Below are 126,398 nucleotides of genomic sequence, written 5' to 3'. Positions count from 1 at the left end.
CCAAATAGGAAAAGGAGTACGTCAAGGCTGTATATTGTCACCCTGCTTATTTAACTTCTATGCAGAGTACATCATGAGAAATGCTGGGCTGGAGGAAGCACAAGCTGGAATCAACATTGCAGGGAGAAATATCAATAACCTCAGATATGCAGATGACACCACCCTTATGGCAGAAAGTGAAGAGGAACTAAAACGCCTCTTGATGAAAGTGAAAGAGGAGAGTGAAAAAGTTGGCTTAAAGCTCAGCATTCAGAAAATGAAGATCATGACATCTGGTCTCATCACTTCATGGGAAGTAGATGGGGGAAACAGTGGAAACAGCGTCAGACTTTATTTTTTTGGGCTCAAAAATCACTGCAGATGGTGACTGCAGCCATGAAATTAAAAGACGCTTGCTCCTTGGAAGAAAAGTTATGACCAACCTAGACAGCATATTAAAAAGCAGAGACATTACTTTGCCAACAAAGGTCCGCTTAGTCAAGGCTATGGTTTTTCCAGTGGTCATGTATGGATGTGAGAGTTGGACTGTGAAGAAAGCTGAGCGCCGAAGAATTGCTGCTTTTGAACTGTGGTGTTGGAGAAGACTCTTGAGAGTCCCTTGGACTGCAAGGAGATCCAACCAGTCCTTTCTAAAGGAGATCAGCCCTGGATGTTCTTTGGAGGGAATGATGCTGAAGCTGAAACTCCAGTACTTTGGCCACCTGATGCGAAGAGTTGACTCATTGGAAAAGACGCTGATGCTGGGAGGGATTGAGGGCAGGAGGAGAAGAGGGCATCAGAGGATAAGATGGCTGGTTGTCATCACTGAATCAATGGACATGAACTTGGGCAATTTTTGGGAAATGGTGATTAACAGGGAGGCCTGGCCTGCAGTCCATGGGGTCACAAAGAGTCAGATGCAACTGTGCAACTGAACAACAACTTGTGTCTACCAGTAGGTGGTGCAATAGCACAAGCTTTGGAGTTCTCTTGCGCGCTACCTCTGGTTATGAAAGTGAAAGTATTAGTCACTTAGTCCTGTCTCTTTGCGACCCCATGGACCCCATGGACTGTAGCCCACCAGGCTCCTCTGTCCATGAAATTCTCCAGGCAGGAATACTGGAGTGGGTAGCTGTTCCCTTGATTGAACCCGAGTCTCCTGCACTGCAGGCAGATTCTTTACATCAGAGCCACCAGGGACCCCCCAATTCTGGGTGCTCATTCTCAAATATTCAATACGTATAACTGAATATTTGAGAATGAGCACTTTCCACTCTTAGAGGCAGGTTCGATCCCTAGCTCAGGAAGATCCCTTGGAGGCAGGATGGCAACCCACCCAGTATTCTTGCCTGAAGAATCCCCTGGATAGAGGAGGAGCCTGGTGGGTGAAGCCGGGCGGGCTACATTCCATGGGGTGGCAAAAGAGTCAGACATGACTTACGGATGAAACAACAACTTTCAATTCTCCACTACCTCTGTTCGTGGTGTCCCTTGTGCCCTCATTGTTGCTGTTTTCTGGTGCCTTGCTGCTGCCATCGTTGCTGGCATTACCACCTGGGGTACTGGGAGGGTACATGCCTCCACCATGTCTGGGGTCTCCTGGCTCTGCCACAGCAGGGATCCAGGGTGGCAGGCATCTCTGCCATGACCAGAGTGGTCAGGTTGGTGGGCTCTGCTGCTGCAGACAGGGCAGGTGCTGGCGTTGTGGGTCCCTTTGTAGCTGAATGGACAGGGTCAGAGGCTCTGCTGCTGCTGTGTGATTCTCTGTGGCTGCGAGCATTGCTGCAGCTGGGAGGCTGGTGTCACGGGCACTGTCTCCCCTGAAGCCACTGGTTTCTCAGCGAGATCAGCCACCATGGCCAGGTTCCAGGGATCAGGTCAGGAACCACCTCGGCTGTTCCCCTTCTTCTGCCTCCTCTGTGTGTTCCAATCTACCCACCTTCAGATGCACACTTCTGAGGAATTCTCTGGCATCCTGCTGTGTTGGGAAGAGGCACCTTTGCTGAGTTATGGATGTTTTACTGGTTGTAGATTGAAGGGGAGAGACAAAGGGAGTGTCTCAAGCTGCTATGATGCTGAAGTCACTCCTAAAATCAGAGAGCATAGTTTTTTGTTTTGTTTTTTAAATTGTATTTATTTACCTTTGACTGCACTGGGTTGTCTTTGCTTTGCAAGGGCGTTTTCTAGTTGCAGGGAGCGGGGGCTGCCCTCTAGATCCAGTGCACAGGCTGCTCACTGTGGTGGCTTCTTTTGTTGTGGAGCATGGGCTCTGGGGCGCGGTTTCAGTAGTTGTGTTGCGTCAGTTTAGTTGCCCCTCGGCATGCAGGATCTTCTGGGACCAGGGATCAAACCCATGTCCTGTGCATTGGCAGGCAGATTCCTAACCACTGGACCACCAAGAAAGTCCAGACAGCATACAATTTTAATCTAACCTGACAACCTCTGCCTTTATTTGGTATGTTTCATTCATTTATGTGCAATGCAATTATTCATAAATTCGACTTAGATTTATCATTTTATTATTTGTTTTCTATTTGCTCCCCTGTGTTTTGTTCTTATCTTTTCCCCTTTCTGCCTTCTTTTGAGTTGGAGTTTTTTCATTTAGTTACTCTATTGGTTTCCCCAACACCTCCTCCCCTCTCCCCCATACACTGGCTGCTAATAGATGATCCTTCCCTGTCCTCTGACTGAAAAGATAGTTTCTTAAAATTTTTATGCCTTCGTTTGCTGCCCCGATCTGGGATTTGGATCACCATCTGGTTAAAGGTGGGCTTCCTTGGTGGTCAGACGGTAAAGAATCTGCCTGCAATTCAAAACACGTGGGTTCGATCCCAGGGTTGGAAAGATTCCCTGGAGAAGTGAACGGCTACCCACTCCAGTATTCTTGCCTGGATAATTCCATGGACTGAGCAGCTGGGTGGGCTACATTCCATTGGGTCGCAGAGAGTCAGATACAACTGAGCAACTAACACGTTCACTTTTTCATTGGTTAAAGTAGGAAGATACAGGAAGGTAAAAAAACCCACAAAACTTTACCACCACATCAGTAATTTTTTGGATTTTTGACTTCCCTTCCCAACCTGCCTTCTCTCAATTACTTTCCAGGGTTCTTGGGAAGTTGCTTTCTGTGTTCTGGCTAGAACTTTTAGTTGTAATCAGTGAGAGCTTACTTACAGTAGGCTTGACCAATCTTAATGAGAACCATAAGGAAACACACACACAAAATCAGCCGAGAAGAATGACATTATTTTGAGTTTTTCATGTATCTTTTATGTCCTGCTTAATTGAAAACAGTTGAATTCTGGTATCTGTTTCTGCATTCAGTGTATTGTGAAGCGTTGTTTTTGGTGAAGTATATTAGGAAAATCTGGCTTCACATGTATAAGCAGTTACAGAGGTATATTTAAAAGATTTACTAAAAATATATAAATTATACAAATATTATAAATATAATTATATAAATATTTAAAATATTATAAAAATATTATGTGGCACAGGGCTTAGTTGGGCTTCCCAGGTGGTGCTAGTGGTAAAGAACCCACCTGCCAAAGCAGGAGACATAAGAGATGAGGGTTCGATCCCTGGGTGGGGAAGATCCCCCGGAGAAGGGAACAGCAACCCACTCCTGTATTCTTGCCTAGAGAATCCCATGGACAGAGGAGCCTGATGGGCTACATACCGTCCATGGGGTCGCAGAGTTGGACACCATTGAAGCCACTTAGCAGCAGCAGCAGGGGCTCAGTTGCCCTGCAGCAAGTCGGATCTTCCCCGATCAGGGATCAAACATACACCTTCTGCATTGGCAGGCAGATTTTTTACCACTGAGCCACCAGGGAAGCCCTTGAGTACATCTTTTACCTGTTCACTGTTTTATACCATTATGCATCAGATAACTGGAAAATATTGCTTTAGTAAGTTATTCAAATTTTCAAAAATGTTGAAACATTTCATTATATAATGTTGAAAAAATCATAGTCATGAGTATCCACATTGATCTTATCAGAAAATCTGTAAATATTTAGAAAGTTGCTAGACACAAGGTGGCAGATATGTGTTTCTCCTCGAAGGTTCAGATTTTATCATCTGTCACAAATTCAGTCCGTTATTCTCCTTAAAGGGGAGTCTCACTTTGTTCTTTTTCAGAAAATATCTGCCAGATAATCAAGTCTATGGTTTTAAAATTGTTCTTTCAATGTAAAAAAAAAAGTTACACTATGACAAAAGCTGGCAGTACAGTTCATAACTCAAGTAATCCAACAAATGCTTTTTCTTGAGAGTTATCATCATTATGTAGCTTTATATTGACCTTGCATTTTGTCATGCAGTATATTAAAATGACATGTACTCAAGGGTAGAGATTTAGTGGAATTCATAATTTAAAAACTGGATATTATTGTTTGTTTTTTGCTGTGAGTCCTTTGTAGAATACAATAATTTCTAGGATGTTGGGTGCCACTGCCTTGATTTGCAACAAGAGCCAGGAGTTTTTCTTAGTTGCAGTACATGGGATCTTCATTAAGTCACATGTATCTTTTGTCATGGCACATAGACTCTGTAGTTTTGGCACGCAGGCTTCAGTAACTGTGGCACACGGACTCTCTAGTTGTGACGTGCAAGCTCTGGAGCTCACAGGCTCTGTAGATGCAGCGTGAGAGTTTAGTTGCTCCTCAGCATATGAGATCTTAGTTCCCTGACCAGGGATCAAACCCACGTCCCCTGCATGCAAGGTGGATTCTTAAGCACCGGACCATCAAGGAACTCCCAAGAGACAGGATTTTTACCTGCCGTTGTTTTTGCAGATTTTAACATAATGTAAAATCTGAATAATGTCTTAGTTTTGCTATGAAAATAAGCTTGATCCAGGGGACCCCCTGAAAGGGTTGAGGAGATGCAGGGGTCTCCAGATCCACTTTGAAAAGCACTCTACTAAGAGAAAAGATAAGGGAAGCATTTGTGGGTCTCCTACAGGACTAACAAGAATAAAAATGGATGGCACTTAACCCAGCCAGAAGGTTAGAGCCAAAGAGACCTGAAGAATAAGAAGGAATTAGATCAGTGAGGGAGGCATTCCAGACTAACAGAAGAAGCAGGGCAAGTGAGAGTATGTGTAGGAGACATAAGGGGACCAGGGGTGATGAGTTGAAACAGGAAAGAAGAGCTGGAGGCATAATTTGCAGTCTTGAATATTATCTAAGGAGTTTAAAATCTATCCTAAATGTAAAGGACAAGAACTGAAGGGTTTTAAGCTGGGAGATGACTTGACAAGATTTTACTTGTTTAGGATGATCACTCTTATTGCAGTGTAGATGTAGATGCAAAGGGGAAAAGACTTTGAGCAATGGCTATGTGAATCCATTAGTAAAATGGCAGTTGAGAAGAAGAAAGAAAAAGTGTTAGTAGCTCAATCTTGTCCAACTCTTTGTGACCGCGTGGACTGTAGCCCACCAGATCTCTGTCCATGGAATTCTCCAGGCAAGAGGACTGAAGTGGGTAAATGTTCCCTTCTCCGGGGAATCTTCCCAACCCCGGGATCAAACATGGGTCTCCTGCATTGCAGGCAGTTTCTTTACTGTCTGAACCACCAGGGACTTGGAAGTAAATAGATGAATTTGAGGCAACCCACTCCAGTATTCTTGCTTGGAAAATTTCATGGAGAGGAGCTGGGCAAGCTACAGTCCACGGGGTCACAAAGATAGACACAATTGAGTTACTAACACTAACACACACTGTATATTAACTTAAAAAATTAAACAGGCATTTTACTCTTGCTTTTCTGGAGAACTGATGCCAATGGTGGCATCATTCACTGAGATTAAGAATAAGAAAAGAACCTAGGTAGGTGGAGCGAGACTGAGGTTTGGGATATACTAAGTTTGAAGTGACTTTGAGATATCCAGTAGGTATCCAGTAGACAGACACACCATCTGGAACTCAAAGGAGAGCTATTCTTAAAATTTTCAAAACCCTCTCTTGGTGTAGAATCATTGATTTTTCTCCTGAACTTGTACCCCTGTTATCAAGAATTACTGGGTCATGTTCCTTATCTCTGTACTTCTGTTGGCCTAGCCCCAGTGACTTAGTTTTTACATCTCAGCCATTATATGGTGGTAAATAGTGAATATTGATAACTTCTGGATGGGATCTTATTTACAATAATAAATATAACAAAAGCAGGAGGTCATTTAGAATCATTACAAGGTATGAGTCACCTTATGGTGGTATCCGAAACCAGGAAAAGGTTTGAGAAGGCGTAGAAAGAGTGTAGGATGTAAGAAGAGGCAACAGTGATAGAGGCTTGAAGATGAGTGGTGGCAGAGGATAAGGAGCTTGAAAGTTGCAGCCCGAGGGGTTAGATGGAAACTTAGGTGCGTGCACACACACATGCACGTAAGCATGTGCTGTCAGAGAAACGAGCAGAGGGAGAAAATTTAAAAAACAGGTTGTGAGAGATCATATCAGAGCAGGAAGATATCCTCTGGATTTAGTTACAGTGGTTATTGGCGACCGTGGCTGGTGTAAACTCAGCAAAGTGGTGGGGTGAAAACTAGACTGTAAGGGCTGAAGAATGTAGAAAGAATACATGTAGAAGCATATAGAAAGTTGAGTTAGTGAGTGTACACTGCTCTTTCAAGAGACTTGACTCTATGGAAAGGAAAGTTAGAGGGTTTCATTTAGGGCAGAATGCATTGTTAGAAAAGTATGTGTGTGCGTGTGTGCATGTACATATGTATTTTAAAGAAACTGAACATGATTATACAATGATGTGTAGGAGCAGAGATTTAGAGAAGGGGGTTAATTGGTGAAGCCTGTCTCCTGACACAAGGAGAGGGGGATAGTATTTTGATTAGGTTGCCCTCTATCTTCAGTTCCTTCAACTTTATGCCTCTAATTAAGGGGCATGAGAACTGGAAACTACCTCTATTTGATGATAATATGATTATAAGAGGATCAGTGAAGGGACTTTCCTGGAGGTCAAGTGTTTAAGACACTGCACTCCCAGTGCAGAGGGCATGGGTTTGATCCCTGGTCAGGAAACTAAGATCTTGCATGCTGCATGGTGTGGCCAAAGTAAAAAATAAATAAATAAAAAGAATTGGTGCACAGCAACCATGAACAGGAGAATTTAGTGAAGCAGCATGACACACGATTAATATACAGAAGTCAACAGCCTTCAGCGGTATCCAGTCAGAAGAGGTCACAAAAGAGCACAGCCTATACACGAGAGCAAACAGTAATGATAATAACATACCCAGGCAGAAACTTAGCAAGAAGCCTGTAAAACTTATATGAGGAAAATTATAAATACTCATAAAAGAGGGAAAAGTAAACATGAATGAATGGAAGGCCAATTTCTTTGAATAGAAGTCTCACATAATATAGTAATTCTTTCCAAGTTGATTTATAAATGCAATGGAACTCCCTCAAAACTATCATCAGGTTTTTATCTAGAATTAGAAAAGTTGATTATAAAAATATATTTGAAAGAGTAAACAAGCACAGCTAGGAAAGCTCTTAGAAAAAGGACCATGACAGGTAGGTAATGACCAGAGAGTTAAACACAGTATAAAACTTCTGTAATTACAACAATGAGGAATTAGCACATGAATGGATAGACCAAAAAAATAGTAGAAAATTCAGAAAGCAGACCCAAGTGCATATAGAAATTTAGTATATAATAAAGGTTGCATTTCAAACCACTGGAGGGAAGAAGGATTTTTTAAATAAGTACTGGGGTAAGTGGATAATCATATGGAAAAAGATCAAATTGAATCTACTCCTTACACCATATATCAGAATAAATTTTAAAAGACTCAGAGATCTGAATTTTAAAAGATGAAACTATGAAAATCCTAAAAGAAAACAATGACTTGATTTATAATCTTCAAGTGGGCGAAAGTTGCTAACTGTGATTCAGAATGTAGAAGCAGTAAAAGAAAAGATACAGTTGACTACATAATGATCAATTTTTGCATAGCAAAAAATACAATGAGAAAAAAAGACAAAAGAACAGAATTCACAGAAAACACAAGTCCTTAAACAAATGAGCAGATGCTCGACCTCTTATAATACTTAAAATGCAAATAAAACTACATTGAGATATAATTTATTTATCTGATTGATAACATACTTTGTTGTTCTAATGTTGTGGGGAAATTGGCACGCTCATATTGCTGGTGGGAATGAAAAATAGTACAAACCTTAAAGAGTCCCCCTACATGCAGGAGACCTGGGTTGGATCCCTGGGTCAGCAAGATCCCTTGGAGGAGGGCATGGCAACCCACTCCAGTATTCTTGCCTGGAGGATCCCATGGACAGAGGAGCCTGACGGGCTACAGTTCATGGGGTCACAAAGAGTCAGAAAGAACTTAATGACTTTCACTCATATAGAGGAGGATCTGGTAATCTCCAGCAAAGTCACATACATGTAGCTTTTTACATATCAATCTCACTTCTAAAGAACTTATATATTCCCTTTGATCCAGAAATTCTCATTTTACTCTCATTTCTAGGGTTCTATCACAAAGATACAGTGACAAAAATATAAAATAATGAAAGTACAAGGGTGTTAATGGTAGTATTTTTTGTAACAAAAAAATACTTGAAACCAAAATATCCATCAGTAGTGGAATGACTGAATAAACTTAAGGTATATTTACACAGTAGAGTACTATGCAACTCTAAAGAAGAATGGAGATCTTTACATGTTGTTATGGTATGACCGCCATGATAAAGTGTTACACAAAATAGTAAAGTGTAGGATGGTGTATGCAACATGCTACCTTTCGTGTAAGAAAGAAGGGAAATGCAAATACATACGTACGTTTGTGTATTTTCAAAGAGAAACACTGGAAATGAATAAAAATCCCATAAATATAGTTATTTACAGGTGAAAATAAGAACTCTTTTTCCAGCAGTTCTTTTTCTTTTAATTTTTGGCTGTCCTGGGCCTTCGTTGCTGTGCAGGTGTTTCTCTAGTTGTGGCTAGCGGGGGCTGTTCTCAGGTTGCGGAGGGCAGGTTTCTCATTGGGGTGGCTCTCTTGTTGCAGAGCACAGGCTCTAGGGTGCGCAGACTTGAGTAGCTGCAGTGTGGGCTCAGTAGCTGTGGTTCTCCAAGCTCAATAGTTGCTGGCTCAGGGGCTTAGCTGTCCTGTGGCTTGTGGGATCTTCCCGAATCAGGGGTGGAACCCGTGTCTCCTGCATTGGCAGGCGGATTCTTGACCACCCGGGAAGACGGGAGAAGAAATGCGATAGAGGGCACAGAGACTGCAGCTAGACCTCTGGGAATATACCTCATTATAAAACCTGGGCTTTGGAATCGTGCAAATGTTTTATACATTTCTCTCTCTCTTTTTTTTCCAAAGAGATCAAAGGGCCGCAACCGGCCCCTGTGCCCCCGCGCCCCAGGGGTGGCAGAGGACCCACGGCGCGGATGCTTATAGCCTCACGTTTCGTCGGCCCTCAGCTCTGCCCGCAGCAGTCCCTTTCCGCGTCCCAGCGCCTGGGCGTGGCCCCGGCCAGGAGGGGAGGGGGCGAGGCGCTGAGGCCCGGAGGTCCCGCGAGGGCCGCCCCCTCCCCCTCGCCCCTCCTCCGGCGGGGTCGCGCCGCTGGACCCGAGGGCCCGGCTTAGGCTGGACGGACGCCTCCCTAGACCTACGGGCGCGGGCGAGTCCGGGGACGTGCGCGCGAACCCTGCCATCGCTCCTGTCGCGCGGACCAGGGCAGCCGCCGAGGGTGGGCTGAGGACGCCGCTGGGTAGGGGTAGGGGGGCGCCCGTCGGGAGAGGTAGAAACGAACAGCCTCCAGAGTCCAGCCGCCTAGTGCAGCTACAAACTCTTGTGGGGAGGGCTGGCTTTCGGTAGATCGGTAAACTAGTAGGAATCAAAGCTCTTTGAGAAATGACTGATTTCTGGGTTTGGTGAGGAAGTGTACAGTGATGAGCCTGACTGTACTGTCAGGCTGTACTGTACTGTCAGCCATACTGTACTGTCATACTGTACAGTATGACAAGAGTACGACATCTTGTCATACTATAAATCAAGGAGGCTCCTACTAGTCAAAGGTGGAAATTGAAAGAGCAAATATGTTTAAAACCTATATATTCGTAATAGTATTAAACACAGACACACACACCCAATGTTTGCCTTCAGAAAGAGCTAAGTCTGAAAACTGAAGCATTTGAGTTGTTTTTTCTGTATTACCTGCAACTCAGGGCAACCAAGGAATTAATGAGGAATGTTTCTCTTTATAGTGGTGTATGTGTATATCAGTATACAGATGTTTCTGTATATAGTATCTAGTAAATGAAGAAAGAATGATAAATTAGCAACCCCCATTTTGCAAAGTCCCTAATAAAATAATAAATCTAGGAAGGTTGCCAGATTCGGCCTATAAATTTCATGGGAACTACTTATAAAATTATAGTAGAGTTATATTGAACATGTATGAGTTTTAGTTGCTCAGTCATGTCCAACTCTTTTTGATCCCATGGACTCTAGCCCTCCAGGCTCCTCTGTCTATGGATTTCTCCAGGCAAGAATACTGGAGAGGGTAGCCATTCTCTTCTCGGAGGGATCTTCCCATCCCAGGGATCGAACCTGGGTCTCCTGCCACCAGGGAAGCCCTATATTGAACATATTTATCCTGAAAATTAATTTTGTTTATCTGAAGTTCAAGTTTAACTGAATGTCCTATATTTTACCTGGCAGCCCTAGATCTAGATAATGATCAACAGCTGATGTTAACATAACTGAGACAGATGCAGAAGTATCATTTAATAAAATTAAACATTCATTTATGTGTTAAAAAAACTAAAAAATAGAAGGAAACTGTTTAATAGAATAATGTGTACTCACAGAAATACTATGCAAGCATTATATTTAGTAGCAAAATGTTGAAAGCTTTTGCTTTCTGATCAGGAGGAAGACTAGAATGCCCTCATCATGACTTTTATTCTACTATGTATTAGAGAGGCTAAAGAAAAGATATAAAGATGAGAAAGAGAGTAATTAAACTCATTCATAAGCCCATGTGGCTCAGTGTGTAAAGAATTTGTTTACAATGTAGGAGATGTAGGAGTCGCAGGTTTGGTGCCCAGGTCAGGGAGATCCCCTGGACGAAGGCCTGGCAACCCACTCCAGTATTGTTGCCTGGAGAACCCCATGGACAGAGGAGCCTGGTGGGCTACAGTCCATAGGGTTGTAGAGTCAAAAATGACTGAGGCAACTGAATGCATTCATAAGCAATAGGATTGGGTACATAAGAAATTTTTTTAAACCCTACCAATAAATTATTAGAATAATGAATGGTGACTTCTGGTTCCACACAAGTTGGCAGAGGTTCATTTCTCCCTACCTCTCTGTGATATGGCCAACAAAAATTCTAGAAATAATACAACAGACATTTGTAAGAAGTCTGTGAAAGGTATAAAGTAGAAGCCTAAGTGACTTGGGACCTTAGGACTTGAGGAACAACACAGTGAACCAGCATTTCTCAACTGACCCAATGACAGGAGGTGGCCCACACCCACTGGCTCTCTAGCCTTCATTCAGCAGTAGAAGACACTCAAGTAGGTGCTTTTCTCTCCCATGGGCGTTATCAGCAGTGATCAAGCAGAAGCCCCACTGGCACTGGGCAGCCCAGGAAGAAAGTGCTCTCCACCCCTTCATGCCAGTATCTCCTACCCATAATCTAGCAGCATCATGCAGGCACTAGGAAATTCTTTCAATTTCCACTGTTGTTGCCAAAACAAATTGGATGCAAGTGCAACCATAACTAGGGAAAGTAAAAAGACCAGAATAACACTACAAGTCTTCTGAAAATTAAATTGTCACTGGAACCACAGCACACAAAACTAGGCCAGGACCTGCATGCTAAACCTAGACATGGCAACTGCCTGCTAAAATGGAAGAGTTAAATAAGATCCAGAGTTTTTTTTTTTTAATCATAATATCTAAAATATTCAGGATATAATAAAATAATCACACATCCTAACAAAAACCAGGAAGGTCACACCTTGAATGAGAAGACAATCAACAGATGCCCACACTGAGCTGAATTAGATGTTGGAATTATCTGATGAAGATGTAAAGTAGCCATTATAAAAATGCTTCATCAAGCAGTTACAAATACTCTTGAGACTAATGAAAAAGTAGAAAATTTCACCAAAGGTATAGAAAATATAAAACAATGGAAATGATGAAACTGAGAATGATAATAACTGATATTTAAAGACTCACTGGAAAGACTCAAGAGGAGGAGGAATATGACCGAAGAAAGCATAAGTGACTCTGAAGATAAAACAATAGAAATTGCCCAATCGGAAAAAAGAAAAAAAATCAGAGTGGCTCTGGGAAGGAACTGGTTCACGGGCACAGTGATGGCTGTGGGCATCCCCTGCATGCTTGTTACTAGCTGCTCCTCCACCTTCTCCGCAGACCGGCTGGTGCAACATATTCTTGGAACAGAAGATGCTGTTGTGGAAGTGACTGCCAACGATGCTGTGAGATTTGATCCCTGGACCATCGATAATAAATACTGCTCAGCAGATATCAATCTGTGTGTGGTGCCAAACAAATTTCTCGTCACTGCAGAGACTGCAGAGTCTATCCAAGCATTTGTGGTTTACTTTGACAGCACACAAAAATCTGGTCTTGATAGTGTTTCTTCCTGGCTTCCTCTGGCAGAGTCATGGTTACCTGAGGTGATGATCTTGGTTTGCAATAGAGTGTCTGAAAATGGTGTAAACCGACAGAAAGCTCAAGAGTGGTGTATCAAACATGGCTTTGAATTGGTAGAACTTAGACTGGAAGAGTTGCCCGAGGAAGATGATGACTTCCCAGAATCTACAGGAGTAAAGCGAATTGTTCAAACCTCGAATGCCAATGTCTGGTCCAATGTAGTGATGAAGAATGAGAGGAACTGAGGCCTTAACCATCTCAGCTCATTGACGGGAGCAAACCATAGCATTGGGTCAGCAGAGACCTGCCACAGAGACCTGCCACTCAAAGCAGCCCTGTGTTCCAGCAGCAGAGAGGACCGAATGCCTCTTGGATCATCGAGGGGCTGCCTCTAACACAGTAGACAGGCAGGTCGATAGCATTGTGGATCCCATATTAGACCTGGATATTCAAGAACTTTCCAGTCTTACTACAGGTGGTGGAGATTTGGAGAATTTTCAAAGACTGTTTTCAAAGTTAAAAGAAATGAAAGACAAGGCTGCGACGCTTCCTCATGAGCAAAGAAAGATGCATGCAGAAAAGGTGGCCAAAGCCTTCTGGATGGCAATTGAGGGAGACAGAGATGAAATTGAAGGCCTTTCATCTGAGAAAGAGCACTAAACTATTCATGCTAGGGCTTGCCTGACTCAGACCCGAGCACTCTCTCCCTGAGATTCTTCTCTCCTCAACCCAGTCATCTTTTGCTGAAATTACCAGCATCATGTTGGCTGCCTGACTTGTTTATAGGGTCCCATTAATTTTAGTTTTTAGTAGAGGGTAAAGCAGAAATCTCTTCTCCCTCAGTGTTGGGGTCCTTTAATGGACCAGGATGTCGTGGTCCGGAGTCGATAATAAGAAAGTGAAAGAGAGAGTCGGAGGGAGGGAGGGAGAGAGAGAGAGAGAAAGAAAAAAAGAAAGACACGAGGACCCAAGCTCTTATGGAGCAAAGGTACTTCAGTGATTTTTCTGTGAGTATATATAAGCTGTAATACAAGAAATTTCTTTCAACAATGATAAAGATCAGAAAACCAAATGTACAGTAACCGTTACCAAGGGAACAGGGATAATAATGGTCACAAGTTCAGGAGATAATCCATATCTCAAAAAGGGGGGCGAGACTAAGCAGTTTTATAAAGAGAATGCTTACTAAGGGAGACCCAAGTCTGTCTCACACAATGACCTCAGTTCCTGGGAGCAGCCTGCTGTTCCGCTTAAAAAGAAACAAAGGACTTGTGAGAAACAGCAGGTAGGAATCCTCCCATTAAATACTCCCTGACAATTCCTCCTTGTTTATTTATAATATTTGTAAAAAGAGTTCTGACCATTAGAGTTTGTTAGTTTTAATAATCTTTGCATGAAAGCAATGGTAGATGACAAAATAATTGTCAAGACAATCACTAAAATTACAGTTCCAGACCCGATGCTGTGAGTAATGTTCTGAAACCATCCACGTGGGTCTAGCCCAGATAATTGATCAGCTAGTTGTTCAACTAAAGTTTTCAAATTAGTGGAAGAGGACAGACTTTTAGAAAAGGTTTCAAATTTCTTTTTGTAATAATTGCACATTCAGAGAGGCATTATCATGTATGTTTTGTAAATGAAATTTGATTTGTTCCCAGTTGTAGGCACTATTATTGAAATAAACAGGAGTAACACAAAATTGAGTAGAATTCCAATCACATTTTAGCATCACCTGTTTTTGTACATCTGTTAATTGATCTCCAACCCATTTGATGGATGTTTTAGTTCCTGTATTTCCTCTTGAATATCCTCATCTATCTGAGCCTGAGTGGCCCATATAGTATGGGCATCTTTAGTCCAATTTTGAATAAAATTATGTGTTTGAATTGAGGTTTGTAAAGCAATACCAGTGACAGCAGCATTGGTGCAAATAGCTATTAATCTCAAAATGCCAAAAATCAGCCATCCATTGAATCATTTAGAGCGTTGGAGCAATTTAGTAAGTAACCAGGAAGCAAGTCCAGCCATGGGACCTTCTTCCCAGGGCCAGTGGAGATTTATTGGTAACCACAGATTATGTCAAGATCGAAGAATCAAAAGGGAGTCATTTCTCAAGGAAATAAAGAAGTTAAGACAAGTATATAATTTACAGTTTATGCAAGTTACAGAACATAAAGTCTTATTGAATTGTAAATTTCCTATAGCTATAACAAAAGGAAGTGGGACGTAGGCTTGTATAAAATATGATTGATTATAATGAAAGAAAGAGTTCCTATGACTACGATTGGTCCCTGTGAAATGTCCAATCCAAGTCCCAAGTTCCTCGGTGCTTGCAGCAGTTTCCAGATGTCTCATAGTTTAGGCCCAATCTGTTTATCAAGGACGATTCGAGGACGAGGAGGGGCCATTCTACTGTCAAGTCACTCAAGAGTCCTCTGTCATGGTAATGTTCCATTGTAGTATTAGTAACCTTCAATGCTACTTGAGTAATACAATCACATACAGTGCTGTTAATATCATCTGAGCAGTTAGATAACCTTATACCATGGGGTCCCCAATTGACAATTGTATGATTAGCCACAAACATTAATTTTCCTGACTTGGTCTGACATTTGTCCCAATGAACAGGAATATATTTAAAGTTCGTATTAGTAAACCCTTTGCATATTTGTAAACCCTTTGTAAAGAACATTCTTTGTTCTTTCTTTAATTCTTTCCCTAAAGTTTCAATAGTATAAATATGGTTCATGGACAAAGAAAGGGCAATAAATAATCCAAGCAGCATGTGGAAGTTCCTTTTTGGAGGCAGGACAAAAGCCAATGTTTGTTGATTAACATTAATATATAATTTTGTTTGGCCCATGCATAAGGGAAGGATTTCACAGCCTAGAGAAATGTTAATTAGTCTTCCTTTTTTCTCAGAATGAGAGGGCCCCTCCAAGCTCCAAGGAGGGGGTATATGTGTTGAGCCATTAGTGGATACGATTGGTCCTATATCTGTCCATTCTATGAAGTGAAGTGAAGTCATTCAGTCGTGTCCGACTCTTTGTGACCCCATGGACTGTCGCCTGCTCAGGCTCCTCTGTCCATGGGATTCTCCAGGCAAGAATACTGGAGTGGGTTGCCATTTCCTTCCCCAGGGGATCTTCCCAACCCAGGGATCGAACCTGGGTCTCCTGCATTGCAGGCAGACGCTTTATCCTCTGAGCCACCAGGGAAGCCTGCGGCGAACTATAACCTACGATAAAAAAGGGGGGTTAGGTATACAAGCCCGATAAGTGTGATCAATCAAGTCAGCCTGAGTGGGGGAAGCAAAAGCAAGCAAAGCAAGCATCAGTTCAGTTCAGTCGCTCAGTTGTGTCCGACTCTTTGCGACCCCATGTTTTGCAGCACACCAGGCTTCCCTGTCCATCACCAACTCCCGGAGTTCACTCAAACTCACGTCCATCGAGTCGGTGATGCCATCCTGCCATCTCATCCTCTGTTGTCCCCTTCTCCTCCTGCCCCCAATCCCTCCCAGCATCAGGGTCTTTTCAATGAGTCAACTCTTCACATGAGGTGTCCAAAGTATTGGAGTTTCAGCTTTAGCATCAGTCCTTCCAATGATCACCCAGGACTGATCTCCTTTAGAAAGGACTGGTTGGATATCCTTGCAGTCCAAGGGACTCTCAAGAGTCTTCTCCAACACCACAGTTCAAAAGCATCAATTCTTTGGCGCTCAGCTTTCTTCACAGTCCAACTCTCACATCCATACATGACCACTGGAAAAACAATAGCCTTGAATAGATGGACTTTTGTTGGCAAGGTAATATCTCCGCTTTTCAATATAGTATCTAGGTTGGTCATAACTTTCCTTCCAAGGAGTAAGTGTCTTTTAATTTCATGGCTACAGTCACCATCTGCAGTGATTTTGGAGCCCCCCAAAATAAAGTCTGACACTGTTTCCATTGTTTCCTCATCTATCTGCCATGAAGTGATGGGACCAGATGCCATGATCTTCGTTTTCTGAATGTTGAGCTTTAAGCCAACTTTTTCACTCTCCTCTTTCACTTTCATCAAGAGGCGTTTTAGTTCCTCTTCATTTTTTGCCATAAGGGTGGTGTCCTCTGCATATCTGAGGTTATTGATATTTCTCCCTGCAATGTTGATTCCAGCTTGTGCTTCCTCCAGCCCAGCGTTTCTCATGATGTACTCTGCATAGAAGTTAAATAAGCAGGGTGACAATATACAGCCTTGACGTACTCCTTTTCCTATTTGGAACCAGTCTGTTGTTCCATGTCCAGTTCTAACTGTTGCTTCCTGGCCTGCATATAGATTTCTCAAGAGGCAGGTCAGGTGGTCTGGTATTCCCATCTCTTGAAGAATTTTCCACAGTTTATTGTGATCCACACAGTCAAAGGCTTTGGCATAGTCAATCAAGCAGAAATAGATGTTTTTCTGGAACTCTCTTGCTTTTTCGATGATCCAGCGGATGTTGGCAATTTGATCTCTGGTTCCTCTGTCTTTTCTAAAACCAGCTTGAACATTGGGAAGTTCACGGTTCACGTATTGCTGAAGCCTGGCTTGGAGAATTTTGAGCATTACTTTACTAGCATGCGAGATGAGTGCCATTGTGTGGTACTTTGAACATTTGGCATTGCCTTTCTTTGGGACTGGAATGAAAACTGACCTTTTCCAGTCCTGTGGCCACTGCTGAGTTTTCCAATTTGCTGGCATATTGAGTGCAGCACTTTCACAGCATCATCTTTCAGGATTTGAAATAGCTCAACTGGAATTCCATCACCTGCACTAGCTTTGTTCGTAATGATGCTTTCTAAAGCCCACTTGACTTCACATTCCAGGATGTCTGGCTCTAGGTTAGTGATCACACCATCATGATTATCTGGATCGTGAAGCTCTTTTTTGTGCAGTTCTTCTGTGTATTCTTGCCACCTTTTCTTAATATCTTCTGCTTCTGTTAGGTCCATACCATTTCTGTCCTTTATCAAGCCCATCTTTGCATGTAACGTTCCTGTGGTATCTTTAATTTTCTTGAAGAAATCTCTAGTCTTTCCCATTCTATTGTTTTCCTCTATTTCTTTGCATTGATCGCTGAGGAAGGCTTTCTTATCTCTCCTTGCTATTCTCTGGAACTCTGCCTTCAGATACTTGTATCTTTCCTTTTCTCCTTTGCTTTTCACTTCTCTTCTTTTCATAGCTATTTGTAAGGCCTCCTCAGACAGCCATTTTGCTTTTTTGCATTTCTTTTCCATGGGGATGGTCTTGATCCCTGTCTCCTGTACAGTGTCACGAAACTCATTCCATAGTTCATCAGGCACTCTGTCTATCAGATCTAGTCCCTTAAATCTATTTGTCACTTCCACTGAATAATCATAAGGGATTTGATTTAAGTCATACCTGAATGATCTAGTGCTCTTCCCCACTTTCTTCAATTTCAGTCTGAATTTGGCAATAAGGAGTTCATGATCTGAGCCACAGTCAGCTCCTGGTCTTGTTTTTGCTGACTGTTTTTGCTGAGCTTCTCCATCTTTGGCTGCAAAGAATATAATCAATCTGATTTTGGTGTTGACCATCTGGTGATGTCCATGTGTAGAGTCTTCTCTTGTGTTGTTGGAAGAGGCAGTTTGCCATGACCAGTGCATTCTCTTGGCAAAACTCTATTAGCCTTTGCCCTGCTTCATTCTGTACTCCAAGGCCAAATTTGCCTGTTACTCCAGGTGTTTCTTGACTTCCTACTTTTGCATTCCAGTCCCCTATAGTGGACTGAGAGTGCCAGGCTGCTTCGGCACAGGAGTGGCCGAGAGGAGCTACCCCACATCTGAGGTCAGGGGAGGCGGTCGAGAGGAGCTACCCCACGTCCAAGGAGCAGTAGCTGTGAGGGCGCAGGAGGGCCGAGAGGAGCTACTCCACGTTCAAGGTCGGGAGGGGCGGCCATGAGGAGATACCCCTCGTCCAAGGTAAGGAGCAGCGGCTGCGCTTTGCTGGAGCAGCCATGAAGAGATACCCCACGTCCAAGGTAAGAGAAACCCAATTAAGATGATAGGTGTTGCGAGAAGGCATCAGAGGGCAGAAACAGTGAAACCATAATCACAGAAAACTAGTCAATGTGATCACACGGACCACAGCCTTGTCTAACTCAATGAAACTAAGCCATGCCATGTGGGGCCACCCAAAATGGGAGGGTCATGGTGGAGAGGTCTGACAGAATGTGGTCCACTGGAGAAGGGAATGGCAAACCACTTCAGTATTCTTGCCTTGAGAACCCCAAACAGTATGAAAAGGCAAAAAGGTAGGACACTGAAAGAGGAACTCCCCAGGTTGGTGGGTGCCCAATATGCTACTGGAGATCAGTGGAGAAATAACACCAGAAAGAATGAAGGGATGGAGCGAAAGCAAAAACAATACCCAGTTGTGGATGGGACAGGTGATAGAAGCCAAGGTTCAATGCTGTAAAGAGCAAAATTGCATAGGAACCTAGAATGTGAGGTCCATGAATCAAGGCAAATTGGAAGTGGTCAAACAGGAGATGGCAAGAGTGAACGTCGACATTCTAGGAATCAGTGAACTAAAGTGAACTGGAATGGATGAATTTAACTCAGATGACCATTGTATCTACTTCTATGGGCGGGAATCCCTTAGAAGAAATGGAGTAGCCATCATGGTCAACAAAAGAGTCTGAAATGCAGTACTTAGATGCAATCTCAAAAACGACAGAATGATCTTTGTTCATATCCAAGGCAAACTGCCGGGGTCCAGCCCTGGTGGATCCAGGGAATTCAAAGGTGGGGACGGCGTTGGCGTCCTTGGAAAAATACATATTTAATTACAGATAGAGAGGGATTAGAAATGGATAGTGTAGTAGGAAAATTAGTGGAGAAAAAGAGGCTGAATAACTTGGTTTACATGGAATAGCATCCATGCTCCAGATGGGAATTCAGCCAGAGAAACGAGGAGCAAGAAAGAAGCAACATGGGGGAATCAGTCTTTCCGGAAACTGATCCCATTTTCTTTATTTTTAGGTTTGCTTATATACCTTTTGTTACACATAGGGATGAATACAGAGTCATGCAGGGGTTAGCAGTCCTGACATTTATCAAAATCAGGTGCTTCACATAAAAAGGTCTTAGGGATTTTACATCATCTTATGGCCATAAGACCTGCTGACATTTTATGATCCTTTCTTTCTGATAACCAAAAAACTTATTTCTTCCAAGGGTGTGTTTTCTTAAACCAGGCACCACCCTACAAATAGTTACATTCCTATAGGGTGAGGGTGTAGTGAGTTACAGTCAAGAAAGGAATTTATTTAACCCAAGGTTAACATGATTAATCTTAAAGGTTAATACTTATTTCTCCTATATGTTAGTTATATTCATTATAAGGACAGGGAATATGGAGATTTAGCAGCAAACATCAGCCCAACAAATGAAAATCCTTTCACCAATGTTCCCCTTAAGATCTATTTAGTCTTAAGATAGTAATAAAGTTACATTTTTACATAGCAAGGACACAGTGATTTATAACAGAGTACAGTGATCTATTACAAAAGAGAAAATTCATTAACTCAAAAAGTCTAGTATTGCTAACCTTAAAAACTACTATATTTCCTTTTCTATATTCCAAATACATTGATTAATATATTCCCAGGTGCCTAAGGATATGGAGGCCTGGCGGCAATCATTGACTCAACAATGAGAAAAGCCCTATGCTAATTAAGACTCTCAAAATACTCCAAAACCCTCTGGGCTGTTTATGGTTCAGAGGTAGTAAACAATCATGTGTGTAGTGGCAGGAGTATGGATAATCGTGTCACACAAGCTAGTCTGTCAGCAGAGAGGTTTGACCTGAAACACCCTTGTCCCACCCAGGGCAGGGAATTAGCAGCAATTATTGACACAACAAATGAAAAAACCCTTCACCAATATAATTCCTAACCAACCCGTTATACTAATAATTTCTAACTCCCCAAAAGAATTTGCCTTTAGTAAGTCTAAAACATCTCGTGTCTCTCAGGTTGGGAGGCTGTAAACAATCACATGTGGTCAGACGAACCTATAGAGGCGGGCTAGATAACCTTCAGAGGAGTCTGTAAGCTGAAACACTCTTGTCACACCCAGGAACTTTTATTGCCTTGGAGCTGCACGTTTACTCCTTCTCCGAGAGAAACGGATATGGGGGAGAGCGCCCCGTAAAGTCAGAGGTGTAGGTGAGAGCATAAAACAGACTCTGGTTTGGGGGTTAGATGCTCGGGAACAGGGGTTTCTTGAGGCTTGATCACGCCTTTGCGTATGCCAAGCCTCCTTCCTCATGACCTTTGCCATGGGCGGAGTTCCTCACGCTGGCCCCCGGCAGCAAACCATTCAATATCACGGTAATCCAAGCCTATGCCCCAACTAGTAATGCTGAAGAAGCTGAAGTTGACCTACAAGACCTACAAGACCTTTTAGAACTAACACCCAAAGCAAGCATAGCAAAGAAAAATATTTTCAGGATTCCGAGGCATTCCCTGTTGAGAAATCAGATTTTCAGCTTGATTAGTAAGGGTTTTTATCTGTCCCCAAGTAGGGAGATCATAAGGTCAGTGACATCCAGTGCAGCGTTTTTTGGAAACTTTTTAAACCGCCATGGCTTGTTTTGGAATTTCTTCCTCCTGGGTTTTTGTTTTTTCGTCTCTAATTTGAATGCTGGGGGCCCCCTTAGGTTGAATCTTCTGAAGAGGAAGCCATGTGTGTTTGTTGGATCCATCTAGAGAAATAAAAGCATATCCCTTTCCCTGTAAGATTAGTTTCTTAGATTTCCATTGATTAGTTGACCCATCTTGATATCAAATGGGCAAAGGAAAGGAGGTGTCCTTTAATGTTTCAAAATGTTTTTCTGTTTTTGTCAAAATATCTCCCTGTGTTAAGTTTAAAAAAATTAAAATAAATAAAGCTATTATTAACAATAGTTATAGAAAGAAAGGAAAGTGATAATGATGAAAACATTCCTAGGAAATATTTCAGTCCAAAAATAAACATCTAGAGATCTGTTTGGGGACTGTAGATAATATCTCCCAAGAGGACACTGAGAAGCTTTTATTTTAAGTTGACCTTAACTCTTGACTATTTAAACCTTTCGTCTTGAATGTTGTTTCCATGAATTTGTTTATTTCTGTGTCAAATGTATGAGCCATCATCTTGCTCAGCCAATGCTATTGTTCCTCCTTTTCATATATGTAAATCAAATAGATCCAATTTTGGCTTTAAGTTAACTTCTTGGTCTTTGTTGACAACATTGATGTTGTTAGAGGTAGGTTTTTCTGGTTGATACAGTTTATGCCTCATGTTTAACAGATGGAACAGTCAGTGGCCCAAAGCAAGCCTTTGTAGATATATGTACCCATTTAAAAAATATTTTTTCATTAGTTCCAGGTGTCGGAGGCATAGTCTGTCTAATGTAGAGTTCATCAGCTCCAACCAAGCAACGTGTTAGTAAGCAAGTTTGTCTTAATTCCCATGAGGTACTATAGTCTTGTTGTCATCACTGACTAACTATGAAAATTTGGCTATGGTTTTGAAATAATGGGTTGATTTCTTTCTCATTCAGTACATACATCTTTTCTGATATAAAGAGAAATGGGATCTGACTATGTTTTAAGTGGTTTGTGTTATTTGGGGCAAAGGATTAGGAGTAAACATTCAAATATTTTTTTTTCTAAGTGAAATTATTGAAAAGCTGATGCAGAACAATTTGATAAATGACATGTTGCTCATATCCAAATATATTTGACCTTGTCCTTGGAAAAGAAATGCAGCTTGGCACCTGTTGAATCTCTCTGTTCAGTGTGTCAAGGAAGATGATTATACTTACAAGACGGGCTTGAAAAGAAGGTGAATATTTGCACTTTTGATATTCTTAGGAACAAATAACTTATTTGGCAAACGGTGTCTTTTTTATGTTGTTTTTGTTTTGTATTGTGAAATAGGCATTGAAGTTGCTGTTATTTTGTTTTAAGAATCTTACAGACTGGAAACAGAAATAAAGCTATATGAGCGACTGAACTGAACTGAACAGTAGTTAAAGGCAATGCCAAAGAATGCTCAAACTACTCACAATTGCACTCATCTCGCGTGCTAGTAAAGCAATGCTCAAAATTCTCCAAGCCAGGCTTCAGTAATATGTGAACTGTGAACTTCCCGATGTTCAAGCTGGTTTTAGAAAAGACAGAGGAACCAGAGATCAAATTGCCAACATCCGCTGGATCATCGAAAAAGCAAGAGAGTTCCAGAAAAACATCTATTTCTGCTTGATTGACTATGCCAAAGCCTTTGACTGTGTGGATCACAATAAACTGTGGAAAATTCTTCAAGAGATGGGAATACCAGACCACCTGACCTGCCTCTTGAGAAACCTATATGCAGCCCAGGAAGCAACAGTTAGAACTGGACATGGAACAACAGACTGGTTCCAAATAGGAAAAGGAGTACGTCAAGGCTGTATATTGTCACCCTGCTTATTTAACTTCTATGCAGAGTACATCATGAGAAACGCTGGGCTGGAAGAAGGCCAAGCTGGAATCAAGATTGCCGGGAGAAATATCAATAACCTCAGATATGCAGATGACACCACCCTTATGGCAGAAAGTGAAGAGGAACTAAAACGCCTCTTGATGAAAGTGAAAGAAGAGAGTGAAAAAGTTGGCTTAAAGCTCAACATTCAGAAAACGAAGATCATGGCATCTGGTCCCATCACTTCATGAGAAATAGATGGGGAAACAGTGGAAACAGTGTCAGACTTTATTTTTGGGGGCTCCAAAATCACTGTAGATGGTGACTGCAGCATGAAATTAAAAGACGCTTACTCCTTGGAAGGAAAGTTATGACCAACCTAGATAGCATATTGAAAAGTAGAGACATTACTTTGCCAACCATAGCCAGTGATTTTTTCCAGTGGTCATGTATGGATGTGAGAGTTGGACTGTGAAGAAAGCTGAGCGCCAAAGAATTGATGCTTTTGAACTGTGGTGTTGGAGAAGACTCTTGAGAGTCCCTTGGACTGCAAGGAGATCCAGTCAGTCCGTTCTAAAGGAGGTCAGCTCTGGGATTTCTTTGGAAGGAATGATACTAAAGCTGAAACTCCAGTACTTTGGCCACCTCATGAGAAGAGTTGACTCATTGGAAAAGACTCTGATGCTGGGAGGGATTAGGGGCAGGAGGAGAAGGGGACGATAGAGGAGGAGATGGCTGAATGGCATCACCGACTCGATGGACGTGAGTTTGAGTGAACTCCGGGAGTTGGTGATGGGCAGGGAGGCCTGGTGTGCTGTGATTCATGGGGTCGCAAAGAGTCAGACACGACTGAGTGACTGAACTGAACTGAACTGAACTGATAGGCTTAAAGAATATATTGCATTAGAATCTAGTAAAGTCTGCTCTGGATAAGGAAGATAAAAGTGTTCCTGTGTATTTTTCTTTATTTAATTTTTTATTTGTAGCTTTAGTGTGTAATGTGTTTGTTTAATTATGTCTTGTGTTTGTAGACTATAAGGAATGTTTGTAATCTGTTTAATAGAGAATGAATGTAAAAATTGTTTGAATTGTTTAGAAATATAGGCAGGGCCATTGTCTGTTTTTATAGAATTAAGTGTTCTCATTATTGTAAAGTAAGCTAATGGGTGGGTTATAACTTGTGTAGTTTCACCTCGGAGAGGTGTGGCCCCTATAAAAGAAGAATTTGTACCGATCGAGACATGTAAGAAGGAAGAGGAAGAAAGTTCAGGGCAATGAGTTACATCCATTTGTCATAAAATTTTCTTTCATTTGTTGTAAACGTTTTTTATATTTATGTATTCATCATTTTACTTGCCATTTCTTATATCTTTTTATTAAAAGTATACATCTTATTTTTCTTTAGCAACTATGAAGTGTCTTGCATATTAGCATTTTATAGATTGGTGAATATATTTATTATATCACATTATATATTATAATATGTATTTATTATATAAATATATATTTATATTTATACTTATTAATAGTTTAAAATCTCTTTAGTTTTTCTGTAAGAAAAAACTTTTTATAAGAGGAAGTTAATGTTCAGTAATTAATGTCTTAAATTCTTACTTCATTTGGAAATGATCTAGCTTTTTAATAAACTTTTATTATTTAGTTTAGTTTAGTATAAATCCAGAAACTTAAGTTACCCCAATCCTAAGAGGTTATTTTAGATTATAATAATAGATTATTCTATTAAAAATATAATTATTTTAAATAGAGTTTATCTAAAAGTTTTCATCTCATATATATATATATAAAGAGTTACCTTTTTGTTGACAAATTTAGTTTACCTTAAACTTAGGCATAATAAAAGTATTATATAATGTTGATGACTTAATTAGCAAACAAGTGAATTTAAATAGAGCTCACTGACTTCATATTATCCAAAAACAAAGACATATATTGAGACATAGATAATTTTAGATAGATAGTTTTCTGTTTGAAATATCTTTTCCGCTTTAAAATATTTTTTTGATATATATGTATATATTTCCGCCCCCTCCCCCCCCCACCACCAATTTGTTTATGGCTGGAGTCCCAGATAGAGTGGGTTGTGTATACCAAGGACATGATAAGAGTTAACTTTAGGTTTTTTCTTGGGCCTGTTTTTGTTTCCCAGGTAGAACTGGAGCTCCACAAAAGTATTTTAAGAAAGTTAACCTTTTCTTAACTGCACATGTAAGAAGAACCAGTTTTGTAGTTTCAAAAAAGATTTTATTTTAATCAGTTTTCTCTGGAGTCTAAAGAATATCATGGCTATTCAGTGTCAAAAATATAATTTCTCCTTTTTGTAGTTATAGTATGTTATTAATGATATATGCATGAAGGAATTGCTGTCACATTGGATGTAAAGCCTTGGCTACAAAATTTTTGACAAATAGTAGGACTGTTGAGCATACTTTGAGGTAACACAGTCTATTGAAATCTTTTATGAGGCCCGATATGATTAGTATAAGGGAGAGAGAAAGTGAATCTCTCCTGGTCTAAAGGTGTAAAGGTATTGTCACGCGAGTGTATGTTCCTCGGTTCTTTGTCTCGTCACAACAAAGATTTGGAGTGACAGACATTAAAGCCCTCGGCGCGTCACAGCTCTCGGGTCTTGGACAAACCGTGTTATAGCTCTTAGGCAAATCAGTGTTACAGCTCCATTTTATTTAGAAAATAGCAGGAGAATCCATCCTCAAAGTGTGTGGGCATGCCAACCCAAAGACTTGAAGGGAAGAGAGTGGAGGAGCGCATGGGGGAGGGGGAGAGAGAGGGAGAGAGAGAGAAAGTGCACGCACGAGGGAGAGAAAAAGAGAGAGAAAGCGCTTTGGCTCCTTTTATATGTTTTTCCTCCACCTGGGCCTGCCCTATGCAAATTGGGCTCAGCCAGGAGTGCTGTTTGTTCTAACTGAAGTCTTCACTCTGGTCCTCGGATCTTCCTTTGACTTTCCATGTGCTTTAGCCACCGCCATTTTGGACTCCTTTTCCCTATTCTACCTACCTAACAGTATATTTAAAAAGCAATCTTGTAAATCAGTATTAATAATGTGCCAGTGTTGAGGAACAGTAGTAGGTGATGGGATCCCTGGTTGTAATGTATCCATAAGTTTCATAAATGCATTAACTTTTCTAAGGTCTGTTAAGAGATGCCATTTGTTAGATTTCTTTTTTATAATAAAAATAGGAAAGTTCTAAGGAGAGTAAGATTCCTCAATATGTTTTAATTCTAATTCTATGTGTGTCTATAAGTTCTTTGCTGCCGCCGCTGCTGCTGCTGCTAAGTCGCTTCAGTTGTGTCCGACTCTGTGCGACCCCATGGAATGCAACCCCACAGGCTCCCCTGTCCCTGAGATTCTCCAGGCAAGAACACTGGAGTGGGTTGCCATTTCCTTCTCCAATGCATGAAAGTGAAAAGTGAAAGTGAAGTCGCTCAGTTGTGTCCAACTCTCAGCGACCCCATGGAATGCAGCCTACCAGGCTCCTCCATCCATGGGATTTTCTATTATTCTTTTGTAAGGGGCCATTGCTCTGTCCAAATAGGCTCGTCATTCTTCTCAGTTATTTTAATAATTGCTTTGTTTGTTAAATGAGTAGTGGCCCCTAGGAAAAATGTGGAATGTATATCTGAGTTTGCCATTGCATAAGTAAGTCTTTTTCTATTAAATTAAGGGGTGCATTTATCATATAAGGTCTTAATGTTGCAGGCTGGCCTTTTGGTCCTTCATATGGGTAGATGTGAACATTTTGATAAATTTCTTGTACTTTGGTTTGAGAAATTCCTGCAATTTGGTAAGAGACCTTTTGTATAGACCAGGATTTGGGCCATAAGTGTTTGGAAATAATAGTAACATTAGATCCAGTGCCAAAGAGACTAGAAAATCTTTTACCATTAATCTTTTATCATTAATTTTGATATTTATATTTGGTTGGGCATATTCAGACACCAATGATGTCCATAAGGATTGTTTTTGATCTGTACTGCTGAATCCGCCTGTTCGTACATTATTAGAGGAGTTAATAGAAATGTAAGGCAAAAGAAGTAATTGAGCAATTTTGTCCCCCTTTTTGAATTGCCATAGAATCTGAGATGATATCATAATTTGATGTCATCTCTCCTTTATAATTTGGATCAATTATTCCAGGGTGAACAGTAATTCCTTTAGAAGCCAAACTAGATCAGCCAAATAAAAGACTGAAGGTTTGTGGAGGCAGGGGTCCAAAAAGTCTGGTAGATACTCTAGAAGGGACTGCTTGAGGGTAAAGGAAAAAATCATTTAGGGCTGGTATATTGATGGCAGTATTGCTGAATGTTGAGGGTTTGAGGGAAAAGATAGAATTTGCCCCTGGTTTTTGTTGTAGGGGACCTGGGGGGTCCCCTGTTTGGAGTTTCCTGGAATAGGTTTTCCTTCAATATCAAGTTTAGGTTTACAATCTTTGGCCCAATGTATTCCTCTACAGCAGCAAGGGCAAATTCTTGGAGGTTTTTTATTAGCTTTCTTAGGGCATACCCTTTTAAAATGGTTTTTATCTCTATATGTAAAGCATCCTTTATTTCCCTTTCTAAAGGTAGCAGCCATTGTCTTAGCATTTGCATCTTTTGAGTTTCTTATCCTAGATTGCGATAAGCCTTCAAATAATCAATAATAGTCCCAGTCTCACAAATTAGAGCGATAGCTCTTTGACATTCCTGATTTGCATTCTCATAAGCAAGTAATTTTCTCTAGCTGTTTCTTGGTTTCTTCTCTGATTACAGTACAGGAAATAGCAGTTTCTAATCTAGCTAATCCAGTCCCGTCACTTCATGGGAAATAGATGAAGAAAACAGTGGAAACAGTGTCAGACTTTATTTTGGGGGGCTCCAAAATCACTGCAGATGGTGACTGCAGCCATGAAATTAAAAGACACTTACTCCTTGAAAGAAAAGTCACGACCAACCTAGATAGCATATTCAAAAGCAGAGACATTACTTCACCGACTAAGGTCCGTCTAGTCAAGGCTATGGTTTCTCCTGTGGTCATGTATGGATGTGAGAGTTGGACTGTGAAGAAGGCTGAGCGCCGAAGAATTGATGCTTTTGAACTGTGGTGTTGGAGAAGACTCTTGAGAGTCCCTTGGACTTCAAGGAGGTCCAACCAGTCCATTCTGAAGGAGATCAGCCCTAGGGTTTCTTTGGAAGGAATGATGCTAAAGCTGAAACTCCAGTACTTTGGCCACCTCATGCGAAGAGTTGACTCATTGGAAAAGACTCTGATGGTGGGAGGGATTGGGGGCAGGAGGAGAAGGGGACCACAGAGGATGAGATGATGGATGGCATCACGGACTCGATGGGCGTGAGTCTGAGTGAACTCTGGGAGTTGGTGATGGACAGGTAGGCCTGGCGTGCTGCGATTCATGGGGTCGCAAAGTGTCAGACACGACTGAGCGACTGAACTGAACTGAATGTACCACAGTTCAAAGGCATCAATTCTTCGGCGCTCAGCCTTCTTCACAGTCCAACTCTCACATCCATACATGACCACAGGAGAAACCATAGCCTTGACTAGACGGACCTTAGTCGGCGAAGTAATGTCTCTGCTTTCGAATATGCTATCTAGGTTGGTCATGACTTTTCTTCCAAGGAGTAAGTGTCTTTTAATTTCATGGCTGCAGTCACCATCTGCAGTGATTCTGGAGCCGAAAAAAATTAAGTCTGACACTGTTTCCACTGTTTCCCCTCCTATTTCCCATGAAGTGATGGGACCAGATGCCATGATCTTCATTTTCTGAATGTTGAGCTTTAGGCCAACTTTTTCGCTGTCCTCTTTCACTTTCATCAAGAGGCCTTTTAGCTCCTCTTCACTAAAGGCTTTTGGAGTTGTGCCTGTTGGAAGAGGAAGAGCATTTGGAGCAGCTGGGGCAGGGCTCGTAAGAAAATTTTGAAATATTTTATGTTGTTCTAATTGGGCCTTTTGTAAAGTTTCATCATCTAATTCATATTCGTGCAATAAGTATTCTGTCGTTGAATATTAGGAGGGCTAGATTTTACTGGCCAGAAATCAACTGGAATATTTTTTCCTTGCTTGGCGGCTCTTTCAACATTTTCTTTGACCTGGTGCCAAATTTCTAAATCAAAACTGCATTTATCAGGGAACCAGGGATTATATTTAATCACTGTTCGAAAGTAAGCCTCTATTCATTGGCGTGAAACCAAAAGTCCCTGAGCTTTAAACAAATGGTGAAGTAAAGTAGAGAAATAATGGGGGTTTCTAGCCGTTTGACCCGTGTCTTAGTACTTACCAACCTCAATAGGCCCTGACCTCCTGGAGTCACTCTGTCCGAAATGCCACGTATACCAGTGTCCGTGTTCTGGGTGCCACTTGTTGGAGTCCTTTAATGGACTGGGACCTGGCGATCTAGAGTCGACCATAAGAAAGTGAAAGAGAGAGCTGGAGGGAGAGAGAGAGAAAGAAAGAAAGAAAGACATGGGAACCCAAGCTTTGATGGAGCAAAGGTGCTTTAATGATTTTTCTGTGAGTATATATGTAGGCTGTAGTACAAGAAATTTCTTTCAACAATGATAAAGATCAGAAAACCAAATGTACAGTAACCGTTACCAAGGGAACAAGGGATGATAATAGTCACAAGGTCAGGAAACAATCCATATCTCAAAAAGGGGGGCGTGACTAAGCAGTTTTGTCGTAAAGAGAATGCTTACTAAAGGAGCTGTACAGATTATGGGTCAGCCACTGGCCCTCGGGTTAGTCTTTAGCTTAAAAAAAAAAAAGCATCTAGGCATTTTATCTGAAATACAGTATCTGACCTGTTGGTAGAAAGTATTGAGAAACCAGTGTGAATTTTTAGACTATAATAAATGATGCAAAGGTTTTCTACTTTGGTGGGGATAAAAATAAACCCTTCTCTACCAAGTTGTGGGCAGGAGTAGGGGTGGGGCATGGGTAAGAGAAATATAAGGAATTCCCTGTATAGGCCATTGAATTAGTATGATCCTAGCCTGAGATTTTTGCATTAGTATTACCATGTAGAAAGTTTTCTTTCTTAGAGTTTGCTACTTGAGATGGCAGGGATGTGTTGTCACAGTTGATACCCTCAGAACAAGGGGGGTTTCCTCTTCTCTGATTGCCAGAGATCACTGCCAAAATAGTAACACTTAAGTGGGACTTGGTGGGAAGGCACGTGAAACTCTAGGCAATGAATCCCTCAGTACCTGTGTTACTTCCAGGGCTGAGGAGTTCGGCTCCAGGGAAACTGATCTCCAAGGGGGAAAGTTTCCAGAAGAGTGGGAAATAGAGCAAATGAAACCCTTATTTCTGTTTGTATAGGAACTACGTAATGCATGTCATGAGCCTTCCATCTGCCATGGCTCTCAGCTGGCTCAGGGCACACAGGCTGAGAACTGCTGCTGGCCTGGTGTGGCTGTGAACCATGTAGGTCACCAGCAGAAACAAATTTCAGACCTGTCTGTGCAATACCTTTTCAGCACTGCAGAACCTGCTACAGATGGCAGAAGGAACAGAATGCTCCAGGGTCCTGGCCAGAGTGGCCACAGGATGAAAGGTTTCAGTGAGTGGGATATTCAGGGAGAGCCATTCCAGGGAACATTGGAGGCTGTCTTCCTTGATAACTTTTTTCTTTTTCTTTAACTATTCTGAGGGTCTTTGAGACTATAGTTTACCACCATTCCAGCACTGTTTCTTTGAGGTGACTGCATTGGCCATTGATGGGGCGTGTAAGGAAAGTCAGCTCTGGGGTTGCAAAATGAAAGGTGGAACAAGTTTTTCTTAAAATATGAAAGGTTTCAGAGAACACATTAGGTCACGTTGTTTGGGAAAACAGACTATAAAAAGCTATGAACTTGATCTTATTGATTAAACAAAGCCAAGTGATTAAAATGTGATTTATTTATTAAAAACAAAAGACAAAATCAGAAAAAAAAAAATTGACGGGAAAAAAGAACTACCAAATCCCTTAGAGAACCTGCAGGACAATAACGCAAAATCTAACATTTGTATCACAGAAGGAGAAAAAGAAAGAGCAGGGCTGAAAAGGTATTTGAAGAAATAATGACTAACCCTTACCAAATTTGGCAGAAGATATAAAGCTACAGATTCAAGAAGCTAAACAGAGTAAATCCAAAGAAATACACACCAATTACCTATGAAAGGGATTCCCTTGTAGCTCAGTCGGTAAAGAATCTGCCTGCAGTGCAGGAGACCCAGGTTTGATCCCTGGGTTGGAAGGTCCCCTGGAGAAGGAAATGGCAATCCACTCCAGTATTCTTGCCTGGAAAATCTCATAGAGAGAGGAGCCTGGTGGGCTGCAGTCCATGGGGTCGCAAAGAGTTGGGCACGACTGAGCAACTAACACTTACCTACTTACTTTATGAAAACTAAGGCAAGAAAGATCTTGAAAGCACTAGAGACAAATGATACATTATCTACAGGGAAACACTGATCAAATTACAGTGGGTTTTTCATCTAATACCATTGAGAAGAAAGCATGACATCATATTTTTCAAGTGCCAAGAGAAAAGAATTGTTAGCTGTGAATCCTATAGCCAGCAAAACTACCCTTCAGAAATTAAAGGGAAATAAGTTTTAGGTGAAAAGCTAGTGTCTTTTCAGTAGAACAGCTGTTAAAGAATGGGTAAAGGAAGTTCTCCAAGCTCCAAATGATACCAGAAGTCTCAGAACTTCAGAAAGAAAGAATAACAGAGTGGGTAGATATATTATCTTTCTCAAGACTAAATATATTACCTTGCTCATGAGTTTTTAAAATCAATTATGGCTGAAGACAAAATTATATCATTTGATGTGGTGCTTACTGTAGATGGAGGTGATACTTGAAACAATTATATTTTTTAAAGTGAAGAAGGTGAAAGAACCTACGTGGAAGTAAAGTTTCAGCACTTCAATCAAAGTAGTAAAATATTGAGCAATAAGTTACATATTCATTTGTAATACCTGAAGCAAGTGGTAAGAAATTTTATCCAAAGTAATGGACAAGACCCTTGAAAGTCTCTTGAATGGCAAGGAGGTCAATCCTAAAGGAAATCAATCCTGAATAGTTATTAGAAGGACTGATGCTGAAGCTGAAGCTCCAATACTGATGCGAAGAGCTGACTCATTAGAAAAGATCCTGATGTTGGGAAAGACTGAAGACAGGAGGAGGGGACGACAGAGGACAAGATGGTTGGATGGCATCACCAACTCAAAGGACATGAGTTTGAACAAGCTCCAGGAGATAGTGAAGGACAGGGAAGCCTGGGGTGCTGCAGTTCATGGTGTCCCAGAGTCGGACACGACTGAGTGATGGAACAACAACAAAAAATGTACCCAAAAAGAATATAGGGGATTCCCTAGGGGTCCAGTGGTTAGGAATCCACCTTCTAATGCAGGGGGACACAGATTTGATCCTACATCAGTCACGTAAGATTCTACATGCCAAGGGGCAACTAAGCCCACGAGCTGCAACTAGAGAAGCCAGTGCACTGCACCTAGAGAAGTCTGCATGCTGCAAGGAAGACCCAACACAGCCAAAAAAAAAAAAAACCAAAAACAAATCAAGATGGAATTATAAGAAATGCTCATGTTAACCCATAAGAATATAAGAAAAAAGACAAATGAGAAATAGAGGGGCCAAGTGACCTTAGGTTCTTAACCACTAGGGTATTTGCATTTTTAAAAATCTTTAAATATTTATGTAAATTTCAGATATGTAGTTCCCATGGTCTATATTTATTCATATCTGGCTAATACATGTATGTTGTGTATCATAACAAAATTGGACTGAACCTAAAAATATTCAACTGTTACTTCTAGAAAAGGTCTGATGAGCACAGAGACCATTGATCTGAGCTGTATACTTGAAGAATAACAAGCATATCCATTTTAAATGACCAGGCAGCCTGAGTCTCCCACTCTGCCTCTGCAAAGTGTCTATACTAACCTCCAGGGACTTCTCTGGTGGTCCAGTGGTTAAGAGTCCACACTCCCAATCAAGGGGTCCTGGGTTCAATCCCTTGTCAGAGAACTAGAGTCCACCTGCAGCTACAAAAATCAAAGGTCCCACATGCCACAACTAAGACCCAGTGCAGCCAAATAACCGATAAAAATAAAATAAATAAATATTAAAATATATATATACCACTCTCCATTAACGCTATGGAAAGGACAACTTCCATCACAGGCCAATATAACAGACAGAACCGAACTCCATAAATCTCTTTCACTCCTCCAGATCTTTGCTTATTTCTCCATTTCATTCAATCAGGAAATAATTGTTAAGTACTCACCGTGAGCCAGGACTATACCAGGCCCTGGGGATTCACTAATCAGCAAAATAAACACATCCCTATTCAGATCCAGGAGGTCAAAAAAATTACAAGATGATGTGAATGTGTTTTGGTAAAGGAATTACAGGGTTCTGGGAGGGAACTCAGCTCTCTGAGTTCTCAGTCTTAAAGGTTTTCCAAAAGCTTCTCTTCACAGGGATTACATCAGTTCAGCTTTGAAATATTAAGTTAGATATTTTCGCCCAGTAGCTGCTGCGTTTCCTTTGCCTTTCAGAACCATCTATGGCTGAGGGAGAAGGGCAAGGCTTGGGCAGGAAGTTGCCATGTGCCTGTAGTTCACCTATTCCAAGAAGAGAAAAAGGGTATTATCTTTGGCTGGGAGGCATTCTTTCAACTTCCTGGATTGTGTCATGTTTCCACCTTTGGTAGGAGAACCTGCTCTACAGAGTCCAGGTGTTAAAGAGTTTTAACATTTGATCACAGTTCCTGAGAATAGCAATGAATATTCATTCATTCCTCATCACAGTCAATAGCCGCCATAGCTCTGACTCTCACTGTCGAACACAAAGTGTCCCTTTGAAAGTCTTCAGTGCTGTTGGTGGTTGAGTCGTTAAGTCATGTCTGACTCTTTGCAACGCCATGGACTGTAGCCCACCAGGCTCCTCAGTCCATGGGACTTTTTCAGAGCACATGTTTATTAGTTTCTTCAGACACAGCACATGCCAAAGTGACAGGGCTCACATCACTCTTCTGTTTTCCCTAAGTCCCCTCAGAATTCTTATTTCCCATCCCCAGAATATTTCTGAAAAAAAAATTAAATACTGGTGAAATAAATCCAAGAAAATCTATATAAATGGGAAAAAGAATGTTTATGTTGCTGCTTTTTAAATCTTTGTCTTATTAGCCCGCCAGGCTCTTCTGTCCATGGGATTCTCCAGGCAAGAATACTGGAGTGGAGTGCCATGCCCTCCTCCAGGGGACCTTCTCAACCCAGGGAGTGAACCCACATCTCTTATGTCTCACCGCATTGGCAGGCAGGTTCTTTACCACTAGCACCACCTGGGAAGCCCAAAAATGTTTTTGGATTAGATGAATTCAACACAGGGAAAAAAAAAAAAAAGGCCAGTCACAAAATGTTATAGATTGATGAAATGAACCACATTAAAATTAAGAATTTTTCATTATTAAAAAAGTGAAAGTGATAAGAGAGAATTCCTTGGCAGTCCAGTGGTTGGGACCTGGTGGTTTCACTGCTGTGGGTTCAATCCCTGGTCAGGGAACTAAGATCCCCCAAGCCATGTGGTTTGAGCCAAAAAAAAGAAAAAGATAAATTTTGAAAAGGTAAATCACAGAGTGGGAGAAAAAAAGCAAATTATATAACCAATAATTGACTTGTACCCAGAACATATAAATAATTCATACAGATCAATAAGAAAAAAGACACCTAATTTTAAAAAATGGGCAGACTTGAACAAGCACATCACTAAAATCACCAATTGCAAAGAGATTCTAATTGCCAATAACTATGTGAATAGTTCTCAACCTCATTAAAAGAACAAAGAAATGCACATTAAAACCACAACCCAACATCACTACACCTCTAGAACGGCTAAAATTATAAAGTCTAACAAGGCCAAATATTGGTGACGCTAAGGAGCAACCAGACCAGTCATTTATGGGAGTTGAAACTGAAACACGTTTGGTAGCATCTACTAAAGCTGAGCCCAGTGACCCAGCAATGACCATTGGGAACTCCACAGCACATCCCAACAGAAACTGCACGGGTGTCAAAAGATAGAATTCATTAGCCCAAAGTGGAAACAGTAGAATGGGGGAACATGTAGTGATTTTTAAACAAGCAACTACCATATGGCAATGAAAATGAACTACAGTTATGTACATAGGATAATACTGAATGCAGGAAGCCAGACACAGAACAATATGGACATTTCATTTGTGTAAAGTTCAAAAACAGAGTCCACTGGTGAAGACTCCGAGCTCCCAATGCAGGGGTTTCGGGTTCCATCCCTGGTTGGGGAACTAAGATACCGCATGCCTTATGGCTTGGCCAAAAAAGAAAAGGAAAAAAAAAAAAAAACCAGCAAGCTAAACAATCTGTGGTGTTTGAAGTCATAACAGCGACTCCTTATGATCCCTGGGTCAGGAAGATCCCCTGGAGAAGGGGATGACTACCCACTCCAGTATTCTTGCCTGGAGAATCCCAGGAGCAGAGGAGCCTGGCAGGCTACAGTCCATAGGGTCGTACAGAGTCAGACACAACCGAGCGACTGCATGCAAGCATGGCAAGTAGGGAGTGGGTAGTGATTAGAAAGGAAAATTCAGAAGGCTCTGGACTACTGAAAATATTCTTTCTTGACCTGGTTGTGGGTTACAGGGATGTATTCATTTTTAAATAATTCAATGAGCTGCATACATTTATGATTTGTGCATTTACCATATGTGTATTCTATTTCAAGAGGACATTAAAAATATTCCCATGAATCAAATTAGAATGGTTTCTACAAGGGGACCAGGAATAGAAAATGGGTATAAAAGAGAATAGATAGGTAGGTAGGTATGGGTGGCAGATAGAGTTTTCTAGAGTTTTATCCTGTCTAATATAGATATAGTTACAGGTGGTTATTTAAATTTAATTTTAAATGGATTACTTAAAAATTCATTTCCTCCATTACATTAGTCACATTTCAAGAGCTCAATAGAGGAACTTCCCTGGTGACCCAGTGGCTAAGACTTCGAGCTCCCAATGCAGGGGGCCCAGGTTCAATCCCTGGTCAGGGAACTAGACACGCCTGCCACTACTGAGAGTTTGCATTGCTACAACTAAAGATCCCTCATGCCACAGCAAAGATGGAAGATCATGCGTGCAGCAGCTAAGACCCAACACAGCCAAACAAATATATGAACGAAAAAATGTTGAAAAGAGCTCAATATATACATGGAGCTATTGCCTACCACACTGGACAGCCCAAAACACAGAAGTTTCATCATCACAAAAATATTATAAGTGGACACAGATAAGATCTCCTGGAGAGGACTTCCCTGGTAGCTTAGTGGTAAAGAATCTACCTGCCAATGCAGCAGAGGCGAGTTCCATCCCAGGTTTTGGAAAATCCCACGTGCTACGGAGGAACTAAGCCTGTGAGCCACAACTATAGAGCCTGTGCTTTGCAACAAGAAAAGCCACTGCAATGAGAAGCCTGTGCATGGCAACTAGAGAGAAGCCATGACTCCATGAAACTAGAAAAAAAAACAAAAACCCACATAGCAGTGAAGACCCAAATATAGCCGTAAATATATATATGTGTATATATATATATATATATATATATATATATATATAAAAGCAAATACATCACTTTCCCAACAAATGTCCATATAGTCAAAGCTATGGTTTTTCCAGTAGTCACGTACGGACGTAGGAATTGGACCATAAAGAGGGCTGAGAGCTGACAAATTGATGCTTTCGAATTGAGGTGCTGGAGAAGACTCCTGGGAGTCCCTTAGACAGCAGGAGATTAAGCCAGTCAATCCTAAAGGGAATCAACCCTGAATATTCATTGGAAGGATTGACTTTGAAGCTGAAGTTCTAATACTTTGGTCACCTGATAGGAAGAGCTAACTCACTGGAAAAGACCTTGATGCTGAGAAAGATTGAAGGCAGGAGGAGAAGGGAGTGACAGAGGATGAGATCATTGGATAGTATCACCGACTCAATGGACATGAGTTTGAGCAAACTCCGAGAGATAGTGAAGGACAGAGAAGCCTGGCGTGCTGTAGTCCATGAGGTTGCAAAGAGTCGGACACGACTTAGTGACTGAACAACAAAAAAAAGATCTCCTGGAAAAAAAGAGGCAGTTAGAGAAATAAGCAGAGAGAGAATATGAGGAACACCAATGTTAAAAGAGTTATTGTAGGAAACAGACCAAAGTAACACAAGATCCAGAAGAAAGTGATATGGAAACCAAGGCATTCAAAATTTTTAAGGAGGAAGTGTTTGTGTTACAGAGGAGCTACATTGGAGGGTTTAGCAGAAAGATTTCAACGCACGTGGAAGTCAGATTGTGGTGGGTGGGAGAGACATGGGTGGGGAGGTGCAGAACAGGACCATAGATGCAGCAGGTCTGAAGTTTCAAGAAGGTAAACCAAATAAAGGGAGTTCCTGTAAAGCAAGGAAGCGGATGGCCAGTGCCACGTAGGAGGAATAAAAGAGGTTAGCCTTACCTCAGGTTCTCGGGAAATGACACATACAGAAAAGGATATCTAGATTCCAGGCCTGGAGTTAGCAGGTAGGATATGATGAAGAGTGGAAGGAACTGCACCGGCAAGATGAAAGTTGCCGGAAGTGGGGCATTAGGGCTTCAGACAGCCCTGCCAAGAGTGTGGACTTGCATTCACAGGGACAGAGAGGCATGGAATGTTCTTGAGCAAAGGAAGAAGAAAGTCAAGTTTGAACCTCAGGGAGCTTAGTGGCAAGATGGAGGAATCCCCAAGGAGGTGTAAAGACCCCTTGTGGGATCCAGAGCATGAAAGAACGAAGTTCAACATTTCCAGCAATTTTGACCTCCTTGATCTGAATGTACTCTGAATTGAGCTGCAGAATAAATTCTCTCCACCTGTGCTCCGGATCTCCAAAACCCTACAAGCCAGAGGGACCCAGGGGTCTCCGATGGTATGACCGACACAGATCTGCCCCCAACAGAGCCTGTCAGCAGGGAGAGGCCAGAGGCTCAGACACACAAACACCCGCTTGTCTGGGCTCAGCCCAGGACTGCTGGTGCAGGACGGATGTGATTTCACTGACCGCAAGGAACTGCCCCCACAGGTTGTCTCGGGGATCACCGGTGGGGTTTCTGAGAATTTGATAAGACATGGAGTAGGGCATAAGGTGTGTCATAGCATACCCCCCTCCATACACACCTACCACCCTCATACCCCTTGGGCTCTGAGAGGAGGGAGAAGGTCCCAGGGGTGTCACGTACTAAATTGTGGGGACTTTCCACCACCACCTCACTTCTGGGGACTCTGCAGAATGCAGCCATGGACTTGGATGGGGGAAGGCTCCTCTCTGGGTTAACCAGGGCAGACCTCAAGGCTTAGAGATTGATGTGAAGAATCACCTTGGGTCTTAGCCTAATTCTCTGCCCCTCAGCCCTTATTTCTCTGGATGTCTCAGGCTAAATGAGGGGTATCTATCTGATATAGAAGATTTGACATCTTTGTTTGCAAATAGCTGTTTCCTCCTCAGGACTCGCAGCAGCCCCTCCTCCCAATCCTTTCCCTCAGGACCCAGGAAGGCCACCACACAAAGCTCTCATTCCCTGTGCATTCCCTCACCCCTGCCTGTTTCCTGGTACCTTTGGCTCTCATGCAGTCTCTTGTTTGCTCACCTCATTTTCCCGGTTGACTTTGGGTTCCAGTCAACTCTGAGTCTTTATCTCTCCATCTGGGAACCTGCCCTGGGTGGGGGCTCTGACAGCTCCCACCCACCCTGGCCGCCTGGAGGCCCAGGCCTTGTGATAAGGGAGAAGTCCTGGGGGCAGCAGCTGCTGGGGTGTTGTCTGAGAGGACAGCCAGGCTTTGCAGCTGCTGTTCCCAGGGGAGACTCGCCCGCAAACAGTGCTGAGGCTGGGAGGAGGAGAGCAGGGTGTGGGTCAGGCCAGCCCCTCAGGAGGAAGAGACTCCATCTCTGAACACCCACACCTCCTCTCATCTGTCTCTGCTTCTGCTCCCCTAGATGTGACCTAGAACCCTATCTCCCATCCCAGGCAGGTTTTGGGTTGATGGGGGCACCACATCACCCAAAACTTGTTCAGCTAGACCCTTCTCAGGAAACTAAAACAAAACACCTCCCAGAAAACAAATTCTCCAGAAAGCAGAGCCCAGTGTCTACATGGAACCAGGAAACAGTGGCCTGCATTCTTCTTTGCACACAGCTCGAGCCCCTGCATCCCACCTGCTCCCCACCTGGGGCCACACCAGACGAGCCTGTCTCCCCCCAACAGTCCTTGAGAGTTTACAGAGTGTCCTCTGGGAGACAAATAAGCCCAGTGAGGCTACTTCTGATGTTCCCATTTTGCAGATTAGGTACCCAGGAGACCCTGTGGGTTTGGAGATGGAGGTATTGTGTCCCACTCCACAGCCCTGGGTCAAGTGCTCAGATTCCTGCCCACCCAATGCCTGACCTCCCCTGCCCCTGCCTCGAGTGACTGGAAACAGGATATGGGTAGCTGGGGGCCAGAGAAGAGCTTGAGGGGGGGTGGTGGTGCTGGGGACCCGGATGTGAATCCTTCTCTATTGTTCATGGCAGGAGCCAAAAGGAAAAAAAAGAAAAAGAAATCTAGCCATCGAACCAGCAAACCGGACCAAATACCACTTTCAGCTCCTGCTCTCTGACCTCTGGGATCCCAGGTCCAGGCCCTCAGCACCCTGCTCCCCAGCTGTTTCTCTTTAGGACACCGCCCTTCCAGGACTGAAGTCTCTAGCAGACTCCCTAGTCACAGCCGCCAGCTGTTCTCACACCCCTCTCAGGAATCAGGCATGTAGGCTTGCCCTCACCCTTCACAGGCCTCCATGGTGCCCATTCCAGCTGACCCTGGGGTCAGCAGCCTCCTCCAGTGCCAGGATCCAGCCCCGGTGGATCCAGGGTAATTCGAAGGGGAGATGGAAGCGGCGTCCTAGGAAAGAGAGATTAGAAAGGAATAGTGTAGTAGGAAAATTAGTAGAGAAAAAAAAGCTGAATAACTTGGTTTACGTGGAATACCAATAAAACTCCAAGACAAGGAATTTGCACCACCTACGTAGGCCACAGGCGTCTTTCTGTTCTCCCGAAGGAGAGGAGGCACTGAGGCCTCCCCAGTCTGATCTTAGAAGCCCAGGCAAAATTAGCAGGCTTGGCGAGTACCCACGTTCCAGATGGGAATTCAGCCAAAGGGGAAAGAAAGAACGACATGGGGGAATCAGTCTTTCCAGAAACTGATCCGTTTTCTTTATTTTCAGGTTTGCTTACATACCTTTTGTTACACATAGAGACAAATGGAAATTTTAAAGTCACGCGGGGGTCAGCAGTCCTAACCTTTATCAAAATCAGGTGCTTCACATAAATGTATAAGAAAAAGGTCTTAGAGGATTTACATCATCTTCTGGCCATGAGGTCTGCTGACATTTTACGACCCTTTCTTTCTGATAACGGTCAGTTAACCAGAAAACTTATTTTTTCCAAGGGTGTTTTTTCTTAAACCAGGTGCCACCCTCTGAAGGTACCAGATAAAGTTGCATTCCTATAGGGTGAGGGTGTAGTGAGTTACAACTAAGAAAGGAATTAATTTAACCTAAGGTTAACATGATTAATCTTAAATACTTATTTCTCCTATATGCTAGTTATATTCATTATAAGGACAGGGAATATGGAGACTTAGCAGCAAACATCAGCCCAACAAATGAAAACCCTTCACCAATGTTCCCCTTAAAATCTATTTAGTCTTAAGATAGTGATAAAGTTACATTTTTACATAGCAAGGACACAGTGATTTATAACAAAGTATAGTGATCTATAACAAAAGAGAAAATTCATTAACTGAAAAAGTCTAGTTTTGCTAACATCAAAAACTACTATATTTCCTTTTCTATATTTCAAATACATTAACATATCCCCAGGTGCCTAAGGATATGGAGGCCTGGCGGCAATCATTGACTCAACAATGAGAAAAGCCCTATGCCAATTAAGATTTTCAAAATACTCCAAACTCTCTGTGCTTTTTATGGCTGAGAGGTAGTAAACAATCATGTGCGTAGTGGCAGGAGTGTGGATAATCCTGTCACACAAGCTAGTCTGCCAGCAGAGAGGTTTGACCTGAGAGACCCTTGTCATGCCCAGGAATTTTTATTGACTGGAGCTGCAAGTTTACTTCTCTGAGAGAACCGGTGGGGAACAGCCCCCCATAAAGTCAGAGGTGTAGGTGAGAGCATGAAACAGTAAAGTAGGTAGACTCTGGTTTGGGGGGTAGATGCTTGGGAACAGGGGGTTTCCTGAGGCTCAGTCTCACCTTTGTGTATGCCAAAGCCTCCTTCCTCATGACCTTTGCCATGGGCGAAGTTCCTCATGCTGGCTCCCAGCATCTCCCCCTTTTTTAATTCTTAAAACAGCCAGAAATTCTCTGCTGAAGAATCCTGACAATACAAGGAAGAATGATTATAAGAAGTAAAATTAGAGCACCAACAGCAGCATAACTGAAGACATTAGACATTATGTTTTTTCCAGAAATAAGGTTAGAGAAGGTGTGGAAAAAGTCATTAGCGGCTCCAGCGGCAGTAAAATCCAATTGAGTGTTCCAAGGTCTCTATCTGATTGTGAAGTTTCCCTAAGTCTAAACTAATATCTGAGCTATTCCAAACACCTAAAATATGATTTTTCAACATATTGGGCATTTGCACTTGTTGAGTCAATGATATTGCTGCCAAAGTAACAGTAACAGTAATAGTTGTTGTTATTAAAGCTGAATTCCCTAAAATTAGTAAGCTCACAAACCGTTGTCACCTTCGGAGAGTGGATGTGAACGCCACAAAAGAACAAACATTGTACTGAAGAGTTAAGCAAGATGAAAGCATACATTTTTCATTAAGTCCACCTGTATAATTCATTTGTATATTGAGTTTTCCAGAATCATTAGCAAAGAAAAAAACCATAAAGAGAGGGTAGACAAGCTAAAATAGAGTAAATAGAATCATTTTCTGGTCAGAGTTGGCACTGCAGCAGCTGTCAGTCCTGCTGGGATCTCGATGTTTATCTTGCCTCTTCTGCCAGCGGAAGCGGGCGGGCCTCGCTGCGCCCCCCGGTGAACCAGCAGCGGCCAAGTGAGCCCAGACTCTGGCGGGGCTTACCGGCTGGCTGCGAGCACGGCACACTGGGCCCTGGCAGCCAGGCTGGCCCCGCCCACGGCTCCCGGCGCGTGGCTGTTCCCTGTGCGCCGCTGTTCCCTGCGGCAGCGATGGCAGGGGCAGAGGAGTGCCCTTCGATGCAATGGGGGATCAGTCTGTCCGGGATCCAAATTGGCGAATCTGCGTCCTGTGGAAAAATACAAGCACAGCCTTGACCACTAGTTAATAATGGGTCGGGACCTTTCCATTGTCCGGAGAGGAGGTTCTTCCGTTTTACTAATGGCTTTGCATTTAATTGCTCCGGGCACCAATGGCGAAGCATTGCAGTAGTTCTGGCTGAATCAGCATTTAAAATATTTATTACGAAAAGAGCATGTTGCAAGATTTGATGGGGAGAGCTATACTTAAACTCTTCTTTTAGTTTTTGAAATTAACAAAGCATGTGCTGTTCGGGCGCCACTTGCAGAATGCAGCCATGGACTTGGATGGGGGAAGGCTCCTCTCTGGGTTAACCAGGGCAGACCTCAAGACTTAGAGATTGATGTGAAGAATCACCTTAGGTCTTAGCCTAATTCTCTGCCCCTCAGCCCTTATTTCTCTGGATGTCTCAGGCTAAATGAGGGGTATCTATCTGATATAGAAGATTTGACATCTTTGTTTGCAAATAGCTGTTTCCTCCTCAGGACTCGCAGCAGCCCCTCCTCCCAATCCTTTCCCTCAGGACCCAGGAAGGCCACCACACAAAGCTCTCATTCCCTGTGCATTCCCTCACCCCTGCCTGTTTCCTGGTACCTTTGGCTCTCATGCAGTCTCTTGTTTGCTCACCTCATTTTCCCGGTTGACTTTGGGTTCCAGTCAACTCTGAGTCTTTATCTCTCCATCTGGGAACCTGCCCTGGGTGGGGGCTCTGACAGCTCCCACCCACCCTGGCCGCCTGGAGGCCCAGGCCTTGTGATAAGGGAGGAGAAGTTCTGGGAACAGCAGCTGCTGGGGTGTTGTCTGAGAGGACAGCCAGACTTTGCAGCTGCTGTTCCCAGGGGAGACTCGCCCGCAAACAGTGCTGAGGCTGGGAGGAGGAGAGCAGGGTGTGGGTCAGGCCAGCCCCTCAGGAGGAAGAGACTCCATCTCTGAACACCCACACCTCCTCTCATCTGTCTCTGCTTCTGCTCCCCTAGATGTGACCTAGAACCCTATCTCCCATCCCAGGCAGGTTTTGGGTTGATGGGGGCACCACATCACCCAAAACTTGTTCAGCTAGACCCTTCTCAGGAAACTAAAACAAAACACCTCCCAGAAAACAAATTCTCCAGAAAGCAGAGCCCAGTGTCTACATGGAACCAGGAAACAGTGGCCTGCATTCTTCTTTGCACACAGCTCGAGCCCCTGCATCCCACCTGCTCCCCACCTGGGGCCACACCAGACGAGCCTGTCTCCCCCCAGCAGTCCTTGAGAGTTTACAGAGTGTCCTCTGGGAGACAAATAAGCCCAGTGAGGCTACTTCTGATGTTCCCATTTTGCAGATTAGGTACCCAGGAGACCCTGTGGGTTTGGAGGTGGAGGTATTGTGTCCCACTCCACAGCCCTGGGTCAAGTGCTCAGATTCCTGCCCACCCGATGCCTGACCTCCCCTGCCCCTGCCTTGAGTGACTGGAAACAGGATATGGGTAGCTGGGGGCCAGAGAAGAGCTTGGGGGGGGGGGGGGGAAGGGTGTGGCGCTGGGGACCTGGATGTGAATCCTCTATTGTTCATGGCAGGAGCCAAAAGGAAAAAAAAGAAAAAGAAATCTAGCCATCGAACCAGCAAACCGGACCAAATGCCACTTTCAGCTCCTGCTCTCTGACCTCTGGGATCCCAGGTCCAGGCTCTCAGCACCCTGCTCCCCAGCTGTTTCTCTTGAGGACACCACCCTTCCAGGACTGAAGTCTCTAGCAGACTCCCTAGTCACAGCCGCCAGCTGTTCTCACACCCCTCTCAGGAATCAGGCATGTAGGCTTGCCCTCACCCTTCACAGGCCTCCAGGGTACCCATTCCAGCTGACCCTGGGGTTAGCAGCCTCCTCCATGAAGTTGGCACCATCTGCGTGGCAGGTGGCCCAGGGTGTGGTCTGAGGAATCAAGAGACTCCACTATATAGGCCAGCCCAGGAGCCATTACCACAGCTCCAGGAACCTGCAGGTGAGAGAGGCTGAGCCACCTTTAGAAATGGGACATCAGGTCCCCTACCCTTGCTTCTGGCTCCAGGCCTCCCCATCCCACTTGCTACCAGACCCACAGGACATCCAACTCCTGTCTTGCCCTCCCTGCCCAACCCCGAGACCCACCAGATGTCCAACTCCCCCTATACATACGTTGGCCCTTGACCCAGCCCACCTCAGCCTTCCTGGTGCCCAGGTAGCCCTTGTCCAGAGACAAGGCACTTTTGTCCTCTGACAGGGGGACAGATCTGCCTCCCATGACCCCCTCTCTTCTCCCACTGCAGACATGGGTTCCCTGCGGAGCTGGTGGATGCTTTGGGCCGGAGCAACCCTCCTGTGGGGTAAGTTAGACCGAAATCCCATCTATGTCCTGGTTCCAGACTGAAGAACTCTGCCTGCCTGGGTCAGCACCCTCCACTGGAGCCACCTCTGCAAACCCATCTCCCAGTGTGACCTCAGGCTAGCTGAGATTGGGAGAGAGGCCCGTTAAGTCGGGCAGAGAAATGTGGTGAAATTCACCCATCCTCAGTTCTGGAGGGAAGCAGGTAAAAACTTTAGTCCCTGAATTCAAGTAGGTAAGAACTGCTACTTTCTTGGTTTTCGGCAGCTCAACTCAAGTTTTGACTTAGAGCCTCATTCCACTGAGGTGATGGAAAATTTCACTAACATCATTTTTGGGGGTCTTGGTGCCTAATTCTCTAGGGCTTTGCCAGGACTAGAGTCTTACATAAAGCCAAAGTTTGGGGGACGGATGGGACATCTGGGGCCTCTAGTTACCAGTCAATATCTATTTAGGTTACTCTAGTTACATTCATCCCCCTGATCCCCTGGCCCTGCAGGACACTGGGATGTTCTTCAAGGCTCCCCTTATTCAGCAGACTGTCCCTCTGTAACCCCCCACAACACTCTCTAAGACCCCATAGAATGATCTCTCTCTTCCTCTCCCCCTCTCCTCTCAGCCCTGGAGGATCTCTTCCTTGATGGAGGTGTTGAAAAGTGCCCACTCCTCTCTATTGCGAGGAGACATTTTGTCTGTACTCTCATAATCCCCTTTTACCCTTTACACACATGCTTCATCCTGTGAAGACAGAAATCACAAACTGGCACCTGAGGTTAGGCCCCACAGTGCAATATTTGTTTTATTTGTTTGGCTACACTGGGTCTTCCTTGAAGCAAGTGGGATCTCTAGTTGCAGCACTTGAACTTTTAGTTCCAGCATATGGAATCTAGTTCCCTGACTAGGGACTGAACCCAGGCTTCGTGAACTGAAAGCTTGGAGTCTTAGCCGCCAGGGACGTCCCCAGGCTGCTTGCTTAAAACAATTTTGGATTGGAAATTTCACACGGAAATTCAACTCTCCAATTTCTCTTGAAAAATGGTAGGATCTGACATTTTTAAGGGAGAACCTATAAGACATCATGATCACAACAGATTCAAGCCAGTAGCAATGCGTATGGCATATGAATGCTCTAGCCACACAGTCTGCCCCTTCTGTTTCACACATTTATGTCTCTTGTTGGGTCCATCAGCATTTGAGCCTGAGCGCCCTGTCTGAAGTGTTCAGGCTTCTGGAAGGCAAAAGCCAAAAATGTGGTAGGTGACCACTGCATGACTAAGCGGAAAGGAGAGAGAAGAAGAGAAAACAGAAACTCATGTTAGTATTTCAACCTGCGAGCCAGGCACAGGGCAGGAGGCTGCTTCTCTGACAGGGGTAGGGGGGATTGGATAAAGCAAGACCCACGACTGCATTTTCTCACCTCAGGGTTGACCCAGGAGGCCTCAGTGGACCCCCAGAGCAGCGGGGGTGAGGAATTCCTCACGGCCTTCCTGCAGAACTATAATCAGAAGTACAGCAAGGCCTATCTCTGCCTGCTCCTCTCCAGTCTGTCGGACAGCCTCACCTCAGTCTCCATCCTCAGCCGGGCAGATGGCACCACACAGAAGGTCACTGTCAGGCCAGGGCAGTCAGTCTTGGTCAACATCAGCGCCAAGGCTGAGATGGTCGGCAGCAATACCTTCCAGCATGCGGTGGTGGTCCGCGCTGACCGTGCCATCTCAGTGCAGGCGGTAAACGCTAAGCCCTACACGGCGGATGTGACACTGCTGAGGCCTGTCCACGCTCTGGGCACTGAGTACTTTGTGCTCACGCCCTCCAGCCCTTCATCCAGGAACCTCAAGGAGTTTGCTGTGGTGGCGGGTGCGGCTGGTGCCTCTGTCAGTATACAGCTGAAGGGGTCGGTGACATTCAAGGGCAAGTCCTACGCAGCGGGTCATGTCCTGAGTGTGACCCTGGACCCCTACCAGGTGGCCCAGGTACAGAGCACAGCTAACCTCTCGGGGTCAAAGGTCACTGCCAGCAGCCCCGTGGCTGTCCTCTCCGGCCACAGCTGTGCCCAGAAAAACTCGAACTGCAACCATGTGGTAGAGCAGCTGCTACCCACATCTGCCTGGGGCACCCGCTACGTGGTGCCCCCTCTGTCCTTCCACAGCCAGCACGATGTGGTCTACGTCATGGCCAGCCAGGCCACAAAGCTGACCTACCACCTGGGGGGCACCACTCGCTCCCAGCGGCTCCAGGCAGGCAAGGTGGCAAAGTTTGAGATCCAGCAGTCCCGGCCACTCTACCTGTCTGCAGACGTGGGCATCCAAGTCCTGATGTTTGGTGCGGGTACCACCAAAGACGGAGAGACCTATGACCCCCACCTGGTCCTGATCCCAGACGTGGCGGCCTACTGCCCTGCCTACGTGGTGAGGAGCGTGCCAGGCTCTAAGGGTGTGGCCCTGGTGGTGGCACCAACCAAGGCTGCTGACGAGCTGACCATGGATGGGCAGAGGCTAGGGGCCAAACTCTCCTGGACCGCTGTGCCAGGCAGTGAGTTCTCATATGCCGAATTGGACTTTGGCACAACTGACAGTGTCCATGTGGCCGAGGCCTCTACCAGCTTTGGGCTGCTCATCTTCGGGCTAGACCAAGACGTGAGCTTCGGGACAGCAGCTGCCTGTGGCCGGAGTGAGTGACAAAAAACGACCTCTGACTCTGTCCATATGGTAACCCCTTTGCCAACTCTCCTGCCTTTTCCCCTTTCCCATCCTCTCTGTGCTCATCTGTGGTTTCTGGGTCAGCTGGGCTGCCTCCCACTTACCTGAATCCTCCCTACCATCCTTCCTTTCCTTAAGCCTTCCCAGGCCCTCCCTGTCCTCTTCCCACCACCCTACCACAGAAGCAATTCTCTAAATGTTTAGCAACTGGCACAAGCCAGGGTCCCAACCAGTCTGCAGAGATACCAGACACAGCTCTGCAGCAGGGTTCTAGAAGCCCACACGGTGTCTGGCATCAGCCCTTTGTCTATTGCTTTTGTGGAGAGAGGGGGTCTGGGGAGAGCCAGGGTGCCAAGAAGAAGGGATCTTTAGGGGCTGGGATCAGGTCAGCAGTTTCTTACCAACCAGCTTGAAAATATTTTGTTATTCTAGCAACTGATAGACAACTATGTGTGTGTTCAGTCACTCAGTCATGCCTGACTCTTTGCAACCCCATGGATTTTCCTGACAGGAATACTGGAGTGGGTTGCCATTTCCTCCTTCTCCAGGGGATCTTCCTGACCCAGGGACTGAACCCTCGTCTCCAGCATCTCTTGCATTGGCAGGTGGATTCTTCACCTCTGAGCCCCTCTGGGAAGCTACAACTATACCAGTTACTAACTCCCTCCCTCACACACACACCTCATATATGAATGCCAAACTCAGGAGGTCTAAAAGTATTAATATAATAATGATGGATACCATGGGGGGAGTATTTCTCAAAATACTGGGGACCACTCTAGGGGCCTTGTATGTGTTAACATAGTTCATTTCTAGGACCTGGCCCTGTGTGTGCTTGGGGGCCCAGCCTGTCGAGGAGTGGCCACCAGGCAGTGCAGCGTTTGAGGGCATGGATGCTGAAGCCAGACTTCCCAGGTTCAGATCCCACCTCTGCCTGTGTGACCTGGGGCTTGTGACTTCACTTCTGTGGGCCTGTTTCCACATCTGCAAAGTGGGAAGAATGCCTGCACCCCTCACGGGATTGTGAAGTGACAGTGCAATAAGTTAACACCGGTGGAGCCTTTAGTGGGTATTGGGCTAGTGAGCAGGGCCATGTAAGGGTGAGCCATTATTGTGAGCAGTCAGAAGGCAAGAGCTTTTGAAGACCAGGGGGCAGGGTTGGAAGAGCTGCTTCTTCCTGTGTAGGCCCCCAACCTGAAGCAAAGATCCTAGACACGGGTTCCTAGCACTCCTGTCCACCCTCCAGGGCCTGGAAGCCACTCAGCTGCAAAGGGCCACCTTGGGCTTGACTGGTAACAGGGAAAAGATAGGTGAATGTTTATAACAGATAATAACCTCATTAACACCTGGGATCAGTTCCAAATCCTAACTTATGTTTTAGCTTATTTAAACCTGGCCACTCTCCCCTCCCCAACTGTCCCCGTGAAGAAGGTATTACTATCACCCCCATGTCACAAGTGAGGAAACTGAGGCACAGAGAATTTTAAATTACTTCCTAGTGTCACACAGGTAATTAGTTGTGCCGAGATTCGAACATAGGCAAACTAACTCTGCCATTTCCATTCTGTTGAACAGTTTCTGTTTTCCATTTTCTATCTTTATTTTATTTTTATTTTTTGGCCACACCTCACAGCATGTGGGACTTTAGTTCCCCGACCAGGGATCAAACCTGAATCCCCTGCTTTGGAAGAAAGGAGTCTTAACCACTGGACCACCAGGGAAGTCCCCACTTTCTATCTTTAAAAAAGGATCCCTTAGTCTTTTACCCTGAGTGGGAAGGTGGTGGGGGGGGGGTGGCGGGGGGAGAGAGAAAAAGCAAAAATGAAGGCCTTTCCGTGATTGTCCCTGCCCCTGGCTCTTCACCACCTTCCAGTTCCTTGGGGCTGAGCCATATTAAACTGGGGAACCACCAAACCTAGGAACAATCAAGCCTGAGCTGCTCTCTCCCTGTGAGATTCCAGACTTCAGTCTCCCCACTTCTTGAATGGGCGGCTGGGAGTCAACCACCCAAACTCCCCAGGGCGGGAGAACTCCAGGATTCCCACTGGGGTGGACACTCCTGATTCTTTCTCTGTGGCCATCCCCCTTCCCTCCCCAGCCCAGCAGACGCTGGAGAAGACCCCCTGTGAAGGCAAGCAGTGCGCTGCCAGGCAGCTCTGCAAGGTGGTAAATGGGCAGGCCAGGTGCATGGCCTCCGTGGCTACCTGCCGTGCCCAGGGTGACCCCCATTACACCACCTTCGACGGCCGCTACTACGACATGATGGGCACGTGCTTGTACTCACTGGTGGAGCTGCAGAGTGACGATGACAGCCTGCCTGCCTTCAGCGTCGACGCCAAGAACGAGCACCGAGGCAGCCGCCGTGTCTCTTACGTGGGCTTGGTGACCGTGCGTGCCTACAGCCATGCAGTGTCACTGGCCCGTGGGGAAGTTGGCTTCGCCCGGGTAAGGATCCAGAGGAGGCATCAGAGTTTAATACCCAGGAGCCGCCTGCCAGTCAGATGGAGAAGGCAATGTCTGGGTGTCAGACCCCCAGACCCAAGCTCTTTGCCATGGGGTGGAGGGTGCAGAGAAGTGGGCCAAGGGTGTGGGGACTGGGGAAGGGGGATTTGAAAATCAGTGGCAGAAGCTTAACTCCTTTTGTTCAGCAATTCGATTTCTAAAAGTTTTAAGAATGCTCAGAGATATGGTTAGAAAAACAGGTTTATACCAATGTGTTTATATTATTATATCAAAAAGGCAATGAGGGTGGGGGAGAGAAAGAAGACAAATATCCAACAATGGGAATTTCTTACGTGACCAAACCCTAAAATTTTAGTGAGTACCTACTATGTGCTGGGTTTGTTTCTTCGCACTTTCTATTGTATTAAGGGATTTAATGTTAACAGCAATCTATTGAGGTAGGCACTATTAACACTTTTTGATGAGGAAACTGAGGTCCAGGGCAATGAATGACTACTCAAGAGCTTCAGGCTAGTAAGAGATGGAGCTGGGAACACCAGCAGGATGGCTCCCAAGCCTCCACCTTAACCTCTAGGCTATTCTGCCTCTGGTAAATGGATTGCTCCTCAGCCAATATAAATATCAACAATCTAATAATAGGAAAATAAATGAGTAGTGATTTTTTTCCTACTGTATTGCTATGAACATGCTTAATCATCCAGAAAGATTGAAATCGTCGTACAGTGAACACTCATTTGCCAGTTGCCTAGATTCTAAACATTTTACTCCTCTTAGTTCATCATGCATCTATCATCTGCCTACCCCTCTGTCCACTCAAAAATCCCTCTTTTTATTTACTTAATTTTTAAATTATTTTTAATTGAAGGATAATTGCTTTACAATGTTGTGTTGGTTTCTGCTGTATAACATGACAAATCAGTCAAAACTATATGTCTATGTATATATACATAGACAATTGTATACATAATCCCTCCCCCTCCCCTTTCACCGCTGCCCCCACAATCCCACCCCTCTAGGCCATCACAGAGCGCCAGGCTGGGCTCCCTGTGCTACACAGCAGCTTCTCACCAGCTGCCTGTTTCGTATGCGAAGAGTTGCCTCATTGGAAAAGACTCATGCTGGGAGGGATTGGGGGCAGGAGGAAAAGGGGACGACAGAGGATGAGATGGCTGAGATGGCATCACTGACTCGATGGACGTGAGTCTGAGTGAACTCCAAGAGTTGGTGATGGACAGGGAGGCCTGGCGTGCTGCGATTCATGGGGTTGCAAAGACTCGGGCACGACTGAGCGACTGAACTGAACTGAGTATATATAGGTCAATGATACTTTCTCAGTTGATCCCACCCTCCCTTCCCCCACTGTGCCCACAAGTCTGTTCTCTATGTCTGTTATCTCCATTCCTTCACTGCAATTAGGTTCATCCGTACTGTTTTTCCAGATTCCATATATATGCTTTAATATATTATATTTGTTTTTCTTGACTTACTTCACTCTGTATAACAGGCTCCAGGTTCACCCTTCTCACTACAACTGACTCAGATTTGTTCTTTTGCACTTGAAAGTAAGTTCTAGACATCAACACACTTCATCCCTAGAGATTTCAACATGTATACCATTAACTAGAATATAATATTTTTACATTTTTGTTTACCTTTGAGATAAAATTTAAACATAATGAAATCTACGCATCTTAAGTAGACGGTACACTGAGTTTTGATAAATGTGCACATCTAAGTTCTGTCAAGGTATAGAATGTTTTCAACCTTCTGAAAAATTCCCTCATGTCCCTTCTCAAACAATGGCCAACCCATGCTTGCAGGCAACCGTAGTTCTAACTTTTCTCCACCAGAGGTTACTTTTGCTGGTTCAAGACCTTGATAGTGACGGAATCAGCCAGTGCAAGAAGCCTTTTGTGGAAGGCTTCTTTAAGCTCAGCATAATAGTTTCAAAGTTCTTCCCTGTTGCTACAGTTAGTTTTCTAATAGATAAAGCATTCACAGCTCAAAACAAGACTACTTTACCCCCATCTCCACCTGCTTTCCCCTGCTCCCCACAGGTAATGACTTTTACTGATTTCTTGAGTGTTCATCTAGGGTTTCTTTATGCCAATACAAGTAAATATAGACATACATTCTTACCTCCCCCCTTTGTTAGCAAACAGTGCTGTACATGGGCTCTGGTCTGCACTTGACTTTTTCCCCTGAACAGTGCATTCTGGAGCTGTTTCCTTATCAGTGGGGAGGGAGCCTCCTTTTTCCTTTCTATAGCTGCACAGCCTGCCATTGGCTGAATTCATCATGGTTCCTTTAGCTCAGGCCCCTGTGATTGGATGCTGTGTTCATGATGGCGAGCCGTACTACCCTGAATATTCTTTTTTTAAAGTTATAGTTTTTAATGGAGATCTCTTTTATAAAATTTATTTATTTGGGGCCAAGGAAAGGGCAGGAGCAAAGATCCTGAAGCTTGATGGGTGGCACTAACAGGAGGGAGGAATCCCCATGTGGCTAGAGGAGGGACACACGTGGCGGGAGATGAGGGGCTGAAGGCCAGACCACACGGGGATCTGACCCTCCCCTCCTCATTCCCTCTGCAGATCGACAACCAGCGCTCACGCCTGCCTGCCTCCCTGAATGAGGGACGCCTGCGAGTGTACCAGAGCGGGACACGGGCCGTGGTGGAGCTGGATTTTGGGCTGGTGGTCAGCTACGACTGGGATGCCCAGCTGGCACTCAGCCTGCCTGCACGCTTTCAGGGCCAGGTGCGCGGACTGTGTGGCAACTATAATGGTGACCCCACTGATGACTTCCTTACACCTGACTCAGAGCAGGCTCCCGATGCTGTGGAGTTTGCCAGCAGCTGGAAGCTGGATGACGGGGACTACCTCTGTGAGGATGGCTGCCAAGAAAACTGTCCTGCCTGCACCACAGACCAGGCCCAGCTCTATGAGGGCAGTCGTTTCTGTGGCATGCTGACCCAGCTCAATGGCCCCTTCGCTGTCTGTCATGAGGCCCTGGACCCCCAGCCCTTCCTGCAGGAATGCGTGTATGACCTGTGTGTGGTCAACGGGGACCGAGCCAGCCTGTGCCGCGGCCTCAGTGCCTACACCCAGGCCTGTCTGGAGCTTGGCATCTCTGTCGGGAACTGGAGGTCGTCAGCCAACTGCCGTGAGTAATACCCTGGTGGGGGCTGGGAGCATGTGGTAGGAGGCCGGGGTGCCTCCTGCATCTGAGCATTGACTGTGGTCCAGCCTGGAACTGGATGATGCTGGGGACACAGCAATGGCCAGATGGCCAGGCTCTGCCCACAGAGAGCCTAAAGTTGAAGCAGATATGTCACTAGACAGTGATGGTCCAGAGTGGTCAGGGCTGGGATGAGGGAAGTTCAGAGGGGCTATGCGAGACCAGAGAAGCTTCCTGACTCAGCCTGTGGGGTGAAGGAGGCTCTCCTAGAGAAAGGGATGCCCAGTCTGAAGCCTGTAGAAAGGATTAGAACTAGATGGGAAAGCAAGGGGCAAGAAATGGGCTCCAAGCTGAGAGAAGGCCATGTACAAAGGCTTGGCATGAGGTGTCCCAAAGCAGACATGTGACTATCACTTCACTTATAACCCTTCCATGACTCCCCGACATCTTCTGGATAAAGTCCAAGCTCCATAGCCAGGTATCCATTCACTGAATCATTCGTTCACTTATATATCCATTCATTCATTCATGCATCCCCTAAACCCCTATCTGGCTCCACCCCTGGGTTGGTGATGGGCATAGTGGGGACCAACACACACTTGTCTCTGTCATCGTGAGGCTCCCAGAGAAATGTTTGGGAGACAGAAAGCCCAGGGCAGGAAGGAGGAGAAGGCTTCCAGGTTCAGGACTTGAGACAGGGACTCTGGAGAAGGAAGTCTGAGGGAGACACTGGGGCCACTGGGGTTTGTCTTGGTCACTGCTGTGTCCTCACTGCCCAGTAAACACCACCATCACCACCAGCACAACCACCACCACTGAGTTTCCCAACGCCTGGTGCAAAAGAGTAACCAGTGCATTCATTTATCTCCCTATTAGTTTTCACAGCACTTCCTGGGCATCTCTTGTGGGCCAGGCCCTGTCCTTGGTGCTGGAGATTCCACCATGTTTGAGACAGATCAGGTCCCCACTCTCACAGAATTTATAGTCCTAGCGGGGGAGACAGACAGTAAGCCATAAACTGGAATATCTTCAGAGAGCAAAAGAAACAGAGTTCATGGGATAAGACTAAATGGGAGGCTCAGGAAGAGAGTTCTCAGGGAAGACCTTTGTGAGGGGGTGCCTTTCGATCAGAGACCAGGATTAGGCAACAGAGTGAGTTAGCAATGATGCTCTGTATGGGATGTCTCTACATAGAGGAGACTATTATTATCCCATTCTACTGATGGGGAAACTGAGGCACAGAGGTTGGAGGTGTCTGCTTATAATCACACAGCTAAGAAGGGGAGAGCTGGGATTTGAACCCAGGCCATCTGTGTTCCAGGAGCCTTCTCTTAACTGCATGCCTTCAATGAGGAAAGGCTAATACAGTACAGGCAGAGGGGAAAAGGAGAGGGGGGAGTGTGGGGACCCGAGAGGAGGCCACCGTGCGGGGTGGAGAGAGCCAGAGGCAGACTGAAAGGAGGAGATGAGGACAAGGAGGTGAGGGGGGCAGACCGTTTAACCTGGGGAGGACTCTGGCTTTTAACCTGAGCAAGAGGGAGCCACCAGAGGGCTCTGAGCAGGACAGGAGACTCACGTGTTCACAGATCCCTCTGGCTGCAGGTGAGGAACAGGATGAGATGTAGGATGGGAGCAGCCGTGAGACCAGGCAGGAGGCTGCTGGAGCTGACAGCACCAGGGTGGGGGACTGTGGTACATGGAGAAAGGTCAGATTCCGGATAGCTCCTGAAGATGGAGCTCACAGGGTTTGCGGACAGCTTGGTTGTTCCGCGGATAAAGGGGAGGGAATCAACTACATCTCAGGTTTGGGGCCTGCGCACCCAGAAGGATGGACGTGCCATTAACTAAGATGGGGAGCCGCGGGTACGCAGTGGCTTGGGGAGGGAGGACCTAGCACGTTCCCACAGGCCTGACTCACTCTCCGTTGTCCCCGCAGCCCTGTCCTGCCCAGTCAACAGCCGCTACGAGCTCTGCGCCCCGGCCTGCCAAGCCTCCTGCAACCCCGACGCGGTGCCGTCCAACTGCTCAGCGCGCCAGTGCGTGGAGGGCTGCGTGTGCCTCGAGGGCTTCGTGGAGAGCGGCGGCGCCTGTGTGGCGGCCTCGTCCTGCGGCTGCATCTACAAGGGCCGCCCACTCGCGCCCGGCCAGGAGGTGTGGGCCGACAACACTTGCCAGCGGCGCTGCACCTGCGATGCCACCACCGGCCAGGTGCGCTGCAGCGACACGCAGGGCTGCCCAACGGGCGAGCGCTGCCTCGTCCAGAACGGCCTCCGGGGTTGTTACCCCGACCACTTCGGAACCTGCGAGGGGTCCGGGGACCCGCACTACGTGAGCTTCGATGGCCGACGCTTCGACTTCATGGGCACCTGCACGTACCTGCTGGCCGGCTCGTGTGGCCAGGCCTCAGGGCTGCAAACCTTCCGGGTGCTGGTGGAAAACGAGCATCGGGGCAGCCAGACCGTGAGCTACACGCGCGCTGTGCTGGTCGAGGCCCGCGGCGTGAAGGTGGCGGTGCGCCGGAAGTACCCTGGCCGCGTGCTGGTGAGCGAGGGGCACCGGAGGCGGGCTAGAGGGGCCGGAATCCCCCTTAAAGAGGATGGGTCTGGTGGAGGGTGGGGGTCTGTTAGAAGACCTGGTGCTCAGTAGGTAGGCCTGCCCCCCCTCCAAGCTGGGCAGTGCTGCCTCTTCCTAGCTGGGTGTCTGTCTCTTGGAGCCTCAGTTTTGTCCTCTGACAAATGGGATAATAAGATGGTGCCTCCCCAATGGCTGTTGCTTTATAAGGTGGTTGTGGAGATTTGGCCAGTTGTTATTTGCAGAATGTTTAAAAGAGGCGTTGGCACCCAACAAGTATTCAGTAAATGTTGACTTAATGTTTTATTGCTATGAACCCTCCAAAGGTAAAGATTTGGGCATTCTCTGGAGGACAATTGATATTCAGACAGTGAGGTGACCTGAAAGGTCCGGAACAAAAAGTGTGTTGGCAGGGAGGGGTTGCAAGGTGTGGGGGGTGCTTACAAATGGGCCCACAGGTCATAGGTTTCTGGACAGAGGGTTCTTAAAGAGACAACCACCCAGCAGAAGTCAAGAACCATTGATTTTTCTCTTTAAAAAAGATAAAAATTGATAAGTAGGATTTCTTAAGATTTACAGTGATAGTTGATTATTATTGAGCAGTTTGAGGCAGTAGCCCCTACCTTAGGGAGGAGAATGAACTGGAAATGGAAAACCAAGAGAGTGTTGCATGTGCCAGACACTGCACCAAACCCTTTACAGGCCTCAACCCTCTGTAACCCTCAGAACAGCCTTAGAGTAAAGGAGATTCTGCCCACAAAGCCTAGTGTTTGGAATACAGAAACTGTAGCTCAACAGAAGGCATAATATTAATATTTATATTCTCATTTATCTGAGATGACATTTAAGCTGAGTCTTGAGCAATAATAGCCAATATATATACATATAAATAGATAGATAGAGATACACATGCATTACAGTCACTCAGTCGTGTCTGACTCTTTGTGACCCCGTAGACTATAGCCCACCAGGCTCCTCTGTCCATAGGATTTCCCAAGCAAGAATACTGGAATGGGTTGCTGCTTCCTTCTCCAGGGGATCTTCCCAACCCAGGGATCTAACCTGCCTCTCTTAAGGCTCTTGCATTGGCAGGCAGATTCTTTACCACTGGAGCCACTTGGGAATAATTTACTTTTCTGTGTTGAATGCTTGACGTATAGTAACTCATTTGTTAACCTCTGTAACAACACTGTGAAATAGCTAGTGTTGTTAGAGGAGAAAACTGAGGCTCAGAGAAGTCACCTATTCAAGGTTACAAAGCTAATGAGTGGCAGAGCCAGGATATGAAGCCCGGCTGTCCGGCACCAGAGTCCATACTCTTAACCTCTACATTCTGTTGCTTTTCCTGAATAAAGAGATGGAACAGGCAGGGAGGGAAGCGGATGGAAGAGTGTTCCAGGGAGAAGGAACAGCAGTTGCAAAGGCTCTGAGGCAGGAACAAACATGAAGGGTAGAGGGACAGCATGGAGGCCAGCAGGGCTGGAATGGAGAGAGGGAGGGGACGGCGAGGTAGGGGATGATGTCGGGGATGGTTATGATGGAGGTTTGTGATTTAATCTGAAAGCTGAAGGATGAGGAAGAAGCCGTCAGGTGAAGAGTGGTGGTTGCCAGGCAGAGGGAACAACAGGTGCCAAGGCTGAGGCTGGACTGAGCTGAAGAACAGCATGGAGCCAAAGAGGCTGCACCGAGAGAGTGAGGCTGGAGAGGTAGGGTAGAGAGGATGGTGGAAGACGAGGTCAGAAGAGAGGGGACAAGCAAGGCCTGGTGGGTAGAGGACTTGATTTTAAACTGAGATGTGAAGGATAACAGGGAGGGAGCCAGACCAAGAGTGAGGATGCGGGAGAGAGTAGGCATGCTGCAAGCAGAGTGTGTAGTAAGTGCAAAGGCCCTGAGGCTGGGCTGAGCTTGGTGAATTCAGGAGACTGTCAAAATGCTTGCATGGGGACTTCCCTTGTGATCCAGTAGTTAAGGCTCCATGCTTCCAGTGCAGGGCGCCTGGGTTCAGTTCCTGGGCAGGGAACTGGATCTCACATGCCACAACTAAGAACCTGCATGCCACCACACTATGGCCTTTTAGGCCACTCATTGTGAGGAGTTTGGATCAAGGCTGACACCTAGAAGGTGAAGTAGAGGTGGCTAAATAAAGAGTGATGAGTGGTATCCCAGGTATCCCAGGGAGAGGTCACAGCAAATGCAAAGGCCCAGGGGTGGGGGTGCACTTGGTCCGCTCTGGGAGACAGAAGGGAGCCTGAGTGAGGGAGGTGGGAGGTGGTGCCCGCACAGAGATGGACAGGAGCCAAAGTTAAGCAGGATGTTCTAGGGAAGGGGCTTAGATTTAAGTCAAGTCCTAAAGGATGGGAGGGAAGCAGCCAGGAGAAAAGTGGTAGGTGGTGTTCTTGGCAAAGTGAAAAACCCCTAAAGTTAGACTAAACTAGGAGAGCTGGGCGACTATCAAAAAAGCCAGTACCTTCGTCAGTAAGTGCCTCTTTCAACCGTACCAGAGTTTATGCTAATTAGGTGAATCAGGGCAGGTCCCTAGGAAGCTTCAGAATGAAGGCTCAGTTGCCTGTCAGGAAAACCAAGGTGACTGAGGGTTGGAACTTTCAGTCCCCACCCTGGGCCTCAAGTGGGGAGAGAGAAGTTGGAGACTGAGCTTAAGCAAGCGGCAGATGACTTCATCAACCCTGCCTACGTCATGTAACCTCCGTAAAAACTCTGAACAATGAGCACTTCCTGGTTGGTGAACAATCAATATAGATACATGGGAAGGAGGTGCACCCTTACCCATGGGATAGAAGCTCTTATGCTTGGGACCCAATAGTCCTGTTAATCTGGCTCATCATTTGTACTGTTTATAATAAAACAATAATCATAAATGTAGTGGAAAAATGGTGGCTTCCCAGGTGACACCATGGTAAAGAATCTGCCTGTCAATGCAGGAGATGCGAATTCTGTCCCTAGGATAGGAAGATCCCCTGGAGAAGGGAATGGCAACACACTCCGGTATTCTTGCCTGGAGAACCCCATGGATAGAAGAGCCTGGAGGGCTACAGTTCATAATATCACAAAGACTCGGACATGACTGAAGCGACTTAGCACACATGCACATAGTAGGAAAAAGAAAAAAGAAGAAGAAAGCAAGCCAGTGTGAGTTAGGAGCAGAAAGAGCGAGGAGGAGAGTGGGAGAAAGGTTAGGTCAGGGAGGTAACCAGGGAGACAGATCCTGTAGGCTTTGAAGGCCATGGCTTAGGGATTTAAATTTAAGCAAATGCCTGAAGGATGAAGGGCTTCCCAGGTGGCACTAGCAGTAAAGAACCAGCCTGTCAGTACAGGAGACGTAAGAGACCTGGGTTCGATCCCTGGGTTGGGAAGATCCCCTGGAGGAGGGCATGGCAACCCACTCCAGTATTCTTGCCTGGAGAACCCCATGGACAGGGAGGTGGGTGGTGTGCCAGGTAGAAGGAACAGCAAGTTCCCTGAGGGCAGAGGCCCTGAGGGGCATCAGGAGAATAGCAAGGAGCCCAGAAGAGCCAGAGCTGAGTGAGTGAAGGGAGGGCCACAGAGCCTCGACTACCCTGACCTCTTGGTCCCCTTCCATCCCTCCCCAGGTGGACGATATCCTTCAGTACCTGCCCTTCCAGGCGGCAGATGGGCAGGTGCAGGTGTTCCGCCAGGGCCGAAATGCTGTCATCCGCACGGACTTTGGCCTGACAGTCACCTACAACTGGGATGCCCATGTGACCGTCAAGGTGCCCACCAGCTACGCTGGGGCCCTGTGCGGGCTCTGCGGGAACTTCAACGAGGACCCAGCTGACGACTTGGCTCTGAAGGGTGGAGGCCAGGCTGCCAACGCACTGGCCTTCGGCAATAGCTGGCAGGAGGAAACGAGGCCAGGCTGCGGAGCAGCCGAGCCAGGTGACTGTCCCAAGCTGGACTCCCTGGTGGCTGAGCAGCTGCAGAGCAAGAAGGAGTGTGGGATCCTCGCTGACCCCAGTGGTCCCTTCCGGGAGTGCCACCAGACGCTGGACCCACAGGGTGCTGTGCGCGACTGTGTCTATGACCGCTGCCTCCTGCCAGGCCAGTCCGGGCCTCTGTGTGACGCACTGGCAGCCTATGCTGATGCGTGCCAGGCTGCTGGGGTCACCGTGTACCCCTGGAGGAGTGAGGAACTTTGCCGTGAGTACTGAGGGTGACAGCTGGGGGGCTCGGCCTTATGTACATTCATTAATACATAGATAGCATTAAGTCACTTAATTCTTATAACAGCTCCATGAGGTAGGGGTGTGGTTATGCCCATTTAACAGACGAGGAAACAGGTTTTTACTTCATTGTCACTAACTTACATTTAAATGGGCCATGTGTGGCTCTCGAATTGGACGGTGCAGAGAGAGACTTGATTGGGTTCCGTTTCAGGGTTTTTTGTTTTTGTGGAAACCCCCTGTTTTATAATTTGGGTTGGTGAGTTTGGAGCGAGTTTTTCATTGTTTTCTTTACCACCCTGGGCAAATATTTTAATTTTCTATAAAATTACTACTACTAAAAATACTGCATTCACAAACACACTGCATAGATTATGGACACATGCCTATGCATGTTTAAAATATATATCACAGATCCACAACTTGTTACCAACTTGAATAAGGTCATTCAAGACAGTACAGATGACCCCAGACCACAGTTAAATTGGAATAGAATCTTAATTATCAGGATTAGATTAACTGTGATGTAATGTTTCCTGGGCCCCGCTGAACCGAGGGGCTCCTTGCCGCTGGACTGCTTATACATGTCAGCGTATGTGTGCCTATGTGTGTGCACGTGTGTGTGTCAGGGGGTCTTCAGTGTCGCTGGGGAGCAAGGCTGCTTCATCCTGACGGCCCCTTTCCCTGCAGCGCTGAGCTGCCCACCTCACAGTCACTACGAGGAGTGTTCCTATGGCTGCCCGCTGTCCTGCGGAGACCTCCCGGTGTCAGGGGGCTGTGGCTTCGAATGCAAAGAGGGCTGCGTGTGTGACGAGGGCTTCGTGCTCAGTGGTGAGTCCTGCGTGCCGCTGGCCTCCTGCGGCTGCGTGTACCAGGGCGCCTACTACCCGCCCGAACAGACCTTCTACCCGGGCCCCGAGTGCGATTCCCTTTGCTACTGCGAGGAGGGCGGGCTGGTGTCCTGCGTGCCATCCAGCTGTGGCCCTCACGAGGCCTGCCAGCCATCCAATGGCGTCCTGGGCTGCGTGGCTGTGGGCTCTACCACCTGCCAGGCATCGGGAGACCCCCATTACACCACCTTCGACGGCCAACGCTTCGACTTCATGGGTACCTGTGTGTACGTGCTGGCTCAGACCTGTGGGACTCGGCCTGGCCTGCCCCAGTTTGCCGTCCTGCAGGAGAACGTGGCCTGGGGCAACGGGAAAGTCAGTGTGACCAAGGCGATCACCGTCCAGGTGGCCAACTTCACCCTGCGGCTGGAGCAGAGTCAGTGGAAAGTCACGGTGAGAACAGCCCAGAACGTGAAGGGGACAGGTCTTCGGTAGGGGGTGGTCTGTGGGTCGGGCGTGCACAGCTCTCAGCTGAGGGGTGGGAGGGCACAGAGCTCTGAGTAGATGTGGGGGGCCTGGGGTCCCCCCGGGAGAGGGGTGCCAGTCAGAGCCTACAGTGGGGAACCAAGGAGGGCGGAGACCTTGGGGACCTGGGCCTTCCCCCATGTGGCTCAGTGTCCCCTCTCCTTGCCCTTTTCTCTTTCTAATTTATTTATAACTGTGCTGAGTCTTCGTCGCTGTCCACGGTCTTTCTCTAGTGGCAGCAAGTGGGAGCCGCTCTTCCTCGTGGTGCTCAGGCTTCTCATTGCAGTGGCTTCTCTTGTTTTAGAGCACAGCCCCCTAGAGCAGGGCTTCAGTCGTTGTGACTCCCAGGCTCTAGAGCACAGGCTCAGTAGCTGTAGCACACAGGCTTGGGATCTTCTCGGACCAGGGATTGAACCCATGTCCCATGCATTGGGAGGCGGATTCTTTACCACTGAACCACTGTGGAAGCCCTCCCTGGCCCTTGATTATCCCCTCCGGACATCCCCCCTAACCCCCTCCACCTGCCCCTCCACCTGCCCCTCCCTCCTGGTCCCTGCTGTCCTAAGAGCATTACTCCATTGAGGCCTATATTCATTTCCTGAGACTGCCATAACAACTCACCACCCCCTTGGTGGCTTAAAACAACAGCGATTTATTCTCTCACAGCTGTGGAGGCCAGAAGTTCAAAACTAAAGCGTGGGCAAGAGACCTACCCGCTCCAGGGGTTCTGGGGGAGATTGCTCCCCCTCCTCCCGCCACTTCTGCGGCTTCCAGGTGTTCCTGGCTTATGGCCCCGTCACTCCAGCCATTTCGTTTTTCACACAGCCTTCTCCTCTGGGTCTCCCTGTACCTTCTCCTCTTCCTGCTCTTTTAGGGACATTTGCCATTGGATGTAGGGTCCACCCTAATCCAGGACGATCCCATCTCAAGATCTCTACCCTAATTACCTCTCCAAATACAGTCGTATTCTGAGGTTCTTGGAGGACTTATCTTTGGGGAGCCACTGATCAACCCACTATGAACCCTATTATTATGCCCATTTTGCACATATGGAAACCAAGACCCAGAGAGGTGAGATCCTGTGGATCTTCAGTGTCAGGCAGGGGCCTGATCTAGGATCTCGAAGTGTACCCTCTGAAGCCCGGCCTGTCCTGCCTCCCAGGTGAACGGCGTGGACAGGAGGCTGCCCGTGGTGCTGGACGAGGGCCGGATCCACGTCTTCCAACACGGCTCCGACGTCGTGATCGAGACTGACTTCGGCCTGCGTGTGGCCTACGACCTCATGTACAACGTGAGGGTCACTGTCCCGGGCAACTACTACCAGCAGCTGTGTGGCCTGTGTGGGAACTACAACGGCGACCCCAAGGACGACTTCCAGAAGCCGGACGGCTCGCAGGCGGGCAGCGCCAATGAGTTTGGCAACTCCTGGGAGGAGGCGGTGCCCGACTCACCCTGCCTGCCGCCCCCCACCTGCCAGCCGGGCGACGAGGGCTGTGACACGGAGTGTAAACCCGAGCTGCAGAACAAATACGAGCAGCAGGAGTTCTGCGGGCTCCTCACCAGCACCACAGGGCCCCTGGCTGCTTGCCACAAGCTCCTGGACCCCCAGGGCCCCTTGCAAGACTGCGTCTTTGACCTCTGCTTGGGCGGCGGCAATGAGAGCATTCTCTGCAGCAATATCCAGGCCTATGTGAGTGCCTGCCAGGCAGCTGGAGGCCACGTGGAACCCTGGAGGACCGAGTCATTCTGTCGTGAGTGAGGGGCAGGGAGGGGGAGGCAGAGACACAGAAAGGGCAGACACTGGGCCCCAACACCTCTCACTCCTACGGCCCTGACCCGCACCCCCTCTTTGCAGCCATGCCGTGCCCCGCCAACAGCCACTACGAGCTCTGCGCAGACACCTGCTCCCTGGGCTGCTCGGCACTCAGTGCCCCCCCGCAGTGCCCAGAGAGCTGCGCCGAGGGTTGCCAGTGTGACTCCGGCTTCCTCAGTGATGGCCAAGGCTGCGTGCCCATCCAGGAGTGCGGCTGCTACCACAACGGCATCTACTACGAGGTAGGGACCCTGCCATCCCAGGCAGGATGGGGGCTGCATGCTGGACCCCCTGCCCACAGCCTGTCCATTTGGCCTCCTGAACGTCTCTCCCATCCGTTCCTCTTCCTCTCACCATGACCCCACTGTGGTCCAGTTTGTCCACTTTTGCTCTCTCTGGTCTACCATCCCCACAGTAGCAAGTAAGACCTTTCTAAATACGACCACAGGTCCTGCAACTTGAGGTCTTCCCATTTGGCGCCAGTGGTAAAGAACCCACCTGCCAATGCAGGAGACATAAGAGACAAAGGTTTGCTCTCTGGATCGGGAAGATCCCCAGAGGAGGGCATGGCAACCCACTCCAGTATTCTTGCCTGGAGAATCCCCACGGACAGAGGAACCTGGCAGGCTACAGTCCATGGGGTCACAAAGAGTTGGACACGACTGAAGCGACTTGGCAGACATGCATACACCCACAACTTGAAACCCTCCCCTGGCTCCTCAGGTCAAGTCTTGGCTTTGTTCCCAGGTGTAGATTTCGACTTTGTTATACCAGAGGCTGACTCCGTCTGTGTCCCTCTCCCATGCTCAGAGTTACTGCTTTTCCTTTGAACATGTGTTATGTAAAGTCTGTCTCCCTTAAAGGTCTGAGAGCTCTGTCAGGGCAAGAACCCTCTCTGTTTTCCTCCTCATACGAATAATAATAGTACTACAGCAAACAGGTAGATGGTGCTTGCTGTGTGCCAGTCACTGCTTTAAGTGCTGTGTAAACAATGCACACGTGTGTGCTAAGTCACTCCATTCGTGTCCAACTCTTTGCGACCCTATGGACTGTAGCTGACCAGGCTTCTCTGTCCATGGGATTCTCTAGGCAAGAATGTTCGAGTGGGTTGCCATTTCCTTGTCCAGGGGATCTTCCCGATCCAGGGACAGACCTCGCATCTTTTACATCGCCCGCGTTGGCATGCAGGTTCTTTACCACTAGCGCCACCTGGGAAGCCCACAGTTTACGTGCATTTTATTTATTCATATATAATATATATATTACAACGTTATATATAAACCTTTTACTATGAAAATTTTCATAAAGGCAAAAGTCAAGGGACCAGTACAATAAATCTCCCTGTATCCATCACGTGGTTTTAAAAATAATCAATATTTTCCCAGTCTTGTTTCATTTCTACCCGTTTCCTCTCCAGTCTGGATATTTAAAGAAAATCCCTTTTCATTTCATCTGTACTTTATATGTATTATTAACTCAGTTATGCTTTAATAGGGCTTCCCTGGTGGCGCAAAGGTAAAGAACCCGCCTGCCAATGCAGGAGATGTGGGTTCAATTCCTGGGTTGGGAAGATCCCCTGGAGGAGGAAATACCAACCAACTCCAGTATTCTCGCCTGGGGAAAATTCAATAGACAGAGGAGCCTGGCAGGCTGCAGTCCATCGGGTTGCAAAAGAGTCACCTATGACTTAGCGACTAAACGACAACAACAACATACTTTAATAAGTTGGTGCTATTATCTGCAAATTACAGGTGAGAAAACTCAGGCATGACAAAGCTCAATTTGTGCAGAGTGATGTAACTTGGAAATAACAGAAACCAGCTTCAGACCCAGGCAATCAGCTCCAGATCCTATGTTCTTAATTCCCACGTTACACCGTTTCTCTCATACAGCAGACAGTGGATATTTCAGAATAAATGAATGAGTAAATGAATGAAAGAGAACGAATGAATGAATTGGACCCCAAGGCCAAGCTGTGCTTTAGTTTCACAGATAAGGGGCCACCCAGCCGGAAGATGTCCCTTTTACATCCTCCGGACCGCCTATGCCTGGAGCACTGTAGTTTCCAGAGTCAGCCCAGCCCTGACAGCCATATCTTCTGTCCCCACAGCCCGAGAAGGTGGTACTCACTGACAACTGCCAGCAGCAGTGCGTGTGCCAGCCTGGAAAAGGCCTGGTGTGCCAGAACCACAGCTGCGATGCCGGGCAGGTTTGCCAGCCCTCGGGAGGTGTCCTGAGCTGCGTCACCAAAGGTGCTGGGTTTGGGCCAGGGAGGGTGCAGCAAGGGGGACAGAGGACAGGGAGCTGAGGGTGGTGTCACCCGGATCTTCATGGTGGCAGGCACAGAGGACTAACAACTGGAGTCTCAGACCTGGGGACCCGTAGGCTAGGATTTCCGGGGCCGGGGCAGCGGCCCTCCAGGCCAGGAGGCAGGGACTCTTATGGTAGAAAGCAGGCAGTGGGAACCCTCAGGAATAGGTTTCCCCAGGCAGATGGCAGAGACTGTCTGCGAAAGGCAGAGACTCTCTGCGTAAGGCAGAGAACAGAATACTTCTTCTGTAAAGGGCCCCAGGTAAATATTTAAACTTGCAGGCCATATGGTTCTCTGTCCCTACTACTCAGTTCTCCCTTTGCAGCAAGCAATCAGCTGTAGACCATGTAAGTGAAGGGGTGTGACTCCAGTGAAATTTTATTTGCAGAAATAGGCAGCTGGCAGTGCATAGTTTGCTGGTCACTGGTATGCGGGATTAGGCTCAGGGTTTCAGTCACCATCCCCAAGGGGCAGGGGAGACCAGGACCCACAGGGACAGAAAGCAGAGTCCTGGTGCTTCCCTAGTGGTCCCGTGGTTAAGTCTTCGCCTTCCAGGGCAGCGGGTATGTGCTTGATCCCTGGCCGGGGAACTAAGATCCCACATGCCTCTGGACCAAAAACACAGGAAAACAGAAGCAATAGTGACAAATAAAGACTTAAAAAAAAATGGTCCACATCAAAAATATCTTAAAGAAAGAAAGAAAGCAGAGTCCTGAGATCTCAGGCCGAGACCTCCCGAAGGCCAGGGTCTTGAATACACAAGTGGAGGTTCAGGATTTACAGAGATACACCCTCAGACAGTGACACCTCTCAGAATTAAGTCTGAGATACAAAGCCACCCCCCAGGACTGATTTCTTGGGTGAAGGGCAGAGAAAATTCCCTTATTCCTGAGGATAAAGGGATGTACCTCTAGGACTGACTAAGATATCGGGGCTCATGGGCAGGATAACAGGGACTCCCAGGGACCCTGTTATCTCGGTCTGAGTCCAAAAGGAGACAGAAACCACACATGCTATGTCGCTTCAGTCGTGTCCGACCCTGTGCGACCCTATGGACCAGGCTCCTCTCTCAATGGGATTTTCCAGCAAGAATACTGGAGTGGGTTGCATTGCCCCAATGCAAGTCTCCTGCATTGGCAGGAGCATTCTTTACCACTAGCACCACCTGGGAAGCCACACAGGAGCTTAAATAGGGAAAGTTTAACAGAATTCCTTGCTTGTAATAGAGACTGACTACTAAGGGATTAAAAAGAACGCTAATGAACACAAGAAGAGTGGATATAGGGAGCAGCCCCTGCCCCAAAGGTTACAGAAGGGCACTGAAGGAAGGGATGAATTGGGAGGACGGCCCCCACATCAAGACTGGGAGGCAGATCTTACTGGAGGGTGGCAGACAGGTTATGCAGGCTGGAGCTGGCAGGCGGGAAAACTCTCACTGGGGTGCTGGCAAACTCACTGGGAAGCCACCTGCTGGGGTGCACAGGGAAACCAGCAGGGGCCTCACTGAGCAGGCATCCCACAAGCTGCTGGTGCCACTTGCCACTAGGAGCCCAAGAGAGCAAAGCCCACTAGAAGCAGAAGCCACCCCTTCCTCCTGCTGTGACCCTCTAGCTCCCTCTACTGACAAAGCCCAACTCCACTGAAGGATTTGGAGCTAAGAAGCAGTCAACTGCAAACTAGCACACAGGGAGAGAGGTTTTAAGGCTGGGGTCTTGGGCCTAGAGGCTTCCCTAGTGGCTCAGTGGTAAAGAACCCATCAGTCAATGCAGGAGACGTGGGTTCTATCCCTGGGTTGAGAAGATCCCCGGGGAAGGAAATGGCAACCCACTCCAGTATTTTTGCCTGGGAAATCTCATGGACAGGCGAGCCTGGTGGGCTACAGTCCATGGGGTAGCAAAAGAGTTGGATACAACTTAGCGACTAAACAACAATAACAACTTGGGCATAGGGATTCCAAAAACTGGGCTCACTGATTCAGTGGCCCTAGGAAGGGAGTTCTGGACAAAGAGACCCTCGGAGGCAGGGCCTGAGAAATGAGATCTCCCAAGACCAGGGTGTTAGGCACAGCAATCCCAGGGAGACGGAGTCTGGAACAGAGGGCTCGCCAGGCTATGAGACTTAGAAAAGGGGGCCCTGGGGTCAGGCTCTCAAATGGTGGGAACTCTGAGGTTAGTTTCCCACCAGAAAGTTCATGCAGTACATTGGTCTTGGGCACAGAGACCAGGACCTGGGTCTCAGATGTGGTGGCCTCCAGGAGGCTGGGAGTCCAGGTGTGAGGGAACCTGGGTGCCAGGAACCTGGGACACAGAGGACCCTTGGCTGTGGGTGTCCTTAGGGATGCCTGCAGGGCTGGCACAGGGACCAGGGACCCCTGTGGCCTCAGACCTCAGTCCTCTGGGGCTGAGATCTTAAGCAAGGGGACCCCAGAGCCTGGGTCACAGAGGTAGAGACTAGAACCTGTGTCTTGGCTGCAAGGACCTTGGGGGCCGAGTCTCAGAAGTGGGACCTTTGACAGGGTCTTGGACACAGTTTCAGACATGGGAGCGGGGGCACCCTGGGCCTGGTCTCAGAAATGGCAGACTGGGGGCCAGCCTCTCAAATGGAAGGACCCTGGAACCTGGTCTTCCCCCCAACCCCGCACCCCATAAGCCCTTAGAGCTGGTGCCCCGGCTGATTCTGGGAAGAAACTGGCTTTCCGCCTGGCAGTCCCTCAAGGTCCTCTCTCCTCTGCCCCCAGACCCGTGCCACAGTGTGACGTGTCGGCCACAGGAGACGTGCCAGAATAAGAACGGCCAGGGCGTGTGCGTGCCCAACTACCAGGCCACGTGCTGGCTGTGGGGCGACCCACACTACCACTCCTTCGACGGCTGGAACTTTGACTTCCAGGGCACCTGTAACTATGTGCTGGCATCAACCGACTGCCCAGGGAGCAATGCCCAGGGCCTGACACCCTTCACTGTCACCACCAAGAACGAGAACCGGGGCAACCCCTCTGTGTCCTATGTGAGGCTGGTCACCGTGACCACCCTCAACACAAACATCTCCATCCACAAAGGCGAGATCGGCAAAGTCCGGGTAAGGCTGGTCCCAGGTCCCCAGGTAGGGTGGGAAGGGTCCTGCTGGTCATAGATGGGAAGCTCAGGGCTCTCTCTCTTCACTTAGTCCTGAAACAAAATAGCAAGATAAATGATAATTACATCATCCCACTATTGGGAATTAAATGAGTCTAGCCCTTCATTAAGGGCTTTAATGCAGGACTTCAGAATTTGCCTTTTTAGACATCCGGGTTTGAATCCACCCTCTCCTTATGAGATGTGTGATACTGGACAAATGACTTGACTTGTTGGGCCTCAGTTTCCTCATCTGTGAAATGGGGATCATAGCAGGCACTGCCCCACAGTGAGGTGATGCACATAAAGTGCTCAGCTGAGGATCTGACCCAGGTAAGCACCCTTGATTGTTTGCGAGGAAACAAATGAGAGGCCCCGAGCCTCAGACATGGAGAGAAATTCAAGGAGATCCAGAGAGCGAGATGGGCTGCCCTTTCTGCCCAGAATAATGGAGATGCAGATTAACGGCAGCTCACAGGAAGAAAATGATTTATGGAACAGAATAGGCAATAAACGATGGTGAGTGAGTGGCAGAGATGGCCAGACACACAGAGATGCACAGGAAATATGGAGAGAGGGAGGGACTAGGTAAGAAAGACCCAGAGAAAGACCAGAGAGATGGACCCAGAGAGAGAAAGTAACACACACACACACACACACACACACAGATGCAGAGAGAGAGAATGCACAAGTGAGAGAGACACAGAGAAGGGAAGAGGACCCAGAGAAAGAGAAAGAGAGACAGAGTGAGAGAAACTCAGAGAGAGAGACCAGAGAGTGCAATAGGTCCAGATGAAGAAAGAGAAAGAGAGAGGGAAGAAGGGAGGGAGATGGAGATCAAAAGAGAAACCCAGAAAAAGCCACAGGGTGGGCTTTCATTCTCCAGGGCCTGGACTAGAGCAAACGTGTTTGCACAGTGTTTGGCAAATGACTCTGTGAGCAGCAATCATAAGGAAGGCCTTGGTAGCTCCCAGCCACGGCGGGACGAGCGAGGGAGGCAGGGGGCCAGATCTGGGCCTCCACATCTCCAGTGACCTGGTGCCTCCCGCCCTCCTTTCCCCCCAGGTGAACGGTGTGCTGAGGGCACTGCCTGTCTCTCTGGCCGACGGGCGGCTTTCAGTGACCCACGGTGCATCCAAAGCAGTACTGGCCACTGACTTCGGGCTGCAGGTCACCTATGACTGGGACTGGCGAGTGGAGGTGACACTGCCCAGCAGCTACCACGGCGCCGTGTGTGGGCTCTGTGGGAACATGGACCGCAACCCGAGCAACGACCAAGCCTTCCCCAATGGCACCCTGGCTCCCTCCATACCCATCTGGGGCGGCAGCTGGCGGGTTCCAGGCTGGGACCCACTGTGCTGGGATGAATGTCAGGGGTCCTGCCCGACTTGCGCTGAGGACCGACTGGAGGAGTATGGGGGCCCCGGCTTCTGCGGACCCCTGGCCCCTGGCTCCGGAGGCCCGTTCGCCGCCTGCCATGACCACGTGGCCCCCGATAACTTCTTCAAGGGCTGCGTTCTGGATGTCTGCCTGGGCGGTGGGGCCAAGGACATACTTTGCCAGGCTCTGGCTGCCTACGCTGCTGCCTGCCAGGCCGCTGGGATCGTCATTAAGGACTGGAGGACAGAGGCCGGCTGTGGTGAGCGCTGGGGGGACGGAGCAGGAGCTACTGCCCGGGGTCCCGCCTCTTTGGAGCTGGTTTGATTTCATTCCAGTCCTTTGGGGTCTGTCTGTTTCTCTGTTTTGCTGTGTGTTTTTGTCTCTCGGTCTCATGGCCCTTGCTTCTGTGTCTGCCTTTGGTTGTTGGTTTCTCCTCTTCTCTCTCCCCGTCCCTGGGTCTTCTGTTGTCTCTTATTCTGTCCCTTTTGGTCTCTCTCTGGCTCGTCTACCCTATCCTCAGACCCCACCTCCTGAAACCGTTCTTTCTTTCTCTTCATCCACCCACAGAGCTCCCCTGCCCGGAGAACAGCCACTACGAGCTCTGTGGCCCACCCTGCCCAGCCAGCTGCCCATCTCCCACGCCCCCCACCAGCCCTGCCATATGCGAGGGCCCCTGCGTGGAGGGCTGCCAGTGCGACTCAGGCTTCGTGTTGAGTGTCGACCACTGCGTCCCCCTGGAAGGTGGCTGCGGCTGCTGGGCCAACGGCACCTACCATGAGGCCGGCAGCGAGTTCTGGGCTGATGCCACCTGTTCCCAGAGGTGCCAGTGCGGGCCCGGAGGTGGCTCGCTGGTCTGCAAGCCTGCCAGCTGTGGGCTAGGTGAAGAGTGTGCCCTGCTGCCCTCAGGCCAGCACGGCTGCCAACCTGTCAGCACAGCCGAGTGTCAGGCCTGGGGTGACCCCCATTACATCACCCTGGATGGGCACCGATTTGACTTCCAAGGCGCCTGCGAGTACCTGCTGAGTGCGCCCTGCCATGACCCACCCGAGGGGGCTGAGAACTTCACTGTCACGGTAGCCAATGAGCACCGGGGCAGCCAGGCCGTCAGTTACACCCGCACTGTGACCCTGCACATCTACGGCCACAGCTTCACCCTCAGTGCCGGCTGGCCCCGGCAGCTGCAGGTGAGTGGTCTGTGGACCAGCACGTGCCAGCCCTGGGGTTGCCTGGGATAGTTAGGGGTCTGCCAATTCCCTGACTGCCTTTCACAGGCTAAGGGGGCCGATGGAGGGGTTCACAGTAGGGGGCTTGAAACAGCGGCTTCCCCATGTCTAAGCCTTAGTTTACTCCTCTGTGAAATGGGGCTAAGAAACGTATCTGCTTCAGAGGGTAGTGTGAGGAGCCAATGATATCCTGTCTATAAAAAAAAATTTTTTTTTAGTTCAGTCGTGTCCATCTCTTTGCGACTCCACCGACGGTAGCCCACCAGGCTCTGTCCATGGGATTCTCCAGGCAAGAATACTGGAGTGGGTTGCCATTCCCTTCTCCAGGGGATCTTCCCCACTCAGGAATCGAACCCGGTTCTCCTGCATGCAGGTGGATTCTTTACCACTGAGCCACCGGGGAAGCCCTCGTTATTACTACTACAACTATTAACTATTACAAGGAGGGGAAGGTGACGTGCACAAGGTGTCTCCGCCCCCGCCCCCAGTAGATAGTGGAGTCAAGATTCTAACCTGTGCCTCCGACGTTCAGTAACCCCCACTCCCACCCCGCCCCTGCAGGTGGACGGCAAGCTGGTGGCCCTGCCCTTCCAGCTGGACTCCCGCGTGCACGCCTACTTGAGTGGCGCCGACGTGGTGGTGACCACCGCCTCTGGGATCTCGCTGGCTTTCGACGGAGACAGCAACGTGCGCCTGCGCGTGCCGGCGGCGTACGCGGGCTCCCTCTGTGGCCTGTGCGGGAACTACAACAAGAACCCCAACGACGACCTGAACGCGGTGGAGGGGAAGCCCGACCGCTGGCAAGTGGGCGGCGCCGCGGGCTGCGGAGAGTGCGTGCCCGGGCCGTGCCCCACGCCCTGCACGCCGGAGCAGCAGGAGCCCTTCGGCGGCCCCGACGCCTGCGGCGTGATCTCGTCCCCCGAAGGCCCGCTGGCTCCCTGCCACAGCCTCATTCCGCCCGAGCAGTACTTCCAGGCCTGCTTGCTGGACGCCTGCCAGGCTCAGGGCCATCCAGGAGGCCTCTGCCCCGCCGTGGCCGCCTATGTGGCAGCCTGCCAGGCCGCTGGGGCTCAGCTCGGCGAGTGGAGGCGGCCGGACTTCTGTCGTGAGTAGTGATCCATGCATGGGACACATAGTGGGGTCTCTCCTCCTACCCTCTTCGCTGATCACCCCAGTAGATTCTCTCAGTTACCTCTGGTCAGAGAGCCCTACAAGAGCCTTCTCCGTAGGGCTTAGGCACCATCCCGCCTTCCCTTAACCTGTGAAAGAAATACCTTGTCATTCACACACTGGAATATACCCAGTGACATACTGCAATGGGAGAGATGCATACAGGTGGTTAGAAACCCTGGGTCCACTTGCTGTTCAGTCCCTAAACTGTGTCTGATTCTTTGTGACCCCATGGACTACAGCGCACCAGGCTTCCCTGTCCTTCACTGTCTCTCAGAATTTGCTCAAACTCATGTCTGTTTAGTCGCTGATGCCATCCAGCCATCTTGTCTTCTGTCATCCCCTCCTCCTCCTGCCTTCAATCTTTCCCAGCATCAGGGTCTTTTCCAGTGAGTTGGCTCTTCACATCAGGTGGCCAAAGTTTTGGAGCTTCCACTTCAGCATCAGTCCTTCAAATGGATATTCAGGGTTGATTTCCTTTAGGGTTGACTGGCTTGATCTCTTTGCTGTCCAAGGGACTCTCAAGAGTCTTCTCCTGCATCACAGTTTGAAAGCATCAGTTCTTTGGTGCTCAGCCTTCTTTATGGTCCAACTCTCACATCTGTACGTGACTACTGGAAAAACCTAAGCTTTGACTAGATGGACCTTTGTCAGCAAAGAGATGTCCATGTCCAGTCCAGTACACTGTCAGGATTCATGCACTCAGATAGACGGGGGTGCCTGATCACCCCAGTAGATTCTCTCAGTTACCTCTGGTCAGAGAGCCCTAGAGAGCTACACCTGGTCAGATGTCTCTGTTGTTGTTGCTGTTTAGCTGCTCAGTTGTGTCTGACTCTTTGCAACCCCGTGGATTATCGCTCTTCAGGCTCCTCTGTCCATGGAATTCTCCAGGCAGTACTGGAGTCGTTTGGCATGTCCTTCTCCAAGGGATCTTCCCAACCCAGGGATGGATCCCAGATCTCCTGCATTTGCAGGCAGATTCTTTATGCTGAGCCACTAGGGAAGCTCCAGATGCCTCTAGACTGTTTTGGTTGTTTTTATTTTTTTAACAGGGTAATGCACAGGGTCAGATAGATTTCGTCTCATAACCTCAGACAGGGCCTCCTCTGGTTAGAGACACTTGGTCACATTTACACAGAGACACACATAGGCAGATATACCTGCCTGGTAGAATCAGGGTGGAATCAGGACCCTGACTTAGCCCCATGAAGATACATACAGGTTCATGGTCTGAGAATCCCAGGCAGTTCCCCTCAGGCAGATCTCCTGGTCACATTTATGCTGTCGGCTTCGCCCAATGATATACATATGGTCAGAGTCACACATTGACAGACCCTGTCAGAGAGACTGTGAGAGGCTTCCAGATCAGACATCCACAGGCAGGCATACTCAGATGGATTCATACCCCAAGATGCATCTGGCCCCGCACCCCAGCAAGATTCATACCCTGAGATACTCACGGTTGGTTCTAATCCTGCATATCTTGGTCAGATATATGAGGCTGGAGTCACCCAGTCAGACTGACTTGATCTTTAGAAATACTTGAGCAGGTTGACACGCAGCCTGGCTGGAGAGACCTGCTTCCCAGATCCCCACACTGAATGCCCCGTTGGCTGTGCTGGGTCAGACACCCCACTCAGATCCCTGGACAAATTCGCTCATGAGATATCCCAGGCAAAACACACAGAGTCACCCCAGCAGCTTCTCTCACTCTGTGCCTCCCCGGCGTCCCACTCCCTCACGCCCTGCCTCCTTCCCCTCTTGTCCCCACAGCCTTCCAGTGCCCTGCCCACAGCCACTACCAGCTCTGCGGTGACTCATGCCCTGTGAGCTGCCCCAGCCTCTCAGCGCCCGAGGGCTGCGAGTCCACCTGCCGTGAGGGCTGCGTCTGCGACGCCGGCTTCGTGCTCAGTGGAGACACCTGCGTGCCTGTGGGCCAGTGTGGCTGCCTCCACGAGGGCCGCTACTACCCACTGGGCGAGACCTTCTACCCGGGCCCCGAGTGTGGGCGGCACTGCCAGTGTGGACCCGGCGGCCAAGTCAGCTGCCAGGAGGGCGAGACCTGCAGGCCCTACGAGGAGTGCCGGGTACAAGATGGTGTCCAGGCCTGTCGCCCCACTGGCTGTGGTCGCTGCCTGGCCAATGGGGGCATCCACTACATTACCCTGGATGGACGCGTCTACGACCTGCACGGCTCCTGCTCCTATATCTTGGCCCAAGTCTGCCACCCACAGCCTGAGGACGAGGACTTCACAATTGTGCTTGAGAAGAATGCAGCTGGAGATCCCCAGCGTGTGGTGGTTACTGTGGCCGGCCAGGTGGTGAGCCTGGCTCGGGGGCCGCAGGTAAGTGGACCCGGCCTTGCCCTGGGGGGGGGGTCTGAGGAGGAGAGGGCTTAACCTAGGGATTTTGAGAGATATATGAACCCAGTGCAAGGGGACTAAGGAGGACATAGATCTGTCCTTGGGGCCTGAAGGAGACACGGCCCCAGCCTTGGGGACTGAGGAGACATTGTCAGCCTGGGGTCTCTGAAGGAAACATACTCTGCCCTGGGAAGTCTCTGGGGGACATGGCCTCACCCCAGTGGAACTGAGAGAGAGAGTCTGTGGCCTGGGAGTCCAAGGAGACAGGCTAACCTGTGCTTCTCTGAGTCCCTGACCCACCTGGCCCTTCCATCCAGGTCACTGTGGATGGTGAGGCCGTAGCCCTGCCCGTGGCTGTGGGTCACGTGCGGGTGACGGCCGAGGGCCGGAACATGGTTCTGCAGACGACCAAGGACCTGCGGCTTCTCTATGATGGCGACGCCCACATCCTCATATCCATCCCTTCCCCCTTCCGCGACCGGCTCTGTGGCCTCTGTGGCAACTTCAATGGCAACTGGAATGACGACTTTGTCCTGCCCAGCGGCGCCACGGCCCCCAGCGTGGATGCCTTTGGAGCCGCATGGCAGGTGCCTGGCTCCTCCCAGGGCTGCAGCGAGGGCTGTGGACCCCAAGGCTGCCCTGTGTGCTCAGCAGAGCAGACGGCACCATACGAGAGCCTCGAGGCCTGCGGGCAGCTCAAGGACACCAACGGCCCCTTCTCAGCCTGCCATGCGGCGCTGAGCCCCTCTGAGTACTTCCGCCAGTGCGTGTATGACCTCTGTGCCCAGAAAGGCAACGTCACTTACCTCTGCCGCAGCCTGGCAGCCTATACAGCGGCCTGCCAGGCGGCTGGCATGGCCGTGAAGCCATGGAGGACAGACAGCTTCTGCCGTGAGTGTCTGGGGACCCCTGGGAGGACTCCAGCTCTGGCTTGGTGCCCCCTGTCCTGTCTGCATCTCAGGGGCAGGGCCCCAGTTCCTCCCTTAGCACACCCTGCTCCTGGCTTCGCTCCTGCCCAGCTGACTGGCCCTTCTCAGACTCCTTTCAGAGGCCTGCTCTCCTGAAACCTTCTCTTACAGTTCTCAGGGCCCTTCCTGGACATCTTCTGTGGTGACCTAGGAGCATGGGTCAGGCAGGTCAGGAGGTCACACAGTAAAACGAGTCTCACCCCGGCCCCTGCCCCCAACCAGCCCCTGCCCCACCCCCGCCAGGATGGGACCATCACCCCTTAGATCCTTCAGGACAAGACTTCAGCCCCCTCAGACCCCTAGCCCAAGACTGTACCTCTTAGCTAACCTCCAGTCAGGGCCTATCTGTTTCCTTCAAACCCCCAGGACAGGGCTGTGTCTCCTTTGACTCTCCTGGACACAGCAGTGGCCACTCATGACCCCAGGGCAGAGCTATGTCTCCTCCATTCTTCTCAGAGGAGGACATACATGCAGGCAGTGGCCACTGTCTGTCTCCCTCTCTGACCTCTCTCCTGACTGCCGGCCTCATGGGTCTAGTGACTTCCCGAACATTTTCCACTAGGTGTCCTTAGGGGGCCCTCACACACCTCCTGTGTTCCCATGTGACATCAGCATTTCACCCCCAACTTAATCTTCTTATTTTTCAATCTTGGTCCTCATCTCAAGGCAGCCACACCATCCACCTGTTGCTTAGCCAGAGCCCAGGCCCTCACTATGCATGCTTCCCCTGGGTCCTCACAGCTCCCATCCTGGCCCTGACTTTCTGTCTGTATTTCCCCTGATCACACTGGGCCATCACAGTCTGTCCCACTGACTTGAGCCCCACAGGGCAGGGCCTGGAGCTGTGTCCCCAGCACCAGCAGCTCAGATCCAGGTGTGCAGTGGGTCCCGTTCATTGCTCAGCGAGCAGCCGTGACCCCACCCCGCTCCTTTCTCTGCAGCGCTCCAGTGCCCAGCCAACAGCCACTACTCCGTCTGCACGCGCTCCTGCCAGGGCTCCTGTGCGGCTCTCTCCGGCCTCACAGGCTGCACCACCCGCTGCTTTGAGGGCTGTGAGTGTGACGACCGCTTCCTGCTGTCCCAGGGTGTCTGTATTCCTGTGCAAGACTGCGGCTGTACCCACGATGGCCGATACTTGCTGGTAAGGAGGAATTTGAAGTGGGCAGGGAGGGTGGAGGAGCTTGAGGTTCAGAGGTAAAGAACCCACCTGCCAATGCAGGAAATGCGGGTTCGATCCCTGGGTCAGGAGGATCCCCTGGAAAAGGAAATGGGAACCCACTCCAGTATTCTTGCCTGGAGAATCCCATGGACAGAGGAGCCTGGTGGGCTTCAGTCCATGGTGTTGCAAAGAGTCAGACATGACTGAAGTGACTAAACAGCAACAAGGAGCTTGAGGTGGACAAGGAGGATGCAGGAGCTTGAGGGAGACTCAGATTTTCTTTATTTTCTTTTTTTAAAAAAGCGTTTTATTTTGTATTGGGGTATAGCCAATTGACAATGTTGTGATGGTTTCAGGTGGACAGCAAAGGGACTCATTCATACCTATCCGTGTATCCGTTCTCCCCCAAACTCCCCTCCCATCCAGGCTGCCACATCACATTGAGCAGGGTTCCATACAATCAGTCCTTGCTGGTTATCCATTTTAAACATAGCAGTGTGTACATGTCCATCCCAAACACCCTAACTATCTCTTTCCCCCCTCCTCCCCCTCGGGAACTATAAGTTCATCCTCTAAGTCTGTGGAGACTCAGGATTTCTGTGCTGACCCCCTTGAGGATGGGGACAGGGAGGCTGCCACATTTCCCTGCTGTGTGACTCAATGCTGGTTAAGTCCCCGTATTAGTTTCCTGTGGCTGCTGTGACAATTGACCATAGCTTGATGCCTTAAAACAAGAGAAGTTTATTCTCTTGTTTAGTTATAGAGGCTAGAAGTCAGAAACCAGAATAGGTGGGCCAGGATGACAGCTCTAGGGGGAAATCTGTTCCTTCTCTCTCCTGGCTTTTGGTGGCTGCAGGCATTCCTTGGCTTATGGCCTTGTCTTTGGTTGGTTTTGGTTACCCTGGTGGCTCAGATGGTAAAGAATCTTCCTGCAATGAATGAGATGCAGGTTTGGTCCCTGGGTCGGGAAGATCCCCTGGAGAAGGAAATGGCAACCCACTCCAGTATTCTTGCCTGGGAAATCCCATGGACAGAGGAGCCTGGCAGGCTACAGTCCATGGGGTCTCAAAGAATCAGACAGGACAGAAGGACTAACACTCACTATTTTAGTTGCTGAGTTGGGTCCGACTCTTTGCGACCCCATGGACTGTGGCCCGCCAGGCTCCTGTGTCCAAGGGATTCTGCAGGCAAGAATACTGGAGTGGGTTGCCACTTCCTCCTCCAGGGGGTCTTCCTGACCCAGGGACCGAACCCACATCTTCTGCATTGGCAGGTGGATTCTTTTTCACTGAGCCACCTGGGAAGCTCTTGGCTTATGGCCACATCACTCCAATTTCTGTTTCCATGCCGCATGTTCCCCAAGTCTTTGCTGTGTGCCCTAAAATCTCCCTCTGTCTCCTGCTTCTAAGAATACACTTGACTGTGTTTAAAGCCCACCAGGATTAATCTCTCCATCTCAAAATCCTTAATCACATCTGCAAACACCCTTTCTCCATATAAGCTGACATTTAGTAGCTCTAGGCATTAGGACCTGATATCTTTGTAGAGAGGATGTTATTGGACCTACTGCAGTCCTCTCTGTGAGCCTCATTTTCTCTATCTGTAAAATGGGGTTAACCATCATCCTTGCACCCTAGGTGTCTAGGAGTCAAGGGTGATTGAAAGGCACTCGCTGAGCACTGGGCCTCACCCTCCACATTCATCACACCCAGAAAAAATAACAGTAATTTACAGCAGTGTAGTAGGTAGCACTCTGGAGAGGGAAACGGCAACCCACTCCAGTGTTCTTGCCTGGAGAATCCCAGGGACAGAGGAGCCTGCTAGGATGCCATCTATGGGGTCGCACAGAGTCGGACACGACTGAAGTGACTTAGCAGCAGCAGCAGCAGTAGATAGCACGGCTATGGCCATTTAATGATGGGAATTGAAAGTTAAGAGTTGATTTATTTTTGTGATGGATTTTTTAAAAAATTATTTTTTTTTTTGGCAGTGCTGGGTCTGTCGCTGCTTGGGCTTTTCTCTAGTTGTGGCAAGTAGGGGCTGCTCTCTAGTTGTGCTGCACGGGTTTCTCATTTGGTGGCTTCTCTTCTCGCAGAGCACAGGCTCTAGAGCACATGGGCTTCAGAGCTGTAACGTGGCTCAGTAGTTGTGGCTCCCGGGCTTTAGAGCACAAGCCCAGTAGCTGTGGCACATGCGCTTAGTTGCTCCAAGGCACATGGAATCTTTCTGGACTTGGGATGGGGTTTGACATGGGTTTGTGTCTCCTGTGTTGGCAGACGGATTCTTTACCACTAAACCCCTAGGGAAGCCCATGATTGATGTTTTTGGAGCTCTCACTATGCACTAAGTTGGTTATAGATATTAAGTCATTCGATAGTCACAGCAATTCTACGAGACACGGACTATTGTTATGTTCCCCATTTTACAGATGACAAGGAGAAGTCAGCCCAAGGCTACCCATTAGCAAGGGAGGAGTCTGGGGTTCATACCCCAGCAGCCTGCACTCACCTCTGAACCATGAGGCTGTCCTGCTTCTTCAGAAGCATGTTTGTCAAATAAAGGAAAGCTAGATTACCACATTCCTTCCCCACTCATCCCAGTTTTTTGTTTTTTGCTTTTTTGCTGCATGGGGTCTTTAGTGCAGCACACAGGCTTCTCTCTAGTTGTGGCACACAGGTTCTGTAGTTGCAGCATGCAGACTCAGTTGCCCCACAGTGTGTGGGATCTTTGTTCCCCGACCAGGGGTTGAACTCATGTCCCATGCATTGCAAGGCAGAGTCTTAACCACTGGACCACCAGGGAAGTCCCTCATCCTAGTTTTATTAATAGCAGAGTGGTAGGCTGGAGGGTCTAGAAGTGCAGGACTTCTTGGAAAGAAGATGCCAAACAAAAAAACAAAAAACTGTTTGTTCACAATTCTGCAGCTCTGCTGTTTGGCCTGGGCTCAGCAGGGCAGTTCTTCTGTCATCCTCTGGGCTCACTCATACTTCTGTAGTCCCCCAGTGGGTCAGCTGAGGGCTGGCCGTCCCTCTTCCATGAGGTCCCTCCTCGGGTGGGCTAGCCTGTGGTGTCTGGACAGGGTTCCGAGAAACTAGTAAAGCTGTCAGGTCGCTTGAGGTCCAGGCTTGAACCTGGCACAGCAGTGCTTCTGCTGCATTGCAATAACCAAGGCATAGTCTTAAGTCCAGCTCAGAATAATGGGAAAGGGGAAATAAACTCCATTTCTTTCTTTTTTTAAAAAAGCAATTTTTCTTTGTTTATTTATTTTTGGCTGTGCTGGGGTTGAGTCTTCATTGCTGCACGTGAGCTTTCTCCAGTTGCAGTGAGCAGGGGTTACTCTTCATCGTAGTACCTGAGCTTCTCACTGTGGCAGCTTCTCATTCTGGAGTACAGGCTCAGTAGATGCGACCCATGGGCTTAATTGCCCCTCGGCATGTGGGATCTTCCCGGACCAGGGGTCAAACCTGTGTCCCCTGCATCGGTTGGCAGACTCACCCACTGCACCACCAGGGAAGTCCTAAACTGCATTTCTTAGAGGAAGTTACTGCAGTCATCCGGATGGATGCAGAGGGTGGAAGGTGGTGGCTGTGTTTACAGTCCACCGCACCTTGTCACCTGCCCCTTTCTGTGCACAGGTGAACTCCTCCCTGCTCACCTCGGACTGCAGCCAGCGCTGTTCCTGTTCCTCAAGCACCGGCCTGACGTGCCAGGCAGCCAGCTGCCCACCAGGCCATGTATGCGACGTCCAGGCTGGGGTCCGGGACTGCTGGGCCCCCCATGGCCTCTGTTCCCTCTCTGTGGGTGCCAACCTCACCACCTTCGATGGGGCCCACAGCGCCGTCAGCTCCCCTGGTGTCTACGAGATCTCTTTCCGCTGCCCAGGATCACAGGAGAGCATCCCTTGGTACCGTGTGGTTGCCGATGTCCAGCCCTGCAAAGGCAAAGTGGAAGCCGTGGCTCTGGTTCATATCTTCTTCCAGGACGGGCTGGTGACTGTGACCCAAAACAAGGGCGTATGGGTAAGCCAGGACACACGGGCTGTGTCTCCCCTGAGCTTTGTTCTTCCTGTTGCAGCGTGCCTACGTTCCTTGTGGCCTGTCTGCCCTAACGTCTGTTTTCTTCACAGATCTCTGCAGTTTGTTTCTCTGGGTTTGTATTTGTGTCAGTACTTCAAACTTAGTCCCTTTCTTCTGGCTGAGTTCTTGAGGAGCAAAAGCACCGTCAAGTAACTTCCCATTTAGATGTTAGTGTTAATCAAGACTCTATGGTTGCAAGTGAGAGAAAACCAATTTCAGAGTGCCTTGAGCAAAACTGAATTTACTGGCCCATGTAACTAGAAGATCCAGGGACACAGCCTCAGGAGTGGCTGGATCTAGGTGCCCTGGATTTGTACCCCTGTGTTTAAGACTTGCTGATCACCAGTCAGCTTCATTCTCTCTGATTCCCTCCAACATACTCATGAAACAGGGATTATCATTATCTCCGTTTACTCAGATGGGAAACTAGGGCCCAAAAAGGTGAAGTCATTTACTCAGGTCGCTCAGAGAGTACCTGGGAGATCCAGGCCTTGAACCCACCAGCACCACCCATGCCCTGAACCACTTTGCTGGCAATGGAGTGCTGGTGGTGACGGTGTGGACACAGGGGCCCGAGATGGACTCCAAGCACAGTGCTTGCTCAGCGGGACCATTCTTTGAACTCCGTCAATTCCAGGCCACTGGCCTCTGCCCTCAGCTGTCTTTCAGCTTGCTCTCAGGGTCACCTCAGGCCTGTCACTGTTTGTCTCCTGATTCCATTCCAGCCCAGATGGGTCCTCCTTCTGTCCCTTGACTTCCATTGACTTATCACTGCCTTGCATTTGCCAAACTCCACAGTTCTCACCACCCTGGTTCCAAATGTCTAGAGAGAGTCTCTTTGGCCGAACTGAGGGCTGATGTCGACTCATAGTCTGCTCCGCCATGACCTGTGTCATAGAGCCTCATGACCAAACACAGACGTCAGGCTGCTCAAAAGCTCCCGTGTCCTGTTTCCATGGCCTGTTCTTGGATTGCAGAGCCAGGCACTGGTGTCTTCTAGGTCCAGTGGGGGGTACAGCCCGTGCTCCACACACCCCTCCCCCAGGGGATGGTCTGCATCCCTCCCCCAGTGCAGGGAGATGGCCCAAGACTCAGCCCTGCTTTCAGCAGGGGAGCTTGTGTTCTCTCTTTAGCATAGTCTAGACCGTCACTCTTTGACTCTCTGCTGGATCCATAATTCAGGTGAACAGGCCCCTACTCTTTTATTATGTTGAATGTTTTTTTTTATTGGGGTATAGTTGCTTTATAATGTTGTGTTAGTTTCTATTGTACAACGAAGGGAATCAGGCATATAATACATGTGTCCCCTCACCTCCCTCCCACCCATCTAGGTCATCACAGGGCACCTAGCTGAGCTCCCCACACTAGACAGCAAGCTCCTGATAGCTGTCGGTTTTACACGTGGCAGTGCATATATGGTCAATCCCGACCTCCAGCTCATCCCACCACCCTCCTGCATGTCTTCATGTCCATTCCCTGTGTCTGTGTCTCTATTCCTGCCCTGCAAATAGGTTCGTTTGTACCATTTTTCTAGATTCCAAATCCATGCGTTAATGTATTTCTTTTTCTGACTGACTTCTCTCTGTGCGACAGACTCTGGGTCCATCCATGTCTCTACAAATGACCCAATGTCATTCCTTTTCACGGCTGAGTAATATTCCATCGTGCATATGCACCACGTCTTCTTTATCCGTTCGTCTGTTGATGGAATTTAGGTTGCTTCCATGTCCTGGCTATTGTAAGTGGTGCTTCAGTGAATGAACATTGGGGTATAGGTGTCTTTTTGACCTGTGTTTTTTGTCTGGATATATGCCCAGGAGTGAGATTACTGCAGACCCCTACTCATGACCTTCCTTTGCTCATCTGTCCAGAAACAATTCTCTACACAGCAGACAGATGCTCTAGAAATGTGAATCAGATCAGGCTATTCTGCTGCTTAAAACTCTGCAGCGACGTCTCAGAGCAACATTTCAAACTCAAGCCACCTCCCTTCCGTGGCCTGCAAGACTTTATGCAATCAGACTCCCGCTGGCCTCGCCACCCTCATGTCCTCCAATTCCCTCCTGGGCTCATGGGCTGTGCTGCTAATAGGCCAAGCTGGCCTTTATGCTGTTCACACAGTGGACCACGCTTGTTCCCACCGCCAGGCCTCTGCATTTGCTGTTCCCTCTGCCGCAGTGTTCTCCTTCCAGATTTCCTAAGCCTCGGCTCCTTCTCATCCTTCAGATCTCAGTTCCAGTCTCTCCACTTCTACAGAGAGACCTTTCCCAACTCCCTACAGAAGCTCTCCCTCTTCAGCCCAGCCTCTGTGCAGTTACTCTGTTTTATCCCCTTCCGGTGCTAGTCACTCTCTGAAGTCATCCATTATTTCTTCGTGTTTGTTGACATGCTCCCTCACTGGCATATGATCCTCAGGTGGGCAGGGATCCTGTTCCCCTTCGTTGTCACCTCGTCACCAGTACCTGGATCAGGGCCTGGCCCCAGGAAGAGTCTGGTTTTGTGACTACATTCATCCCCGTTCCCTCTGCGCCAGGCCATGTGCTGGGGAGCACAGAGAACTCAGTCCCACTTCTTACGCCATCGAAGCTTGCAGCCTGCTGAGACTCCCTGCCTGCCTCTCCAGCTGTCCTTCACTGCCCCCATCCCTCCTCCTCCTCTCCTCCTTCCACCTGTCCTCCCTTTTTGCCTCCCTTCCTTCCCCTCCATTCCTTCCTTCCATTGATTCACCCATCCGTCCATCCATCCACCTCTTCAGATCTGTCTACCTATCTTTCTTATCTACCTGACTCTCCAGTCATCTGACAGAGAAAGCATCACATACAACAGCATTTTGAAAAAAGGAACTTTTCTTTGAAAGAAGGCTCTCCAGGGAATCTGACTTTACAAGGCTTAACTTACCAGAGAAGACAGACAACAGTTATTTAAAAGAAAAAACTCATCAGGTTACCAAGGTTACTGAGTCCACAGCCTGTGATGGACAAACGGTCATTTTCTCACATGATTATTACACTGGCTAGGTCATGACTTGTCTTCAGACATCAGCGTGGCAAAAATAAGGGATGAAGTTGCCTTGTTAGGGAACCAGTAACTTAACAGGACATGCTCAAGGGTTCTTTTATTTTGAAAACTAGAATTAGACAGGATGATGCTGGGGTTTGACTCGTTTATCTCTGGTTCAAGTGCCTCCCCCCAGCCCCAGGTGCCTTTGGGATGTTGTGTGCACACCTACTTATGCATTGATCCATCTCTTCATCCATCCACTCTCCGTGCCTCTATCCATTCATCCACATCTCTGATTACCTTAGGTGTCCATCTCTCCATTTGGTGCAACCATCCGGGCCTTCATCTCTTTCAGCATCTGCCTCTCTGCTTTTGCTCCTTGGACTCGTTGTCTTCCTTGGGGTCGCCTTTGTAGTAACACCCCAGCTTCTCTGTAGTTCCAGCCTCACCTCTGTGTTTCACCCACCTTTCCCCCCACCAAAACCACCAGGTGAATGGTCTCCAAGTGGACCTCCCAGCTGAGGTGTTAACATCTGTGTCCGTGAGTCAGAACCCTGACGGCTCTGTGCTAGTCCAGCAGAAGGAGGGGGTTCAGGTGCAGCTTGGCACCAATGGGCAGCTGGCTGTGGTGGTCAGCGATGACCATGCTGGGAAGCTGTGTGGGGCCTGTGGCAACTTTGATGCGGACTGGAGCAACGATTGGCCTAACTCCCAGGAGACAACGTTGGAGAATTGGAAAGCACCGGACTTCTCCCCATGGTAAGGGATACAGCTCGGAGGCCAGGCTTCTCGGAGCCGAGGCACCTGCGTCCTCACGGGGAGGGGGATGTCAGGGTGGGTGCTCCATCTACAAAGTTTGCTAAGAGTCTGTGTCTCACAGCCAGGACTGATCAGTCATCCACCGGGAAGGAAGGCTGCAGGACCTGAAGCCTCTGGAGGCTGAGAGGCGCACTCTGTCATTGTCTGTGCCCCTCTGCTCTACCCCTTTGTTGAGCCACTGAGGCCAACCGGAAAAGCATTCAATAAATATCTATTAAGTTGCACACCAGTGTGTCTGTCTCATGTCTTCTTATCCATGACCTTCCTTCCTGTACATGCGTGCTTGCTAAGTAGCTTTAGTCATGTCCTACTCTTTGCGACCCTGTGGACTGTAGCCTGCCAGGCTCCTCTGTCCATGGGATTCTCCAGGCAAGAATACTGGAGTGGGTTGCCATTCCCTCCTCCAGGGGATCTTCCCGACTCAGGGATCAGACCTGAGTCTGTTACATCTCCTGCATTAGCAGGTGGGTTCTTTACCACGGAGCCACCTGGGAAGCCCCTCCTTCCTGCACATCAGGTGTCAGATGCCTGGGGAACCTGGCATATGATGAATATTTCCTGGCAGGTGAGGGGATGGATGGATGGAGACAGATCGATAGATTGGGAAAGATGTAGGTGGGGAAATGGGGGAAATGGGCAGCTGGACGATTAGAAGAATGGATGGATGAGAAAATGAAGTTGGATGGAGGGAAGAAGTAGAAAAGGAAAATATCAACAGCTTCTAACTTTGTCATTTATAATCCAGGCATGGTAATTTCCCTGCCACTCAGTTTCTTCATATGTTTTAGTCCACTCGGGTTGCTATAACAAAATATCATAAAATGTGGGTGGTTTATAAACAACAAACATTTAAATTTCTCACAGTTCTAGAGCCTGGGATCCCTGGTGGCTCAAATGATAAAGAATGTATCTGCAGTGTGGGAGACCCGGGTTCGATCCCTGGGTGGCGAAGGTCCCCTGGAGAAGGGAATGGCAACCCACTGCAGTAGTGCCCAGAGAATTCCATGGACAGAGGAGCCTGAAGAGCTAAGGTCCACGGGGTGGCGAAGAGTCAGACACGGCCGAGCAACTAACACTTCCACTTTCACTAGGGCCTGGGAAGTCCAAGATCAAGGCATCAACAGATTTGGTATCTGGGGAGAGCCTGCTTTCTGGTTCATAGATGACCATCTTCTCATGTGTCCTCAGTTGGTGGAAGGGCAAGGGAGTTTTCTGGGCCTCTTTTATAAAGGCAGTAATCTCATGCATGAGGGCTCTACCCTTATGACGTATCACCCCCCGCATAATCTCCATCTCCAAATACCATCACATTGGAGGTTAGCTTCCGACACAGGAATCTTGAAAGGACACAAGCGTTCTGTCAAAAGCATCATACTTAAAGTAGAGCTAAGGATAGTCCCTACCTCACAGAGTTGGAGTGAGGACTTAAGGTGTTCATCCAATCTATGCATTAAAAACTGAAGTCTCTCTTCTGTCCTAACTCTCTCCTGCCCTGCCTATACTGGTCTCCCCAACCTCAGTGACTATGCCAAACCTCAGTCAGAACATGGGGAATTATTCTTGATTCTTCCCTCATCTTTGCCCTCCACCCTGTTCAACAAAACAGCTTTTTGGATTGTATCGAAACATAACTGAAATCTGCCTGCCTTTCTTATCATGCCCACTGTCACCACCTGGTTCAGCTGGCATCATCATGCCTGCCATCTGCTCCTCCCTGCCTGTAATTCATGCTCATAGCCACTAGTGGCTCAGAGCCACTATAAGCACCACTGGCTATAAATTGATCTTGTAATAAAATCAAATTCCTTCACCTAAAAGGCCCCTGCCAACCTCTTATTTTAAAAAAGTACTTATTTATTTATAAATAAAGAGAGTTGGACCACAAAGAAGGCTGAGCACCAAAGAACTGATGCATTTGAACTGTGATAGTGGAGAAGACTCTTGAGAGTTCCTTGGACAGCAAGATCAAACCAGTCAATCCTAAAGGAAGTGAACCCTGAATATTCATTGGAAGGATTGATGCTGAAGTTGAAGCCCCAATACTTTGGCCACCTGATGCGAAGAGCTGACTCTGAAGCCAAGACCCTGATGCTGGGAAAGATTGAGGGCAAGAGGAGAAGAGGGCAACAGAAGATGAGCCAGTTGGATGGCATCATCGACTCAATGGACATGAGTTTGAGCAAACCCCAGGAAATAGTGGAGGCCAGGGAAGCCTGGCGTGCTGCAGTCCACGGGGTCGCAAAGAGTCGGGCACAACTTTGTGACTGAACAACGTTTATTTGGCTGCACCAGGTCTTACTTGTGGCATGCAGGATCTTTAGTTGTGGCATGTGGCTCTAGTTCCTCACCAGGGAGTTGAACCTGAACCCCCTGCATTGGGGGCATGGAGTCTTAGCCACTGGACCACCAGGGAAGTCCTCTGCCAACCTCTTCTGACTCATCTTCTATCACTGTCATTATGATTTGGGAACCTTATCTTTTAGGGTATTGAACATGCCAAATTTTTTACTTCATTCCTTTGTGAAACAGCTGTTCCCTCCACTCATCACTGACTAGATGCTTCTCATCCTTCAGATGTCCACTTACCTGTTACTACCTTACAGAGCCCTTCCACAACCACCTCACTTAAAGTGCATTTCCTGCGTTACTCTCTGTCCTTAACCTGTGGGGTCTGCTGCAACTCCGTGTAGTTAGTGTCCGAACGAAATTAAATTGTAGGGCAGCAGTTGGAGTCTGCAGAGAACTGGAGAACTGCTTGTTGTGGAAATATATCTGGTGTCAGCAGTAAAGTGTATGAACACAAAAACAGATTTCTTTTATAGCAAAGGAAGTTAACAGGTGCCACTGACTGGTAGATATGGGTCAGAGGATGCTGAAATTCTCTTGTGATTCCTTGTATGTTCTCATTCAAGTGGGAAACAAAGTCATCAGTTAAGAACAAGAAAGAAAAAGTTTTGAGGTCTGATGAGAGAGAAGAGAGTGTAAAATGATCCTTCAAGGAAAGGGGTCCAAGACTTCCTGGTGGACCAGCGGTTAAGAATCCGCCTGCTGATGCAGGCCACACAGGTTCGATCCTTGGTCCGGGAAGATTCCTCGTGCCACGGAACGCCTAAGCCCCTGCCTCACAACTACTGAGCCTGCACTCTAGAGCCCCTGCTCTGCAACAAGAGAAGCCACCACAATGAGAAGCCTGCACAACTCAATGAAGAGTATCCCCTGATCACCGCAACTAGAGAGAGCCCATGCACAGCAACAAAGACCCACCCCAGCCGAAAAAAGAGAAGAGAAAATCGGTCCAGCTGCTTTGGAAAACAGTGTGTTATAGGTAAACATACTCTGATCACATGACTCAGCCATTTGACTCTTCTCAAAAAAAAAAAGAAAAGAAAGAAAGAAATTATCTGTCCACACAAGTACTTGTAAGTGAATATTTCATAGCAGCATTATTCATAACAACCTCCATACTGGAAACATCTGGAAAGCTTATCAACAGGTAGACAGAACAAAGTGTGATCTAGCCGTACAGTGAATTCAGCAATGAAAAGGAACCAACTAGTGATACATGCAACCATTTGGGGCGTGATGCTAAGTGACGAAAACCAGACACAGAATTCTTCCTATTGTATAATCTTATCTATATGAAATGGGATGACTGAGCTGTTCTAAAACTGAATTGTGGTGATGAGGGTATAAACTATAAATCTACTCAAATGTGTTCTATAATGTGTTGACCTGTACACATAAAATAGGTGGTTTTTTTAAAACAAATTGATCTTTTTAAAATATATTTATTTATTTGTTCGTTTCTATGTCTGTTCTTAGTTGTCACACATGGGTCTTTCATTGTTGTGGTACACAGGCTTCTCTCTAGTTGTGGTGGGCAGGCTTTGTTGCCCCTCGGCCTGTGGGATCTTAATTTCCTGACCAGAGATCGAACCTGAGTCCCCTACATTGGAGGAGGGATTCTTAACCACTGGACCACAAGGAAAGTCCCCAAAGAGGTGGATTTTTTGATATGTAAATTATGCCTTAAGCATTTAAAAATGAGCACATTACCGATACTACTAAGAAAAAAAGAAAAGGAAATGGGAGAATGATTTAATTAGGGGCCTGTGGTAGGATGGCTGGGCCACATTAGGGACTGCTTGGGGTCATGTGTCAGAGTGGGTGTGGGTTTTTCTCCATCCACATTCAGCTGCCAGTGTGCAGGTGTGAAGGAGGTGGAGAGTGGACTCAATGGGGTGCAAAAGGAAAAGTTAGAAGTTTGAGGGCATGAGGAAAGAGAGGAGATAACAGTGGATGGGGGATTGGGCTGGGTGGTGAGAGTGGTGTGATCATGAGGAGGTGAGGTGAGGGGCAGGGAGAAGGAGGTCAGCTTCATGGGGCTGAAGGGTCCTTGGAGCAACAGTTTCAGAGGGAGTGAACTGGAGAGACAGGAGGTGATGGGCAGACAGTGAGATGCATGGAACTGAGATTCTGCAGGGGCTGCAGTTCTGGGGTTGTCACTGTCTGGGGGTGGGCCTTTCTCTCCCAACAGCCTGGGATCTCGGCCCTGCCACAGTCACCATTGTGTCCCCTGCACAAAGTCTGGGTGTGGGAAGGAAGGGTTGGGAGGAGGATGAGATTGATAGAGGAGAGGAAGTCAAGAGATCCAGAGGCCAGAACGGTCACAGGATCATCCACCTGAATTTGGACGTCAACAAGAATTATGAGAGGAGCAGCTTGGGTGGCCATGAGCCTAGAGCTAAAAAGATGAAGTGAGCTGCAGTGACTTGGGAGTCGATAAAGCTGGTAACAAGAATGGGAGCAGGTTCTGTGCAGAAGCTTCAAAGTGAGGGTCTTAGAGAGGAGGCAGAGGATGGTTTCGAAGTAGCCATGAGGAGCTTACTGCATATACAGGCCCAGTGAGCATGAAGGCTGAGGAAGAGAAATAGCCTCTGCTTAGAAGGGCTGCACAGAAAGGCGTGTCTTCATGGGAGAACTAGGTTGTGGTCAGAGCAGGAAGGTAAAAGGAAGGTTCAGGGGATGTGGGGGACCTGTACTGTGCCACACCCCCTCATTCTGGCCCTGACCCCTCTGGACTGCCACTTTCAGAGGACCAGGGACTGGCAGCTCCAGGAAGACTGGACTCTTTCAGTCACCACTGTGCCCCCAGCACAAGACTAGCAGGTACCCCACCCCCCTAGTTATTCACTGTGTGTTCAGTCACTCAGTCATGTGCAACTCTTTGTGGCCCCATGGACTGTAGCCCACCAGTCTCCTCTGTCCATGGGATTCTCCAGGCAAGAATACTGAAGTGGATAGCTATTCCTTTCTCTATGGCTTCCCAACCCATTGCAGACAGATTCTTTAACCATCTGAGCCAGCAGGGAAGCCCAGTTACTCACTGGTAGTACCCATTTCAGGTCTGCAGAGCAAGTTGGCAGGTGCAGTATCTCAGAGCCAGGAGATGGTGCCAGGATTCCAGAATACAGCCTGCACTGTGCTCTGAGGATTGTCATCTTCTTTCCCCTTTGGTGGCTGTGCTTCGAGGCCTGTGGGATCTTATTTCCCCAACCAGGGATGGAGCCCACACCCCGTGCATTGGAAGCATGGAATCTTAACCACTGGACCACCAGGGATGTCCTGGATTTTCACCCTGTAGAAAAAATAATTATTTTTAATTGGAAGGCAAATTCCAATTAAAAGGCAAAGTAAGGCAAAGAAGGCAAAGTAAGATCCATGAGTAGTAGGCAACACTACCCTGAATTGGAGCCATTTGAAATATTACACAGTTCCTGGAAATGCAGCATAGACTCCACAGAATTTCCATCTTAATATGTAAGCAAATTTTCAGGAGTGTTTCTGGAACACCCTGCACAGAGAACTCAAGACAGCACAGGTTCATTCATTCCTTCAACAAACATTTAGGGAGTACCCACTCTGTATCTGTTCTGGATACAAAGTGATACAACAATGAACAGAACAGACCAGTGGATTCTCCTGGAGGTTGTTACTAATTTCTCATAGTAGCACATGTTTTGCTTTGTGGAATCAATATGAGGATGAATATTCAAATTATAAAATTACAAAGTGCAAAACTCTCAGTGTTAATACAGAATCTTCTCCGTGTTCCTTCCTCCGCCTGCATCCTGATCTGGTCCTTCCTGTCTCCTCCCTGATCCACTGCAGCAGGCCCCGCCTTGGTTTTCCTGCTCCCACCTCTGTCTCTCACTCCTTTCCCACATTCAGCCAGGGTGACCCGGGTCAGATCACATCCCTTCTCTGTTCAGAACCCTCCATCTCACTCGATAAAAGTCAAAGTTCTCACCCCAAGGCCCCATACAATTTACCTGTTAACCTCCCTGCCCTCATCTCTTCCCACTCTCCCCTACTCACTCTGCATGAAACACATTCTTCAGTGTTTCTGCAACTCTCCTTACCTTTCCTGCCTCAGGGCCTTTGCACATGCAATCCTACCTGCCTGGAACTCTCTTCCCCCAGACAGGAGCATGCCTCCCTCGCTTCCTTTAGCTTTTTGCTCAAAAGTCACTGGATGCATTCCTTGACCACCCTGTAAGAAATTTCACCTCTCTTCCCAACACCAGTCTCCAAAGCACTTATTCTCCAAAGCACTATGGCCTTCTACCATTCAGCATGTTTTTACTAACTTGTTTGGTGTCTGTTCCCCTCATAGGAAGATGAGCTCCAGAATTCATATGTCTTGTTCCCTGCTGCATTCCCGTGCCTAGAACAGAGTGCCTGGTACATTCAGGCACATAACAAATGCTTTTCCAATGTATGAATGGAGTCCAGAGTTGGCCCTTGTTCTTGGGGATGGGAATGGATCAGGGAAGCCTTTTGAGTGTAGAGGGGATTTTAGGGAGCTAACTGGGAACAGAGAAGAAAAGCAGAGGGCACAGTTCCTGCGAAAATCTGAGGATGAGCCCTGATTACTGAGGTTTCCTGGTGGCTCAGACGGTAAATAATCTGTCTGCAATGCGGGAGACCAGGGTGTCATCCCTGGTTCGTAAAGATCCTCTGGAGAAGGGAACAGCAACCCACTCCAGTATTCTTGCCTGGAGAATCCCACAGAGGAGCCTGGCGGGCTGCAGTCAATGGGATCGCAGAGTCGGACCCGACTTAGGGACTATATTTTCGCTCCCTAATTACTGGGATGCTCGCACCTGTGAAAGAGAAGCGGGAAGTGTGTTTAGTGTAACGATCTCTGCACAGGTCACGGTAGCGCCTAGGGCGCTCGAGGGGGCGGTGTCCTGACAAGCTCAAAAATTCCCGCCCATAGCGGGCGCGTTGGGGTCGGGGCGGGGCTGCGGCTCCGAGGGGCGGGGCTGCGTGGTTGCGTCACCCAGTGTACGTCGCCGCGCGCCTGCGCTCCTTTCCACGTGCGTCAGCCTCAGTCGCGTGGAGCCCGGGAAGCCACCGATTCCTGAGCCGCGCAGTTCTGCGCTAGCTATGAAACCAGGTGCAGCCCAGGGTTGGGGTCTGGGTCAGGGCTGGGACTCGGCGGGGAGCGGGGTGCCAGGAGGGAACAGAGGGGCGGGGTCTTGGCCTGGCGGGCAGGATTTCTGAGCCCCGGATCGGGTCTCTTGTGAGGAAGGGTCCTGTTCCGGCCTCTCGTGGGGATGAGAGGGCTTGGTTCCGCCCTAGGAGCGACCCTGAGCCTAGGGTTCGGGTTCCCGGTCTAGAGGTTTGTGACTGACTCGTCAGAGGTGACGGTCGTGAGTCGAGGGTCTTGGGCGTAAAACTGGGGATGTCCTGAACTGGAATTCGTTTCATTGAGGCTGTCAATAAGGGTCTTGGATATTGGGCCGCGGGCGGCAGTCTAGGGTGCTGCCCAGAACCTAGATCCAGACATCGAGGGTCTTGGATCTCTGGGCGTGGGATTTGGAGATTTGGCCTCATCGCGAGGCGGAGAGTCCCTGATCTTGGGCTGGATCCTCTTAAGACCCCGTCGCTGCCGTAGCTACAGTACCCTTGAGTTCAAACCTAGCTTCTCGGAGAGAGCCGCATAGATGAGTATTCTGGCTTGATAGTCTGTGGCCCACTTTCCCGCTCTCTACTTTCCCGAGGGGGGCGGATCCCTAAGCATGGAGTGGAGATTCGGAGCCTAGTGATCCTCAACTGCGGTGAGAAGTGAGGTGAAACTTCACACACCGAGTATAGGATTGTCGGATGGGGGAGGGAGGTAATCACAGGGCGTGAGTGGTTTAATTCATTCCGATTTTACTGGAGATTCTGATGAAGCCCCCGCACCTACCTCCTAGTGGAATGAGAGTCCCTGCTTTGACAGCAGAAAGGCCTCAGTTCAAAATTTCAGTCCTAACTATGCTTAATTCACTGTGTGACCTTGGGCAAGTCGCTTTACCTCTGAGCCTTAGTTATTTCATCAGTAAAATGGCGCCCAGTTCAAATTTAGTGAGAGCCTGTTAAAAAATAGCACATGGTGGTAATCCTTTTGCAATATATGTGTATTAGCTGGACAGGTTGTACATCTTAAATTTTCACATAGTTACATTTTGTCTATTATACCTCGTATAGCACAGTGCTTGATGTATAATAGTATTGGTTCTAATTGTCATCTTTACCATTCTCATCAAGGGGAACAAAATTAGGGTCCTTTTCCCCAGATGTCTCAGCTCTTATAAATCAGGCTGATTCCCTCCTCCTCCCCCCAGCTTGCTCCCCTGGAGTTGGGGAAATATTCCATCATGACAGAAAGGGTCTGTTTCTTAGTACAGGTTTTCTTTTTTCTTCCACCTTCCCCTTCGGCCTGTGGAGAAATGGGGTCATCTGGTCAGGGGTAGTGGAATTTGTGGCTCCACGCCCCCTCCCAGGTTCCCTTTCTCTTCAGTGTTTGGGGATCTTCTGGTGAAGTGTCAGGCGGTGTGTCTCCCACCTGAGACTCTGGCAAGCCCACAGGCATCCTGTGGTCTGATGGTTCCAGGAATGGAGGCTACACCTTCTTCCCAACCCTGCCCTTACTGTGTTAGGATAAGAAGTTGTAGAAGTTGTTAGGAATCAGCTCTTTAGCAAGGATTTTTTATTTATTTATTTATTTTAGGCTGTGCTGGGTCTCCAGCTGGGACTTCCCAGGTGGCTCAGTGGTAAAGAATGCCTACAATGCAGGAGACTCAAGAGATGGGTTTGATCCCTGGGTCGGGAAGATTCCCTGGAGTAGGAAATGGCAACCCACTCCAGTATTCTTGGTGAGAAAATTCCATGGACAGAGGAGCCTGGCGGGCTACAGTCCATGAGGTCGCAAAGAATTGGACGCATCAGACCATGGGTCTTCACTGTTGTTCAGACTTTCTCTAAGCGCTGGTTTAGTTGCCCCTCAGCATGTGGGATCTTCCCAGACTCAAACTCATGTCCTCTGCATTGGGCGGTGGATTCTTAACCACTGGACCACCAGGGAAGTCCTTCAGCAAGGATTTTAGTCTGATTGTGTGAGGAAGTCTTTGGGAGGTTTCAAGCAAGGATATGACATCAGTCAGACTTGACTGAGACATTTAAATGGATCCTTTTTGCTCTTGAGAAGGAAATGGCAACCCACTCCAGTATTCTTGCCTGGAGGACCCTGTGGACAAAGAAGCCTGGTGGGCTGCCATCTATGGGGTTGCAAAAAGCCGGACACGACTGAAGCGACTTAGCATGCGTGCATTGGAGAAGGAAATGGCAACCCACTCCAATGTTCTTGCCTGGAGAATCCTAGGGACAGAGGAGCCTGGTGGGCTGCGGTCTATGGGGTCACACATTGTCCAACACAACCGAAGCGACTTAGCAGCAGCTTCTTGCTCTGTGTGAAAGATTTTAGAGGAACAAGAGTGGAAACAGACAGCAGTAAGAAGTTGTTGCTGTCATCTACTTGGAGATGATGTGGCTTGGACCAGGGTGGCGGCAGTTGGCCTGGTTGACAAATTGTCACCCTTTCGGATATGTTTTGGAGATAAAGCCGATAGTTTGCATGTGGGCATGAGAGGGGTCAAGGACAATTCAGCGTTTTGGTGTGTGTAACTGGAAGGGTGGGGTGCCACTTTGGAGATGGGGAAGGCTGTGGCAGAAGAGAAGTTTTAAACTGGGGGTCTGTTTAAAAACCAAAACTTTTTTTTTTTTTTAAGTATGTGAACGTGTGTTTTTCTGAGGAGTGGGTACAGTCCATTTTTCTAAGAGCTCCAGGACCTGAAATGGACTGAGATGTTCTGAGTATTGTGCATGCTGTGCCCCATGCCATGCCCACACTTTCTGGGTCTCTGTTTTGTCAGGACGGGGTTGAGGGTCTCTTGGGCATAGTGGTTTCTCCCCTAAATAGGAAGGAGGAGAGACTTGCTCCCCTGAGTTTGAATAATATATTCAAACTGCACATAAGGCAGCGTATTAAGCACTTTTTGTGTGTTGTCATTTAATCTTTACAATTCTGTGATGTGGGCACTGTGTTATTTTCCAGATCTCCTTACAGGTGAACTTTTCAAGACACCCATGAATCTTGCCTACTCTCTAGGGTCGTGAATGGAGTGGCCATCTCCCTGTGTTCAGTCCATGAGCTGCCTGAGGGGAGGGACCGGGGCTCTGGACACCGTACGATCACCTGCTTCCTGAGTGAGCAGAGAGGGCGCTTTCTTCCGGCAGAACCCAGGGCTTTAAGAGTCATCAGTAAACAGCTCATTTAATTTTCATGGAGCCCATAGTCCCGCAGGATGCAGTGATAACCTAAACAACCATCCCTGTCCATTTGGAGTTGATTCCAGTGGGGGCGTGGGGGGGTGGGGAAGAGGCAGTGATAATTGTTAAAATGCCATGTATGATAATTGGCAGGAAGAAAAAGAAAGCGGAGTAAAGGCCAGGTAGCCAGAGGAGGCTGGTCTGAGGAAGGAACGTTTGGTCAGACTTACATTCAGTGCAGGGGGTGAGTCAGACAGTGTCCTCAGGACCCAGGCAGAGGGAACAGGAGATGTCAAGGGTGTGGAAGCTGGAAGTGGAGTTTGTTCTTGGGGAGGAAGAACACAGGACCTAGCCTAGAGTGAGGTCAGGAAAGTCAGCAAAGCCAGCGTGGTGATTCTCAGTCTGGGCCACACGTCAAGAGTCGCCCGAGGAACTGTAAAGTCCCAGGCCTGGCCCCCACCCCAGACAGTTACTCAGAATCGCTTGCATGGGGCAAGGGGGAGATCCACTGACTTAGGACTTTGGAAGCCCGAGAAAGGAACTGTGATTTCATTTAGAACGTGATGGAAAACATTTGAAGGAGTTTGGGCAAGGGAATGGTGAGAGCCGATTGGCTGTTCTGAAAAGTTCAGTCACCGGCTGCCGTGTGGGCAGAAGACCTCAGAGGGGGCGGGAGACTAGAGGCCGGCAGCTCATTTCTATCACTTAAATTAGGACTAACTCTTCAAAGTTCTATGTTTTCATTTTTAACGTCATTAAGATGATTGAAGCCTTCATGGAGACTTCCCTGGTAGTCGAGTGGTTAAGACTCAGAGCTCCCAAGGCAGGGGGCTCGGGTTCGATCCCTGATCCGGGAACTGAGATCCCACATGGTGCATGGTGTGGCCAAAAAAAAATAAATTAAAATTTTTAAAAAAGAGGAATGACCCCTTCATAGGGTGGGAATATAACACACCTTTGCAAAAACTTTTGCATGTTTAATATTGAATAGTTTACATCAAGGGAGGTCAGTTGAAACCAGCATGGATTTTCACACAAATGATTGATAACTCTTTTTCTAAAAGTACAGCAAAGCTTTAGAAGCTGTCGCAGAGGTCAGATACTGAATCTGTGAGTACCAGGAGAAATCTCTCTGCTTCAGACATTGTTTTGGGCTCGGCGAACAACGTTTGCTGTCTCCTGAAGTGATGAAAAATCAAGTCTCTCTGAAATTTTTTTCCCCTAAACTTTCCATCTTGTTGACAAACCCTAAGTAAACTGTTTATAAGTTGCCCATCCATAAAGGACAAGTTTTGGGTTTTGCTTCCCCCTCACCACTCCCCTGCCAACACCAAGCTGGGGGAGACTTGTGTGTGTTTAGAAGCAGGGGGACCAGTTAGCAGGAAAGATGGATGGTGAATGCGCTGCCCCCCACTCCCCCCGCCACACCGATCTGGGGCTAGCACTTCTCTGCCACACACAAGGTCCCGAGTGGGAGAGCGTGAAGAAGTTTCAGGGCCTGGGGGACCCACCTGCCACAACGCACGGCCACACATGGCATACTCTCTTCTTCAGACCAATCAGTATTGGAAACAGAACAGGTCCTGTGAATTGACCCCCCAGCGGAGGGAAGCAGAATATTAACAGCAATGTGCCTCCACCTGTTTCCCTTCTCATCCTCATCCTATAATTTCACCCTCCCCAGGCCTAATACTCAGCTTCACACTTACCACACCCTTTTGTCTCTGTAAGGGGAAAGGGGTGCCTGGGTTGTCACCCAGATCTACACAGCTAGTGCTGGGCAGTCTTGGTTGTAGCTGGACTTTTAAAAAGGATGTTGTGTCAGACCTGGGTTTCTAGGGCTTGCTTTTTCACTTACTGGGATTCTGAGATGTTTCTTTCTGTCCCGTGTTGCTGTTAACCTTCTTGCTTTGATGGCTGTGAACGGGCCGAGTCTCATTCATCCCTTCTGCTGATGGATGTTTGGGTCGGTCCTGTTAGTTCTGCCATGGACACGTGTGGACACCTCTCCCAGTGTGCGTGTGCACACACTTCTCTCCTGAGCAGAGTCCCTTGCTGTAGAAGTAACTTCTCAAGCTCCATGACCCTGTTGACGATTCCTATTTCTGTTTCCATCACAGGGTTCAGCCCCCGCGGGGGTGGCTTCGGTGGCCGCGGTGGCTTTGGTGACCGCGGAGGTCGCGGCGGTGGCCGCGGAGGCTTCGGTGGGGGCCGAGGAGGCTTCGGCGGGGGCCGAGGTCGCGGCGGAGGAGGAGGCTTCAGGGGCCGTGGACGTGGAGGGGGAGGAAGAGGTGATGGACCGGGCTCTCCTGGGGCTGGGGGCTGGGGTGGGGAGGGAAGCACCGTGGGGTTTCGCTCTCACCACATCTCTGCCTTGTAGGTGGTGGGTTCCAGTCTGGTGGCAACCGGGGTCGTGGTCGGGGAGGAAAGAAAGGAAACCCATCGGGGAAGAATGTGATGGTAGAGCCCCATCGACACGAGGGTGAGTGAGGAGGGCGGGGAGCCCACCGGGGTTAGGAGTGGGGCGGTGCTCCGATGGGGTGTTGACCCCGCTCTGGCCCCCTCCCCCAGGCGTCTTCATTTGTCGAGGAAAGGAAGATGCGCTGGTCACCAAGAACCTGGTCCCTGGGGAATCTGTTTACGGAGAGAAGAGAGTCTCGATTTCGGTGAGACCCCCTGCCTAGCTAAGCTGCCAGGGCCACCAGCAGTCTGGTCTCCCTGGGCCCCGCTGTTCATCCTGCACGAGACAGCCAGGGGGTCATCTTAAGCTACAAGGCAGATCACACACTCCCTCCCCAGACACATCCGTGACCTCGCACTGGCTTCAGGTTCAAGTCTTGGGTCCTCAGTGTGACTGGGGGCCCCTGCACGTGCAGTCTCCCTCTCTCCCTAACTACGTGTCTTCCAGTCACTCCCACAGCCTCCCCGTTCTCCTTGCCTGGAATACTCTCCTCCTCCCCGCATCAGGTAGGGCCGGCCCCTTATCATCACTCATCTCTGGTCAGCTGGCCTTGTCTCCCTCACAAGGCCCCCTTGCCCCACCCTGTCTAGCAGAAGCAGCCCTCACGACCTCCCTGCAGGCATCCCTGCTGCCCGGAACTCACTCCCTTGTTGGCCTGAGTGAGCCCTCAGCTCTGGGCGATTCCTCTGCCTGGGCTCTCCTGGCCGCCGCCGTCTCATCCTCACCTGCCCTCGCCCTGCTCCTTGGACTTCACACGCCCCTTCCTGGCTTGACCTTCTGAGCACCTGTCACTGGCTCCTATGCCGTGTGTGTCCATTCAGCATGTCCTCACTCCTGGAGAGCAAGGCCTTTGTCCCCTTTGGTGTGTTTGCCCAGTGCCTGAGCTTAGGGGCCGGCACAGGCAGTGTTCGTAGAACGAACACAGAGGTCTTGCCTTACTGTTGTCTGGGGTGATCTTGTCTTTATTGTCCCCGTCGCTGCCCCTTCTCCCTGAGTCAGAAACCCCCACGAGAGTGCAGGCCCTGCCTGTTGTGGTCATAGATGGATATACTCATTTGTTTCTTGTACAATGACTGGGGGCCCAGTCCCTTTTGAGGGCCCTAGAGTTAAGAGCCTTGGGGTCTTGCAGAAGAGCCTGGCATTGACTTCCATCCCCATCTCTCTCGGTGCAGGAGGGAGATGACAAAATTGAGTACCGTGCCTGGAACCCCTTCCGTTCCAAGCTGGCAGCAGCAATCCTGGGCGGGGTAGACCAGATCCACATCAAGCCAGGGGCCAAGGTCCTCTACCTCGGGGCTGCCTCGGGCACCACCGTCTCCCACGTCTCTGATATCGTCGGCCCGGTGAGTAGACAGAGGGACAGGAGAAGGTGGGAGGGAGGGAAAGGTCCCCTTCTCTGCCAGCCTGGACTCAGAGGCCCTGGCTGCTTCCCTGCACCGAGGGGCTCGGAGCCAGGCCCTTCCTGACTACATGGTCTCCAGAGCTCCATTCAGCCTCACACCTGATTCTTGGCCTGGAGCGAAGGGGCTTGGGTGTCGGGGCAACCAGTGTTGGGGGGGCCAGAGCTGAGAATACATTGGATTTGATTGCTACCCTCTGGGACTTTGCTGGCGGTCCAGTGGTTAAGACTGCACGCTTCCACTGCAGAGGGTGTGGTTCCATCCCTGGTTATGGAACTAAGATCCTACTTGCCATGTGGTGCAGCCAAAAAAAAGATAGCCCTCAAATCTGGGCTTCTGGTTTCCCTAAACAGGAGATTGTCAGTTTGGGGGCCTGTGCTTCTGTGCAGCTGGACAGCCTCCCTGTTGAGAGGGCACCCACACATTTCACTTCATGATCCCTCACTTGGCTGTGAGGCTAGAGGGTGTGTAATTTAATGGTTAAAAACCCCAGACTGCTGTGGGCTCTTAACAGTGAAGTGGCTTTCAGCAAGTACTTACTCCCTCTGAGCCTCAGTTTACCCCTCTGGAAAATGGGTGATTGTGATGATAAGTGAATTAAATCCTGTAACATGCCTAGAGCAGTGTCTGGCCAGGTGCAGGTATTCTTAGCTGTTACGTCATCTCATCTCTATGCCCTAGCTTCCTCATTTTAAGCCTAAACTGGGGGCCTGGGCTCTCAGATCAGACAAAGTAGGATGGAATAACCCTTGGACCTAGTATATTCACCTGTAAAATGATAACAAGGGCTTCCCAGGTGCCTCTAGTTGTAAAGAACCCACCTGCCAGTGCAGGAGATACAGGAGACTTGGGTTCAATCCCTGGGTTGGAAAGATCCTCCAGAAGGGCATGGCAACCCACTCCAGTATTCTTGCCTAGAGAATCCCATGGACAGAGGAGCCTGGCAGGCTACAGTCAGTGGGGTCACAAAGAATCAGACAGGACTGAAGTGACTTAACATGCACACACACATCATGATAACCGGTCATTAAATGGTAATGTTTTGATTTGGGGATTTGAAGAGCTGCATGTGGCTTCAAGAAAATTGAGATCCCCAATGGAACATTTCATGCAAAGATGGGCTCAATAAAGGACAGAAATGGTATGGACCTAACAGAAGCAGAAGATATGAAGAAGAGGTGGCAAGAATAACTATACAAGAAAGATCTTAATGACCCAGATAATCACCATGGTGTGATCACTCACCTAGAGCCAGACATCCTGGAATGTGAAGTCAAATGGGCCTTAGAAAGCATCACTACGGACAAAGCTAGTGGAGGTGATGGAGTTCCAGTTGAGCTATTTCAAATCCTGAAAGATGATGCTGCCAAAGTGCTGCACTCAATATGCCAGCAAATTTGGAAAACTCAGCAGAGGCCTCAGGACTGGAAAAGGTCAGATTTCATCCAATCCCAAAGAAAGGCAATGTCAAAGAATGCTCAAACTACAGCACAATTGCACTCATCTCACACACTAGTAAAGTAATGCTCAAAATTCTCCAAGCCAGGCTTCGGCAATACGTGAACTGTGAACTTCCTGATGTTCAAGCTGGTTTTAGAAAAGGCAGAGGAACCAGAGATCAAATTGCCAACATCCTCTGGATCATCGAAAAAGCAAGAGAGTTCCAGAAAAACATTTACTTCTGCTTTATTGACTGTGCCAAAGCCTTTGTGTGGATCACAATAAACTGTGGAAAATTCTGAGAGAGATGGGAATACCAGACCACCTGACCTGTCTCTGGAGAAACCTATATGCAGGTCAGGAAGCAACAGTTAGAACTGGACATGGAACAACAGACTGGTTCCAAATAGGAAAAGGAGTACGTCAAGGCTGTATATTGTCACCCTGCTTATTTAACTTCTATGCAGAGTACATCATGAGAAACTCTAGGCTGGAAGAAGCACAAGCTGGAATCAAGATTGCTGGGAGAAATATCAATCACCTCAGATATGCAGGGAGAAGGCAATGGCACCTCACTCCGGTACTCTTGCCTGGAAAATCCTATGGACAGAGGAGCCTGGTAGGCTGCAGTCCATGGGGTTGCAGAGAGTCAGACCCGACTGAGCGACTTCACTTTCACTTTTCACTTTCATGCATTGGAGGGGGAAATGGCAACCCACTCCAGTGTTCTTGCCTGGAGAATCCCAGGGACGGTGGAGCCTGGTGGGCTGCTGTCTCTGGGGTTGCACAGAGTCGAACATGACTGAAGCAACTTAGCAGCAGCAGCAGATATGCAGATGACACCACCCTTATGGCAGAAAGTGAAGAGGAACTGAAGATTCTCTTGATGAAAGTGAAGAGGAGAGTGAAAAAGTTGCCTTAAAGCTCAACATTCAGAAAACGAAGATCATGGCATCTGGTCCCATCATTTCATGGCAAATAGATGGGGAAACAGTGGAAACAGTGTCAGACTTTGTTTTTTGGGGCTCCAAAATCACTGCAGATGGTGATTGCAGCCATGAAATTAAAAGATGCTCACTCCTTGGAAGGAAAGTTATGACCAACCTAGACAGCATATTAAAAAGCAGAGACATTACTTTGCCAACAAAGGTTCATCTAGTCAGGGCTATGGTTTTTCCAGTGGTCATGTATGGATGTGAGAGTTGGACTGTGAAGAAAGCTGAGTGCTGAAGAATTGATGGTTTTGAACTGTGGTGTTGGAAAAGACTCTTGAGAGTCCCTTGGACTGCAAGGACATCCAACCAGTCCATTCTAAAGGAGATCAGTCCTGAGTGTTCATTGGAAGGACTGATGCTGAGGCTGAAACTCCAATACTTTGGCCACCTCCTGTGAAGAGTTGACTCATTGGAAAAGACTCTGATGCTGGGAGGGATTGGGGGCAGGAGGAGAAGGGGATGACCAAGGATGAGATGGCTAGATGGCATCACCGACTCGATGGACTTGAGTCTGAGTGAACTCCGGGAGTTGGTGATGGACAGGGAGGCCTGGCGTGCTGCGATTCATGGGGTCGCAAAGAGTCGGGCACAACTGAGTGAGTGAACTGAACTGAACTGAATGCGGTATATGGGCCAGAGTAGGCCCTCCATACAGAACTAGTTATCGTTGTTATTTTTGTTTGACTTTGATGTCTTCTAGGACGGTCTGGTCTATGCAGTTGAGTTCTCCCACCGTTCTGGCCGTGACCTCATTAATTTGGCCAAGAAGCGGACCAACATTATTCCTGTCATTGAAGACGCTCGGCACCCACACAAATACCGCATGCTCATCGGTGAGGGGTCTAGGGTTGGCTTGGGAGAGGGGAAGGTGTGAGACAGGCCACTCCAGGTGTCCTGGAGGAGGCCTCCGGAGCCCTGATTCGGATGGAATTGGAGTGGATGAACAGGTTGAGTCTGCAGAAATGCAAATGGTTTGGGGACCAGGTGAGGTGGAGGTGGCAGTCCCGCTTCAGGGACCCAGATATCTGGGTCCTTGGGCCAACCTCTTTCCCTCCAATCTCTTGACACTCCCACTTCCTGCTGAATACTTCCTGTCTGCCTGCCTCCAAAACCCAGTACCTGTAATGCGACCCCTGACTTAGGCATAAAAACCTCCTTCAGAGGTCTTCATCAGCATCATCTGGTGACATCATAACCCCAAAAGCACACCTAGAGGGACCCATTGTGAATATTAATAACTTTAAAAAAAAAAAGTTCAGAAACATTGTATAAAAATTAAGCACCTATAAAGCACCCCCAGAGGTAACTGACCCGAACAATTTGATGTCAGCTTTTCCTGATTTTAAAAAAGTCATTGCACCATCTTTTCATTTTTTTAAGTTTTTCTTCCTGAGTTTTTTTCCCTGTGCATTCATACCCTACCTCTGTCCTGCAACTTTTCTTCATTTCACAATCCTGCAGACGCGATTGCCTGTAAGTGCTCGCCTTTACTTGCCTTTTTGATGACGTGTCTGTCTCCCCCCCAGACCCGGGAGCGTCTCGAGGGCAGGGTCCGGGTCTGACTCGTCTCTGTGCCCCCCACGGCCGGCCCGGGGCTGGCCACAGAGTAGGTGGCAATGTGGTTTACAAGAGGAATGAATGATTGGTGTAACTGTGGGCTTTGGACCCATCTTGGGGGCACTGTGGAGGGTGGGGGATCATTGCCGGGGGAGGTGATTCTGGAGGCAGGGAAGACTGCTAGGAACCTGCTGGTGATGGGGCTCTGGCCCCATGGGAGGAGCTGGGAAGATTAAGTGGATCCAGCTTTTAACTGCTACTTCTTTCTCCCTAGCAATGGTGGATGTGATCTTTGCTGATGTGGCCCAGCCAGACCAGACCCGGATTGTAGCCCTGAATGCCCACACCTTCCTGCGTAATGGAGGACACTTTGTGATTTCCATTAAGGTGTGGAGCTTGGAGGAGTCTATGGGGTGGTGATATCTTCTTGGTTTGTAACTACCATGCAGTCAGTCAAAGCAACCCTGATTCAGTGTATTCCCAGCTCCCTATAAGCCACCCAATCAAATAGAACATAATGAAAAATATCTACAAAACTAAAAATCATAGAATTTAAAGAGGCTAGACTATAGTGGTTGAGTGCATGATCACTGAGTCTGAGTATCTGAGTTTGGATTCCAGCTTGCTGTGTCTGAGCAACTTACCTAACCTATATGCCTGTTTCTTCACTTGTAAAATAGCAATATTAGTCCTGTCTCTTAGTGTTGATGTAAGGACTACACTTCTCAGTATATGTGGAATGTTTAGAATAGAACCTGGTATAAAATAAACAACAGATAAATGCTAGGTGCATTTTTAAGAAGTCTTCTTTTGAAATTCAGAGGCCTCTCCAGTACTTCAGCCAGATTCCCCATTCTCTTTTGCTGCGTTTGTTTTTGGTATTCTCAGCTGCATAATTCCTAAAGAAAAGGAAGTAGGAGGGGGAAAAAATGTGTAAAATTTAAACACTAGGTTTGAGATAAATAGGGTTCTGTTGAAGGATTTCTGTTCCAAACCCAAACCAAATCGAAAACTTCTCTAACAAAGTCTTTCCGTATATTTCCAAAGCCTAGTCTCCAATAAAAACAAATTCTGCTGGTTTAAAGAAGCACAAAAACGGGGGAATATCCCAAAGCTTGCCTCAGACTTCAAATCCTCTCTTTTGCAGGCTAATTGCATTGACTCCACAGCTTCCGCCGAGGCTGTCTTTGCCTCTGAAGTGAAAAAGATGCAGCAAGAGAACATGAAGCCCCAGGAGCAGCTGACCCTAGAGCCGTACGAGAGAGACCATGCTGTGGTCGTGGGTGTGTACAGGTGAGCACGAGGCCCCATCAGTACTTGTTACGAGTGCCCCAAAGTGGTGACGGGCTCTTCTAAGTCCACTTTCTTCTCTCAGGCCACCTCCCAAAGTGAAGAACTGAAGCCCAGCGCCACTGGATCGCCAGAGAGTGTTGCTACTGTTACACGTTTGTTTTTCTATTAAAAGACTCATCAGTCGGTCCGTTTGCCGCTGATTGCTTGACGACGTCTATTCACAGGGCGCTCGCACGCTCTGTCCACTGGCCTGGTGGTGGGGGCGAGTCCTCCCACCCGGTCGCACTGCGCACGCTCCTCTCTTAGCTGCCTCCTGCGCAGCCGTAACTTGGACTTCGGCGCTTGGGCGGGGTCGGTAGCTCACTGCGCATGGATCCCAGTAAGGTTCTTTGAGCGCAACCGCGGAGCGCTGCCCTGGGTCACGTGAGGGGAAACAGCTTGGGGGGTGGGGGCGGAGTCCGAGGCGGGGGGGGCCGGTTTGTTGTGGTCGCCATTTTGCTGGTTGCATTACTGGGTAATCGGGGCCCTGGCTCGCTGCGCTCGCCGGATATCTTCAGCCTGTGGGCAAGACTGAGCTCGGGCTTCCCGAGCAGCTTGAGTTCCCTTGCCCGCGCCCTCAGGTAAGGACGCGGCTCCTGGGGGACAGCACGCGTTCTCGGGGAGGGAGGGTAGTCTGGGACCCGCCCTGCCTGCGTCGCCGCGAGATTTAGCACGAGGTCGAAGGAGGAGAGAAGGGGGGCGGCGGGCAGGTGCAGGCCTTGCCTGGCTATTCATAGTCGGATTCCTGGAAGGGGCCGAGCCGGAGGGAGCAGTCTTAGGAGGGGGTAGCGGGGCCTCGCTCCCGCCCTTTGTTTGGGCTCGGCTCCGCTGGCCGCATCGTCGTCGCCTAGCAACCGCCGTCCTGCGCTGTGATTGGTTGGTCTCTTGGCAGCAACGACCAATGGCACGGTTGTTGCCATGGTAGGTGTGGACTGCCAAGTTCGGTCCGGCCCCGCCCGCCTGGGCTCCTCTGGCCGGGGCTGGCCTCCAGGGTGGGGGGCGGGACGCAGGGGTCCCCTGGGGAGGGTGGCTGCGCTGGGCGGGGCCGGCGGGGCGAGGGTTAACTCGCCCCTCCCCCGTCCACCTGCTTTCCCCTTCCCCCGCGTGCCCCGGGCTGACCCTAGTTTCCTTCTCTCCCCGCCCCTGGCGGCGGCGGCTGCTGCCTGCTGTTGTCACCCACCGGGCCGCCTGTCCCGCTTGCCCTCCCCGCCGCGGGGCTTGCCGGGCCGGCCGGGCCGGGACAGGCGGCTGTCTGCTCACCACAGCCACCACCGCCATGCTGGCCGCTCGCCCACCCAACTGGGGGCCCCATCGCGCTCCAGCCCCCCGTGGGCGCGCCAGCCCTGACCCGGGTATGGGGTGGAGGCTGGGAGAGAGGGTCCTGTTGTGGGAGGGGCCCGGGGCAGAGATTGCTTTGTGGGGGAGCTCCAAGAGAGAGGAGGGATCGTGGAGTGGCAGGGCTTGGCATGGGAGAAAGGATTGACAGGGGAGAAGGCCCGTGGGGAGAGGAGTCTGGTGTGGAAGATACTCTGGAAGGGGAGAACTCTGTGATATTTGGCGAATTTGGCTCTGGGGGACTTCTAGGAATGGGCACAGCTGTGGGTTGACCCTGGTGTGAAGGAGTAACTGGAGAAAGGGCCCTGACAGGAATATTGGTAGCGAGGGTGGGGGTAGGATCCATGGTAGGGGAGAGAAGGACGATCCACTCTAAAGCGCCGATAGAAACGCCTCCCCCTTGCTTCCCAAAGGAGTGGCCCTAGTGGGGGAGGGGGGAGCAGCTTGGAGTAATGTGGAGAAGGGCCCTGGTGTAGCATGCGGGAACTGGATATGGTTTGGGAAATTACTGGGGGGGTGGTCCCTGATGTGGGAGGAAATGATATGGAAGAGGTCTTGGCACTAAATGGGGAGGGTCCTCTGAGAAGGGTGTACCCTGGTGGGTGAGAATGCCTTGGGGTTAGGACTCTGTTACAAAGGGGTCCTTAGATAACCTTGGTGTGGTTGGGAGCTCCCTGAAGACCCTGGTGTGGTTTTAGGGGCCTGCAGAGGAGTCTGCTGTGATTTGGAGGGGGCCGAAAGACTCCCCTGTGGTTTGGGAGGGAGCCTAGAGTTCTCTGGATTGGGGGACCTACTGGGAAGGGTAGACCTTGAAGTGGAGGGACCGTCCTGTGGTAAGACAAAGTCCTGACGCTCCCAGACTACAGGAGGGGCCCTGAGGAGAGCCATACGTAGAAATGGGGAGGAGAGTGTGAACCCAGCTCCCTGTGCTGCCTGCGGTTTCTCTCTTCTCTTCCTCCCCCCAATTATTCATGTCTTTCTGTCCTTTCCTGTCACGGCTCACATCCCTGCCTGGCTCGCGATTGTTCCCTTTCCCATGTTCCCCTCCCCGTGCCGCCTGCTCCATGTATCTGGTCATCATTCGCGGGGGCTCTGCTGTGCCCCCCACCGCCACTTCTCTCTGTCCGCTCTTCACTGCCACCTGTTGACCCCTTGCACCCTTTTCTCCGCACTCTGTGCCCCGCCTTCTCTCTGCTGTCCACCTCTTTCCCGCTTGGCACTGGCCAACACATCCCTTTGTTCCATGTCCCCCCTCTCCCCCCACCCTGCCCCCTCTCAGGTCTCAGCGGCGGTGGCAGCCGAGGTGCAGGATGCGAGAAGGCGCCCCCCAGCCGGGCTCCCGCTCCAGGCCTCGCTCCCCTGCGGCCCTCTGAGCCCACCATGGCTGTCCCACCAGGCCATGGTCCCTTCTCTGGCTTCCCGGGGCCCCAGGAGCACACGCAGGTACGCGTTCCGCTGGCTCCTCACCTACCTGGGGGAGGGGGAGGCTGGGATAGAAGGGTCTTGGGGCCAAAAAAGATGATGTGGTTGCCCGGGACGGTCTGCCGGGCGTGAAGGGCGCCGTGGAAGTGGAAGATAGAGAAGAGTCGCCGGAGGAGTCGGGATTTGGAGAGCCTGGGTTCCAATCCAGGCACAGTGGTTATTCCATAGGATCCCCATGTTTCAGTTCCCTGTTCTGTCAAATAAGACCCGAACCCTTCCTCACAGGGTTGTTGTGAAGATTAAACAAGTTCATAAAATGCAATTGGAAATGCTGAGAACAGTGCCGGGCACATAGTAAACACTCAGTAAATACTCATTAACGAAAAAAAAATCCAAAGTGAAAGATCTGGAGGGGTTCAAAGGGAAGAAGCTTGAGTCTGAAGGATTTTGGAGCCAGCAGGGCCTGGGGGTGCAGGGTTAAGACCTTCAAGGGTAGACTGAAGACTGGGCTGTAGAGCTTGAAACGGGATGGAGTACGAGGATCCGCGATCCTCAGGGTGAAGAAACCGGGCAGAGAGGCACAGAGAAGGGGTGCAGGGTCGGAGTGGGGAGGCCCCAAAGGGTGAGGATAAAACAAGATAGGAAGCCCCTCTGGGAGGGAGTCCCTGGATGGATGGTCTCCACTGAAGGATGGGGAGGGTCAGAGCCCAGGTTTCCAACCTCTCCCCCTGAGGTTTAGAAAAGAATCAAGGTATGTGATGAAAGGTCAGGGGTAAATCATTCACTTCGTGATTTACTCAGCAAATTGCTTATGAATACCCACTATGTGCGAGGCCCTGCTCCAGGCTCGGGAGAGAAGTAAAGTCTCTGTCCTTTGGGAGTTTCAATTCTAGTGGGGTTGTCAGACAGTGACCAGATAAATAACCCATGTGGTAATGGTGAGCCAACAGCCCACAGAGTTCGCCCCCTCGAGGTAGGGGTGGAGGCCCTCCCTCAGTGCCCACCGACTGGTCACCCTGCCTGTCCCCAGGTGCTGCCCGAAGTACGGCTCCTGCCGCGGAGGCTGCCCCTGGCCTTCCGAGACGCGACCTCGGCCCCGCTGCGCAAGCTCTCCGTGGACCTCATCAAGACCTACAAGCACATCAATGAGGTGGGCAGAGGAGCAGGGATACAGGCTGGGTGCAGAGGGGTCCTGACAACCTGTCACTCACCACTCCCCGTCTCCCGGCTGGCTGGGCAGGTGTACTATGCGAAGAAGAAGCGGCGGGCCCAGCAGGCGCCACCTCAGGACTCGAGCACCAAGAAGGAGAAAAAGGTCCTGAACCACGGTTATGACGATGACAACCACGACTACATCGTGCGCAGCGGCGAGCGCTGGCTGGAGCGCTATGAGATTGACTCGCTCATTGGCAAAGGCTCCTTTGGCCAGGTGCGGGATGCCCCTCACCCGACCCTGATCTAGGGGTTGGGAGGTACGGGCGCCCCCTGGTATTGACCCACACAGCCGGTGGGTTCGGTGGCTTCGAGCTCCGTGCTGGGCCTTGTCCCAGCGCAGTCAGTTGATTACTTGTGCCTCAGTTTCCTTTTCTATAAAATAGTGCAAACAACAGGACTCCCCACATAAGGCTGTGTCCCATGTTTACACTAGTGTCTGACTGTGGGTGACTCCAGTTTTGAATGAGTAGTATTACAGATGGCGATACCGGTGGGTGTCCTTGCTGGAGAGAGGGGTAGTCCTTGGCTCTGTTCCCTGTGCCCCCATTCCCTCACTTTGTGACCGGCCGGTGATCACAGGTGGTGAAGGCCTATGACCATCAGACCCAGGAGCTGGTGGCCATTAAGATCATCAAGAACAAAAAAGCCTTCCTGAACCAGGCCCAGATTGAGCTGCGGCTGCTGGAGCTGATGAACCAGCACGACACAGAGATGAAGTACTACATAGGTGAGGCCTGGGTCAGGGCTGCTCGGGATGGGCCCCCCCCCCCCGCCCCACCTCGGTTCGGCCAGGGGCTGGGGTCTTCAGGGCAGGCTTGCCACTTTCACAGTATCCTGTTCACATGAGAATGCTGGTCAGTTTATTGACCAGCTCCCTAAGGGGTCAGGTGCTATTGTAAGAACTTTACACACATTATTAACTGTTGAACCGTCATCACAGATTACCCACAGTTTGGAAATGAAAAAACAGAGGCAGTTAGGTGCCATCACTTGCAGCAGGTCACGACGTTTGCACTCAGCAGTGCTATCACTTGACCAGGCAGTGACCTCCAGAGCCTTTACTCTGTGAGCACCTTTGTCCTCTTTGCTGTACTGATTCCTCTTAGAAAAATCAAGTAGATTGAAGGAGTGTGTTTCTTTTAAAGGGAAGATACACATCTTTACGGTAAATGGACAGCGATTTCCCCTTGTCACAAAAATAAACAGAACTGAGACTAAAAAGTGTTGTAAAATGAAGTGTAGGACGGTGTTAAAAACCCATCAGCACCAAATAGAAACTTTATCTTTGGTTTAATCACAAAGTCTGACAGAGATTTGTAAAGAGGTTAACTTCCTGTAAATGAAATTGTGGACATAGGAAAACGTTCTCATTAATAGAGAATCCCATGGTCGGAGGAGCCTGGTGGGCTATAGAGTGGGACACGACTGAAGCGACTTAGCACGCATGCACCCCGCACGCAGAGCACACTCCAGTTTGGTCTATGCTCGAGAAGCAGACACAGATCCAATGCCAGCCTCTCTCTGTGACTGTGGGCCGCTGGCCCTCGCAGAGCCTCAGTTTCTTCTTGCTCGGCCCGTTCCCGCCCCCTTCCCGGCAGTGCACCTGAAGCGGCACTTCATGTTCCGGAACCACCTGTGCCTGGTGTTCGAGCTGCTCTCCTACAACCTGTACGACCTCCTGCGCAACACGCACTTCCGCGGCGTCTCCCTCAACCTGACGCGGAAGCTGGCGCAGCAGCTCTGCACGGCGCTGCTCTTCCTGGCCACGCCCGAGCTCAGCATCATTCACTGCGACCTCAAGCCCGAGAACATCCTGCTCTGCAACCCCAAGCGCAGCGCCATCAAGATCGTGGACTTCGGCAGCTCCTGCCAGCTCGGCCAGCGGGTGCGGCCCGGCCCCGGGGGCAGGGCTCGGTTTGGGTGTGGCTCGGCTGTGGGCGGGGCCAACTGGCGGCCTGGGTCCGCGGGGCGAGGCCAGGCGGGGATAGCCTTGTCACGTGCAGCCTGATACCTGAGCTACGGTGCTTGGGATGGGGCCAAGAGGGAGGGCCACCGGGTTTTACTTCCCAAAGGAGAAGGGAGAGCGGAGCCTGAGGGAACAGGGCCAGTTTTGAGACTGCCAGATTGGAGAGGGGGTGGGGCAGAGGGGTAGTTGGGTGGCTGTGAGCCTGAAAGGCTGTGGCGCTTTGCAAAGTTTTGCTTACCCTGTGCTCTTAAAGCTGGGGATGGAAGGGGCGAGGCTCTTCAACTTTGCTGCTAAGATGATGCTGGTAGTGGCTTGAAAAGGGTCTAGTTTGGGAGGGTGGGAAGGGCCTAGGTTTGCCGGCTGCCAGCCCCTGGTGACTTAGAGGGGCTCAGGACCAGACTAGGCCAGCAGAGAGCCCTGAAGCCGATGAGTACGATAGTGGTGGTGATTCCAGGAAGCTGGTGCTGATAACATGAGGGTTTGGCGCCCCCTGTCCCAAGTGTTGGGGGCAGGAGGCTTGACCTCAGTCGGCCCTCCTAACTTTGGGGCTGTTCTCATAGCAGAGGCTGGGACCTCTGATGGTTGCCCTCTCCCCTCCTCCAGATCTACCAGTACATCCAGAGCCGTTTCTACCGTTCGCCCGAGGTGCTCCTGGGCACTCCCTACGACCTGGCCATTGACATGTGGTCCCTGGGCTGCATCCTGGTGGAGATGCACACTGGAGAGCCCCTCTTCAGTGGCTCCAATGAGGTGTGCTCCCGAGGAGGGGGTGTGCTCCCGAGGAGGGGGAGGAGGCCCGGCCGGCCCAGTGACCCTGACGGCCCGCCTGCTCTCAGGTGGACCAGATGAACCGGATCGTGGAGGTGCTGGGCATCCCGCCAGCCCCCATGCTGGACCAGGCGCCCAAGGCTCGAAAGTACTTTGAGCGGCTGCCTGGGGGCGGCTGGACCCTACGAAGGACAAAGGAACTCAGGAAGGTGCGGCCCCTGCCCCCATGCCGCTCCTCCTACCCCGGCGGCCCCTCACTCTCTCACACTTGGGGCTCCCTCCTCCGTCTCCCCGCTTCCTCTCCCTGTGTCTTTCCCTGTCTGTCCTTTCCTTCCTCCCCCGCCCACCCCCTCTCGCCTCCTACCCACCGCACAGCTCTTCTTAGCTTCTCTCTTTCCACTTTCTCTCTCGTGCCTCTGTTTCCCCGTGTGTGTCTCCCTGCCCCTCCTGCCCACTGACGGCCACTCTCTTGCCCCCCCTCCCACCTCCCCCTGCCAGGATTACCAGGGCCCCGGGACACGGCGGCTGCAGGAGGTGCTGGGCGTGCAGACGGGCGGGCCCGGGGGCCGGCGGGCGGGGGAGCCGGGCCACAGCCCCGCCGACTACCTCCGCTTCCAGGACCTGGTGCTGCGCATGCTGGAGTATGAGCCCGCCGCCCGCATCAGCCCGCTGGGGGCGCTGCAGCACGGCTTTTTCCGCCGCACGGCTGATGAGGCCACCAACACGGGCCCGGCGGGCAGCAGTGCCTCCACCTCGCCCGCACCCCTCGACACCTGCCCCTCCTCCAGCACCGCCAGCTCCATCTCCAGCTCCGGTGGGTGCTCAGTGCCGGACGAGGGGTCGGGTAGCTCTGATCGGGCCGTGTGGGGCGTGGGGGTGGGGGTGGGGAATAGCTTTGTCACTGGCCCTTGGCCTAGAGCTTTGAAACTATGAGATCCTGAACTCAGCAGTGGGTGGAACAGGGGAGCGCAGACGATCCCTGAGCGTCTCTCTGAACCTGAGCTCAGATCTCTAGAACTTGTTTTGACTCTTTGACACCCAACTGAACCCTGACCCCTAATCTCACTTGTGTCTGATCTTTGAATGGGCCTGGGCCATGAACCAGACTCAGCCACCTGAAGACCAGCCGCCGCCGCCCCCCCCCCCCCCCCCCCCCCGCCTTTCCTTGCTAAGCCTCTCTCTTCCTTGGCACTTCCAGGAGGCTCCAGTGGCTCCTCCAGTGACAACAGGACCTACCGCTATAGCAACCGATATTGTGGGGGCCCTGGGCCCCCCATCACTGACTGTGAGATGAACAGCCCCCAGGTAATGGGGCCTTGGGGACTTAGGAGGAGGGTGGTGGGCTGTCTGGGGCTTCAGAACCCAGGTCTCCATCACCCACCGTTGCTTTGCTCCTTTAGGTCCCGCCCTCCCAGCCGCTGCGCCCCTGGGCCGGGGGGGATGTGCCCCACAAGACACATCAGGCCCCTGCCTCTGCCTCGTCACTGCCAGGGGCTGGAGCCCAGTTACCCCCCCAACCCCGATGCCTTGGTCGTCCCCCATCACCAACCTCACCACCACCCCCGGAGCTGATGGATGTGAGCCTGGTGGGCGGGCCCCCAGACTGCTCCCCACCTCACCCGGCGCCCGCCCCCCAGCACCCGGCTGCCTCAGCCCTCCGGACTCGGATGACAGGGGGTCGTCCACCCCTCCCACCCACTGATGACCCCGCCACCCTGGGGCCTCGCTTGGGCCTCCGTGGTGTACCCCAGAGCACGGCAGCCAGCTCATGACCCTGCCCCCTCCCTGGGGCCCCTCCTGAAGCCATACCCCCCCATCCGGGGGCCCTGGGCTCCCATCCTCATCTCTCCCCTTGACTGGAATTGCTGCTACCCAGCCGGGGCGGGTGAGGCCTGCACTGATTGGGGCCTGGGGCAGGGGTTCAGGGAGAGGGGTTGAGGCTCACCTCCCCACTAAGGACTGGACCCTTGGCCCCCTCTCTCCCCTTGTTTTCTATTTATTGTACCAAAGACAGTGGTGGTCCAGTGGGGTGGGGGAGATCCCTCTCACCCCAGGGCCCTAGGAGGGGTGGGGGCAGGTAGGGGGAGATAGCCTTGCTCCTCCTTGCTGTACCCCCCAGTAAAGAGCTTTCTCACATGCCCGCCTGAGCGTTTGCAGGCCCTTGGCTCCCCTCACCCCGCCCTCAGAGGCATGGGGAACGGTGTTTGGGGAAGGGGTGCTAGCAGAGCTTTGAGGTTGGGGTGAGGCCCCGGTCCCTGGGGGAGTTACAGCACAGACATGTGGCTGTAGGAGGAGTGGGGCTGTGGAATCCTAAACAGCGATCCTGGATATGCTCCTAGCCCACACTGGCCTTTTCTCGGATAAACTGAGACCTTGAAAGGTAAAGGGCCAGCTGTCTATGGGGAACGGTTCTGTCCTGATAAGCCAGGGTTTGCGCGGAGTCTGCACAGGCGTGGCTCATTCTGCCAGGCGTTCAGTAGGTGCTGAGTGCATGTAGCAGGCCTTATTGGTGCCATCTGGGGGATGGCAGGCAGCAATGGGAACAGAATTTACATACCCCCCATCCCCCACCCCACTCACACACGCACACGTCTTGTGTCACTCTTTGGAATCAGTGCTGAGCAAAATATTTTAGATTCTCAGGCAAAAAGAAATTACCGGGGTTCCAGGTAAGTGGGCCTATTTCCATGGTAATTTGGAAACGTCTGTCCCCCAACCGGCCAATCAAGAGCCGCCAGTTTCAAAGGATACTGGTGCGCGGCGCTTTCTGGGAAATGGCGTTCTTGGCACTCCTTTTTCCTGGTTTTCGTTGCTGAACTACAGAGCCCAGAGTTCTTTTCGCTCACGCGCATAGGGGCTTCCCAGGCAGCCAATCGGCAGCCAGAGACATCCAGGGCCCGGATGCTGGAGGCGGGCAGTAGAGGAGGAGAAAGCAGTGATTGGGCGGTTTAGGCCAGTCACTCCCGAGCGTTGAGTTCTCCAGTCTTGCTGCAGGTGGGTTGCGCGCTGTGCTGAGAGAGCATGCAAGTTAGGCGGTCGTGATCACGGAGCAGGAGGTAAGCAGGGAGGCCCGAAGTGGCCCCACAATATGGGGCATTGCTAGCCGCTCTGTTGGGTCCGGCTCGCGGGAAGCCCCAGTCGGTAGGAGAGACGGGCAAGAGCCCCGTCATGGATCTGCATGTATTCGCTAACGGAAGCCGCTTGGAACGCGGAGAGAACCGGCCCGGTGCCGGCAGGGAAACCTTCCTGGGGATGGAAGTGCTGTCTGAACTGGGACCTGAAGATGGAGGAATGTTGGGGGTGGCAGTGGTGCGGCGGAATGACTTGCGCGAAGGCAATGATGAGAAATAGGTGTGTGAATGAATCGCAGGTGATTCGTGTTAGTGGAAATCTTATTAAAAAGGGCTGTGTGAATTAGGTCTTGGAGGATTTTGTTGGCTCTTTAGGGAGTTTGGACTTTGTCCTGAGGGCAGTTGGGAACCTCGGGGTAATTTCCAGAAGGGAAGGGACCCAATTTGCTGCCAGCTGCCAGAAGAGATTGACGGGAGAGACTAGGGTCTCGGAGCCCAGGATGGCAGCCTTGGTGTCCTAGGCAGGAGATGCCAGGGTTGTACCATGACAGGGCCCTTGTATGGGAGGGGAGGATGAATGTGGGTGGAGGTGACTTCCAGAAGGCTGAGTTCACAGGCTGTGTGAGAGAGGGATCTCTCTAGCATTGTAGAACAGATTTTGGCATATCAAAAATGCTTAATAAAAAGTATTTTTTGAATGAATTGCCATAGGAAGAAGGTACTACTATGATCTCCCTTTTGTAAATGAGGTTACTGATGGTAGAAAAAAAATAACTTGCCCAAGATAGGGTTTCCCTGGTAGCTCAGCTGATAAAGAATCCACCTGCAACGTGGGAGACCCCCGTTCGACTCCTGGGTGGGGAAGTTCCCCTGGAGAGGGGATCGGCTACCCACTCCATTATTCTTGGGCTTCCCTGGTGGCTCAGACGGCAAAGAATCTGCCTGCGATGCGGGAGACCTGGCTTCCATCCCTGGGTTGGGAAGGAGGGCATGGCAACCTACTCCAGCATTCTTGCTAGGAGAATCCTAATGAACAGTGTTATAGTCCATGGGGTCGCAAAGAGTTGAACACAACTGAGCAGCTAAGCACAGCCCAAGATTACATGGCTAGGAAGTAGAGGGCTCAGGATCTGTGAGTGAACCACTGACTTAGCAAGGGGCAAGATGAGCCTCAAGACCTCACAGGAGTCAGATCATGTATGTCCTGTAAGGAATCTGTGATGAGCGTAGAAGTCTACCCAGAACCTCTCCCTTGACCTGTTGATTGACTGCCAGCATACCTCCTCCTGGATATCTAGAGATATTGAACACCCAATCTTTTCCCCAAAATGTATTCCTCTCACATTCTCACTAAATGTCAGCTCCATCCTTGTAGTTATTCAGATCAAAAGCTTTGGAGTTGTTTCGACTCCCCTCTTTGTCTTATACCCTAGTCCAGTCTATCAGCAAATACCCTCAAAGTATATTCGGAACCTGACCATTTCTTCCCACCTCCACTCCTGTCGCCCTGGCCCTGTCCACACTCATCTCCTGCCTAGACCATCAGTGGTCTCCTTGCTCCCCGCTGTCTGTTCCTCACTTGCAGCCAAAGGGACATTCTGAAAGCCTGCATCTGGTCACATTCCCCTCCCCGCTTTTGATTCCGTGTGGCTCTGTCTCACAGAAGGTAGAAACCACATTCCTCTCTGGCTCGCAAGGCCCTGCATGCTGTGTCCCTGTTACCCGTCTGAGATCGTCCGCTCCCCTCGGCTTGTTCCTTCTGCCCCAGCCATACTGGCGCCAGGACCTCTGCACGTGCTGTTCTCTTACCTCGAACCCTCTTCTCCCAGAGAGGCTCACCTTCATTTCCTTTAGGTCTTTATCAGATGTTACTTTCTTCTGGAGGTTTTTCCTGACAACCCTTCTAGAACTGGATCACTGATACTCATATCTGTCCTCCCTTTAACTTGTTTATTGTCTGTCTCCCACCATAGCAGACCATCAGGGCAGAAGCTTTTGTCTACTCCATGCTTTTTGTCTAACACCTAGAAGAGCTCTTGACATGTAGTACAGACTCAGTAACTATTTACAAGATGAATGGATGGGTGATTTCATAGTAGTTAGCAATCCCAGCATCCTAGGGACTCTGCTGATCCCCTGTGCCCAGTGCTGCCTGAAAACTTGCTGAGGTCTTTGACATCCAAGGGGCATTTCATCTTGCCTCTGCTTTGTGCTCAGAATTGAGAATGCAGCAAAGAACCAAAGAGTTTCCCTAGAGAACTCAGTCTCAGGGGTGGGGGTTCAGATTGTTAAGTTATCACACAGATATGAAATTACAAAGTAGAGCGTTGTGAGAACACTTGACAGGATGTCTAATCTGGACCCTAGGAAATGAGGTTTGAGGTGATGACGGAATATTAATTCAATCAAGTGTGTGTGTGTGTGTCTGTGTGTCTGTGTCTGTGTGTCTGTGTGTGTGTCTGTGTGTGTGTGACTTGGAATGTAGAGGCTGAGGGGGAGTAAGAGACCAGACCATGTGGATCCTGTAAGGAGTCTGTGTCTTTACCCCCAGGTGCATTGGGAGGTTGTAGAAGATTGTTTGTTTTGGGGTTTTTTTTTTTTTCACACTGTGCCGGCTTGCAGGATCTGTTTCCTGACCAGGGATTGAACCTGCACCCTCAGCAGTGAAAGCTCAGAGTCGTAATCACTGAAGCACCAAGGAAATCCTGGGAAGCTGTAGAATTTTAAACGGTGGAAGGAGGCGTGATCAGTTACGTGTGTTAGCAGCTCCCTTGGGCGCTGTGTGGGGAACTGGCTGTAGCGGACTGAGGACTGTAGCCCGTTAGGCTCCTCTGTCCATGGGATTCTCCAGGCAAGAATACTGGAATGGGTTGCTATGCCCTCCTCCAGGGGATCTTCCCCACCCAGACATCAAACCCGAATCTCCTGCATTGCTGGCAGACTCTTTACTGTCTGAGTCACCAGTAAAGTCCGTATTATGTATTAGCTCTTTTAACCCTCAGAGTCACCCTGTGTGGCAGTAGTATTATTGTCTTTATGTGTACTAGAAAACCAGGGCATGGAGAAGCTAGTGGAGGACCAGCAGGACGCACAGGGTGAGCCTACCATAACTATTACCAGCAGCATGTTCACCAGCGTTAAAATCGCCATGATGGTTAAAGAAGGGTCATGAGGGGAATTAAAGCATTAATTCCTCCACTTACTAGTGATATTTTATTTTAATTAGAAGCTAATTACTTTACAATATTGTATTGGTTTTGCCATACATCAACATGAATCCACCACGGGTGTACACGTGTTCCCAATCCTGAACCCTCCTCCCACCTCCCTCCCCATACCATCCCTCTGGGTCATCCCATGTATAATATAAGAAACGAATCGCCAGTCCAGGTTCGATGCAGGATACAGGATGCGATATGATTTTACATAAGTGATTTCACCTTTCTGAGGCTCCATTTCTTAATTGTAAAGTGGAGATGATTGATACTTGTCATCTCAGAAGTTGCCATGAGGAGCACAGGGTCTGTCAGAGGGCAGACACCTAAGCCACGGCAGGGAAGATGATCACGGCTAAGCATGCACCCAGGTGGGCTGTGGCCGCAGGGTAAAGCCATTCTCTCGGAAGGCCTCGTGGAGAGACAGGCGTCAGGTCCTTGGGGATGTTGTTGAAGTGCTGGATCAGGCCCCATCTGAAAAGAGTCCAGGACTTTCTTATTAGGGGATCCAATAAAGCTTTTTTCTTTTTTTAAATCGTTTAAGCCAAGTTGAATAGGGCTGTTACTCGGAGCCAACGTCTGGGTTTTGTTATTTGTTGATTCATCAGATATACAATACTGTTTCGGGCATTGTTTTAGGTGCTGGTTTTATAATACTTTATAAGACGCTCATGAGCCCTGTCCTCAGGGAACTTAACATTCTAGCGGGGAGAGGTAGATGATTTTAACAAAAGTTAATATTTTTGTCCCTGGTGGCTCAGACGGTAAAGCATCTGCCTGCAATGCGGGAGACCCGGTTTCAATCCCTAGGTCGGGAAGATCCCCTGGAGAAGGAAATGGCAACCCCCTCCAGCACTCTTGCCTGGGAAATCCAGTGGACAGAGGAGCCTGATAGGCTACAATCCATGGGGTCGCAAAGAGTCGAGACACGACTGAGCGACTTCACTTACTTTCACTTACCTTAGTATTGGTGAAGGCCAGGGGAAGGGGGATAGAGAGCGACAAGAGCTGCTATTTTTAGGTGGAGGGGTTAAATGAGAGATCTCTGAGAAAATGCGATTGGAGAAGGGACCTGACCAAAAGGGAGGAAACAAGCTGTGTGCCTGTTTTGTTTGGGGGGAAAAAGCAAGTTCAAAGGTCCTGTGATGTGCTCAGTGCGTAGGAGGAGCAGAACGGGGTGAACTGGAGCACACTGAGCCAGTTGGTGGGAAGGGGATGGTGGGGCAGGCACGGGAAGGACTTAATTTGGTTCCCAGGGAGGTGGGAAGCAGTCGGAGCATCCTGAGCTGAGAGTGGCGACATCTCACGTCCCGGTGGGGCTCCTCTGGCCGCTGTGGGGGCCCCTGGATGGAAGCAGGCCCCAGCGTGGAGGCTGCGGCTCCCATCCAGCTGAGAGGGGATGGCTCGGCCAGTGTGGTGGTGGCGGAAGTGGATTGGGGCGCGAGGTGAGAAGGGGGGTCAGTGGCTGCACGGCTTTAGCCTGAGCAGAGTGCTGGGCCACTGTGTGAGGGAGCCCGCGGTCGTGGCAGACACCCCAGCAGGTGCAGGAGGCTGGCGTTCAGGGCGCTATCTGGGCTGGAGACGTAAACGTGGAGTTGCTGGTGGTTTCATGGTGATAAGGTCCAGGATGAGTCCACTAGGGAGGGAGTGTGTGGGTGGGCCTGAGATCTGGGAGTGGAGGCAGGGAGCCTGTGGGGAGGGGATGGTGGCCTGGGCGTGGGGCGGCCTGAGCAGTCTTCCGGATGCGTTTTGAAGGCAGACCCCACAGTGGGCTGGTTGTGGGTGATGACAGGAGAGAGTCAACACGGGGCAGCGACCCTGCTTCCCGCAGGCCCTGTGGGCCCCGCTGCTCTTTGCAGCTGCTGCTTCTGTTTGCAGCCGCCGGGCTGGCCCTTGGGGGCTCTTGCCCTGACTCTATGGGGTCTCCCCATGCAGTGCCCCACAGCCTTTCCGTCCCATCACAAGTTCCCCAGACAGAAGTTGGACTGACTGTTGGGGTCCAGTGTCCAACCCCCTCCACCCAGCGTGGACGGAGGGCTCCTACAGTGAGGTCGTTCTGCTGGGAAGGGCTGTGGACAGGGCAGTCACCTCAAATCATGACAGTTGGTGTACTGGGGGAAGGGTGGGGAGACCAGGAAGGCGGGGGGTCTGGCGGGCTCTGAACTTGAAGGGCAAAGGTCAGTTCCCAGGAAGTAAGGGGACCCCGGTAATGACTGCGGCAGCCTCCGGGCTGTCTTCCCAGAGCACCTGTCCAGTGGGGAGACAGCCCTGACCACCGGGGTCACAGCGGGAAGGGGGAGGCACGGGGGCTGTGGGAGCCCAGTGAAGCATGTGACCTCGTTGAAGGCATCAGGGAGGACTTCCTGGAGTCGAGAACCTGTGAGATGAAATCGGAGTCAGATGGAGTCTGGGACGCAGGTGGTGACTATGTAGCCAAGTCAATAGATACTTAAGCTTTTTTGGAGTAGATTTACAGGAAAGTTGCAAAGATAACATAGAGACTTCCTTCCGCTTTCCTAATGTTAGCATCTTACTTAATTGCAGTACATTTGTCAAAACTAAGCAGTGAGCACTGATTGCTATCCTGCTAATAGAATTTACCTTTAGTGGGAAAATGGGTGGGCTTGACTAATGTTTTTCTGTTCCAGGACGCAGTCCAGGACACCGTGTTGCATTTGTTCATCCCGTGTCCTCCACCCTGTGACAGGTTCTCAGTCCTTCCCTCCCATGACCTTCGCAGCCAGGTATTGGGTAGGAGGCCCCTCAGTCTGGGGCCGTCTGATGTTCTTCTCCTGGCTAGACCAGGATTGCAGGTTTGGGCAAAGAGTACCACTCAGGCGATGGGAGCCCGGATCACTTCCTTTTGGTGCTGGCCGCCAGGTTTCTCAACTGTACTCTTAGGGTTTTCCCTTTCCTTATGCCTTTTAGAAACTAGTCCCAAAATCCAGCCCGGAAGCTCCAATTCCTGGAGCGAAAAGACAAAGAATTTGTTTTCATATGTCAAAACTGCCCCAGTAATAAATATGGGAAGACCCTTTGAGGCTGTTTCTCCTCAGCCTTCCACCCACTCATTTGGTGTTCCTCAGTGAAGCTTCTCAGCTGCAGTTGTTACTGTGGTGTTCTAATGATGCTTTTCTGATTTCCTCTTTTCTTACTGGGAACTCTTCTGTAGGGAGGTTTGTCCCTTCTGTCCCGTTTGTTTGTACAGTCATATCAGTGCGGACTCATGGATCTCTTATTCTCTGCATGTAACCCAGTACTATCGTAGTGAACTTTTCCACTCACCTCGTCCCAGTTTTGGCCTCAGGGGCTCTTCCAGGTTGGCTCTGCATTCTTATTTTCCCCTCGAGCACGTCCTTATTCTTCAGCACTTGCAGCATGTGCCAGTTCCTCTCGCATTTACTTGCCCAGCCCTGGACTCAGCCCCTCTGCAGGTAGCCCTGGTTCCTCTGATGGGGAGTGGCATTGGAAACCAAGACCTGGGCGCTGAGCGTGGTCATTGCACCTGAGGGGTCCCTGTCGTCTCTCAGCTGCCACAGCTGGGGAAGCGTATACGTAGAAACCCGTGTATACACACACATTTGTATTTGTGCGTGTATATATACAGATATCTGTATATACAGATAAACCTGTTTGAGCCCATAATGGTCTCTCACCCAGTCTCCAGAGGGTTCCTTCTGGCCTTTTCTTGTAACTTCTTTCTCTGGGCTGAGAAACCTGGCTCAGCGGCCACTTTTTGGTATTCATCTTATGGGCCATCTCAGCAAATACGGCAGGCCATTCCCGTTTCTGTAAGGACGCTCTTGCCTCAGTTTCTATGGCAACACTGTCCCCTGGTTTTTCCCCCCGTGTCTTGCTTCTTTGCAAGAAGTTCCTGTTTCCACTGACCCCTTGGATCGGAGGCTGGTTGGGGGCTCTTCTCTCCTCCCGCCTCTGTACTGATGATGCCCACTCTCTGCCTTTAGCTCCGGCTCCTCCCTGGGGCCCCGAGAAGCCCCCACCCCATCCTGCCCTCAGCCCCTAATACTCACCATGTCCCAAACTGCAAACCTGCTCCTCCTCTTGGCCCTTGTCGCAGGGGTGTCTCCTCCACATACCAGGCTCCCAGAGAGAGCTCAAGGCTTCATCCTTGGTGCCTCCTCCCTCCCCCAACCTGCACCCTACCATCCTCCTCCAGGGCTTGACCACCAGGCCTCTGGACTCACCCACCCGCCCCTTCTCATCTGTCATGGCCCTGCCTAGGTCCAGCTCTGTCCTCTCCCACCTCGTCTCTGCCTGGCCTCCTGTCTCCCCGTTTGACCCACCTCCACTGGACAGCTGAGGGATCTTTTTGAAACCCAGATCTTATCACACCCTCTTGCTTGAAGTCCTTCCATATTTCTCCAGCGTCCTCAGGACCGAGTCCTCACGCCATAGACTGACACCGAACGTTGGTGTGACCTGGTCCCTGACTTGCTCTGCCTGTCTCCCCAACTGCCTGAGCCGCAGACACACTGAACTCACTTCCTCTCTTCCTAGAGCTCGGCCCTCTCTCTTACCTGGGCCTCGGTGTGCACCCTCACTCAGCCCCGTGACCTTCAGTCCCGCCAGCCCTGCCCGTCCCACATACACCACCCGCATTATTTTGAAACACTCCCAGACGTCATCCGTAAAGATGATGGACAAAATGTAAAACCAGTGTCATTTCTGCATGTTGGAAGTAGGGGAGAGGAGATTCACTTTAAAGTATTTTTTGCAACAAACACGTTTTTGTTGAATACTAACAGAACACACCAGTAGCTGTTGTGGGGACAGCTTGTTGTTTAGTTAACAAAAGACAATAATCACGTTGTGTTTAAGAGGAAGAGACCTTTCAGGAATCATTTGTATCACCTAAACAATTCCACCAGGGCGGGAAGAGAACAGAGGTGTGTCTGTAACCCTCAGTTACCCCAGACTGACCTCTTGAGTGCTTATAGGATTCCTTTCAAGGTCACATCAACTTAGGGAACCTCTCTACCGTGAAGTCTTCAGTTATTATAAACAGAACTTAAATCATTTAGACGGTGTTTCACAAGCCTTTGGAACAACTGACTTATAGAAAAGGGTTTTGTATGTGTAAGGGAAGGTTACTAAAGTATCAGTGCATTGGTGTTGGAAGAGTTCCTGACTTCCCCTCTGATACCACAGACTATTGGACAGTCAGTTCTGTAAAGGAACCGTGGGTGCGTCTTCCTTGAGACCTTTTGTGGTGTTACATCTGCCTGGCACGTGCTGTGATAACCACTGCCAACGTTTACATGCACTGCTTCAAGCCAGGCACCAGTCTGAGCCCTCTGTGTGCATTAACTCAGTAACAACCTAACACAGCCCTTAGGAGGCAGCTGCTGTTATCCCGGTTTTTCAGTGAGGCGTTCGGAGTTGCAATCAGTTGCTTCAGGTTTCATAGGGAGTCAGTGGCAGCCCTGGGATTTGAACCCAGGAATTCTATTGGTTCTACTGTCTGTGCCTTCAACCCTCTTCCTCTTGGGCTCCATTCTTAAGGAGATGCTCACATTCACAGTGGTTTTTTTTTTTGGAGGGGGGGTCAAGGGGCGCCCTTCCCACGCAGCTTATGGGATCTACGCTCCCTGACCAGGGAGTGAACCCACGCCCCCTGCAGTGGAACTGCGGGGCCCAAACCACTGCACCGCCAGGAAATTCCCTGAGATGCTCACATTTCTAATACTGCAGTTTCTTCTTTTCAGAAGAGCTTCAAAGACTTTCTTCTCCAGGTGCCAAAAATATTTTTTTCAACATCCCCAATTACTTGCAAAGAAAAACACTTAACTTTGTTTTGTTTTGTTAAGGGGAAACTTCAAACATGCGCCAAGGCGGAGAGAAAAGTCTAACGAGTGCCCATGCCCCCATCACCTAGCTGCAGCAGTTACCAGCATGTGGCCATTCTTGTTCCACCCACATCCTGCACATGTTCCCTCCCTGTTCAGTTAGTTTAAAGCAATTCAGGTGTTTTATCAGAAGACATGGCCTTCAAAGCAAAAGGAACCTAAGTTCCTTGCCCTAAGTCCTCCGCTGTTGGCACGCTGACCACCTTCCCGAGCTCAGCTCCCCTCCCCCTGGGCTTTCCAAATGCAGACATCTCTGCCAGGTGTGACACTGCTGCAGCCCCATCCCTGGCTCTTCCCCGTAACCCGATCCCCTCCGGGCATTTCTCCACATGGCCCTGAAGCCTGAAAACGATCCCTCTTAGTGACCGAGGACAGCCGAGTTGCCTGGCAGCCCGTCCCCCGCAGCGGGACATTTCACCTGTGGCTCTCTGCCGCGATAGTGGCCTCTTCCTTTTTTGGGTTCGTTTCTGGCTGCCCCTCCGCTCAAGCCAGGTCAGCCTCCCGTAACACCCCCTTCCACACCGTAACTTCACCTCAGCACAGTGTGTTTAACACAGTCTAAAGGAAACAGGGATCTGGGTACTTACCTTTAACTGCCTGGGGGCTCCATGACTCAGGTCTGTCTGTGTTCCTGCTGTGTCCCAGGATCACCCAGCGCCCGGCCTGGTGCACGGCAGGCGCACAGTAGCAGGAATGAATGAGCGAATGAATGAATGGCTGCCAGGGCCAGTACCTGGGGTTTCTCCTGAGGGCAGTGGGAAGCCGCAGAAATGTTTTAGGCAGAACTGGACCCATACTTCTCAAACTAATGTACATATAAGTCCCCTGGGATCGTGTTAAAATGCAGATTCTGAATCAGTGGGTCTGGGGAGGGGGACTGAGAATTCTGCATTTCTAACAAGCTCCCAAGTGAGGCCAGTGCTTTGAGTAACAAGGGTCTTGCTGTGCTGTTCTGCTCAGTAAGGCAGCCACCAGCCACGTGTGGTCATGGAGGGTTTGAAATGTGGCTTGTGTGGCCTGAGATGTACTTTAGTGTAAAATACCGGCCAGATCTCAGAGACTTAGTGCAAAAAGAGAATGTAAAATGTCTCATTAATAGCTTTTATACTGATCACATGTTAATATGGTAATATTTTGGATATATCGGGTTAAATAAAATATATTATTAAAATTAATTTTTCCTTTTTTTGTTTTTGATGTGGCTACTAGAAAATTTTAAATTTGTGGTTCTCATGATGTTTCTCTTGGATTGTGCTGGTCTAGCACTCCAGACTCCCCCTCTCTAAACATTTGTACATGGTTTTCCCTCTTTTTTGAAGCTTCCCTCTTTCTTCCTACCTCATTCTCAAAGTAACCACATACATCTTTTGGGTTTCAAATAAGATGTCTCCTCCTCCAGGAAGTCCTCCTTGATCCCCCATGGTGGTTGGGTGTCTGTTTTGGGCATCTGCTCTATTGGTTTTCCTCATCTCAGCCCTGACTACCTGTGATACACGTCAGCATCTAAGTATCTGTCTCCCGGAGACAGGATGGCACAGTAGGAGGACTTGAGTTCACCTCCTCACACAAAAACACCAAAATCACAACTGCCAAACAACCATCAACAAAAAAAGGACTGGAACCTACCAAAAAGATACTCTCCATCCAAACACGAAGCAGCAGCCACAGTGAGACGGTAGGAGAGATGCTTTCATGGCATAAATGCCTGTCTCCCTTGAGATCGATAAATCCACAAGGATGGGGACCAAGCCTGTTCTGGTCTCCACTCTCACCTCCAGAACCTGGCATGGAGTCAGTAAATCTCTTAAATGAATATTATGCAGTAGTGAAAAGGAAGGGACTACAGGTGTGCAAGAAAAAGAATGTTCTGTGAATGGAGCAAAATTCAGAAGGTTCCATACTGGACGACGATGCCATCCCAGAAAGCGGAAAACCCAGCACACAGAAACACTGGGCACGAAAACATGGTAAAACCAGCAAGTGGAAGAGGGGCCCTTTTGGGATTTGCTGTGCTGTGCACTTAAAATGGGTCTATTTTACTCCACGTAAATGATACCTCTGTAGAGCTAAATCAAAAAGGGGAGTGGGCAGCTCAGACTCTTCATACCACCTCTGGATATGCTGTGTGAGGAGGGCAATGCCAGCCCCTGGGGGCTCACCTGTCAGGCCGAGGAGGTCTGGGCAGAAGGACCTGAGTCACGGAGCCAGGCGAGGGGCTCTGCTTCCTCTGCTGTGTCTCCAGTTCCGGGCCTGGTGATTAGTTGGCACTTGATAAATGTGTGTTTTTAAGTTAAAATTCTTTTGGAAGTAAAATTAAATTTTCTTAAATGTCTGACTTCAACAACCCCGAAACACCCTACGCCTCTGGATTTCTTGCATTTCTTTCTAATTCATGCCCTTTGGACCTGAGTCCTGTTACATGCAGCCAAACAGAACTGGTGATCACGTGGTAAGTTATCGCTTTTAGGAGTGGTGGGCTTCCGTCTATAGGGTCGCACAGAGTCGGACACGACTGAAGCGACTTAGCAGCAGCAAAAGAAAAACAAGGTTTAACTGAGTAAATATTATTTAAGAATTCATAGATTGGGTAGCATTCTGTATGGCAAACCAAGAAGTTAACATAGAAGGGTTTCGTAGTCAGGACAGCGTGACAGGAAAGTTATCAGAAAGTTAAGCAGAGGAAGCAAGCCATACTGGCTTCCCATTGGCTGGGTTTGTTGCAAGGCAAGAAGGAAGCCTCCCCTTCTCCCACCCCACCCCCCATCCCCGCTTGTGGGTAGTAAGGTGGTTGCCCTTCCTGTCTGGGAGTGCAGGGCACCCCTCGTCCCGCTGGGGTCAGTAACGCCATCTTCCTGTGGGGGTAACACGCTGCAGGGCAGGGCACGAGCGCTCCCTCTTCAGGCCTGACTCCAGTTTTGGATTCCTTTTCTCAATTCTCA

General features: G+C 49.3%; 3 protein-coding genes, 1 non-coding gene and 1 pseudogene across 9 annotated transcripts; 4 read left to right on the top strand and 1 right to left on the bottom strand.

Moving 5' to 3' along the window:
* Positions 1-12,355: 12,355 nt before the first annotated feature.
* LOC138419452 (alpha- and gamma-adaptin-binding protein p34 pseudogene) lies at positions 12,356-13,325 on the top strand (annotated as a pseudogene).
* Positions 13,326-15,802: 2,477 nt separating this feature from the next.
* On the bottom strand, positions 15,803-15,874 carry TRNAC-GCA (transfer RNA cysteine (anticodon GCA)). The gene has a single exon. It is a non-coding gene; the product is annotated as a tRNA-Cys (tRNA).
* Positions 15,875-44,843: 28,969 nt separating this feature from the next.
* On the top strand, positions 44,844-84,980 carry FCGBP (Fc gamma binding protein). The gene is made up of 20 exons (XM_069552416.1): positions 44,844-44,898; positions 46,320-47,567; positions 49,695-50,041; positions 52,654-53,224; positions 55,176-55,780; positions 59,419-59,986; positions 60,700-61,292; positions 62,527-63,115; positions 63,220-63,419; positions 65,288-65,429; positions 68,226-68,563; positions 69,664-70,237; positions 70,546-71,162; positions 71,763-72,306; positions 74,145-74,716; positions 75,052-75,625; positions 76,644-76,843; positions 80,497-80,880; positions 84,428-84,696; positions 84,818-84,980. The coding sequence occupies exons 1-20, from the start codon at positions 44,844-44,846 to the stop codon at positions 84,825-84,827; spliced, it is 9,000 nt and encodes a 2,999-aa protein (XP_069408517.1). The 3' UTR covers positions 84,828-84,980.
* A 7,120-nt stretch (positions 84,981-92,100) lies between these two features.
* FBL (fibrillarin) lies at positions 92,101-104,744 on the top strand. The gene is made up of 9 exons (XM_069549084.1): positions 92,101-92,218; positions 97,536-97,706; positions 97,796-97,897; positions 97,987-98,081; positions 99,049-99,219; positions 102,412-102,544; positions 103,543-103,655; positions 104,416-104,561; positions 104,644-104,744. The coding sequence occupies exons 1-9, from the start codon at positions 92,209-92,211 to the stop codon at positions 104,666-104,668; spliced, it is 966 nt and encodes a 321-aa protein (XP_069405185.1). The 5' UTR covers positions 92,101-92,208; the 3' UTR covers positions 104,669-104,744.
* A 157-nt stretch (positions 104,745-104,901) lies between these two features.
* DYRK1B (dual specificity tyrosine phosphorylation regulated kinase 1B) lies at positions 104,902-113,442 on the top strand. 6 transcript variants are annotated; one of them, XM_069549082.1, is made up of 12 exons: positions 104,983-105,181; positions 107,215-107,378; positions 108,388-108,507; positions 108,598-108,786; positions 109,152-109,299; positions 110,171-110,457; positions 111,142-111,288; positions 111,375-111,515; positions 111,805-111,840; positions 111,925-112,120; positions 112,505-112,611; positions 112,707-113,442. In XM_069549082.1, the coding sequence occupies exons 2-12, from the start codon at positions 107,316-107,318 to the stop codon at positions 113,076-113,078; spliced, it is 1,806 nt and encodes a 601-aa protein (XP_069405183.1). In that variant the 5' UTR covers positions 104,983-105,181; positions 107,215-107,315; the 3' UTR covers positions 113,079-113,442. The 6 variants fall into 6 exon arrangements, with proteins under 6 accessions (XP_069405182.1, XP_069405184.1, XP_069405183.1 ...); XM_069549079.1 differs by lacking the exon at positions 104,983-105,181 and adding an exon at positions 105,746-105,952; XM_069549081.1 differs by having other exon boundaries at positions 104,902-105,181; positions 111,805-112,120.
* Positions 113,443-126,398: the final 12,956 nt, after the last annotated feature.

Source organism: Ovis canadensis, chromosome 14, assembly GCF_042477335.2.
Source record: "Ovis canadensis isolate MfBH-ARS-UI-01 breed Bighorn chromosome 14, ARS-UI_OviCan_v2, whole genome shotgun sequence".
NCBI lineage: Eukaryota > Metazoa > Chordata > Mammalia > Artiodactyla > Bovidae > Ovis > Ovis canadensis.
This window is presented reverse-complemented; position numbering and strand designations above follow the sequence as displayed.

What these genes read in the sequence shown, in the direction of transcription:
- FBL (XM_069549084.1), top strand. An exon ending in ACGTGGAGGGGGAGGAAGAG is followed by an intron (nt 97,707 to 97,795) that starts GTGATGGACCGG and finishes TCTGCCTTGTAG; the next exon opens with GTGGTGGGTTCCAGTCTGGT. An exon ending in GTGGTCGTGGGTGTGTACAG is followed by an intron (nt 104,562 to 104,643) that starts GTGAGCACGAGG and finishes TTCTTCTCTCAG; the next exon opens with GCCACCTCCCAAAGTGAAGA.
- DYRK1B (XM_069549078.1), top strand. Translation starts at nt 105,877, where the DNA reads ATGCTGGCCGCTCGCCCACCCAACTGGGGGCCCCATCGCGCTCCAGCC. An exon ending in GCAAAGGCTCCTTTGGCCAG is followed by an intron (nt 108,787 to 109,151) that starts GTGCGGGATGCC and finishes CGGTGATCACAG; the next exon opens with GTGGTGAAGGCCTATGACCA. An exon ending in TCTTCAGTGGCTCCAATGAG is followed by an intron (nt 111,289 to 111,374) that starts GTGTGCTCCCGA and finishes GCCTGCTCTCAG; the next exon opens with GTGGACCAGATGAACCGGAT.
- FCGBP (XM_069552416.1), top strand. Translation starts at nt 44,844, where the DNA reads ATGGGTTCCCTGCGGAGCTGGTGGATGCTTTGGGCCGGAGCAACCCTC. An exon ending in GAGGTCGTCAGCCAACTGCC is followed by an intron (nt 53,225 to 55,175) that starts GTGAGTAATACC and finishes TTGTCCCCGCAG; the next exon opens with CCCTGTCCTGCCCAGTCAAC. An exon ending in ACGATGGCCGATACTTGCTG is followed by an intron (nt 76,844 to 80,496) that starts GTAAGGAGGAAT and finishes TTCTGTGCACAG; the next exon opens with GTGAACTCCTCCCTGCTCAC.